This window comes from Pelodiscus sinensis, chromosome 2 (assembly GCF_052426305.1).
Source record: "Pelodiscus sinensis isolate ZL-2025 chromosome 2, ASM5242630v1, whole genome shotgun sequence".
Classification (NCBI taxonomy): Eukaryota; Metazoa; Chordata; order Testudines; family Trionychidae; genus Pelodiscus; species Pelodiscus sinensis.
Window position 1 is genome coordinate 142,978,964 of NC_143053.1, and position 144,179 is coordinate 143,123,142.

The 144,179-nt window shown below is 41.8% G+C and overlaps 1 long non-coding RNA gene across 2 annotated transcripts; it reads right to left on the minus strand.

Annotated features, from left to right (window-relative positions):
* Window positions 1–52,720: 52,720 nt before the first annotated feature.
* LOC112543705 (uncharacterized) lies at window positions 52,721–82,396 on the minus strand. Of its 2 annotated transcripts, XR_016348892.1 has the most exons (4): window positions 82,283–82,396; window positions 78,946–79,115; window positions 78,073–78,162; window positions 52,721–72,886 (listed from the first exon to the last, which is right to left on the minus strand). It is a non-coding gene; the product is annotated as an uncharacterized LOC112543705 (long non-coding RNA). The 2 variants fall into 2 exon arrangements; XR_003086924.3 differs by lacking the exon at window positions 82,283–82,396 and having other exon boundaries at window positions 78,946–79,223.
* Window positions 82,397–144,179: the final 61,783 nt, after the last annotated feature.

The following is a 144,179-nucleotide window of genomic DNA, read 5'->3' on the forward strand; positions in this document are numbered from 1 at the left end:
TTACAATATTTCTGAACTGGCTGGAACATCACTTGTTGTAACCTTTTTCTGGAGTAAATTCCAAGAGACATCTTGTATAATTGTTAATACAGTTGTTTAATGCACTGGACTCTTCATAATGCTGACAGTTAGATATAGTTTGTATGCATAGACTTGTACATCATACAATTAGTAAACATACTGAATTGAATAATATTATCAATGTCAGATGTTACATATATTATCCTGTTATTTCCAAGGGATCAAGAGGCAATGTGAAGATGAAAAGTATTAATAATAATATTGCATTCAAGGAACATATTATTTTGAGCTGGTCATGCTATTAGTTATGAACATTATTTGTTATGAATTTCACTCCTTTTTTATTAGCAAATTGTTTATGAATTAATCTTGAAACTCCTCAAATGTTATTGAAATTCATATGTATTCACTGAAGAGATTGGCTGGATAATTTTTAGGCTTTGAGTTGCTAGTAAACTGTTCATATTGACTATTCACTATTCGCTATCCATTATTCTTGATATGTGTTTGCTCATTTCAGTGACAATGTATTGTTTCACTTTCCTGATAAAAGGCTCAAAACATTAAAATAATATATTAATATATATCAAAAAACTAATAATATTATGACTTTCAGGTGAATTCAGGCTAAATATTCTGAAACATTTAGGATTTCCAAATGTTTTTCTGCCTACTTGTTGAAGGCGTGAATAGTTACAAAAAATTCCCCCAAACTGGTATGTCCCCATGAATCCCAGTGACTGGAAGTTGCCACTTTTATTCATGAAAATATTTGCAAATCTGTTTTTCCCTGTTTAACCATCTCCTGTAAAATTGTATAGATGTAATAATATTTGTTATGAACCTTTACTAATCTCTGGTGGGAAAAATATGGTTAGAAGGTTTTATGTGTGTAAACTAGTGACAACTTTAAGGGGGCATATGTCTGTATATCACCATTACCTTTTAATTGTCTTGACTGTTTGTATACTCAGGTGTTTCACATTATATCTATTTTAGTGAGGTTAGTGTATATTTATGAGCCTACCTGCAAGTTCAGATGTGTAAAATGAAATAGAAAGGTAGGATTGTGTATTCCTCGCCCCCCCCAACTTCCCCCGCTTTCTCTCTCACTCTCTCTCTCTCTTTTTCTCTCCCTCTCTTTTCTAAACAAGCTAAGAGTTTTTATAATTCATCACCTGGCTGACAGATGAGTTCTGCTGGAGAATATTAGAAAATGTCTCAAATCTCATATATATGCTAATAGTATGCTGAGGCTGGTTGGTGGTATGCTGGAGTTTTTAATCTGTCTCGACCAGTGTGGAAAGTGGAGGAGACAAGTCATTGCACTCGACAATTTATGATCAAACAACTGAATTGTAAAGGAAGAAGGACATGCAGAAAAGGAGAGTAATTTTCTGATTTAACAGCGTTGTTACTACAAATAAAGAAATCTTGATTTTGACTGCACTCGACATTAAATGAGTTTCCTGTGCCCTGCTCTGAATTTTTCATTTTCAGATTTGTATAAAGCACCCTGCTTAGATACCAGTGACAGATAAAGAGATGATTGCATATGGAAATCAAATGTGTATAATAAAGCCATCTTCTGTTTATTAAATAAACACATGTAGATGACTTCTATGGAAAATGCACTGATAATTCTTCATTGTGTTCTAGTTTCTTTGCTAGTCACAAATAATCTTATTTAACAACCACGAATGACTAGACATTAGCTTTTCTGTTTATTACCGTATAGAAAACTAAAGAGTCTAAATTAGAAACATTTTATTTTGAATGTTCAGTTCATGCTTTAGCTATAACGTTATACTAAATCCATGTTTGCTCTATTACAGTTTTGGAGGTTGCATCATTAATATTTTCTGACTGATATTATGTTTTCATGATAGAAATGGTAAAGATTAGCCAATGAATGAATATTACATTATTCTAAAAATGGCTGTTAGAAATTACGTTTAAACATGTAGCACTTGCTGACCTACTGTTATATAATTATAATATTATGTAACTGAAAAAGAGAAAAGCACATAGAGTCTCTAGTCAGCTTAGCAGTGCTTTCTGATTCAACAGTTTAAAGTCCAGGTTTAAGATATGAAAGGCTTTTAAATGCACTGAGGGAAGCAGGCATTTTTTTTTGTTTTTATACAGATATGGATTTTCTAGAAATTATTAAGAAGAAAAGTGCTTTAAAATATAGTGCTATGTTAGCTAGTGTCAGGAATATATTTGTAATGGCCAGTTATAGTGGTGTTAGGGAGTTTAAAGCAGCACAGAGGGCAGTTTCCAGGCCTTTTACATGTGAAAATTTGAATTCAGCATTACAACTAACAAGGAATTTTGATGGTGTCTTCTCAATCTGTAGTACATTTTGCCTGGCTGTAAACTGTCACTCTAATGGTGGTGGGGATCTGAGTCCTTCATTCTCTTGAGCAATATTAGTAGTTGCATCAGAGTCCTCCAGTTTTTGAATGCTGGTGTCCCTCATTTTTTACTAGATTTCTCACCCCACCACCTCTAAATATTGTTGGCTATTTGGCTCTGCACCGACTGGTTTACCATAAGAAAATGTTGTGTTCACCAATAAGTAGGCTCATTATTAAGGCAAGAGCAGAAAATGCTGGCAATTCCTTGGTGGGTTCTGGAGTATTCACCCAATTATCAAGACTATAATGCTGATCCAACAAGAATGTGCAAGCTCTTCTACAATTTGCCTCTTAGGAAACCAATTTTAGCAATTCTAAAATTAAAATAAAATGTTTCTGGCCAAACTGATTAAAAATTCCAAACAAATTTTACAAATTTGAAAATAAATCCATTGTGATTCAAATGATACACGCCATTTGCCAAAGAAACATTTTGTTTCTCAGGTTTTATTTATTTATTTATTTATTTATTTATTAGCAGCATCTAGGCTGTAGCTTCCCAGGCCTGTAGCAAAACTGGAGTAAGCTAAATAATCAAAACAAAGTCCAAACAAAGAACAAATAAAACATAGGATGTTCTGAATACCAAAACTACAATTAATAAATGCATTGTCTCTTGCCAATAGCACACAACACTATCTGCTGTTATTCTACTGTTTGGGGCACTGGAAAAAAACAAGTTCAAATTTCTGTTCCACATCATTGGGAGGGGGAATGCGACTGAACCTCACCTTGTACTTCAGGAGTGTCTTAATGACTAGTATAAAATCTACAAGGTGCCTGCTGCTCTAATTCCAGTGAGCTTTAATATTTGGGGTGAGGAATCAGAACTATTTAGTGAATTCATGTCAATTTTGCATGTAATTTTGGATCAACCAAAACTGCCCTTTTTGGTGATTAAACTATTTTTTTAAAATGTCTCTCACCTCTACTCAGCACACTCACACCCACTATTACTGCAGTGGTTGGAAGGAGTACAATATGTGGGAATCTGAACAAATTTTACAAGACAGGTGAGTTAATGTCAACAATTTCAGGAACATACCTAGTCCTTTGAAAGTATAACCTTTAACCTTGAATCTTTGACCTTGAAACAATGCAGCTTTGAAGTTCAAACACAATTTAAATTTCTTTCCATTAGATTAGTAAATCTGGTTTCCCTCCAAATGTCAAAAAGAGACAGTTTGAAATTAAGGAGTATTTGTCTTAATAGGTCTGCCACTAAAAGTGGACAGATTAAAGTGATTCTGTGTGACAAAGATGATGGCATCACAGAATGTTTACTTGCAAAAGTTCTACCGAGCATGGTATTGCCAGACTACTAAGGTTATAATTTTCAAAAGCAGTCTTTAATTTTTATGTCTCAGATTTTGTCTGTCCAGGTTTAGATAGGCAGGTCAAAATATTCAAACATAGGTGGCTAATATTAAGCACTTAATTTTACAATTTGAGAGCTTTATATTAATGTATAGATTTTCTTAGGAACTGAGAAATTATAGCACACATGATTGCTGATAGAATTACAAGTGCACTTTAGACTTTTGGGGTACGTCTAAACTACATGCCTCTGTCGACGGAGGCATGTAGATTTGTGTATTCGAAAAAGGGAAATGAAGCCGCGATTAAAATAATCGCGGCTTCATTTAAATTTACATGGCTGCCGCGCTGGGCCGACAAACAGCTGATCAGCTGTTTGCATGCTCAGCGCGCTAGTCTGAATGCTCCCCTGCCGACATCAAAGCCCTTTGTCAGCAGCCCCGGTAAACCTCATCCCACGAGGAATAACGGGGCTGCTGACAAAGGGCTTTGATGTCGGCAGGGGAGCGTTCAGACTAGCGCGCTGAGCGGACAAACAGCTGATCAGCTGTTTGTCGGCTCAGCGCGGCAGCCATGTAAATTTAAATGAAGCGGCGATTATTTAAATCGCCGCTTCATTTCCCTTTGCCTATAACCCTAATCTACATGTGCAGTTATGGATTTTTGTGATCACAATACACCCTCCCCTAATATAAGCTATAACGCTGGTGCATTTTAAAAAGCACTCAACATTAATCTAATTTCAGTTGAGCAAAGATAGGTCCATTGCAAACAATTTTTGAAAATCCCCTCCTCAATTTTTATATTTATCTGATTGTCTTCTGGTTCCATGCCTATTTTTTCCCCAAACTGATTGCTCCAAACAAAGAACAAATAAAACATAGGAAGTTCTGAATACCAAAACCACAATTAATAAATGCACTGTCTCTTGCCCATAGCACACAACACAATCTGCTCAATTTCACTGTGCTTGAGTGATTTGTTATTGTATTCAGACAATACAGTCAATAATCAAACTTGAAAATGCAAGATATTTTACAGGCTAAGTATGTTAAGAGCTGCAGATAAGAAGATAGAAGGTATAACAACAACTTTATTGAACCACTACACTTCCGAACACTGGCACCTATTCTTTTGTGCAATGGCACTCTTTATAATGCTATATCTTATAAAAGAAAGGGATAGAAAATAAGACACAGAATATCTTACTGCCCCTATATAAAACTATGGTACACCCACATCTTGAGTACTGTGTACAGATGTGGTCTCCTCACTTCAAAAAAGATATTTTGGCCTTAGAAAGGGTTCAGAAAAGGGCAACTAAAATGATTAGGGGTTTGGAACAGGTCCCATATGAAGAGAGGCTAAAGTGACTGGGACTTTTCAGTTTGGAAAAGAGGAGACTGAGGGGGGATATGATAGAGGTATATAAAATCATGAGTGGTGTGGAGAGGGTGAATAAAGAAAAGTTCTTCATTAGTTCCCATAATATAAGGACTAGAGGACACCAAATGAAATTAATGGGTAGGAGGTTTAAAACTAATAAGTGAAAGTTCTTCTTCACACAGAGCATAGTCAACCTGTGGAACTCCTTGCCAGAGGAGGCTGTGAAGGCTAGAACTATAATAGAGTTTAAAGAGAAGCTAGATAAATTCATGGAGGTTAGGTCCATAAAAGGCTATTAGCCAGGGGGTAGGAATGGTGTCCTTGGCCTCTGTTTGTCAGAGGCTGGAGATGGATGGCATGAGACAAATCACTTGATCACTGTCTTCAGTCCCCCTCCCTCTGGGACACTTGGTGTTGGCCACTGTCAGCAGACAGGCTACTGGGCTAGATGGACCTTTGGTCTGACCCAGTACGGCCATTCTTATGTTGTTCTTATGTATCTACGTAGAAAACGACAATAACACCATACAGTACACTTGGTATCTATTTGTTTGTTTGTTTATTTGTTTATTTGTTTGTTTATTTATTTAATTAAAATTGACTGAATCAAAAAGGCTAGATATAATTTTTGCAAGTACAACTACACCATGATGTGAAATGATTTTTCTTGAACCATAAGCAACTGGATGTGTTCTCATTTTAAACTTCAATTTAGGGGCATCAGTTCAAAAATTGGCTAGATCTGGCAGGATACACATGTTCAATCAACATTCACCTTGTAACTGCACCTCCTGAATGTCCCCTTTGCCAGTTTTCCTGAAACATGTATTCCACCTCACAGCTTAGACTACACAAACCAGGTGTGTTACAATCAAATGACCTTTCTTGAGACAGGCTGAGCTCTTCCTCTTGGGGTCCATTTTCCTCCTCCTTCAATGGGAGGTAGGCTGGCAGCAGAAAAAAGTCTAGATTGTCCTGCCATCTCTCTAGCCAACCAGGATTCTGAGGATAATGAGATCAATTCCTACTTCGTATCTGCCCCTTAATTAATCAGGTCTCAGGAAGGAGCAGACTAGCTCTCTCACAGTCAGCCATCTGGCAAATGGAGTGGGTATGGCATGTGTATGTAAAAGAGTTCTGCTTTCTGTACAGAAGGACAGAGAACACTCCTGAAGGAAACAGAGGAATAACTAGTGGAGGAGAGGAGATGAGAGGAAAGAAGCAGCAGCACTGGCAACTCTTATGATGTCATTACTGACATGATTCTGGCCTTTGTTGGAGTCAATCTGGTCATGACAGAAGAAGCACAAGCCCACTCATGAACTTGAGCCTGTGAATGTCAGGCCTCTTGGGAAGAAAGCCCTTGACTGGGTGACTTCCCTAGTGCCTCATCTCCTAGGGCCAAGCAGCCAGTCAGGACTGCAGTAAAAGGCGGGCAGAGCTCTTCCATGTCCCCCTCCCAACCTCTGACAGTGTAGGGCTTCAGGAAGGCAGGGTAGAAGAGGGAATCTGCCTACTGTGTAGAGTTTGCTGACAATTCCCAAAAAATCAAAGAAAAACTTGTTGGTTGAACCAAAATTGTTTATTGAAAAGTAAAAACCAGTCAATCAAGTAATCAAAAATTTTGGTTGAAGAAAATGTTTTGTTGACCATTTTTAAAAACATTTCTTAATTTAAAAATAACAAGGTTGAGACATTTAGAAAAAAAATCATCTTGAACTGAAAATCAAAACACTTTGAATCAAAAATGTCAAATGAGATGTTTCAATTTTTTTGTCATTTTTTATAACCAAACCAATTCAGGAAAGTGGACACAAAATTGTGAAATTACTATTTTGCTAAATCTGTAAGTTTGAAAAAAAAGTTGAAATATTTCACCCATCTCAACTGCTGTGTTACAACATATTGGAGAGGAAGCAGGGAAGCCTACAAAAGAAGGTATTTAGAGAAGGTGACCAGGGTAATTTAGACCATAGGGGTATGTCTACACTACAGCGCTAATTCGAACTAACTTAGTTCGAATTAGTTAATTCGAACTAAGCTAATTCGAACTAACGGATCCAGACTAAAAAACTAGTTCGAATTAGCGTTTTGCTAATTCGAACTAGCATGTCCACATTAAGTGGACCCTGAACCGGGGTTAAGGCTGGCCGGAAGCAGTGCCGGCAGGGCATCAGAGGAGGACTTAGAGCGTGGAGCTGCTGCCTCAGGCTAGCCGAGGGCTGTGCTTAAAGGGACCCGACCCCCACCCTGGACAGACAGTTCTCAGGGGTGCCCCGCTTGCAAAGCAGTCCTGGCTTGGAGTGACCTGAGTGCCCAAACTGGGCACATCACAGCACTCGGCCATCAGACTGGCTGCACTTGCCGCAGGCTGCCATCTGGGGAGAGGGGGCAATTGGCGGGCTGCAGGAGAGCTTCCACCCCCAGAAGCCCGCAGAGCCAGCCCAGTCCTCCCCATCGGGGGGGCATACCCCATTCCGCCCTCACCTCCTTCCACTTACCCTTCCCTAGCCCCCCTTCCTGATGTACAAAATAAAGAAAACGTGTGGTCAAAAATAGAATCTCTCTTTATTGAACAAAACTCAGGGAGACTGAGAAAAGGAGGTGGGAGAGGAGAAGAGAGAGGGTGGGAGAGGGGAGGGCAACTAAAATGATCAGAGGTTTGGAAGAGGTCCTATATGAAGAGAGGCTAAAGAGACTGGGACTTTTCAGTTTAGAAAAGAGGAGACTGAGGGGGGATAGAATAGAGGTCTATAAAAGCATGAGTGGGGTGGAGAGGGTGCATCAAGAAAAGTTCTTCATTAGTTCCCATAATAGAAGGACTAGAGGACACCAAAGGAAAGGAATGGGTAGCAAGCTTCAAACTAGTAACAGAAAGTTGTTCTTCACAAAGCAAAGAGTCAACCTGTGGAACTCCTTGCTGCAGGAGGCTGTGAAGGCTAGAACTAGAACAGAGTTTAAAGAGAAGTTAGATCAAGTCATGGAGGTTGGGTCCATGGAGTGGTATTAGCCAGGGGGTAGGAGTGGTGTCCCTGCCCAAAGTTTGTGGAAGGCTGGAGAGGGATGGCACGAGACAAATGGCTTGGTCACTGTCTTCGGTCCATCCCCTCCAGGGTCCCTAGGGTTGGCCGCTGTTGGCAGACAGGCTACTGGGCTAGATGGACCTTTGGTCTGACCCAGTACGGCCATTGTAAGCTCAGGGCTCAGGGTCGGGGGTCTCAGTGGACCACCTTGATTTTCATGCACACCTGCTTCTGGGTGGCCAGGCTGGCAGCTCTCGTGCCCTAGACGGCCACTTTCCTGTGCCTAGTGCGGAGGTCGTGGACAAGGTCCACGATGTCCGCACTAGACCAGGCGGGTGCCCGCCTCTTGAGGTCCCGGGCAAGCTCCTGGGAGCCGCCAGCCTGGTCCCAGGAAGAGGGGCAGGGCTGGGGGGCATCGGGTGGTTGGCTTGAGCCGTGCCAGGTGCAGGGCCTGCTAGCTGGGTGCTGGCAGGCTTGCACCTGGCACGGGCATCGTAGCCAGCCCATGCCCCTTTAAGGGGTCCGGGGCCAGGAGGGGGGCATATGAGTTTCCCTGGTGTTGACCAGAGTGGCCACCAGGGAAACCTGGGGAGGGCTAGCCTCGCACTAGTTCGAATTAAGGGGCTACAGACCCCTTAATTCGAACTAGTAAGTTCGAACTAGGCTTAATCCTCGTAGAATGAGGTTTACCTTGTTCGAACTAAGCGCTCCACTAGTTCGAATTAAGTTCAAACTAGCAGAGCGCTAGTGTAGCGCCTATCAAAGTTAATTCGAACTAACGTCCGCTAGTTCGAATTAACTTTGTAGTGTAGACATGCCCTAGGAAACCACTGTTTGTATAGGGACCTAGCACAATACTCTACCTACGACACATCCCCAGGCTAGGAGATGCAGTTTACCAATCCTAACAGCAGCTCTAGTCTCAAAGGCATTGTATATCTGCAAGGTCACCCTCAGCCTCAGGTCCTCCTGAAGGAGAATTTGCAGCAGCAGCTACCACCATCTCCTGGTACTTTTTTCCAAGCAAAGAAGCCAAGTGCTGCTATGCTTGTTGATCAATGCCTCTGATCATTGTGAGGAACTGACTGTAGCTGAGCAGGACACAGTGGGATGAAGAAGGTAATGGAGAAGAAGAAAAATGTTGGTTTGAAAAAAAAGGACATTGCTTTAAGCTATCTTTTACCTTTTTCTGCTGGATGGAGTGAGTCCAGGTCTTTCACACTCCTGATTCAGCAAGGTCCTCTACAGCACTTCCAGCTCTAGCATTCAGTATCATTCATATCACAAAAGTACCTCACTCTTTACTGTGAGCCTCTCCTTGTAAAAGTGGTATATATCCGTAATGTAAACCGAAAATATAAAATAATGTGTTCCATAGTTGGAAAAGCAGAAAAAGTTTCCAATAACTGGGGTGTCTACACTTGCCCCCTAGTTCGGACTAGGGAGGCAAATGAAGTATACCGAAGTTGCTAATGAAGCACGGGATTTAAATATCCTGCAATTAGGAGTAACAGTTAATTCGAGGGAAGTGTTTTGGATTGGACTACTGCCACTACATGCGGCAAGTTAAATCGGGCGACCGGCATTTTAAAATGGCAACTGGCCACGAATATGCTAATCAAGCACGGGATATTTAAATCCCACGCTTCATTAGCAACTGCGGTATGCTTCATTTTCCTCCCTAGTTCGAACTAGGGGGCAAGTGTAGACATACCCTAGGAGAATTACAGAAGGCAACAATCTACCAGGCTAACGACAGACTGAATTAGACAGACACAAAGGCTTGGAGAAAATAATAATTTTCTATCTAGAGCAGTGGGCTCAACTAAAGTGCAGCCTCTCTGTCTGAGAAAGTAAGTGAAAATGGCATTTGCTGATCTGAACTGATACCGAACTGTTCACTTGCTGTGGACTCAGATATTTAGGGACACAGAAGAAATACTGCACACCATGTTACTTGCTGTATGTGATTTATCCCAGTGAACCCATCTTAGCTTCAGAAAGCTCAGACAGAAAACAATCTTTGGTTATTGCATTGGTTTACAACTCAAAACGAGGTTGATCTCAAGTACATTTGTGGCTGGAGTAGAACATTTTGCAGAGCTCTAATTATTGCTTGGAAACTCCTTAAAAATGTGACGAGGAGTCCTGTGGCACCTTATACTCTAACAGATTTATTAGAGCATAAGCTTTCGTGGGCAAAGACCCACTTCGTCAGATGCATGTAGTGGAAATTCCAGAGGCAGGTATAAATATACAGGCATAAGAAAAGAGTATCAATCAAGAGTAAGGCTAGAGATAATGAGGTCAATTCAGTCAGGGAGGATGAGGCCCACTTCTAGCAGCTAGTGTGGAGGTGTGAACACCAAGAGAGGAGAAACTTTTTTTGTAGTTGGCTAGCCACTCACAGTCTGGCTGTGTTTACATTGGCACCCCTTTCCGGAAAAGGGATGCTAATGCGACAAGTCGGAATTGCAAATGCCGCGGGGGATTTAAATATCCCCCACGGCATTTGCATGAACATGGCTGCCGCTTTTTTCCGGCTCGGGGCTTTGCCGGAGAAAAGCGCCAGTCTAGACGGGATCTTTCAGAAAATAAAGCCTTTTCCGGAAGATCCCTTATTCGTCTTAAATTCAGGAATAAGGGATCTTCTGGAAAAGGCTTTATTTTCCAAAAGATCCCATCTAGACCGGCGCTTTTCTCTGGCAAATCCCCGAGCCGGAAAAAAGCGGCAGCAATGTTCATGCAAATGCTGCGGGGGATATTTAAATCCCCCGCGGCATTTGCAATTCTGACTTGTCTCATTAGCATCCCTTTTCCAGAAAAGGGTGCCAATGTAGACACAGCCTCTTTGTTTAATCCTAAAATGAGGGTGTCAAATTTGCAGATGAACTGTAGCTCCGCAGTTTCTCTTTGAAGTCTGTTCTTGAAGGTCTTTTTGTTGCTGCTGAGCTACAATTCTTAATCAAGAATTGCCTTTCCTCCTGTGAGGACCAGAGCTAGCTGTTCCATGAAGCTGTCATTTAAGTTGTCAAGAACTTTATCTCTGTATCCCATCCTGATGTGACGTGTACCCAGTCAATACGAGGATAGTTGAAATCCCCCATTATTATTGAATATTTTAAAATGTTATAGCCTTCTAATGTCTCTCAGCTTTTCACAGTTACTATCATCATCCTGGTTAGGTGGTCGTATATATCTTGCTATATTCTTTTTTATTAGAGAATAGAATTACTGTCCATAGAGATTCTCTGGTAAAGTTTGGTTCAGTTAAGATTTTTATTTCATTTGATTCTATGCTTTCTTTCACATATAGCTTCACTCCCCTATCAGCATGGCCTGATCTATCCTTCCAATATATTTTGTACCCTGGGGTTACTGTGCCCCATTGGTTAGTCTCATTGTACCATGTTTTTGTGATACCTATTATATCAATACTCTTATTGGATTTGACATACTCTAGTTTACCCATCTTATTATTTAGACTTCTAGTGTGTGAATATAAGGATTTTAAAAATTTACTTGTGTGAGTAGGTATCTATATAAATACACAGTTGTCTTGAAAGTGGTTTGTGTCTGGGAGTTATGCAATCAGGGAGTAAAAACAATGTGAAATAGTCTGAAATCAAGCTCTTCTGTGGTTATTAATGAATAATAAATGTTTTTGGAGGGAATTGATTTGTAATCAAAAAAGGATGAAATAGCTAATGTATATTATTCCTATTGAACAGTTCAACTTACTCTAGACTTAATGTTATTTGAATTTAGGATTCATGTTTTCAAATTTCCTTTTTCTGATTTTTTTTAAGAAACAAAATAGTGTGGACAATCCATTGAAGGCTAATTGAGCTTATTTTCATCTAATGATGAAGTTGAGCAATTCTAGGGAAAATACATTTACTTTCAAGAAAAAACTGTTTGCACTGTGCAAATTGGAAGACTCTCTAAAGAGATGGAAGTTCCCCATTCTTTTTGCTAGCATTGTCAATTCTGATGGTGGTTTCTGAGATGTAACTAGAAAGAAATCTAAAATAGGCCTGGTAAGAAAGCTAATTGATCATCAAATAATGTCAATTGATCAGTTAATTGACCACTTTCACCACTGTCAAACATTATCAAATGTTCTATTAAGAATGCCCAGATGTAAACAGAAACATTCCTTTTTGACTGCACTGTAGTACCATCTGTTAGCAAGCCTACTTAAATGTTGTGATCACTTACTTTATTACATGCTAATGTTGTCTTTTTGGAAAAAGGTAACCTAATTGAAAGTTGAGCATCATAGCTGTTATCTTCTGGAACCAACATTGTATGTATGCATATTTTTAGTTGCATACCATGCCATCAGTGTACATGGTGGTTCAGAAAGGATATGAAACATGTTACAAGACATGGTTTCTGCCCCAAAGAGGTTGCAATCAAATTGACCAGACAAATATATAAAAAAATAATTAGAAGGGAGTGTGATAAAGACTCTTCCTTCTTCAACACGGAGAGATTCATAGTCATTAGGGTGCCTGAAAAGTTGACCTGCTGCCTACTTAGCACAAATGGATTTATTTATTTCATTTAGAATTGCTAACATTGTTTTCTTTCTGCTTACTTTTATTTTTTATTTTTGTTACGGTTTAGTATTGAATAACACCCACATGTCAGTGCTAATTTAATGCTGCTAACATGTAATAATAATTATTCTTTACTTTTTAGAATTCCATTGTTTTTCACATTTTTGAGGGTTTAAATAAGTCTGTGAAGTGACTTGGGTTTTGTAATTTGGCAAAAGTATCTATGGGCTTGTCTAAATGGGGACCTCTAGAGAAAATAATCTGAATTAACTAAAGGTGTGCATTTGAACTGTATTGGTTAGACCATATTAAAAATTTGTGTGGACATGTTATTCAGAATTACATTATATTTGATTTACTACTCCCTAACTATCATGAACAGCTGCCTTTATTGCACATCTCTAATCCTCCTCCCACTTTCCACAAGACTTTGTCCTCCTGGCTGAGCTATCGGCTCAGGAACCAGAACAGCAACAGATTCATTCTTAGCAGATTCATCACCCTGCTCCACACTTTGAGCTCAGAGGTAAGTGCTGTGAGAGCTCCAAGTACTAAGCTTTATGAGCTCCTGCCCTCACGGGGTTCCCATGTAACCACCACCAGGTGGTGTCAAACCTGGGACCCCTGGAGCTTAGAGTAGGAGTTGCTACAGCTTGAGCTAAAAGCCAGCTGGCTCTCAGTTTAGGCTGTATAGCTCCTTTGTTCTTATCTGTCACTGTAGGTGGTCCAAGTGCCACTACATGGGACAGTGAACAGCACCCACTAGGTGTGTGGGTTACACCCATAAACATTCAAACATCCTGAGAAGAATGGCTACCTACATCAGACTGAAAGGAAAAGACTCAGTCAAAGTACTTCTAGTAATTGCTGACAGTTTCACTATTCATATCCAAATCAGCAAGTTGATAATATATAATATGAATAAGCCACCCAACTGGTGATGGCTCTTATTAGCCTGTAGAAAATCACAGCTCTCACTGGTGTACCTTGGTGATTTTTAACAGCCACCATATAGCACAGGGCTATTTTATGAAAAATGGTGCAGGCAAACAGCTCGTAGAGTGGGCATCACCACAAGAGCAGTGCCTGCTGTTCTTTGAAAAACAAAAAGGTATCTTCCACTCAGCCTGACTGAGGAAAGACTACACACCTTCTTATGTTTTGTGTCCACATACTCTATCAGATCACTTCCTGTTGCATCTCAAACTGTCTTGGTCTACTTCCCGCACAGTCACTACAGGTTGCTAGTAGTACACACTGGCCTCAGATTCTTCCTTATCAGCATATGAGTGTCATGTTGGAGCCAAGATAGGCAGACTAGCTAAGTTTCTCCACCACCATTGAAAAAACAGCATACCACTAAAGCCTGAAAAAACTTTGCTTCGAGAAGCTTATTATTAAAATCTCAAAGAATAACGTTCCCCCTGGTTAGAGTGGCTCCTTTGCGCCATGCTGGAGTCCAGAGTTCAAAATATCCCTAAGGGGACATGAAGCTACTGGTGACCTGGATTTAGCCACTACTCTCCTGCAATCAATGAAATCTACAAGATGACAACAATGTACAGAAAAGGTAGAGTCCACAGACTTCATTCACTCAAGCTGTAAAGTGTTCTTGATCCTTCTGTGGTGCCTAGATAGAGTGGCAGCATCACACACAGAAACTCTGTAAATCACTGCTATCAGCATTGCTAGCATTGCCATTGTTAAGAAATTCAAAGATGACTATAACCAAGAAACAAAGAGAGAAGTGAAAAGAGCTCCCAAGGAATCCTGCCCATCAGTGCCCCCTCATCAAGTCCTTGTCAGTCCTTAGAAAAATGCAGCTGGCATTGGTGCTACCATGCAATCACATCCACTCTTCCTTAAATATTTCAGACCAAGAGGATGTGATTGGATGGTAGCACCATTCACAGAAGTCATCACTAATAGCAACCTCCACACTGCTTGAAGTTGCACAAAGGTTATTACCATTTTGAAAACCGAAATAATGCCCAAAGCTTCTGCTTTATATCGCTCCTCTGAACAACCTACAAGTTACTGGAATGAGCAATCCTGCTGAGGTTGACCTCCATTCTGGAGACTTCAGTCCTGTCAGAGGCAGTTTTCAGGGCGCAGTGAAGCTGCTGTGAGCAAATGCTTGCACTGAGAACATATATTGAGGCCAACCTACAGCAGAAGTTTAAAACAGACACAGCTTTAATTGACTTCTCATCAATCTGTGGCACCATCTGACAAAAAGGGCCTACCGTTGAATCTATCCAGTCTCCTTCAGTGCAACCAGACATTTTGACTCGTTAAGTCAGTGCTTTTGGCCAGAATATTCCATATTCCTTTAGAAGTCAGGTTAGTAAAAAGCAGAATTTGGAGAATGACTGTCCTAATTATAGCCTACTGACAATGCCTAATTACGAAAAAATAAACTAATCGCAGGGATCAGTACTGCTACAAACCCTTTTGAATGCACATATATGTGATGTGCCTGGTATGACATGCTGCAAGTTCATTTATGCTGGCAAATTTTCAGTAATGACACAGGCTGAAGCACTAAAAGGATGTGGGTGACAACTTTAATGCTGATCTGAAGAGGTTGGAAAACTTTGGTACTGGCAGCTCAAACCCAGTCCATCAAATATGTTCTTGTCAGTTTTCTATGTCACAGAATCTGAAACTAAGAAGATGCAGAACACAGACTTAGGAGGCAGGACAATTACCTATGACCCTAACTCCCAGATACCTAGGAATCACTCTTGATCACAGGCTGAACTGCCAATGATATCTGAAGCAAGTAAGCCATAAAACAAAAAGTTGCATCAAAACATCCAAAACCTAGCAGGTTCTAGATGCTCACATGCAATGCTCACATTCAATGAATGGCAATGGTGGCATTAGTTTATTCTATACCCTGGTACTTCACACGTTTTTGGGGAAGAAGCTTGCTTATGGAGCTCATCAATATCCAGCTAAATGCAGGAATGAGATCTGTAAGGGTCACCCTGAAGTCTGCTCTGCTGCCTTGGTTTCCATTCACCACAAACTTCCTTTGTTTAACCATCCAATGAGAGATGGCTAGGTTGCATAAATACAGGAAAACGCTCACTAAACAAAACTAATGAACAAAATTCATGCTCCAAGATAACCTTGATTACCTGTCTCTTACCTTAAGTACTGCTGAGTTTTCTGGCTGGAAAGAGACACTATGCTATCATCCAATTTCAACTTGGCAGATGCCATATGTTGGCTCTGACTTAAACAAAAGAATCTCATAGATGATTCCACTGTTGAACTAGTTGGATTCTTGCTTTGCCAAAGACAATGGACAACCATCAACTGTGTTAGGACATTTCATGGAAGAGCTGTACACCTGATGCACAAATGGCATTTAAAGGACTCGTACAATGTGAATATGAAAACCTCCAAGCATTCAAGTATTCATTTCCAGGAGCTAAAGTGAAGATGCTCACTGCATCACCTGAAGCCTTCAATGGATTTCAGAGCTTTCTATTAACTTGTAAATATTACAACTTCTTTGATGAAGAAATAGCAACAGAAACTAAAAAGTGAAAAAGCCCTAGGGATAATGTGTTTAAATGACATTAAAGATCAATGCAACAATTCCTAGCCAGGTGTTTAAGAGCACTCCAGTACAGGGACCTAAAGATAAGAATCTTCCTGCAGCCCTTCCACACTTGTTCTGCTGGAAGGCTGGTTCCCTCTCTATTTATACTGTGGCTATTGCTACTCTTCACTTGGATCCATTCTTTCATGCTCATCCTGGGTGGAGGAAAGCTGGTTCATCACAATGAGGAAGGGAAAATATGGGTGGCAAATGAAGTAGGCTGAGAGGTGAGAGGAAGTTTTGAGCAGCGGTGAAGATAATGGTAAGGGGAGGATCTAGGACATGAGGAGAGAGTCAAGAGAATGAAAGAGGAGTGTGATGAAGTGAATATATATGACAACTTTCTTACCTGAAGCATTAAAAAAGGGTAGAGTGAGACTCTCCAGCCAAAGGAAGGTATGCATTTTTGTCCACACATTTTATGTTGAATTTTTAAGCAGAAACAATCTCATATGTGCTGCACTGCAGAGGTATTACTCATAAAAGTTCAAAATTTAGAACATTGACCAAAAATGTCTCATGATTTTTGGGACCCATGTCTAACTCCTAGCAGTGGCAGTACGGGAAGCAATTGCTCTATCTTTCATTTGGTTTGGCTTCTGATAACATGAGTATCCACTATAAAAAGTTACAAAAACATGAGTCTGACAGTCCCCAGAACCATGTGATTAGTGCAAAACTCATGAGATTGAGATTGGGATTAGGGGATAAGGGAGAAAAGAGAAAAACAAAGAAAGTTTAAATCACATTTTTGTGGTTCTTCTGATTTTTGACTTATTAGCATCCATTCCCAATGTATATGCATCTATATGTATGTGTAAGAATTATAGTATTGCTAACTCTTGTAAATGTATGTAAGAAATGCAATTTGGTCCATGTCCCGAAGGAGCTCTCCTTAAAGAATTTGGGGTCTCATTGTGTTAGTCACCCTGCTAATGCAGAGTAAGAGACAATCCTTGATCCTGAACATTTAGTTCAAATCATGGTAGTTAGTGTGAGATGTGGGAAATCGATCTGGGATTCAAAACTCATTTCATACAGGTACTAAAATATGATATTTACTGTTTTACTCTCTATCCTTTTAACAAAGATTCCTAATGTTCTGTTAGCTTTTTTGGCTTCCACTGCACATTATATTTTCAGAGAACTATCCGCAGTGATGCCAAGATATCTTTCTTGGGTGATAACAGCTATTTTAGATGCCTTCATTTTGTTTGAATAGTTTGGATTATGTTTTCTAATATGCATTAGTTTGCACTGTTCTGGTTTACAATATAAATTACTGAGAAAGGATTATTTTCTTGGAAGTAAAGGGGGTTATAAATATATTTTTAAAAGTGTCTGATGATTTTTTAGTTTCACTTTTGGATCACTCAGTATGAGATACCCAAAGTCTTTTGAAAATGTTGGTCTTAATGAATGATCTGTTTCAGTCTCTTGACATTAGTGCAAACACAAAAGGCAAGATTTTTTTCTAAAATATGTTCTTCAGTTTTTCTTCAAATATCCCTTTTGAATATTATGGTCCTACTATGTTTTGCCAAAAGATGTAGCCAAAGATGCTTCTATTTAGGAATTTGTATTTATGTCATACCAGATATTCTTTGTGCCTGGAACATTCCTTTTATATAATACAGCTGGAGCCGGGCACATGCTCTACTCTGAGTTCAGTCAATAAAGTTATCATGTAATTATCATCAAATAGTTTTTAATTATTAACTGCTACCTCTAGGGCTGTCTATGGAATAAGTACAATATCTTATGTGAAAGTGGTGGCTGGGTTGTCAGTGAGGGGAGAGGGCAAGTAATCATTGTTGGCATGAATAATTGAGCTTTAATAATTTTAGCTGCATTTAGAAATCATTTCTCACACTTTTTACATGACCAAAGTGCCTGCAGCTCAGAAGTTGATCACATACTTCTCAAACTCATTGAAATGCTGCTGAGTGAAAACCTAACTTTGCGTGCATTCTCCAAGACCAGTATGGCCTAATGTGTTGGTCACTGGAGCAAAGAGGGCCCAGAGAATTCTAAAATACAGCCCACAGCTGCTCCCCACTCTCCATAAATTTGGGCAGCATCTGGACCCAATCTTGGGACTTGCAGTGTTGACAAATTACATCTCATCTGCTACTTGTTCCATATAACAAAAATGCAAAAATGCAAATTAATAAAAATTGTGCAATGGCACAAACAGCCACTCAGAGTTGTAGGAAGCAGTCCCTTAACCTTTCACAGGTTCAGGTCCAGTGTCTGGGTAAAAGTAGGGCTAAAGAACTTAAGTTGGGAGAGATTCCAGAAGACTGGAAAAGGGTAAATACAGTGCCCATCTATACAAAGGGAAATAAGGACAACCAAGGAAACTACAGACCAGTCAACTTAATTTCTGTTCCAGGAAAGATAATGGACCACATAATTAAGGAATCCATTTGCAAACATTTAGAAGATAAGGTGATAAGTAATAGTCAACATGGATTTGTAAAAAGAACAAATCCTGTCAAACCTTATGGATAAGGGGGAAGTGGTAGATGCGATATACCTAGACTTTAGTAAAGATTTGATAGTCTCACATGAACTTCTCATAGGTAAACTGGAAAAGTGCAACCTAAATGGGGCTACTATAAGGTGGGTGCATAACAGTTGCCAGAGAGTAGTTTTGGAAGGGAGGGCATAACAAGTGGGATTCTGCAGGGATCAGATTTGGAACCAGTTCTGTTCAGTATCTTCATTAATAGCTTATATAATGGCATAAAGAGCACACTTATAAAGTGTGAAAATGATACCAAACTGGGAATGCTTTGGAGGATAGGATTATAATTCAGAACGATCTGGACAAACTGGAGAAAATAGGTAAACAGGATGAAATTCAACAAGTACAAATGTTAAGAACCTTTTCTGTATGCTTTCCTAAAGCACTCCACATACCAATTTGAGTGTTAAAGCCCAATAATCTTTTTTAACTTTGATGCAAAGGAGGAAATAGGTTCACCCTTAAGTTGATTCCCCTTACAAAACTTGAACTTTACTGCTACAATCGGGGAATGAGTGACAGGTACTATTATTATTATTGAGGATAGTTCTCTGAAAACATCCACTCAATATACAGCATCAGTCAAAAGGCAACAGAATGTTAGGAATCATTAAGAAAAGGATAGAAAATAAGACAGAAAATATTTTAATGCCTCTACATAAATCCATGGCATGCCCACATCTTGAATATTGCATGCAGATGTGCTTGTCTTATCTCAAAAAATGTATCTTGGCATTGGAAAAAGTTCATAAAAGGGCAATAAAAATAATTAGGGGTATGGAATGGCTGTCATATGAGGAGAGATTAATAAGACTGGTACTTTTCAGCTTGGGAAAGAGATGAATAATGCGGGATATGATATAAGTCTGTAAAATCATGACTGGTGTGGAAAAAGAGAATAAAGAAGAGTTATATACTCCTTCCCATAAACAAGAACTAGGGATCACCAAATGAAATTAGTAGGTATTAGGTTTAAAACAAACCAAAGAAAGTACTTCTTCACACAACACCTAGTCAACCTGTGGAACTTCTTACCAGAGGATGTTGTAAAGCCAAAGACAAAGGTTCAAAAAAGAGCTAAATAAATTCACAGAGACTAGGTCCATCAATAGCTGGTGTCCCTAACCTCTGTTTGTCAGGAGTTGAGAATGGATAACAGGGGATGCATCACTAGGGGTACGTCTAGACAACATGGCTCCGTCGACGGAGCCATGTAGATTTGTTTATTTGGCAAAGGGAAATGAAGCCGCGATTTAAATAATCGCAGCTTCATTTAAATTTAAATGGCTGCCGCACTCTGCCAATCAGCTGTTTGTCGGCAGATCGGGGCAGTCTGGACGCTTCCCTGTCGACCTTAAAGCCCTTTGTCGACCTCCCCGGTAAACCTCATCCCACGAGGCATCAGGGGGAGGTCGACCAAGGGCTTTCAGGTCGACAGGGAAGCGTCCAGACTGCCCTGATCTGCCGACAAACAGCTGATCATCAGCTGGTCGGCAGAGCGCGGCAGCCATTTAAATTTAAATTAAGCCGCGATTATTTAAATCGCGGCTTTATTTCCCTCTGCCGATCAGCCTAATCTACATAGCTCCATCGACGGAGCCGTGTAGTTTAGACACACCCTACATGATCACTAGACTAGATGTGTCTCAGTTCACATAATTTTTAAAATGTTGGAAAGTGGCTATGGAATTGGCTAACCCCAAAGGCATGGCCAGATATTCACAGTGGCCATGCAAGGTCCAGAAGGCAGTCTTTCACTCATTCACTTCTTCAATTCACATGAGGTTTTATGTCCCCCATAGGTCCAAGTTGGTGCACAAATGAACAGCCACAATGCAATCCATCAACTGGGGAATCAGTGATAGTGAGTAATGGTTCCTGATAGTTATCTGAATCAATGAGTAGTGATCTATGCAGAGTCAAAGGCTAGTGTCCTTCTTTTTGAAAAGACTGGTGTCCCAGCCAGCAATATCAACTTGCAGATAAACTCTCAGTCTGGATTCTCCTGGAGGTGTGCTTGGAGTGCTGCCAGCTCAGGTTCAAATTTGGCATAAATTCATCCAAATGGTATTCTGGCTTCTGGATGCAGTTCTACTAAGTAGTCAGAGAATCATAGATTCATAGGGATAGAAGGGACCACAAGGATCCTCTAGTCTAATCATCTACCAATATGCATGATTTGTTCTGTCTAAACCATCTAAGACAGATGGCTATTCTGCCTCCTTTTGAAAACTTGAAGTGAAAAAACATTCACAACCTCCCAAAGCAGTCTGTTCTATTGTCCTTCTGTTATTATGGTTAAAAGGGTTTTTTATATTTTCCCCCTGAGATTTAATCTAAGTTTGCTACACTGTAGTTTGAGCCTATTGCCTCTTGTCCTGCCCTCTGTGGAAAATTTTTTTTCCTCTATCTTTTTTAAGGCTACCTTTCACGTATCTGAAGATTGCTATCATATCCCTTCAATCTCCTCTTTTCCAACTAAACATAGCCAATTCCTTAAGCCTTTGACTTGCATTCTGTCCCTTTAGTCATCTTGGTCACTCACCTCTAGATCCTTTCTAGTTTCTCTACATCCTTTCTATACTTTGTGGAGCAAAACTGTTGAATACTCCAGTTGCGGTATAACCAGCACCACTGAGTAGAGTGGTACTATCTCCACTAATGACTTGCATGCTATGCCTCTGTCAATGTGACCTGAAATTATATTTACTTTTTGCTGCAGCATCACATTGCTAATGTGATCCATCACAACTCCCAAATCTTTCTCAACAATGCTGCTGCCAAGCTAGTCACAGTCCCCTTATGGACATAGGGTTTCCATTTTTTTTCAAAAGCATCAGTATAGTCTAGGTACTTCCAGGGGACACACATATAGCTTCAGTGGAAGGTTCTCCCTGGATGGTCACCCCCCAGCCTGAGTCTCTTGGTCTTTGAATGCCAACTCAGAATCTATCTATGCACAATGCCATACCATTGATGGAGTTTCCTTTGTTCCTCATATATTATAAAACCTCCCTCCTTTTCATTGTTCTTAGCCCTGACAGCAATTATTTTTTCTCTGTTGTCTTACTCGTTATCAATTTTCTGTACTTCATAACCTCTAGCTTTTGTTGATTTCTGTTTGTTTTGCCATTTGTTGTATTTTTAATTATTTTTAATTGGTGCCTTCACTCCATCACTGAAACTGAGTGGGCCCTCCTTGATGGTGGAATCATGATTTTTTAAGCCATCTAATAAACCCTTCTAAAACCATTCTTAATTTTCAGTCACATTTTTCTTTCCAATTTTGTTCTCCAATCAGTATCTCTCATTATTTTCCTCAATTTTGGGAAAATAAGCATTTTGAAGCACCAAATATACACACATTACTAGTTGGGACTGTCCTTTGCATGTTCATATTGAAGGTTATCAGGTCACAATCACTGGTCTCTAGGCAACCACAAATTTCCAGTCCAATGATTAATTCATTTTTATCTGTCATAATGATGTTCAAAATACACCTCATGAAAGATACAATACCTTTTCTGTTATAAATAATTATCATCTACAATTTTTAGAGCTCTAATATTTTACTATTGGCTCTATGAAACCTCCAATATATTTCTTTTAAAGTGAAGTCCTCATAATATCATTTTTCTTTCTACACATTGCAGACAAGTGCATAACAAGTAGCTTATCCTGTTTGGTTTGATTTGGTATTCGACAGTAGTTCTCTACTAGCACCCTTTCTGCACTTTGTGAGTTAGCACACTCAATAACCTGTAGTTCTGAGTAATCAATAATTCTGAAATAGATAATGATAACTAGAAGTGGAAAACAGGAGAGTTTTGGAAAGATTAGCTGCAGATCCTGTACTTCCATGTGAAACACCTTGGTATGACTCTATACCAGGTAGCAGATATGGAAAATGAGGAAACAAATGCTGAGACCTGCTTTGGAGCCACTATGTTTTCCTTTCTGAAAAAAGAGAAGAGGAGAAATAAACAGCATGAAATAAAGAATGGGAGTATTTAGATTGACTATTAGGAAAACGGTATGAAGTTATGTTCAGAACAGCATAATGGAATCTCAAACAATGGTGGAAACCATATTGTTTGAGATTTTTGAAAATATGACAAGACAAAACATTACAAAAATGTACTAAAGTAAAAAAATCATGTATTGGCAGGCAGATGGACAGGATGATTTCATAGGTACTTCACGTCTCTACATTCGCTTCACAGTTACATCTGTAAATCAGTGGTTAATTTAATTATGTCAATGGAGTTATCCTATAAATATACAAATATAGTGGAGAATGGAATTTTGGTCCAACGGTGACAATTTTAAAATAAACATTATTATAATCACATTCTTTTTAGCAGCATAAATTAACAGAATTAATAAATAATTACACCAAAAGTATATTTCCTTTATGCTAAAGATGAGAAGGAACATAACAGCATGTGAAAATAACTGGCTCATTCATCTTAGGTTGATCTATTAGCTGTGGCATTTAGTGATCTCCAGCACACCATGCGTTCTCAAAAACAAAAGTAGATAGTCAAATACATTCAAACTCTTTTTTAAAAAAAATTGTTTGTCTTTTTTTTTCTAGCTCAGGGAGACATGTGAGTAAAAATAATTGTCATTGTTATTATACAGATGCCTTTCATAAGAAAAGAAAAGGAAATTCTTCCTGATCATCTGTTTTCTGATTTCTGAGCCATTTCCCATCTACTAAATTGCTTAATACTCCCTGTAGCTAGACCTGTGACCTGGAATCTTTATGCAAGATTAATGGGAAAGCAAATGGGAATTAGTATCTGGGCAAGTTGCTGTGTAGCTCTTGCTTTTATCTAGCACTCCACCTGTTTTTTATACAATTATGCTTTCATTAGTTTCTGATGCCAGTGATCCTATAAGATCTTCCCATTTCTTCTCTGTATCCACCCTCCTCCCTTTCTCAATTCTTTCCATCTCCCCTCCCAAAATTATCAAATTCACTCTGCTTGTAAGTGACATGCTGACAGGAAATTATTACACGTCATTACACTTCTTAAAACACAATTTACCCAGCCTTCGCAAATTATTCTCCAGCAAGTGTGAGGGGGTAATGGAAACTGTCTATTCCACTTATAGTTGTCACTCATGCTTTCTTCTGTACAATGAACAATTTATGTTTCTCTCTCTCTCTCTCAAAAAAAAAAAAGAAAAAGAAAAAGAAAAATGCTATGCTTGAAAAACATAAAGCAACTTATGATGAAAGAGGAAAAGAAAACTCTTGTGCAATTTCTCTTATTCTGAATCGAGAAGAGCATCAATTTTTGTTGTAGTTTCATTAGTCCTCACATATGTATAATGCAGGCAATGTTTATTTAGCACGATCAGAGCTCTTTCTGATTTCTAGTCTGCTAATTTACTCTAGACACCATTGTAAAAGCAAAGTGATCCTCTATGATTGTTGCATCCAAGCATGATAACACAGAATCACCATCACCCTACTGGTTGCCTGGTGCTTTTATTCTTCTTCACGGATAGCTATAGCTAAAGAATGTCTACAACATGTTTTCCCCTTTTGTTACTACTTCTGTTTGTGTAACTCTGAAATATGCTCATTTGTCTTTTGCTTTTTTTTCTTTAATATAAACAAAGTCTATTTAAGTTTTAGTAATTCAAAGATTAACAAACTTAAAAATTGGGGAGATTTTTCAGGCCTCATCTTTCGACTTGATCATATTGCTTAGCTTACATGCATTCTTCTGTCAGATTCATTCTGCCTCAATGGGGGAAGAATGATAAATTGTCTGACTACTAGAGGTAAAGAGAAAGAAATGTTAAGCTTGGGTCTGGGGATTGGTTAAGTAGTTTTGTGGAGCTTCAGCCTCTCAATTGCTCTCAGCAAGTTGGCCTGCTTGATTTATAAACTGGGTTGGTGATTAATGATCTTTTAAGTGGAGAAGGCAGGCCAAAGCTTCACAAATTGGACCACTCAAACATGACTTGTAGGAGAAGAATTACAGGCTTTATATAGAGGTAATTGAGACTGCTTTAGAGTGGCTGGTATTCTGCTTTAGCAGACATAAATCAGCTATGCAACCCATCTATTTTTTACATCAGTCCTTTGGATCAAGACTCTTCAGGTCAGTATGTCCCTACAGGATTTTAGTGGAGTTATACATGGAGTAGGTTAGTGCCCCTCCTTTATGCCAGAGTGGAAGTACTGGGTAGTTACTGGTTGGCTGTGTCTAGACTGCATCCCTTTTCCATAAAAGGGATGCAAATTAGACACATCGCAATTGCAAATGAAGCGGGTATTTAAATCCCCCCCGCTTCATTTGCATAAAAATGGCTGCCGCTTTTTTCTGGCTCGGAGCTTTGCTGGAAAAAAGCGCCAGTCTAGACGCGGATCTTTCGGAAAATAAAGCCTTTTCCAAAAGATCCCTTATTCCTCTTAAAATAAGGAATAAGGGATCTTTCAGAAAAGGCTTTATTTTCCGAAAGATCCGCGTCTAGACTGGCGCTTTTTTCCAGCAAAGCTCCGAGCCGGAAAAAAGCGACAGCCATTTTTATGCAAATGAAGTGGGGGGGATTTAAATTCCCGCTTCATTTGCAATTGTGATGTGTCTAATTTGCATCCCTTTTACGGAAAAGGGATGCAGTCTAGACACAGCCGTTATGTTTGTGAAGAGGAAAGAGCAGCATACCTGGGTATGCTGCCCTATCTCCCTTCCACCCACAGGCTCCTGGCTTGGCTGGCACCTTTCCATGCCTGCTTGTCCTTGGGACATGGGGGTAGCAAGGCTCCTCTGGGATATATATGCCCCTGCAGGAAAGTGCCCACTGCCTAGGCAACAGATGGCCTTGCTTGAAGTACATTGACATTGTCTGAACCGAGACGTTTGGTGTCAGCTCAGAGATTAGGGCTGGACTTCATGCACACTGTCTCTTGGAATGACTGCCCTTCTCACTTATCTTCATAGCTGGGCCAGCTGTGAGCATGGTGCATCCAACACCTCCTGCACCATTTTCCCAACCCCATGAGACCTGCAGGCACCAGCAACCCTGAAATGACCAGGTGCAGGAACATCGTGAGTGCCTGCGTGATCTCCAGCAATGTTTTAAGTAGGAGCAGCAGGGGTGGGACGTGGATTTTGAGGAGTTCCGTGCTGACCAGGAGCTGTCAAGACCATGTGCTGATGAGACCATGTGCATGGCATTCACCTGCACCATCAAACACCTGGTCACTACCATTGAGCAGTCCAGCAACCATCACCATCACTCACTGCCCCCCACTTCCAGCTCCTGCTCCCTCAAGTCCATGTAGCATCTGCTCCCCCAAATCTCTCTAGCACCTGTTCCCTCCAAATCCGTCTACCACCCACCCATGCCCCCGCATCCCAGCTTTTCCTTCTAGCCCACCTAGGGCCACTAAGGGCCACACTTATAAGGCAGTGTGACCTCTCAGGCAGCTGAAGTGTCCCAACACACCTGAAGTAGGCGCCACTCCCAGCCCCATCCCTGAGCCTCTCCTTGCCCCTTCTTTCCCCCTGCTAGGTTCTTTCAACAGTCCCTCCCAAGTTATAATATTCCCCAAATAAAAATTACTGAGTTTATTGTCTCAGACAAAAAAGTCTGGCTTATTGTATCTGTAGGGGAGGACGTAAAGGTGGGAAAGGAGGGCGGAGAAGGCACACAGGGGCAATGCAGAGGCCCCTTGTGGTGAGTCCTGGAGGGAAAGTCTCTCTTTTGAAAAAGCACAGTTTGCATGCAATAGTGCCTTTTTTCGAACGAGTACTTTTGAAAAAAGGTGTTATTCCTCTCCCAGATTTTCTTATCCCAGTCACCACCTGGCCTCCTTAATAATGACTCTCAGGCTACGTCTAGACTACAAGCCTCTTTCGAAAGAGAGCGTCTAGACTACAAGCAGATTTTTCAAAAAAGCGAGCTGCTTTTTCGAAAGAGAGTCTGGATACTTTCTTTTGAAAAAGCACAGTTTGCATGCAATAGTGCCTTTTTTCGAACGAGTACTTTTGAAAAAAGGCGTTATTCCTTGTAAAATGAGGTTTACCATGATCAAAAGAACTGCCACATTCTTTCGATTTTACTTTCAAAAGAACGCAGCTGCAGTCTAGATGCAGGTGAAGTTTTTTCGAAATAAGATTACTTTTTTCGAAAAAACCCTGTAGTCTAGACATACCCACAGTGTGTGTATCATCCAATTGTCTATGACTATATTTACCTTACTTCAAGGCTAAATGAGGGTTTTCACTTCTTAGACTGTGTTGAGCTCATATTTTTTTAATGAAAGCTTGAAAATGGAAAGCCTCAACTCCTTCTTGTTTCCCAGTGGTGATTAATCTAAATAGAAAGAAACACTGACACTAAGTTCTCAGTGCATGGATAATGGGGTGGTTTTACCTCCAATAATTGGCTCCTCAGGTGACTACATAATTTTCCCATCCTTAAAACCAGCTCTAAAGACAAGTGATCTTCCTTAAAGGGACTAGTGTAATGGGTCTCAAACTGAGAGTCGGGACCCTCAACATGGGTCAAGACCCCATTTTAATGGAGTCAGTAGGCTTACTTGAGTCCTGTTCTGATGCCTAACAACACCGGTGACTGACGCAAAAGTCTCCAGAAGATTAATCAGACCCACCGAGTTCAGAGGATCCAGTCAAAGGCTCAGGGCTCCGTGCGCAGAGCTGACTGACTGGGCAGGGCTGATTAATCACCTGTGAAGCTTTGCTACCTCCCACCTTAAAGGGAACACTGGTCTCTAGACTTCAGACCTAGGTGATGGGGCTAAGATTACAGGCCCGCTGCCTGGGGTCATGTAGTAATTTTTGTTGTCAGAAGGGGGTCAACATGCAATGAAGTTTGAGAACCCCAGGGACCTGAGAATTTCCAAGTGACTGTAGTGAGTTGTTGCATCTGGAAAAAAAGTCTTTTATGCGCTGTATATAAGTTGGAGTATAAAAATCATTGTACTTCAACATTTAATATTTATACAACTCATGATGATACTTTGATTCAGTGATGTCGATAACCAATACATTAAAAAGAAGATTAGAACACTTTAGAATAAATGGTGCACTGCCTGAGGCCCATGGGCCACCCACAGTTCATTAGAGTCATTTTCTGGTGGGCCGTGAGACATATCATGACATTGCCTCTGGCAGACACAGGCCCCTGTTGCTCCCAGTGGCTATGGTTCATCATTCCTGGACAATGGGAGCTGTGGGAAGCAGCAGCTAGCATGTCCTGTAGCCCGCATCACTTATTGTAGCTCTGATTGGTCAGAAACGGAAACACAGCCTCTGGGAACTGCAGGGGGCCATGCTTGCGGGTGGCCAATGCCAGTGACATGTCTTGTGGCCTGCCAGCAGATTATCCTGATGGGCTGCAGGCTGCCCATCACTGCTTTAGAAATATGCAGTAAAAGAATCAATGAATGGTATAAAACTAGCTTCTCCTAAGAAAGGCGCTAACAGGCCTCCCTAGAGGAAAATTCCAAAACAATTTTAGTTTGTTTTTCCCTCCAGGGAAAACTCCTGTGTATCTGAAAGATGAAATCACAAACCTATTTTCTGAAACTCAATTATAACAAACTTTGTTGTGAAATTGGTAATATCTTTTCCAGTAGCTTTTCCAGAACAGAGGAAGTGCAACAATATCAATGAATTATCCCTTGACTGTTGTTTTCTCTATGTAACATAATTACTCTGGCCATGGGCTTTTATAAAACCTAACTCCAAACTGCAGTTTTTCATGGGAGGACTGGAGAAAGGATTGAAAAACATTCTAGAAAAGCTATCTTGTCTGCTTCCCAGTTCCAAACAGAAGAAGGACTGCTGGCTGATATGGGTGGAATCTGGGTATCTTGACACCTAGACAGATCTAACTAAGAGAGGAAGGTTGATAGAGCTGTCTAAGTGTCAAGATATCTAAATTCCACCCATAGCTCTGCACCTTCTTGTTGATATTCACCTATGTGTATGTGTTTTCCCTGAATGCTGACCTTGCTTTGCACAGCTGGCCCAGCAGATCTTGAGCAAAACAATGAGGCTACATCTAGACTAAAAGCCCTTTCAAAAAAGAGCGTCTAGACTACAACTAGTTCTTTCAAAAAAGCAAGCCGCTTTTTCGAAAGAGAGCACCCAGGCAGTCTCTTTTGAAAAAGCACAGTTTGCATTACATAGCGCCTTTTTTCAAAAGAGCACTTTCGAAAAAAGGCATTATTCCTCGTAAAATGAGGTTTACTGCAGTCGAAAAAACTGCCACGTTCTTTTGATTAATTGTCTAGATGCAGGTAAAGATTTTTCAAAAAAAGGCCACTTTTTTCGAAAAATCCCTGTACTCTAGACACACCCTGAGGGTGCAACTACCCAGCACCATTACCTTGAAAGAAGCTATGCAATTTCAATAAACCCCTTAACTCTGGTGGAATGAGGATTACAGGGATTCCAGAATAGTGTTTAAAGACATGAAATTGCTATTTCAGGATACTTCTGGTATCCTGAAATAGCCCCACTGTCTAGACATAGCCTAAATGACCATAAGATTCATTAGGGCACAAATGAATCAGACCAGGTTCATTGTTGACAAAGCACTGTAATCTGGCAGTCTTTATGAGGATACTAACACGTGTGCCCATGGCAATGAATGCGGCTCAGCTAATGGCAGGACTTACCATTCCTCCGTGGCTGTACAAAAAATCTTCTTTTGAGATTCATTTTTATGCCCTGATACAAACAAGTTGAGTACTGCCTCTGACATAGTTACTACCCTCTGATGTGACCAGTTATTACCCATCATCTTGTACATGTTTGCAGATTTAAAAAAACATTGTTATTAGTAGTCTTAAACTAACCATATTTTTTAGGGTCAATGTGTTCCTGTATTGCTTGGACATGTTTTTGTATTATTTTTGATATTGGAATGCGTTGGCACCTCTCAATATTGAGGTGCATTTGTGTAAGTACTTTATGTTTAGCATTTTTCAACTGTGTATTTTTTGCAATATTAGCTCTGTTCTTGCCAGATTTTGTGATCTTGCAAGCAGGCAAAGCCTGATGTTTGCTTTTAGCCTGACTTGCTAACTTGTTTTATATTAGCAAAACTTGCCTATTACTTCAGCTTAGGTCTTTTAACAAGGTCTTATACTCTAGACTCTCTTCCTATAACAACCTAAGTCTAGGGGATATCCCTGATGAAGTACTTGAGCTCATGTTCTTGCTTGTAAGCCTGGAATTATGGAAACTATTTTAATATTTAGGAAATTCAGACAATTGGAACAAAATTTGTATATCATGTAAGGTATCAATGGACAGTATGCTAAGTATGATTATCCTGTTTAAATCCATGTATTGTTACTATATCTGAAGTTATTAATGTTGGTTATACAAATGTATGTTAAGTGTATAGTTCCTGGGGTACACTCACAAAGTAATTTACATATAGTCTGACAAGCACATTGTGAATGGATCATTGAAATTTGATGGTCCATTAAAAGACACTTCAACCTAACAATGGACCATACAAGAAGCTTGCCCTTTTTGATGAACCTTCCTACAGATGTCTCATACAAAATATGCGTAATGGCCATCCCTATGAGTCAGCAAGGCCTACAGGAGTAGGTGTTTTGTTCATGGGATCTTGGAATTCATTCTGTGCCTGTAATTCTCTGTAAACTGGCTGTAACCTTTGTTTTGGGTTAGTAAAATGGCAAACATATGGCAGAGGGTATAAAAAGCCCTCTTGAATCATCTCCATGTTGCCTCTTTTCTGCTCTGATTCTTTGGACTGTGGATTTACAACTAAAAGAACCATACTGACTATGGACTGAGGACCTTTCAATCTTTTGGAAGGTACAGTCTTTACAAGTCAGAGGTTTATTCCATCATGCTACAAACCTGACATAAGACCATTGCCACTATTGCATGTATGTGATCTATTAACCATTTAGCTCTCTTCCTTTCATTAATGAAACACTTTATATTTTAATTACTAAAGGATTTGCAGCAGCATGATTATTGGGTAAGATATGAATCATACATTACCTTAGCTATGTGGCAGAACTCCGGAGATCAGTAGAACCTTTTGTCTGATGAAATTAGTTTTCAATAACCACTCATCATAATGTCTAAACTGTGGTTGGTGAAACAAGTGCTAGAATGTCTTGGGAAAATGCATTTTTTGACTTGTTAGCTCATGTGGGGCTACTGGCTCGGTATGTCTTAGGCCTTGTCTACACTACAAATTTTTTTGTTGCAAGTTGAGTTAATTAAAAAAACAGTGTAATTACATTGCTAATGCATATTCACACAATGCTCCTTCTGTCGGCAGAGCACATCTGCAGTTGGTGCTCTAGAATTGACACTGAGAACATTGCACTGTGGGCAGCTGGTCCCACTTTGCTAGTCACCACCTTCTGCAGTTGGGAGTTAGAATCATAGAATACTAGGACTGGAAGGGACCTCGAGAGGTCATCTAGTCCAGTCCCCTGCCCCCTTGGCAGGACCAAATACTGTCTAGACCATCCCTGATAGACATTTATCTAACCTACTCTTAAATATCTCCACAGATGGAGATTCCACAACCTCCCTGGGCAATTTATTCCCGTGTTTGACTACCTGACCGTTAGGAACTTTTTCCTAATGTCCAACCTAAATCTCCCTTGCTGCAGTTTAAGCCCATTGCTTCTTGTTCTTTCCTCAGAGGCCAAGATGAATAAGTTTTCTCCCTCCTCCTTCTGACACCCTTTAGATACCTGAAAACTGCTATCATGTCCCCTCTCAATCTTCTCTTTTCTAAAATAAACAAATCCAGTTCTTTTAGCCTTCCTTCATAGGTCATGTTCTTTAGACCTTTAATCATTCTTGTTGCTCTTCTCTGGACCCTCTCCAATTTCTCCACATCTTTCTTGAAATACGGTGCCCAGAACTGGACACAATACTCCCACTGAGGCCTAACTGAGTTGTGGGATGGTAAAGTAGATTGCAGTGCCTCATGGGTGCAAGCTGAGTGTCCCATGATACAGTTCTTGTCTGGGTAGTCCATGGGCTTCTGACTGTGTTTCACCTCATTTTCAATGGTCCTTTTTTACTATCCACCCAACATGTCTGTCTGAAAGAATAGTTCCTACACTACTCTCTGCTTTTCTGGTCACTGTTATGAACACATTGTGGATGGTCATGCAGCTTATCATGAGCACTCAAGCTGAATGGAAGTCAGAGTTGTCTGAGTTGCTATGTGCAGTGGAAGAAACAATACCGGATTATGTGTGACATTCATGGAGCAGCTGAACACAATGAACCTTTGCTTTTGGGCTCTTGCAAGAAACACCGAGCAATGGAATCGCATCATTATGCAGGTTCAGAATAGTGAGCATTGGATGTAGAACTTTTAGATGTGGAAAGCCACATTACTGGAACTGTATGCTGTGCTTTCCCCAGCAGTGTAGCACAAAGACAACAAAAGGAGAGCAGCCCTCTTGATGGAGAAGCTCTGAAAATAACTGTACGGAAGCTAGTAATGTCAGATTATTACTGGTGGGTCACATACCAGTTGAAGTCAGCTATTGGTGCTGTGGTATTCTAAGTGTGATGGGTCATTAATAACATCCTGCTACAAAGGACTGTGATTTTTGGCAATGTGCAAGAAATATTGGATGGCTATATGGGAGTGGGATTCCCTTATTGCAGCAGGGCAATACATGAAATGCATATTCCTTTGGTTATAGGAACTTCATAATATTTGTGAGGCTAAGGGGAAAAGTTTTCAAATGTTGCAATATTTACACAAACTCCTATCCAGTAGAGCAAATTTGGGTCCATTATTTCCTACAATGACAGGTGTTCTAGGCTTACCATTCTACTCACACTTAAATCTACACTCCTGAGGACCCATTTCCTGTGGGAAATGCCTATCACAGCAGCATTCTTTGGAGAAAGTTTCTCATAGCTTTCCGTTTTCATGGCTGCAATTCCCCTATAAAAATTGATATGTCCATTGCAATTATTTGGCCAAAAGTTGGTTTCCTATCCCCTTTGTCTATAAATACTCCAGTCAACTTCAAATATTTCTAATTAATGTTTTGTACCACATCTCCTCTTCTCTGAGGCTTGCACCATTCCATTTTCTACCCATCCTGCAGTGGGACAGATTGTCCTTTCCCGTGGCCTCCTAATCTATAAGCACTCTCATTTGAGTAAATCACTGCCCCCAACAAATGGCACTTTAAGTTTGGTACTTCTACCTGGCTTCCCACTTTTGTCATCCAGTGGCACGCTATCCAATGATCCAACACTGCCAAAACAGTCAATCCTTCCATTTGAGTTAGGTGCATCAAACTAGTTGATATCACTAAAAAAATTCCTATCCATGCCTTCAAATGAATCAATCCAAAATTCCCTTTGATTCAAATCTACTGCCATCAAAGAATCAACTATAATAAGGTTGTTGGCTTCTGCCTCAGGGTTAGTTATTAGTAATATTTCCCCTGCCAGTAACCCCACTGCAATCCTCCTCAACAAATAATCTCTGGGTAAATTTTCTGGCTTCATATAATCTGTGCTGGATAACACCTTTATAGGTCTCTGCCCTACCTCTTTTCCTAAAAACATAATAAAACACGACACCTCTTAGGGTGTGTCTTCACAGCACCCTTACTTCAAAATAAGCTATACAATTTGTGCTATGCAAATGGCGTAGCTTACTTCGAGGTCATTTTGAAATAGCTTATTTCAAAATTTGTCACTGTAATGACGGTTACAGGAATGCTGGAATAGCATGCCCATTATTTTGAAACCTATTTCAAAATAATGGCACGTTTAAAGACCTAGAATAGCTATTTTGGAATACTGGAAGTATCCCGAAATAGTGTTGCTGTCTAGATGTACCCATAATGAGCTGCTGGTTCCCTATCCTAAACTTCTTTCACTCAGTTGAGCACTTGGCTCATCTCTCCAGTAGTGGCAACCCTAATCAGCCTAAAAGACTCACTCATACTTAAGTTCTCTGCTTCTGCCATTCTGCCCGCTGTATTAGCTATGTGGCTAGATTCTTCATTATTACTGGACCCAATGAGTTTGCCATCGTCTATAAGTCAGATGAACTTGCAGGAATTTCTTCCTTCAATTTGGTATAGAGTCCCTCTTGAAGCTGATTAGGTTCTTTTTTCCCCTGGACTCCTACTTGGGTCCTCCAGATCCCTGCCATCCCATATATTTCCATCCCATCTTCCACTGAGGTCCCAATATAAATCTGTTCTCTCCCTGGCACACAGCCCCTGCCTGTAGTCCTCATTTTCAACTTTTTCTTTAATACAGCCTATGGTTTTCTGACACCAACTTAGAAATATCTTCTCTTTTTCTTTAGTCAGATCTTTAATCAGCTCTTTCATCCCTGCCATCTGCTTTTCCACTTTATCCTTTTCTACCTTAAACCTTTCCCCTTCCATCTTTCTCCTTTTCAGTTCTCTATTTTATTTTCCCAACTGAGGCTGCTTTACTTGTGCTTACTTCACGTCTTTTCTAAATTTTCTTGGAAGGTTTTAAAACACTTGTGCAGGGGCTGTACAATTCTCCCCTTTATATTCAATCATCTTTTCCACAGCCCGCTATCACAACCATATTACTGCTGCCTGCCTTTTGTAAGCACTAGACTTATATAGATGTACATACTTTTCAAACATTTTCTAATGTATCAAGTGTCATGTCAATTTTCACTGCACTCTTCATCTAAAGACAAGTCCCAAACATAATAATCTTCTTCTCTAACATAGCAGAGACTTTAAATTTAAACCACTGGGTTGCCTCTCCCAGATCTTTACTCATTTTAAACTTTATTTCAGTAACCTTATGTGGTGTCTCCCCACACACTTTTGTTGAACTCACACATAACTTTACAAAACCCAAGATAAAGGAGTCACCCTTTAAACTCCACCAGCACTGTAAGATCTTGTCTCATAATCAGCCCTTAATCCAAGATGTTCCATCAGAAATATAGGATACAGTAATCTGGGGTCATCCCAACCTGGAGGACCACATCATGCAGGGTAAGCGCCAGTGGAATCCTAGCTGTGGGATAGAGCCATCTGTCCTGTGGATGCACTGCAACTGTAGCTCCTTACCTGTGTGCCTGGGGTCAAGTAGCACACCAACCTGGATGAAGGTCTTGCTGCATCTGGTGTCCACCAGGGCCCGTGCTGGGATACCATTCACCCTTACAGGAACCACAAGTTTCTCTGGGCCCTTCCTTTGGTCTCAAGAGCTTGCTCCATACTTGGCCATTACTGCAGTCCATATATGGGCAATCTCAACCCCTACACTCACAGCATCAGTCCCAGATTTCCTCAGCAGTCCCTCCCCCCAGGCATGGGTTTTCTTCCCTCTAGGTTAGTCCTCAGACAGCTGGCTGCCTCTTTGGACCCAGAGTATGGATGTTAACTATTGTGTATAGATGTAAACATGTAACTGGTGAGTTTTTTTGCGGGGAGGAAGGTGGGAATCAGTGCTCATGGGAAGGCAGATTTCAAGCCAGCTCTCCCCAGCACCAGCTCCTGCCTGTCTGTCCCTCCAGTGCTACTGCCTTTGTGGGAGGCAGCGACAGGGGGAGGGAAGGGGAGGGGCGAGAGAGCAGGCAATGTCATGGGAGTCAGCATGTGCAGGGAGCTGGCTTAAAATCTGGCTCCCCATAGCCACCAGCTCCCACCACTCCCCTTTGCTGCCTGTGTATCACAGGCAGGAAATGGGGGTACATGTCGTCATTAGGATTAACAGATAAATCTGGGTTTATTGGTTAATAAACTGACTATATGCTAACACCCCTAATCCAGAGCTCATAGTCAAGGTTCATAGGAGGTGCCTTGCTCTCCCTGATTTATTGCAATGGAAGCTGGCCTCTCTTTCCCCTTCATGGTTTTCGTCTTGAGGGATCATGTCCCTGGGATTTAATGTCTTTGGGACTTTTGCAGCCAGGTAGCCCTCAACTAACATGACAATTTTGGTGCATTGTGCACTGATGTCACTGTTCCCATTCCTTCCCTCTATTAGGGCAAGCAAATGGTTGCGATTTTTGACTTCATTATGATAGAACCAAATTAATTAATTACTAGACTGAAAGTTGGTTTGGAGATTAGAGCTCATGAACTACTAATTCAATACGGGGACAATATGAGGATAGCCATATACATATGTGGTACTTCAAACGGGCTAATTTCCCAAAGAAAATTATGAGTGAATTTGGGAGAAAAAAAATAGAGTTTTTTAAGGAAAGTTTAATAAGAGGCCAAAAAGTCATAATACCGCAATCAAGAAAGAGCGTGATTTTGCAGAAAAGTCCATCCCTTGTTCAGAAGTGAAGGAAGCAATTAAAAATGAAACAGCTTTGTATAATAAATAGAAAAAAATGTTGTAAAATAGTATGAGTGTAGAAAATGATAAAAAACTAAAAATGAAAAAATCTATGGTTGGCAGCACTAAGGACAATAAAGATTTTTTTAACTATAATAAGAACAAAAGAAACCCTAGAAATCATGCAGGTCCATTAGCAGATGGAGATAGTAAAACTGCTGAAAATAATACAAAAAAAGCAGAAATATTCAATAAATATTTCTGCTCTGTATTTGGAAGAAGCAGGATTATGCGTTTGTTTCTCATGAAGATGATGAAATACTTTCTAGACCATTAGTACCCAGGAAGGATTTGATACACCATCTACTAGGGATAAACATTTTTAAATCATCAGGACAGGACAACTTCCACTCAAGAATCCATTAACATCTGTCTAAGGAGATCTCTGCCCTGCTAATGTAATTTTGTAATAAGTTTTGAAATCCTGAGGAAATTCCAGAATACTGGAAAAGTGCCAACATTATAACAATATTCCAAAAGGAAAGTGGGATAGCCTATGTTATTCCAATTACCCTGACATCAGTCCCAGACAAAATAATGGTGAAATTGATGAATGAATTAAAAATAACAAAGAAAGAAAAAAATAAAGATGTGACCAAGGTTGATGTCATTTATCATGGTTTTGTGCAAACAGGTATTGTCAAACAAACTTCATTTCATTCTTTGATGAGATCACAAGTTTTGTTGAAAAAATTAACTGCATAATATACTTTTGAACATACATTTGATTTGTTTCCCCTTGCCATACTAATTAAAAATTAGCATTATAAAATAGTGGGAGGGACCACAAGTTAAATGGATTGTGAAATGGGTAACTGGCAGATCTGAAAATGTCAGTCCATTGTCAAACAGAGGTAGTTTTACTGGGGTTCTGGAAGAATTGACTAGACCTGACATTATTCAACATTTTCATCGGTGATCTGGAAATAAATATAAAATTACTGCTGATAAAATCTGATAAAAAGATTAGTGAAGTGGTAAACAATGATGAGAACAGTGCCGCTATAATTGCCATCTGGATTCATTGATAAATGGTCCCAGTCAAACAAAATGTGTACAAATACAACCAAATGAAAAGATATACATCTGGGAATAAGAAACACAGGCTAGACTTCCGAAATAAATCTAGAAATGAAGTGACTGTAAAAAGGATCTAGAAGTCATAGTACACAAGCAATTCAGTAGGAGCTCCCAGGACAACTCTGTGGCAGAAAGTGCTAATTTAATCATTGGCTATATAAACAGGGGAGTAGAAGTAGGAAAAAGGTGTTTTTAGTTACATATATGGCATAGGTGAGACTGATAATGGAAAACTGTGCACAGTCCTGATGCCTGTGTTTTTTAAAAATAGGTTTTTTTTCTTTAAATGGAGAGGATACACACACAAAAAAGAATCACAAAATGATTCAAGGACGAGAGAAAATGCCTCTTACTGCAAAAGCTCAAGCTGTGTATTTTATCAAAAATAACTTAGGTGACTTGATTGCAGGTTATAAGTACTTTCATTGAGAGAAGACACTGGACACTGAATGATTCTTTAATCTAGTGAAGAGAGTTGTAACAAGAACCAATGGCTGGACATTGAAATCACACTAGTTCAAATTAGAAACAGGATACAAATTGTTAACAATGAAGGCAATAAGTCAGCTGAACAAACTAACAAGGGAAGCAGTGGATTCTTTGCTTTAACCAGAGAAAGTGGTTTGACTCCAAACAGGGGCAATAAGGTGAAGTTTAATGGCCTATGTTATACAGGAGGTCAGACTGGATACTTAATGGTTCCCTTCTGGTCTTAAACTCTGAATCTACGAACCATATACTACAGGGATACTCCAATAAAAGTGCTAGTGATCTCTCTCATGAATGTTCCCAGACATTCTCCGCTTACTTTCATAAATGAAAAGGGGCACAGGTTCAACTTGCGTGTTCAGGCCCAGGGAGCCTCATAGCTTTCAGATATTTTGTTCGTGAGAGTGGTCTGAACTGAAGGAAGGAGTTATATTAAAACACGTGACAATTTTGCATTTTTATTTTAAATCCAATCCCACCCTCCGTTTCTTTCCAACTTTTCTCCAATGTTTTCTTTTTCATCTCGGGATTAAAATCATTGTTTCTCTTTAAAAATTGCCCTCCCCATTAGGAATCCTGAACGTAATGCCAAAACCCAACTTCTTGCATTATAATATAATTCCAGGAAAGCCCTCCTTTATAAATATACAACACTGAATTTTTCATTGATCAGACTGGCCCTCACAAACCATTTGCAAATCTTTCTTTTTCCATTCTATTCTTTTCAGATCCTTTTCAGTTTTCATAAATACATAGCACAGGGCTATATATCAAAAAGCAAGTCAGCATATGTAAGAACAATAGTTGTATTTTATTGCACAAAATCCAACTGTTTGGTGCAACTGGCTTCTAATTTTTTTACAACCATTTATTAGGATTGCACAGCTGCAGTAGACAGACTATGCTCAGAAAAACAGCTTCAATGTCATGGCAAAAGTTTATTTTGCTATGGGTTGTTTCATCTCCAACCAGTTGCAATATTGATTTCTCTCAGTGGATTAATTATCAGTGGCAGTTTTGGTCTTCCTTGCAATGGGCGGAAGGAAAAATGATGTTTTCATTTCAAGGAGGCCTATTGACAATTGTGCTTGGGCTTCCCTTGGGTCCTAGAGTCAATGAAGTTAGAAGATCCATGTCATGGAAGTATTGTGCATGAAATTATTTATCTTGTCTATAAATGTGAAATCCTGTGCATGCCATGGTGGCTGTTCAATTTGTAAAATTGTCTTTATATGGTTTTCTGGGAATACTGTAATTGTAAAAGCAGCCTTGAAGATAGAAAACATGTAAAATGATAGGATCATATATAAATGGAAGTATGAGTTATTCATAGTACTAACACTTTACTTGTATATCAATGCTTAGTTTGAACAGAGAGGCTCTCAGTTAAGGTTACCAGATAGAGCTTACAAATTATTATATGATGCTTAACCAATACACACAATAATAATATAAAAACTAAATTGCATTGTTTTACTCTTCACTGCAGGAAAGGGGTGAAGGCAGGGGAAGAAAGATCTTTTCTTTTCCAGAAAAAAAAGGAAGGAAGAAAAAAAAAAAGTAGGGGGAGCATATTCACGTGAAATGTTCATGTTGCAACTGTCCAGACTTTTACATTTTCAGAATAGAAAAGCTCTTAAGGAATATCAAATTTATCTATTGTGCCTTTGAAAATGATTACTTAAGTGTATTTTAAATGACTTTCTACATTTTGTTTCAAGTTTCTTCTCTCCCTAAGAAAGTACAAACAGGTCTGAATAAAAATTAAAGACACAGAACGTTTTGGTAAAGAATTTTAACAGGTTATTTAAGTCTAAATGTAGATTTAAAAGGTATCTGTATTTGAAAGACATGGTTTCAGACTCCGAGGCAGGTGACACATATTTTGAAAAAATAATATAAGATTAGCATACACTATCCTCAGCGTGAAATAAGGGATATGAGTAAATTGAATATTTGACTCTTAAGTCTAGATGCATAAATTTCCCTAGATTACACTGAAAGTTAATTGGATTGCACAGGTGTTACGTAGACCATTTTCCTTGCTGGTGATGATGCATGGGAAGAGACTGCAACCTGACTTTCAGAGCACCAGCTAACACTGTAGGTCTGATAGCAAGAAAAAAAGCATGCAGCAAAGAGCAATTTTCATAAGGAAATTAAGAATAGATAGGAAAACCCTATAGTACCACTCTCAGAATCAAGCTTGAGTGTATTCTGTAAGTGTAAAGAGTTTGCTAATGTCTACATCAGCTGTTTGGTTGACTTATTTGGGGCTAACAAGGAAGCAAGAAAACATCTGCATATAGAAAGACCCTCTCCAGCCTTAATGAACTTTGCAATATGACTTTTCTAATCACCACAGCGAGAGGTGTTGCTAGAACCAAAATAATTGTCAACTGTAGCAAAGGATAAGCTTGGCTAAGATTGCCTATTTTAAATTAAATGAAAATTGATCAGTTGGGCAGCTGGAGTAAAGATGGCCCACCATCATTGACTTCAGTGAACTAGTCCAATTTACACCCACTGAGGATTCTAACCCAATGGCTACGTCTACACTGGCCCCAAATTCCGGAAAAGTCATGCAAAGCAGGTAAGTCAGAATAGGGAAATCCGCGGGGGATTTAAATATCCCCCGCTGGATTTAAATAAACATGTCCGCCGCTTTTTTTCCGGCTTGAAAGTAGGAATAAGAGATCCTCCGGAAAAGGGCTTTATTCTGGAGGATCGCGCCAGTCTAGAGGCTTTTTTCCGGCTTTTCCCCAAGCCTGAAAAAAAGCGGCGGCCATGTTTATTTAAATCCGCGGGGGTATTTAAATCCCCCGCGGATTTCCCTATTCTGACTTACCTGCTTTGCATGACTTTTCCGGAATTTGGGGCCAGTGTAGACGTAGCCAATAAGTATATAACTAGCATAGCATTTAGAGACCCTGCCTTCTGTGCGGCAAATAGAGATTCTGGATACATTAATTGGAGTATAGTTTATAGTGTAATTGCAGGTGAATGACAATTTGGTACTATTTTTTCACTATTAATTCACCACTAATTCTCAACAGCTGTATAAACGGTCCTACAGTTTTACATTCATTCAACACTAACATGATAAACTACATTGTTAAGAGCCAGAATATGGGGAAAACTCCAGGCAGGTGGGATTTTTTAAAAATACAAGTGAACTTTACTCTCAGTTCCCAGGAGTCTCCATTGCTTGTCTAGGCACATTTGCTGTTCTGTTTGGAGAAGGTCTAGAACATCAAAGAGAGAAGGAGCTTCACTTTTGAAAAAGCTTAGTGAAAGGATATTCCTCACCTCTGTTGTGCATTCTCCAGTTGGAACCACAGCATAAAAAAGAGCAGTCCAGCTCAGTCTGCTCAGGAGAGAGGTTTTAAGTAACAGGGTCCTGTCTGGGAGCTATCGGAGCCCCAGACCACCCTCAAGATAGACCTATCACAAGAGAGCTTCTCACAGAGTTCCACTCCCAAGAGAGTCCTAGCACTGGTCAGGAACATCCCTCCAGGGCAAAGGTCTTATTCTGGGCCTCCTCCTGCAACCTGCTACTCAGGTCTTCACCCAGAGGGCTCCTTGAAATTTTACACTCACTAGGCCTCTCTGCCTGTGAGTCCTACCCCTGCTTTGGGAACATCCATCCAAAGTCTACACTCAAGGGTATGTCTACACTACAGTGTTAATTCAAGTTAACTTAATTCGAAATAGTTAATTTGAAATAAGCTAATTCGAATTAACACATCTACATAGAAAATGCATTTTGAAATATCATTTTGCTATTTCGAAATAGCACGTCCACACTGAGTGGACTCTGAATCAGAGTTAAGGCTGGTCGGAAACAGCAGGGCACCAGGTCAGGACCTCCTGTGTGGGGCTGCTGCCTGCGGCTATCTGAGGTCCGTGCTTAAAGGGACCCTATCCCCCACCCTGGACAGACAGTTCTCAGGTGTCTCTGCTTGCTTGTCTGCCTCGATGAGGGACAGCAAAGTATTTGTCTCTCAGAGTGCTCTGGTTGCCCTCACTCGGGACACCCTACCACTCGGCAACATGGAGACAGAGCTGCCTCTGGGCACTCTGGTGCATCTTGTGGACGTGCTGCCATCAGCCTGGCTACACTTATTGCAGGTTGCCATCCGGGAGGTCCATCGGGAGGCTGTCAGTATCCACCGTGAGGAGCACACAGGGTATGTCTACACTACAAAGTTAATTTGAACTAACGGACGTTAGTTCGAATTAACTTTAATAGGCGCTACACTAGCGCTCTGCCAGTTCAAATTTAAATCGAACTAGCGAAGCGCTTAGTTCAAACTAGGAAAACCTCATTCCACGAGGATTAAGCCTAGTTCGAACTAGCTAGTTCGAATTAAGGGGTGTGTAGCCCCTTAATTCGAACTAGTGGGAGGCTAAGGCTTCCCAGGTTTCCTGGTGGCCACTCTGGCCAACACCAGGGAAACTCGTCTGCCCCCCTCCCGGCCCCGGACCAGGACCCCTTAAAGGGGCACGGGCTGGCTACGGTGCCTGTGCCAGGTGCAAGCCTGCCAGCACCCAGCCAGCAGACCCTGCACCTGGCATGGATCGAGCCACCCACCCGATGCCCCCCAGTCCTCCCCCTCTTCCCGGGACCAGGCTGGCGGCTCCCGGGAGCTTGCCCGGGACCGCAAGGGGTGGGCACCCGCCTGGTCTAGTGCGGACATCGTGGACCTCATCCACGACCTCCGCACTAGGCACAGGAACGTGGCCGTGTAGGGCAGGAGAGCTGCCAGCCTGGCCACCCAGGAGCAGGTGTGCATGAAAATCAAGGTGGTCCACTGAGACCCCCGACCCTGAGCCCTGAGCTTACAATGGCCGTACTGGGTCAGACCAAAGGTCCATCTAGCCTAGTAGCCTGTCTGCCGACAGTGGCCAACCCTAGGAACCCTGGAGGGGATGGACCGAAGACAGTGACCAAGCCATTTGTCTCATGCCATCCCTCTCCAGCCTTCCACAAACTTTGGGCAGGGACACCACTCCTACCCCCTGGCTAATAGCACTCCATGGACCCAACCTCCATGACTTGATCTCACTTCCCTTTAAACTCTGTTCTAGTTCTAGCCTTCACAGCCTCCTGCAGCAAGGAGTTCCACAGGTTGACTCTTTGCTTTGTGAAGAACAACTTTCTGTTACTAGTTTGAAGCCTGCTACCCATTCTTTTCCTTTGGTGTCCTCTAGTCCTTCTTTATGGGAACTAATGAAGAACTTTTCTGTATGCACCCTCTCCACCCAACTCCTGCTTTTAGAGAGCTCTATCCTGTCCCCCCTCCGTCTCCTCTTTTCTAAGCTGAAAAGTCCCAGTCTCTTTAGCCTCTCTTCATATGGGACCTGTTCCCAACCCCTGATCATTTTAGTTGCCCTCCCCTCTCCCAGCCTCTCTCTTCCCCTCTCCCACCTCCTTTTCCCAGTCTCCCTGAGTTTTGTTCAATAAAGACAGATTCCATTTTGGAAGACATTTTATCTTTATTTTGTACATCAAGAAGAGGGGCTAGGGAAGGGAAGGGTAAGTGGAAGGAGGTGAGGAGGAATGGGGCACGAGCCTCCGATGGGGAGGACTGGACTGGCTCTGCGGGCTTCTGGGGGTGGAAGCTCTCCTATAGCCCCCCAATTTCCCTCATTCCCCAGATGGCAGCCTGCAGCAAGTGCAGCCGGGCTGATGGCCGAGTGCTGTGATGTACCCAGTGTGGGTAGTCCGGGCAATCCAAGCCAGGACTGCTTTGCAAGCGGGGCACCCCTGAGAACTGTCTGTCCGGGGTGGGGGTCGGGACCCTTTAAGCACAGCCCTCGGCTAGACTGAGACAGCATCTCCACGCTCTAAGTCCTCCTCTGATGCCCTGCCGGCACTGCTTCCGGCCATCCTTAAGCCCGGTTCAGGGTCCACTTAATGTGGACATGCTAGTTTGAATTAGCAAAACGCTAATTCGAACTAGTTTTTTAGTCTGGATCCGTTAGTTCGAATTAGCTTAGTTCGAATTAACTAAGTTAGTTCGAATTAACGTTGTAGTGTAGACATACCCTAATAGTCTCCGTGGTCTGCCACACTGGGGTCTTGTGCCTCATTCCTCCCTCATGTCCTTCCACTTACCCCTCCATAGCCCCCCTTCCTGATGTCAAATAAAATACATGTATTTTCAAAAATAAAAACTCTGTTTATTTAACACAACTGTGGGGGCGGGGAGGGAGAGGATGAACCTCTGGGGAGACTGGGGAAAGGAGGTGGGAGAGGACAGGAGAGAGAGTGGTAGGGGGAGGGGGTAAACCGGGAGGAGGGATCTAGAAGGGGAAAGCAAGGGGAACAAGAGGGAGGGGAAGCTCAGGGCTCAGGGGTGGGGGAATCACCAGGCCACATGTCTCCCAGCATGGCAGGTGTGGGGGCCCTGGCATTCCCGGGGGGGGATGAGGAGAAGTGTGTGGAAGTTGAGGCGGGAGGTGTGGAGACTGAGGAGGAGGGTGAGGAGGTCGAGGAGGGAGAGGCGGGAGGGGGAGAAGGAGTGGGAGGGGGAGCGGGAGCTGGGGAGGCAGCAGGCATGGGAGCGGCACAAGGCAGCACACTCTGCACCAGGGTTTGCAGATGGGCACAGATGGCATGACCCTGGGCAAGCAGCTCCCATTGGAACTCTCATTCTTCCTGTGCCTGCTGCTCCATGATGTGGGTCTGGTCTCGCAGGGCCGCCAGGTGCTGCTTGTGGTACCCCCGCAGTGTTGCAGTGGTCCTGTGGAGCCCTTGGGTGCAGGAGCATGTCTTGGGTGGGGTGGTGCACCCTGCACATGCAGCTGGTGCGGCTGTGGAGGAAGAAGAGAAGTGGTCAGTTCTCCCTGGAGACACAGTGGGTGAAGCCCAGCCCCTCCTCTGAGAGGTGAGGATGACCGTGCCCTGCACTGTCAGAGCTGTGTGCTTGCACAGAGGCCATGTTTGGAGTGTCCAGCTATCTCTGGGGGTATGTCGACACTAGCCCCCTAGTTCAAACTAGGGAGGCTAATGTAGGCATTCGAAGTTGCAAATGAAGCCCAGGATTTAAATATCCCAGGCTTTATTTGCATCTTCCCGGGCACTGCCATTTTTAAATGTCCCTTAGTCCAAACTCTATGCCCGCGGCTACATGCGGCACAGAGTAGGTAGTTCGAATTAGGAATTCTAATTCGAACTACCGGTACACCTCGTTCCACCTCGTTCCACGAGGAGTAACGGTAGTTCGAATTAGAGATCCTAATTCAAACTACCTACTCCGTGCCGTGTGTAGCTGCAGGCACAGAGTTCGGACTAAGGGACATTTAAAAATGGTGGTGCCCGGGAAAATGCAAATGAAGCCCGGGATATTTAAATCCTGGGCTTCATTTGCAACTTCGAATGCCTACATTAGCCTCCCTAGTTTAAACTAGGGGGGCTAGTGTAGACATACCCTGGGAGTGGGATGTGCTCCGAGACTGCATCCATGCCCCTGTGCCATGTATAGTGCCACTGAGGTGGGGGGGGGATGTCCCCTGCCTCTGTAAAGGGGGCTCGTGAAGGGAGGGCATCCTGCTGTGTCCCGCCCCGGGGTCAGGAGCATGTCAGGTCTCTTCACACACGCGTGTGTCTATCAGGCCATGGCCCCTGGGTGTCATGCAGCTGGAGCCATCTGCCCAAGGGTGGCATGTCACATGATCACATGTGCATAGGTTGCTGAGTGATGTGTGGTAGGCAAGGCCCACGTACACAGTCCCTGGTCTCCCTCCCTGCCGCCCCTGGTAGGGGATGGTGATGGCACTTACCTGGTGTAGCCTCCCCAGACAACCCTGCTGACTCCAGTACTGGGACAGCTTGGGGGTCCTGCCGGTGTGGCACCCCTGCAAAGGCCCCTCTGCCGTGCCCAGGTCAGGGCCCTCCTGTCCTGGTTCGCGGCCCCCTGGGGTGGCACGGACCATCCCACCCCCCAGGATGCAGTAGAGGGAGGGGAAGTAGGGGCAGGTGTCAGCCCTTGTTGCGGCACCACCCCTGGTGGCCCTGGAGTACGCCTGCCGCAGCTCCTTCACTTAGAGGCTCACCTGCTCCTGAGTATGCCTATAGCCCTTTCTGGCCATGGTGGCTGCCTTGCGGCTGTAGACAGCCGCGTTCCTCCGCGTAGTGCAGAGATCATGGACATTGGGGGCCTCCCCAAATCCTCAAGGAGGTCTACGATCTCTGTACTAGTCCATGAGGGTGCATGCCATCTATGGCCACTGGCCCTGGGTGCTGGGGGACTGGGCAGGGGACATCTGGCTGCCACTGGCTGCCATTGTGCGGCCACTGGGTGAGGGGCTGCGGCTGCTGGCAGGCCTGGCTCTGGCACATGCTCAGTGTCCAGACTCTACCCCTTTAAGGGCCCTGGGGCTGGGGGAGAAGAAAGGAGTTTTCCTTGTTGTGCCCAGAGTGGCCACCAGAGGAAATTAGATCGGGCTGGAGGCCAGCAAATTTGAATTAAGTGTCTACGCAGAATTTATTTCAAATTAGCTATTTCAAATTGGCGTTACTCCTCGTAGAATGAGGTTTACCAAATTCGAATTAAGCACTCCTCTATTTCAAGTTAAATTTGGCTGTTAAATTAAAGGGCTGTTATTCCAAATTAACTTTATAGTGTAGACATACCCTCATAGACCTTCTCTCTGGCCTACTGCAGCATTCTATCCACCAGACCACTCAAGCCTGTGAGTTTCATCTCTGTTAACAACTTTCTTCAACTTCTGCTCTTTCCAGCAGCTGTTGGTACCATCTCCCATCTCTTTCTCCCTACCAGGTCTCCTGTAGCTCTCTCCGAGTAACTCTTACCTGCTCTTTCTCACTTCTTCCTGTCTCTGTCTTTATAAGGCACAAGTGCTTTCGCTTAGGGTATGCCTATACTACATGGCTCTGTTGTCGGAGGTAAACCTCACCCCACAAGGCATAACGGGGAGGTTGACAAATGCCTTTGATGTCAACTGCGGAGCGTCCAGACTACAGTGACAAATGGCAAAAACGGATCAACAGAAAATATGCAAATGAGATCCTAACTCATGCAAATGAGTCCCTCATTAGCATATTTTTTGCAAGAAAACTCATAGTGTAGACGTAGCCATAGTGTCCTGTTTTGCTGAGTATGCTTGTATTTGTTGCATCATAGAGAGATTAAAAAGCCAAATACAAAGGAGGTATTGGCAGAATGTGGGCGAGGAGACAATATGCACTAGTGGATATAGGCAACAAGTGGGAACTAACTGAAGATAAAGCGAAAGGGAGTTTCTTACCCCTCCCCTCAAAAAAGGGGGCTCTGATCACATACAGTCCTCTTGCTCGATTTGCTAGTGTTTAGATAGCAAACTATGTTATGTGTACCCAGTCAACATCATCTGAATTTCAAGTGATAACTTTTTAAATAAGATGAATTTCTGGATTTTGTTAAGACCCATCAGCTGTAGGGAGATGTGAAATTTGGTGAATTTAGGACCTTTTTCTCCAATTCTTTTACCTTAGAATCTAATGTTGCTAACAAGAGATGTATAAACTTGTGTCCTTTTTACTAAAATGCTTGTTGAATGCTCAACACACTAATATCTCAAGAGCGAATATAGTGATTTATACTTTTATTAAATTGTTCAGAGCAGTTGTTCTCCTTTTTTATTCTTCATTTCAGCAGCTGACAGATAAGAGAAAAAATAGACAGTTTTCAAGAATCACTTTTTGTTTTGTTATCGAGTAATGCTTTTTTAGAAATAGTTGTTGAACTTTATGGGCTTTTGTTTCTACTCCCCATCCTAGTTGTTTGTTAACAGTCTACTAGATTTATAATTGTTTTTGATGGGTAGAAATCCTTTACTATATCACTTTGAAATTGTTAGCTCTTGTTCAAGCCAAAAGGCTCCTAGCTATTGTGCACTGAGAGAAAATAGCTAGTAATAACTTTTAATTAATGTGAATATTTCAGAGTTTTAACACTGGTTGATGGATTCCAGTTAGAAATCATTCATTGTCTGTCAATTCTTGGAAGAATCTAAGAATATATGAAATGAAACATGACTAAAGGCATTTCCATATGAGATCCAAACTGATGGGAAGCCCTTTGATTTATTATACAACAGATAAGATCTGTATGATACAGCATCCTGATGGTTTATGAGCCTATGAAATCCTTTTAATGAAGGTTATCCTTGAACTCATAAAATTTCATATTCCAGTCTGTACTCTATCATCAGCCTGTAATGCGGGACTTGGGTTGATAAACATATTAATTATAAAAAGAATCCTTCTGTTGATCTGTGATGAGATGCTTTGCATATGGAGACATTACAATGGAGAAGAACCTCTCCACCAACAGACAGAGAAGGAAGAAGCAGAATTTACTGCCATTTTTATTTTTATCCTTCAACTGTTCCAGAGACAAAATTCATAGAGATTTGAATACATTACTTCGGATCACTGGAGGGGCTGATTCCCTGGAGAAACTAGCATCATTTAAAGTAATGTGTGGATTTTATGTCTGGAATCCATTATAATCTAACCAAACAGATCTTAATATAATAGGAAACCCCAGTTACATGATGTCATGTAAGTGTGTTAGTACCACTGAGTGTTTTTTTCAGAATACTCAGTCCATAAAAAGAACACATTATATTTTTCTTGAATGTGTGGAATGATCAGAGTGAATAAACTACATACTCTTGTTTTCACCCCATGCTCAGAGCAGGAGTTAGGATGCTTGAAACACAACAAACAGAACTGACCTTGTGTCATTTGTTTTTTAAAGAAAAAGCAAGTAATGCAGGCAAAGTAAATGAAAGGTGCCAGCTGAGTTATCTCTAATGCCTGCAAGTTAAAAATGTCAGGGAAATACAGCAGAACTTCAGAGTAATGAACACTTTAGTAATGGAAGATGTTTATAACACTGAAAAATTATTGTTTCAAAATTTACAACTGAATATTGATCTAATAATTCTTTGAAACTTTACTTTGCAGAAAAAAAGGTTACTTTCAATCCTCTTAATTTAAATGAAACAGACTCAGAAACCGTATTCCTACCCTGTCAAGTCTTTAACATTTTTTCCCCTTTTTTCAGTAGCTTACATTTAACACAGTACTGTATGGTATTTACTTTTTGTCCTCTGCTGCTGCCTTTGGCATACTTCAGTTCCAAAAGAGGTGCATGGTTGACCGGTCAATACATAACTCTGGTGTTTGTAACTCTGAGGCTACATCTATACTATGGGGCTACATCTATACTGCAGGCTTCTTGTGCAAGAACTGTTTTGCACAGGCTTTCTTGCACAAAAGGTCTTGCACAAGAGCGTGTCCATGTGCTTTTGTGCAAGAAATGTGTTTTTGTGCAATAGTGTCCATGGCAGTGTGGACGCTCTCTTGCACAAGAAAGCTCTGATGGCCATTTTATCCCTCTTGCTCAAGAAACCCCTGTTGCCTGTCCACACTGCCTTCTTGTACAAGAGCTCTTGAGCAAGAGGGCTTATTCTTCATGGGCAGGGCTCAACTCACCCGTGGCGAGTAGATTACAACCTGGAAGAGCCGGCGCAGAGCGATCTGCGCATGCGCAGAGTGCAGAACCGCACTGCTGGCGAGCGGGGCTCGCCACCGCTCAGTGAGCCCTGCTCATGGGGAAAGGAATAACTCTTGCACAAGAAGCCCTCTTTTCTGACACCTTACTGCAAATTTACTTGCTCAAGAACGTGCATGCAGTATAGACGCTCCGCAAGTTTTAGCACAAGAACAGTTGTTCTTGCGCAAGAAGCTTGCAGTGCAGATGTAGCGCAGGGTTTTTGCACAAAAATGGCCCTTTTTACACAAAAACCCATGGAGTGTCCACACCTCAAGCGTGTTTTTTCACAAGTAAATGTAAAGTGAATCATCAGAACTGAGGGCTTTTTGCAGTATAGGTATTCCTCTTTCTCTGAGGAATAACTCCTTTTTGCGGAAGAGCTCTTGCGCAAAAAATTTTGTGTGGATGGGCAACAGGGTTTTTGGTTTTATTTTTGCAAAAGCAGGAAAGAGGAAAAAGCACAGGTGCCCTGGTGGCCATTCTGTGGATAGCAATCGCTGCTTTCTTTCGAGAGAGTGTCCATGCATCGTGGATGCTCTCTTTCACAAAAGTGCACCACTTTTCCGATGTGCTTTTGCAGTGTGAACGCACTCTTGCACAAGAAGTTTTTGCGGACGATCTCTTCTGTAAAAATCTTCTTGCGTAAGAAGCCTGCAGTGTAGACACAGCCTGAGTTTCCAGTAGAGTGAAAATATTCTAGTAAGGGCAAAGGGAGGGGGGAATCAGAGTAGAGATGAGATTAAGTCATTTTTATTGCTCCGGGAGCAAGTGATGGTAAGGATGGGAATATTAGCATATAAAGCAGTACATGCTGAGTAAGTAAAGCTAACTCCTGAGAAGAAAATGATAATGGATTCCTCAAATTTAAAAAGATGAATAGAAATGTAAAGAGTGGCATTATAATCAAATAGTCCAAAAATCAGATGAAAGTGGCATAAGTGACCTTTTTGTACAAAAATACTATTCAAAATTGTAGACTAATAAAGTAAAGATTTCCAGATATGACTAATGCATTGTAAGTTACATTATTCATTCATTCATTCATTCATTCATTCATTCATTCATTCATTCATTCATTCCCTGAATAAGGCTTGAAGACAAAATACAGCTCAGGGCATCACTTTCCATGGAAATATTTGGAGATGGAAGTTCCTAGGAGTTACTTCTCACATTTTTAGAGGAAAGTGTTCACTTTGAAAAGTGGAAGTGTTACTTGCAAAGATTAAAAGTGGAGTTTCCTTCCTTTCTCATAATTCCTGACTGTTTCTCATCTGGAGAAAGCTGGGAAACAGTAAGGCTACATCTACACTGCAGGCTTCTTGTGCAAGAACTGTTTTGCGGAAGAGCTCTTGTGCAAAAGGTCTTGCGCAAGAGTGCGTCCACACTGCAATGTGCTTTTGTGCAAAAGCGTTCGTGGCAGTGTGGATGCTTTCTTGCACAAGAAAGCTCTGATGGTCATTTTAGCATAGGGGTTTCTTGAGCAAGAGGGTTTATTCCTCATGGGGAGAGGAATAACTTTTGTGCAAGAAGCCCTCTTTTCCCACACTTTATTGTAAATGTACTTGTGCAAGAACGTGCATGCAGTGTAGACGCTCCGCAAGTTTTTGCGCAAGAACAGCTGTTCTTGCACAAAAAGCCTGCAGTGTAGCGATAGCCTAAGGGTATGTCTACATTGCACCCTTATCTCAAAATAAGCTACGCAATTTCACCTATGCAAATTAGCTCATTTTTAAATTTGTCGCTGTGATTCCATAAAATCCTTTAATCTTCATGGAATGAGGTTTACAGGGATGTCGAAATAGAGCACTTTTTTTTAAAGCTATTTCAAAATAATAGGCACGATGTCAAGATGTGGAAAACACTACTTAGGGATACCAGAAGTATCCTGAAATAGTTCCACTGTCTAGACTCATCCTAAGACAGTGGCTATATCTAGAATGCAGGCTTTTTTCAGAAAAAGTTATGCAAATTGTGGACTGCAATTTGCATATCTTTTTCTGCTTTTTTTTCCAGAAAAAGTTTTGCAAAATTCGGCCGTCTACATGGGACTACATTTTGGAAAAACCTCCTCTTTCGGAACATCCCTTATTCCTCCAATCGAGAGGAATACAGGGATGCTGAAAGAACGTGCCTGCTTTTTTGGAAACTGTTCCAAAAAAAGCAAATGCATTCCCTGAATGTGGCAGAGTTTTTCTGGAATACCTCCAGTATCTTAGAAAAACTGTGCAGTCTAGACATAGCCTGTATGGGGAAGTGAGTAAAATAAAACCCCTCCTTTTTTAAAATTTCCCATAAAATTAAATTTCAAACACAGTTAGGGTGTGTCTAAACTACATGGCTCAACAGGTGTGTTGTAAGCAAAACTCGTGAAGTCATTCTGCCGCTCTATTCTGCACTAGTTAGGCCTCAGCTGGAGTACTGTGTCCAGTTCTGGGCGCCACATTTCAAGAAAGATGTGGAGAAATTGGAAAGGGTACAGAGAAGAGCGACAAGAATGATTAAAGGTTTAGAGAACATGACCTATGAAGCCAGGCTTCATGAACTGGGCTTGTTTAGTTTGGAAAAAAGAAGATTAAGGGGGGACATGATAGCGGTTTTCAAATATCTAAAAGGGTGTCACAAGGAGGAAGGCGAAAATTTGTTCCTCTTGGTTTCTGAGGACAGGACAAGGAGTAATGGGCTTAAAGTGCAGCAGGGGAGGTTTAGATTGGACATTAGGAAAAAATTCCTAACTGTCAGGGTGGTCAAATATTGGAATAAATTGCCAAGGGAGGTGGTGGAATCTCCCTCTCTGGAGATATTTAAGAACAGGTTAGATAGACATCTGTCAGGGATGGTGTAGACGGAGCTTGGTCCTGCCTTGAGGGCGGGGGGCTGGACTCGATGACCTCTCGAGGTCCCTTCCAGTCCTATTATTCTATGATTCTATGATTCTATGATTCTATGATCAATGGAGCCATGTAGATTAGGCTGATTGGCAAAGGGAAATGAAGCCGTGATTTAAATAATCATGGCTTCATTTACATTTAAATGGCTGCCGCGCTGAGCCGACAAACAGCTGATTAGCTGTTTGTCAGCTCAGCACGCTAGTCTGGATGCTCCCGTGCCGACCTGAAAGCCCTTTATCGACCTCCCCGTTATGCCTCGTAGGATGAGGTTTACCGGGGAGGTTGATAAAGGGCTTTCATGTCGACAGGGGAGCATCCAGACTGCCCCGATCTGCCAACAAACATCTGATCAGCAGAGCGGGGCAGCTATTTAAATTTAAATGAAGCTGCGATTATTTAAATCGCGGCTTCATTTCCCTTTGCTGAACAAACAAATCTACATGGCTCCGTCGACGGAGCCATGTAGTTTAGACGTACCCTTAGAGTTCCAGATGCATGTAATGGGAAGGGTAAAAACCCAGTAACCACTCCCCATTGACTTGGCACTGTCACAAGTTTCTATAAGAGTCCAAGACATCATCCTCAACTCACAAGCAATTTTGCAGCAGTGGAAAATGCTGGGAGGGAGGAGAAGGAGTAAATCAGAAGGGCCACTGATATGTGAGAGGTGCTGGGAGGAGGGGGACAACGGTGGGAGCTTAGCTGCTGGTGGGTGCTGAGTGCCTGCTAATATTTCCCCTGGGGTGCTTGATTCCTGGAGCACCCACAGACTCAATGGCCATGATGTGTGCTTCAGCCAGGCAAGTGGTGCTGACCTCCAGGCCCAAGCTATTGGCTTGATGTCAAAGGCCCTTTGAGGTATTTTGAAGGATAGACACTGTAGATTTCAAAGTGCAGTACCTATCAGAGGCCTAGCATGATGGAAAGGCCCTATTTAGGATTTTCCTTGACACAGACCCCAAGCTAGGCACCAAGGTCCTAACATAAAATTGAACAGCTCCATAACAGTGAGAGAGGCATTAAGAGCAGACCAAAAGTCCCTATACAGGCATTCCCTCACGTGTTTTCACCTCTTCTAAGATGTAACCATCTCAGATTCCATTGCACTGACATGGAACCTCTACAGGCAGTAAGAGAGAATAATAGACCTTTATCCCAGAAGTTGTGGGACATTGTAAAGACCAGACTCCAAATTATGCTGGACTTTGGGCATGGAGGGATCTCTTAGTGACAAGTGAAATCCCATAGTCCTCATCTCAAAATGTGATGGCATGGTGAGTTACGAGGGCGGTGATCCTCCTCCTTCCCTCCCGCATGCCCCCTGGCTTCTTGAAAAAAAAAAACCACTTAACTTCAAGTGAAAGTTTACAGCTGAGAAATCACTAGCAGAAATGGACACCTCTTCTCGTGAAATGGATGAGTATTAGCACACACCCCTTATTAGTATCTCCCACTGATTAGCATAGGTATCTCCCACCTCTTGTGCTAGCTTTTGTGAATCACAATGTAAGGCATCTCTCTCCTTGCAATAATAGCATAGGAAGAACCCTGGGCACCTAATTCTAGCTTTGTGAATTGCAGTGTTTTTCCTGCTATTTTCTAGTCACCTAAAAGTTAGTTATTGTGAATCTAGGCCATTGTGACTTAGGTTTCTCTGCAGAACTTTTTGTCATAATCAATTAATATCATGATACTATGCATAGGTGACTCCCTTACACTTCATAATTTTGTATTTTTAATATTAAATTAGAGTAATTCACTTTATGCTTACATTTCTTAACTAGATCTGGATGGAGGTGAGGACTTTGTTAAATGTGTGAATCAATCCCTATTCAAGACAGCACTTGAGGATATGTTCTACTGGAAAACTAAATATGTGATGAAATGCTATCCCAAATAAAGATGATTTCCTTAATCAGGGCCAAATATATATATCATAACTTCTAGGGAAATTTCCCTTTGGTGCACAGAATAGAAAAAGTGTCCAATTAAAGGGGCCTCTGTAAGAATCAAGTCCCCATGAAAAGTCACCTATGTTCTGTTTCTTTATTTAATCAATACTCAGGTTACTTCAGTCAATATTTTCAGGTATCCATTCATAGGTGTTTTTTAAAATTGTTTATCTTTTCTGTGGGAAAAAGGGAAAGTTTCTGTAAGACACAAGGCTTTGTCAATTAAGTATCACTTTCAATTTCCTTGTTTATGATCCTGTGGCAACTAAGTGTCAATAATTTCTGCTCTTCTACATTGTCACCAGGACAATCAATCATGTATGTCACTCTTGAAATGACGACATTTAAATGAAAATAATTCATTTCTCTCTATGCCAAATTGGCTTCTGCAAAAGAGAAACCACTCGATTACTTTTTAAAAAGACAGCTTCTAAAATGACTCACAACTGTGTTCAGCAGAGAACCTGGATTTCCTTTTAGCATATATTCTGTTTATGCACTACATCTCCCTGCAATCTTTCTCTGTCTCTCTCTCACACCCCTGCCAAAAAAAACCTCCCATGCTTAAGAAATCATATTAATGTTGCAAAGTCAAGCACTCAAAATTTATCAAATGTCAGAACTAATGTTGCCTGTGCAGGCATACTTTGGCCTTCATGGACATTGGCATTATAACCCATTCTACAAGGCAGTCCCTGGGTTACGTACAAGATAGGGACTGTAGGTTTGTTCTTAAGCTGAATTTGTATGTAAGTCGGAATTGGTACATATTGTAGGGGAAACTCTAGCCAAACATTTCTCCAGAGTTCAGTTTTATTCTCCCACACCTCACTTCCCTCAGTCCTTTATTCTTAAGCTGAGGTGTCTGCTGAGAAAAGCCGCTCCGCCTCTCCCTGGTCTGCTGGGGGAGGGGGAGACGCTAGCTTCGTGTCTCCCTGGTCTGCTGGGGGGAAGCAGCTAGTGAGGGTTGCCTCACCCCGTTTGTAAGTAGGGATCCGATGTAAGTCGGATCCATGTAACGTGGGGGCTGCCTGTAATTATTTGATCAGATACTAACCAACAGCCTATTCAGTCATTCTCACATACCCTTTTTAACCCAATGACTCTTTCTTTATACAAAACAGGGAAGCTTCAACAGGAGAGCTTGAGTCAGATATATATCAGAATACTGTATATCTCAGCAGTTAGGGTAATTATCTACAAAGTAGTAGTTCTACATCCAAATCCCTGCTCTAAGTAGTTCAGCATGGTGATTTGAATTTGGGTTTCTCACCTCCTGGGTGAATGTTCTAACCAGTGAGCTGTAGGAGAAAAAGAGGGTGGCTCTTCCTCTACTGGTGATTTTGTGCATGTCACTGAAGTCCCTTGTGAATTTTACTCCCCCAAATATGTTGGCCAATATTATTCAGCATATGTGTACTGAATCCGAGAATACTATTGGTCAGCATGAAACTGCATTTTTTGGTAAATAAACTATTTGTCCATCTTAGGAATACACATATCACCCTCTTGAGATCGCCATTATGAAACAGCATTTTTTAAAGAAATGTGTTATAAAAACTTTAATGCTACTTTGTGATATTATTTGTCCTTTTGACGCCCAGTAGATCAATTACTAAAATTGTGACTGCAGAGTGGTTTGCTTATTTAGTCACTTTATGGTACCTTTCCTCAAAACAAGTACAGATATTCAAGGGCCAGGTTCTGTCAGTAATTTTACATATGATCGATTTTCACTCATGCAAGAGTGGTGTTTCCTGTGTGATTAAAAAAATTCTCATCTGAAATATTTGAAGATTAGGCACTAGGTTTGTGTTGGTGCCCCATTTCCTTTAAAATGTGCCCTCCTCAGCTCAGAGTATATGCATATTTTGGATTCCCCATTCCTGTCAAAAATGCCCTTTTATAGACTTTCTTTCTCTTTATATACAATCACTCCCATCCCTACATCATCTCATAGGTAGCTAGATAAAGTTTGACTTCCATAATGAGGACAAAAGAGCTTACTATCTATACGAGGGGGATAGCTCCACCATTTCCTATGTCATATTACTGTAGATTATTTGCACCCATTCAGTGTATTTGGGAAAGTGAAAAACTCTGAAGCAGAGGGCAAGAAAAAAGCATGGACAACTATTAAATCTCAGTTGACCAACATATCAGTCCCATGTGTGTGTGTGTGTGTGTATGTGTGTGTGAAGGGTGCGAATTCCCCCCCCCCCCATGGTGTCCCAAGTAAACGTGAGGGGGGAGTCTGATGTCAGCCCCTCCTCTACACCGGCCAGCAAGGGAGGGCCCAGTCCCTTGACAGTGCCCCTATGAGGCCATGTGCAAGCAACATGACGTGCAGGCTGCCCCCTTGCTACATGTGGCCATGGTGAAAGAACCTGCAGGCTGCAGTGCAAAGCTCTAGGCACAGGGGCTGCCCCTCTTTACTCTTTGGGAAGAGTCCCGCTGCAAGCTGGGGCAGAGGCCAGGCAGAGAGTGGGACTGGGACTGGGGCTGCAAAGCTAGGTGGGGAGGTCACTGCCTTTCAGCTGCACTTGGGAAACACACACACACACACACACACACACACACACACACACACACACACACACGCCTAGCCTGGCTCATGCTATAGGAGAGGGAGGTGGGATTGTCAGGGTCTTGCTGTTTCCTGGCTCTGCCTGTCGCAGCAGAGGTGCTGGGGTGCTGCTGCTGCACCACTCCAGCTTTATCTGGTTTCCATAATAGTCAAAACAGATTTAAATATCGCAGTGGGAAATAAAGAGCAGCAGGAAAGACAAGTTTTGCATGCAGATAAATGCTTTTGTAAAGGCTAGGAAGGCTGTTGCTGAGACAGATAGGAACAGAGTTGAAAATCAAGCATTAGCTATTGTTCTATCAGCAATCAGAGCATGTTGAATCAGGATTTGAAGTCAGTGAATGTCATGCAGGTGAAGAAAGCCAGCTACTAGAGATGGGAAGAGTGATGAAGACAGAAGTGGGTAGTCTTTCTGTGGATGATATTGATACTATTTTGAATGCCACAATGATGAAAGAAGAGATAATCAAAGTTGTTAATTCACTCTCACCTACTCAAAAATACCACCTGCTTACTCAACACTACATTCCACAAAGGGACTACATTTTTCCTTCCAGGTTTCTGCATAAATGTAATCGTGAGTTCAAGTATAGGTATCTGCATGACTGCAAGTGGATGCTATATCACTCCTCACTAGATTCTGCTTTTTATATTTATTGAGCAGTTATGGTTCCAGAAGACAAAAGGAGTAAATGTGGGCAAATTGTCAATACTCCCTTTATCAAATGGCACAAAATTGATGAAGAAGCTAAAGATCATCAGCAAACAAAATGCCATAACAATTCTATGCTTGCTGCAGAACACCTAAAACAGTCTATAGTGAACCCAGAAAAAAGCATAAATAATCGTTACGATCATAGTAAAAAACCATAACTCGAAACAGACACATTATCAAGTCTGTGTCTGAAACCATCCTTTTTTGTGGAAAACAATGTGTAGCATTACATGCAGATGATTAAGATGAACAGCCTTTAAAATGTTCAGAAACCTCGGATGTGGATGAAGCAGGCAATTGTGGCAACTTCTTAGCAGCACTGCGAATGGTAGCCAGACGTGACTCTATTCTGCATGATCATATACTCAGCATTGGTTTGAATAACCACAATGCAAAATATATATCACCAAGAATTCAGAATGAACTAATAGACATAATTGGTCATTATATTATTTGCCAAAAACTACTTGAAGTGATAAAGGCTGCATCTTTCTTCAGTATCAGCCTTCAGCTGATGAAGTATCTAGTCATAACAAAGAAGAGCTGGCATTACACGGTCATCTTGTAGACAAAAACAAGAATATTCAAGAAGACGTCTTGGACTTTTTGTTTTTGGAAATAATACAAATTACTGGTGAATACATCGCTAATGGTATGATCAAAATGCTAAACGAACTAGGATTGGATGTACCAAAAATAAGAGGACAAGGCCATGATGGCGCAGCAAACATGTCAAGTGATAATATCGGAATACAGCACTGCATAAGAGAACTATCACCGAAAGCAGTACATGTGCACTACAGTTCACATTGTATCAACCTTGTAATTGCTTATTCCTGTGGTTTGCCAACTGTATGAAACACTATGGACAAACTGAAGTCTTACTGATTGTTTCTCCTAAGGAGTCCAAAGCATGGAGTTCTGCTTTTGTCCATCAGCAAAGAATTACCAGAGTCACAGGGTTGCAAGGCATTGATAAACTTTTTCAGGACTAGGTGGTCAGCAAGACATATTGCATATCAACACTTCTACCAAGCACACCTGTTTATTATTACAGCTTTGGAATTAATTGCTAATGGAATTAATCAAGACTGATGTGGAGAAGCCTACCAGAAAGTCGAATGGGACCCTAAAAGCAAGGCAGAGGCCAATAGTTTGCTTGCATGTCTTGCGTCACTTGACTTTATCACCACATTCATTTTACTTTATGAAGTTCTATCTCATTTGTCAGGTCAAATTACAAAGCAAAACAATAGATATTGTCAGCACCTACAAGGAGATCGCTGAGGTTAAGAAAATTTATGGCGTCATATTAGAAAATATAAATGAGGAATTTGGTATAATCTATCAGTGTGCAATACGGGTAGCCCATGCAGTCAAAGGGGAGCCTTCTATGCCTTGAATAGTTGGTAGACAGGTTCACTGGCAAAATGCTGCAGCAACTACTCCAGAGGAATACTACAGAAGAAATGTGGCAGTTCGGTTCTTGGCTTATATCACTGGAGAACTGGAAGGGGAGTTCTCTGATTTAAATGATAGTTTCTTATCTTTTAGTACCATTTGTGTTTCGTGGAAATAACTTGCAAACCATTGATGACCTTCTAGCACCAGACCTGATTCAACAGAAAATCATTCGGTGTAAAGTCAAATATAGCAGGAGACAAGAAAGTGAATGGCCAGATACAGCTGCAAAAGCCATCAAGGAATGTGATGATGTCATGTTTCCTAACATATTTACACTCTTGAAGATATGCTGTACTATTCCTGTCACAAGTTGTGAGTGCGAATGCAGCGTAAGTGCTCTTCAGAGATTGCACAGTTACACGCGTACCAGCACAGCCCAAAAGTGATTGTCAGGTCTTGCACTCATGCACATCCACTATGAAGCCAAAGTGGACTTGGATGAAGTGATGGATATCTTTGCCCAGAAACCCGTTGGAAATCTGGAGCTTCAAACTCTCCTTAAAGATGGAAACTAACCGTGAACATGTCTTACATACTACTGTGAACTTATTGTCATCGAGAAAAGTTTGCTGATACCTAAAATCTATTTCACTACTACTAGCCGTTATATAATCTTAACTGAAAAACTCTGGAAATGAAGAATGGAATATTTTAGAATATTATTTTTCACTTACGATATTACAGCAAGATCCCAAAAGGTAATTTCTATAAAGCTGTTATTACTGTATACATTTTTAGTATGTTATAACAAAATCATTTTACCAATCACTGTTTCCATTCAACTATTTCATTAACCTCTCTTATGCACACTCATTGCATGACTATTTTGAACTCTTTTCTATTTAAAAAAACTGTGGCCCACATTTATAAAAAAGTACCCTCCTCCCACAGAAATACCTGCATATGGACCTGTGTATGTATCTATGTCCTGAACATAGTCTTTCAGTAAATTCCGAACAGTTTGCAACATGCTCCATACTAAAAAGTGAAAAACTGTTATGACAGATTTATCCATAACCTTGTCTCTTATCCCCAATGAACAATGTTCTCAGATTTGTCAGGAAACTGCTTAAAAATAACTGCAGTATTGGAGGCATTAATTGAACTTTTGCTCCAGTCAGTAACTCCAGCCAATAATTCGTGCCCTTAGATTAATTTAGCAGAGTCTTTGGCTGCCAGAGCTTTGAGCTTGTCTTACAGATTTGTGTTCTCACTTCACAACTGCAAAAAAATGGTCTTAATTCAGCTACTTATTTAAATCTGTTTGGCCTTTTATATCAATTGCATCTATCATACTTTCTGACACTCTGCTTAGAAAATTTACTTAAGGGCACAATAAACTTTTGGACTTGGAATCTCTGAGAAAATGAAATACTGAAACTCAAAATATTTTAGTGATATAATAAGGACAAACTGACATGGTACAGGAAGAGGAGGATTAAAAAAGAACCTTTGCAATGTTAGGTTTAAAGCCCAGGACTAGAAGAGACCTCAATGAAAAATGAACAGCAGACAAGATGGCATAACGGCTGCTAGTCTGTCAGGTGGTGCTCACTGGGGAACCTGGGAAAAGTAGGCACTCCTCTTAACTTTTACTCATGCCATGATGTGACCTGATACTGTAGTCTGCAGGTGATCCTCTGAGTGGACTGATACATGTAACAAACACTGCCATCCAGAGCTGAATCTAAGGCATTTTAGTGCCTGCTGTGCACCCCCTGCAGTTTTTCCCCCTCAGTTTCTCTACCTAATTTTCCCAATCCTGCAGTTTTGTGTCTTGGGTGGCTGCCCTGCTCTTCCCACCCTGGTTACAGTCCTGTTGCCATCTGTCCAGGGGGTTGATGGGAAGAAAAGAGCTGAAAATTGACATGTACAGGAGCAAAGTTTGGATGAATCAGTGTCCAGAATAGTTATAATCCATCTTTAAAGATAAACATTGGTGCTGAGTTTATGTGTACTTGTTTGAATTACAGAATGGGTTTCTGTGCAGTCATAACAGACAGCACTGTTGCACAGCGATATAGGCTGTATTAATCCTTAGGTCAGGAACAGATCAGTTCAGTGTCACACAGCTCACCTATAGTGTCTGTTATTTGCAAGTCATGGAATATATTGTTTACTTGCATAAGTTAGTATAGTTATTATAGTTTAAACAGAAACCCTCTACTTATGATTGCACTCTCTCTCCCTCTCCTTTCCTCTCTCTGTCTCCATAGTGTCTGCCTGATATGCAGATGTCCAAAGGTCATAATGCTTTTTTATTGCAAAATGAATGCATCTCAGTACAATGTAATCCTGTATCTAGAATCCTGACCCTGTTGTTTTATGAGAGCTGGGGCCTCCTTTCCGGCCTGGTTTCCACTGACTTCTTTGACACGCTTCACTAGACCTAATAGCTCCCTATTTCCAGTTACAATTTAGCATCTGAGCCAGGAGCTGGAGGAAAAAGGGAAGAAAGAGTGTAAATTATACGGAGTTGCGGTGAACAAAGGTTTTATTTCTCCTGAGCACAACCCTTTGATAGGAAAACGGGGGCAACAAATGTGTTGCTAATTTAATTAAGTAGTATGAGATTGCAGGGTCTGCAGATGCCATTTAGGACTGGATTAATCAAGAGCAGGTGATGAAAATGAATAGTCACACATAATGTTAGTATTTTTAACAATCCAACAGAGTCTAATGGAATCAAGTGCTATTTAACAACAGGGCTGTTTTACTTGCATATCCAAATGTATCTACACTTTGTTCTCCCTACCCATGCATATGACTCAAAAAATCTGTTCTATCTACTTGACATTATTTTTCTGGGACATCTTAAGATATTTAATATTTTACACAATATGACTTTATCCTCCCGTACCTCACACAGAAAAAGGGATCTCAAGGACTATTGAAGTATTGGATTCTTGCCACTGAATGAATTTAGCAGATAAGAGTTTGTTGAGAGGCCAAGAGTTCACACTCACAGATACTTTTTTTTCATCCTCACATATCTTTGTAATTAAAGTTTTAAAAATAAATCTTTTTAGGTTGTTTTTCTTTGAAGCCAAAAGCTGAAATACCTTTGATAATAAATGTTGGAAGCACAATAAGGTTATTTAACGGAATTTTCCTAGGAGTGTGACTTTCACTCTTAATAATGGAATGGGAGATGGATATTAGTAAAATGTTCTATGATGCCTGCAAATAAAAGTGATTTTAAGTAGCACATGACACTTGCATCAACTGGGCTGTAAATGGAAGTCAGATTGATCCAAAAGACAGCCTGAAACTATAGTATTTTTTTTGCCTATCATTTGACTGATCATTAAAGAGTTAAACTGTAACTTTAGAAAGCTGTGATGCCCCCAGGGCAGACCAGGGAATGGATATGATCTTCAGCATTCCATGTTGGAATCTCCCTCAGTCTCCTGTATCTCCTGCAAGGGGAAAGGAAGCAGAGGGTGTTAAGAACAGAGTGCTCTGGGAAAGTGGTGTAGGAATCATTCCCCACCACTGCCTACCCACTACCCACTCACCTATGCACAGGGAGAGTTGCAATCCCACACAGACTCGTCTCTCATGTATTCTGGAAATCTCTCCTTACCTTCTCACATAGGCACCTAAAGACAGGTCCCAGTCCTGTCACGAACAAGAATTGGGAGAGTCCTGTATTCTCCATTTTTAAAACATGCTCTCCCCCGTCTCCATCATAGATAAGTTAACTGCAAAAGTAAATGGACAGGCAAGAGCTCTCATAGGCCAGCACTTTTGATTCCCTATTCTTATTTAGGGAGCAAGTGTTTTTGCCAAATATGTCCTCAATGAGAGCAGGCTTAACCCCTAATCTGAAATATTGAATTTGTGATATGCCAGCCTAATCTTTATAGATTCCAAAGCCAGAAGAGTCCACTGTGATCAGCTAGTCTGATCTCCTGTATAACACTGGTCTTAGAGCTTCTCCAAAATGATTCCTACAGAATCACCTTTTGAAAAAAACTAATCCCGATTAAAAAATTTTCAGAGAGGGACAATCCACCATAATGCTTGGTAAATTTTTCCACTGGTCAATAAGATTCACCTTAAAAATGTATACCTCATTTCCATTCTGAATATGTGTAGGGTCCCCTTACAGCCATTTGGGTCATGTTATACCTTACCCTGCTCGAATGAAGAGCCTATTATTAAAAAATTGTTTCCTGCACCCCCAGTGCAGACAGAGGTAGGAAACCATTTTCAGTCTCTCTGAACAAGTACTACTGCAGAGAATGGGTTGCGAGAGCTATCTGAGGAAAGGGATCAAAAGGAGACTGTTGAATGGAAGGTCTGGGATATATGGTCCTAAGAGTGAGGAATTCATAACTACCACTCCCAAGAGGAGGAGTCGGGTGGTGGTGGTGGTGGTGGTTGGGGACTCCCTCCTATGGGTGACAGAGTCATTCATCTGCAATACAGACATGGACACGTTAGTGTGCTGCTTTCCTGGAGCTAGAATTCAGGATATTCTGGACTGTGAGCTAAGATGGATCAAACCATTGGATCATTACCCATTCCAGCTGCTCCATGTGAGCACCAATGATATTACCCAGAATGGCCATGAGAGAGTCACTGCAAACTACATGGCTCTGGGAAAAAGGCACAAATAGTGTTCTTGTCCAGCCTCCCTGTTGAAGGAAAAGGCCCAGGTCAGGACTATTAAATTATGAAGGTAAATGCATGGTTGCACAGGTGGTGTTGAAGAGAGAGCTTTGGATTTTTCAACCATATGATGGTGCTGCAGGAAAAAAGAATTGGTAGGAAGAAATGGAATCCACCTAACAAAGAGAGGGAAGAACATCTTGGCAGGCAGGCTTGCTAACCTAGTGAGGAGGACTTTAAACGAGGTTCTCCAGGAGATGGTGACCTAAGCTCTGTGTTAAGTGGGGAAGTGGAATACCAGGAGGAAACACAAGGAGGAGGGTGCAATAGGACAAGCATCCTAATTTACTCTGAGAAAATAGGGCAATCGGCTAGTTATCTTAGGTGCCTGTACAAGAATGCAAGAAGCCTGGAAAACAAACAGGAAGAATTCCAAATCCTGGCACAGTCAAGGATCCATGATGTGATTGGAATAACAGAGACATGATTGGATAACTTACATGACTAGAGCACTGTCATGGAAAAATATAAACAGTTCAGGAAAGATAGGTGTGGGAGAAAAGGCAGAGGAGTGGCTCTGTATGTAAGAGAGCAATATAATTTCTCAGAGCTTCAGTATGGGTATGTCTAAACTACATCCCTCTGTTGAAAGAGGGATGTAAATTAGGCAAATCAAAAGTGCAAAGGAAGCAGGGATTTAAGTATCCCGTGCTTCATTTGCATAATTGCATTACAGCGGTCTTTTGAAAAAGGGTATTTCGAAAGTGAAACTGCCATCTAGATGTGGTTCTTTCGGGAAAAAAAACCTTTTTTGACAGATCCCGTATTCCTTAGGATTTTTTTTCTAAAGAAACACATCTTTTCACTTTCAAAATACCCTTTTCTAAGCACCACACTGCTCAAATGACCTTTGGGTTTCATGGCTGAAAAAAAGGTTGTGCACCACTGATTTATATGAATAAACTATTATAAAAAAGTTGTCCAGCTGTACCTATGTTTCCTCATGAGACAGTAAGCTAAATGCCATAATTTGGCCTATGCTGTTTGCAGTGTTATTGTAGCCTTGTTGGCCCTGAGATATGACCGAGACAAGGTGAGTGAGGAAATATCATTTATTGAACGAACTTCTGTTGGTGGAAGAGAAAAGCTTTCAAGCTACAAAGAGCTCTTCCTCAGGTGTGAAAAAAGTAATCAGTGTCACATCCAGGAGCGGCCCTAGACCAGCTGCCGGCAACTGGTGCCCTTGACAAAACGTGCAATCAATGCCAGTGCATCCAAAACCCTCAACGGCCATTTATCTTGGTGCCCTAGGCGACCGCCTAGTTCGCCTATATTGACAAGTCACCACTAGTCACAGCTAAATACAAGGTGGGACAGATTGTTATGTATAGGAGGTTAACACAGTGCAAGAGCCCAGTTAACGTGAAGTGGGCAATTAACATCTCTGAAGTCATAGGATAAAGGAGGATTAGAAGGTTACAAATTGTTGTAATGAACCTTATAACTCATGTCTCTGTAGAACCATGATTTTTGGTGTCTAGAAGAGTTACAAATTTAAGTTCCCAGGCTCATCTTTTGAAGGTGTTGCACAAAGTTTCTTTGAGGGCAAAGTCTGAGAGGGTATGTCTACACTACAAAGTTAGTTCGAACTAACGGCCGTTAGTTTGAACTAACTTTCATAGGCGCTACACTAGCGCTCCGTTAGTTCGAATTTAATTCGAACTAACGGAGCGCTTTGTTCAAACTAGGTAAACCTCATTCCACGAGGATTAAGCCTAGTTCGAATTTACTAATTCGAATTAAGGGGTGTGTAGCCCCTTAATTCGAACTAGTGGGAGGCTAGCCCTTCCCAGCTTTCTCTGGTGGCCACTCTGGCCAACACCAGGGAAACTCGTCTGCCCCCCTCCTGGCCCCGGAGCCCTTAAAGGGGCATAGGCTGGCTACGGGGTTTGTGCCAGTTGCAAGGCTGCCAGGACCCGTGCCAGCACACCCAGCAGCTGACACCCCATGAGCCAGCCACCCGATGCCCCCCACTCTTCCCCCTCTTCCCGGGACCAGCCTGGCGGCTCCCAGGACCCTACCCAGGGCCCCAAGAGGCGGGCGCCCGTGTGGTCTAGTGCGGAGATCGTGGACCTCATCCAGGTTTGGGGGAAGCCTCGTTCCACGAGGCGTACAGATAGTTCGGAATATCTAGCCCGTGCCGCGTGTAGCCGCGCGGCACGGGGTTCAAACAAGCCGGCATTTAAAAATGGCGCCGGCCGGCTTATGCAAATAAAGCCCGGGAAATTCAAATCCCGGGCTTCATTTGCACGTTCGGTATGCATACATTACCCCGCTAGTTCGCACTAGCGGGGTAGTGTAGACATACCCTATTTGACAGTAGGTAGGGAGGGGAAAAGGGAAGTGGGGTAGGGTGGAAGAAGGCTCCAGTGGGGCATGCAAGGGAGAGGTCAGTCCTCCTCCTCCACCAGGAAGCTCTCCCGCAGGGCTTCCCGGATCCGGACGGCCCCCCGCTGGGCTTTCCGGACGGCGGCGGTGCGGGGCTGACCGTAGTGGCCAGTCATGCGGTCAGCCTCAGCCATCCAGGCTGGCAGGAAAGTCTCCCCCTTTCTCTCACATAAATTGTGGAGCACACAACATGCTGCCACCATGGGAGGGATGTTGTGCTTGGCCAGGTCCAGACGGGTGAGGAGGCATTGAAAGCAGGCTTTCAGTCACCTGACGGCCCCCTCCACCACGATGCGGGCCCTGGTCAGCCTGGGATTGAAGGCCTGGCGGGAGGGATTGAGGTGCCCCATGTAGGGCTTCATCAGCCACAGCTGCAGTGGGTAGGGGGCATCCCTCACCAGGCACACGGGCATGTCCACGTCCCCGATCCTGATGTGGCCATCGGGGAAGAAGGTCCCGTCCTGCAGCCGCTGGCACACGGAGGAGTTGCGGTACACCCGGGCGTCGTGTGCTTTGCCGGACCAGCCCACATTAATGTCCGTGAACTGTCTCCGGTGGTCGCACACGGCCTGCAGGATCACGGAGAAGTACCCCTTGCGGTTCATGTAACGGGACGCCTGGTGTTCCGGGGCACGGATGGGGATGTGCGCCCTGTCGATGGCCCCCCTGCAGTTGGGGAAGCCGAGGGCGCCGAATCCCCGGGTGACGGCATCCAGGTCAGCGAGGTGGACCACCCTGCGGAGCAGCACCCGGTTGATGGCCTTGACCACCTGCGGAGAGACACAGCAAAGCGCCAATCAGTGGGGCGCCTGGGTGGCTGGGAGCGTTCATGCCCTGGCAGTGCCCCGCACCCCACTCCCGGAAGCAACCCCCCTGGTGGCATGTAGTACGGCCGGGACAGACCAACCCCTCCAGTGCAGGGCGCTTTTGCCTCCTCCCGCCCCCCCTTTGTCCCTGGGGCGGCCCATCCCCTCCTCGCAGCCCCCCTTCCCTTCCAGCGCAGTGGCCGATGAGTGCCATACCTGCATGAGCACCGCTCCGACAGTGGATCTCCCCACGCCGAACTGGTTCCCGACGGATCGGTAGCTGTCTGGCATGGAGAGCTTCCAGAGGGCGATGGCCACCCACTTCTGGAGGGGGATGGCAGGCCTCATGCGAGTGTCCCTTCTGCGCAGGGCAGGGGCGAGCCACTCGCAGAGCTCCAGGAAGGTGTCCCTCCTCATCCTGAAGTTCTGGGTCCACTGTCGGTCCTCCCAGCACTCCAGGACGATGCGGTCCCACCAGTCAGTGCTGGTGTCCAGACGCCAGATGCGGTGGGGCACGCCAGTGCCGGGGTGCTGCCGCGGTTCCTCCACGGCCCCCAGGGCAGCCAGGTGGAGAGGCAGGGGGCTGACGTGCACCAGGTGGTGCCAGGCAGCCTCGAGCCATTGGTGGCAGGCTTGCAGCAGCAAGTCCAGAAAGTGCACCAGAAGGTGTAGGGCGAGCTCTGGCTCCATGTTGCCACCTGTGGCGGTGTCCCCGAAGGGAAGCACCGACACAGACGGGCACAGAGACCAACGCTTTGCTGTCCCTCGGCGAGGTTGGCAAGCAAGCAGGAAAAGCTGAGAACCGGCTGTCCAGGGGGGTCCCTTTAAGCATGAGCCTCAGATAGCCTCAGACAGCAGCCACACAAAGCAACTACTGACCTGGTGCTCTGCCAGAACCGGTTTCAGCCGCCTTTAAATGCCCCCCTGCGTCCAATCAGTGTGGACGCGCTAGTTCGAATTAGCAAAACGCTAATTCGAACTAGTTTTTAGTTCTAGACGCGTTAGTTCGAGAGCTTAGTTCGAATTAGCGCTGTAGTGTAGACATACCCAGAGATCCTACATAGAAGGACCACATTGTGTCTTCAGGTTTTGACATCTATTGTTATGGCAAAGCCTCATATTTACAGGTTGAACGTCTTTAATCCAGAACTCTCTCATCCAGAAACAGCTGTCATCCAGAATGATTTTAGTTAGCTAGATATTCACTTTTCATGGGTGTGACCAAGTTTCCTGCTGTCCCATAAAGTTTGTTAACAGCCACCAGCCCTAGCTCTCTGTGTTCTGTATTGTTATTTAGCTCTAATTTACTCCTAAATGTCCTTTAACAGCACAGTACGCAGTGGAAATGTTGGTAATGCTGCTAGATAATACTGGCCTCCCATGATCCAGAAAATTCTCTCTTTTGGAACCACTCAGGTCCCGAGGATTCCGGACTAGAGAGGTTCAACCTGTATTTTAAATACATGTGTCCTGGTCTGTGGAGAACTTGCTTCTGATGATGAGCTTGGCAAGGCTGGGAGAAGGAGTTGTTTGAATACTAGCGGAGCAGAGTCAGGAAAGTTTTCTTTTGGGATATGGGGCCCATTAAATATTGGTTGTAAATCTGTTAATATAGTGGTGGTTGTTGAAGCTGTGGTGAAAATCTATAAGGTGCTTCAGTTTGTCTGTTCAGAGGATGAAAATTTCATTGATATTTCTCAGGTGTATCATTGGTTTCATGGTGCATTTTTCCAGAATTTTTTTCCTCAGTGTGACAGATGAACAGACTGGCAGATTAGGAAACCATCTCAGTACCCATGTCTGTTCCTATGGTTTGAAAAAAGTGTTTGTTGTTAAATGTAAAGTTATGTGTGAGGATGAAACAAATGGATGAGTTTTGCAATGTGTTTGAAGAGCTTATATGAGTGTTTTCCAATGTCTTGCAGATATTTGAAACAGCCAGCAGTAATGCCCTCATGATAAGTGATACTGCTGGATAAGGAAGCTTCAACACCATGTAGTTCTAATTTGGCCTATTGAATTTCTCTTTTATGCTTTCCTCTGAGTATCTGTGGATCTGGCTATCTCCTGTAAAATATATAACATGCAATAAATGGAATAAGAAATCTATGCACATTAAGAATAGTGATAGAAATGTAGCCGTGTTAGTCTGGGGTATCACTCAGATGTTGCTCTAGATGCATGTTGATCATTGAGGGGCGAGATTCATCCCTCATGTGAGATAGGAAATTCTTGTTTCATCTGTCTGAAATGTTCCCTCATGTAGGGTACAAAACGATATCTAGCAACTTCTCAGGGTATCTCTGATTACTTCCTTGTATGTGTAGTGGGCAAGACTATGAGAAAACCTTGGCTGAGCTGTCATGGAGGGGAGGCATAGACAGGTAAGGGGAGTATCTCTGAAGTATTGGTAAGGTGAAGTAAGCTGAGGCGTGACAGGCAATGTTTGGGTGTCACTGATGTTGGCAATACTTGCAGAGTAGGGGACTCTATTTTGGGAAACAGTGACTCTGAAAAATTTCTGGGGATTGTGGTAGAATGCTGAAAATGTGAGTCCCAAAGGAACTGATGGAATCCTTGAATCTTTAAACAGAGGGCTCTCAATTAGTAGAGGAGAGGTTATTTGGCACTATTATGAAAGAGGCTGGAATACTGTATCCAGGTCTGTTGCACACAATTCCAGAAGGATGTTGAGAAGTTGGAAAGGGTTCAAAGAAGAGCCATGAGAATGATTAAGGGATTAAAAGACCTGTCTGATGATGATAAACTCAGAGTTTGATCTATTTATTTTAACAAGGAGAAGGTTAAGGGGTGACTTAATTACAATCTATAAGTATCTACACGGGGAACAAATATTCGGTAATGGGTTCTTCAATCTGGCAGAGAAAGGAATAACTTGGTCTAGTGACTGGAAGCTGAAGCTTAGCAAAATCAAATTGAAATAGGGCATAATTTTTAACAGTGAGGGTAATTAACAAATGGAACAATTAACCAAATGTTTTAGTGTATTCTCTATCACTGAACATTTTAAATCAAGATTGGATGTTTTTTCTAAAAGGTGGTCTATGCTCAATGAATTAATTTAGGGAAAATCTATGGCTTCTATTATAGGGAAGGCAAAACTTGATGATCACAATGGTCTTTTCTGGCCTTGGAATCTATGAATCTATGAAGTCTGTTCTGTGGATTTGGGGTATTTGGATATAAAATTGCAGAATATCTGACAACATAAACTCAATGTTTTGAATATTAAAATAGCTTCTAGCTAGGGGAACAAACTATTTCACTGTACTACATTCAGATAAGAGCTGCTTTTAATCATGTGGGCTTTAAACATATTTCCTGAGGTTATATCTAGTCATGAATTTTACTGGTCTTGCTTCCTGTTAAAATAAAATATTTGCTAATGCTATAAGCATCAGGATACAAATTTAGCATATAATAAAGAAATATAAGATTTTGTTAAAGACATTCATTTAAATTCTAGCCAGCCAGACTACTTTAAAGACCCAGGGTATGCCTACACTGCCACCCTAGTTCGAACTAGAGTGGCTAATGTAGGCATTCGAACTTGCAAATGAAGCCCGGGATTTAAATATCTCGGGTTTCATTTGAATGTTCCCGGGCGCCGCCATTTTTAAATGTCCCGTAGTTCAAACTACCTGCCCACAGCTACACGCAGCTCTGACTAGGTAGTTAGAATTAAAGCTCCTAATTCGAACTATCGTTATTCCTCCTGCAAGGATGATAAGGTTGGGACATTGTCCAAGAGTTTCTCACATGTTCTCTAAGGGGGAGGGAGGTTCTGAAACTAGGGAACCCTGTCTATGATCCTTGAGAGCCCATAAATATGACTGCTGGATATCTGTGCTGTGGGGACTTAGAGGGATCCCTAACTCAGGCCCTTTTTCATACTCCTTGGAAGAAGAAGAGGAAGGAAGGTTGCTATCTGGACACATGCTCCGCAATGTAATGGAGGCAGGCCTGGTTAGTTCTTAAAAGGCATGTAAATGATCTCTGGATATTGAGCCACATCAAAACATAAAATAAATATGACCCTATGGACAGCTACCTACTGCGATTATAATATTTCCAGAGCAATTTAGCAGTTTAGAACCAATAATGTACAGCTACATGTGATTCATAGAGTTTAAGGCCAGACAGGACAATTAGATCATCCAATCTGAACTCCTATATATCACCAGCCATTAAAAGTTATCCAGTTAACCTGCAATTTAGCCCAATTATTTGTGTTTGACTCAACCATATCTCCCAAAAAGGCATCCAGTCTTGACACGAAGACATCAAGAAATGGAGAATTCATCACGTTTCTTGGTAATTTGTAATGGTTAAAATCACTCTTGATGTTAAAAAAACTTCCTTAATTCCTATTTAAATTTGTCTGGTTTCACATTCTAGCTATGGTTCTTGTTTGCCTTTCCCCTGTAGATTATAGAGCCCCTTTGTACCTGATATTTCCTCCTTGTCAAAGTACTCTTACAATGTAATCAAATCACCTTTCAATCTTCTTAGTAAACTAAGTAGATTGTACTTCTTAAATCTCCCACTGTTAAGGCACTTTCTCCAGTCCTTGAATGATTTTTGGAAACTATTTGCTGTACCTTCTCCGATTTTTCAACATCCTTTTAAAAACATGGAATTGTACACAGTACTCCATCAATGTGCTATAAAGAAGTAAAATCCCATTCCTTCTCTTATTTTCTGCACCCTCCAAGGATTACATTAACTCTATTTTGTCAATGATTTGTCCCTGGCATGGTGGCTGCTCTTGATGCCATTCATCAGATATCTTCAGTGCCATGTCAGGCTGAACTGACCTCCAAATTCATGCTCCATATAGATCTCTGCCATACCAGAGTAAGAGTACTTTTGAAATCTAGCAACAAAGTCACTTGCTTTTTTGTCCTTTCGATTACTTCTTTTTAGTCAAAGCTTAAAATGGCATGGACAAATGCTTCCATGAAAACAGTATTCCTTACTCTTTTTGTCATAGAAAAAAGTGCCAGTAGATACAAAATTAAATCTAGGAGCCCTTGAATTTAAGATGGGTAAGAATATAAAAAAGTAACATCTGTACTATATGGGTGCCCAAACAGTTTCACATATATTTAGGGGAAATCAATGACTGAAATATTATATGAATATATTGTTATATTTTTCCAGTTAATTAGAGGAAATAAAATATAACTTTATATGAGGCCTATTGGAAGGCAGAGGAGATGTTGAATACCTAATTTAGGAGTTTCTTCTTGTAGCTGTGAAAATTGCATAATTATGTTATTGTCCGGTTTTTTGTTTATCAGGTGTACTGTGGTCTCATTAGTCTGTACAACAATCCCAAAATGGCCATGATTTCCACAAGTGCAATAAGATATTTTAATTGTTATATTTATAAAGATAAATTGGCAATTTTACAATGCCCCAAAGGGTGAATTCATGGGTTTTAGTTTAAAGTTTATCACATGATCTCACTGCATGACATCGCAAATCTCCCATCTCTCCTTTGTTGGTCTATATGCATGAATAATTTTCCCAGTGCTTGTTTGTAGCAGAGCAGGAAAAAGAGAGAATTATCACAGCACAATCTCTTGTTGTCCTCTATCAGCATTCCGTTGGTCTGAGCTGGCTTACAACAGTGTAAAGACATCAGTGGCATGTGTTATAATATATTGAGCATTGTACTCCTGAAGAACGCACGAAAGAAAGAACATTGTTCTACTAGGGAGCAATTCATCGGGTTTTTCCCAGAGACTCTTGGGTCAAGTTTTTATAGGCCTATTTGATTTTCAAATTCTTCTTTCCCTCTTTTTCCTCTCAGTGAGCCATAGTGTCCAAACTTGTCTACATTTACTTCCCATGTTTTGTGCATGGTAGATGTCCTTTAAAAAGAGTATCTCAAATAAGTCTTTATTCTTGTTTTGTTGGCTCTTATTCTGTGTTTTCATGAACTCTGGCCCTGGCCATGGCAACTGCAAGAAAAATGTTAACATTGATTGACAGGATTAAAAAAGCCTCCATCCCTATCCGCATTTCAAACACTTTGGGAACAATGGTGTTTGGTGTGATTGAATTAATGAGATATCGCGGACTGTCAAAAGAGCACACATACTTTACATAAACCTGATTATCTTTGCATGGCAGAAATGAAAAAAAAAAAAAAAAAAAAGAGGGAACAGAGGTTTGGCTTTCACTCATACCTCCAAAGGAGCCATCAAAGTGTATGCCCTGGCTCAGAGAGTGATGTGCCGCTCAGCTGGCCTGCCCTCCCTTTGTCTACACATATTGCCTGGCCCTGCTTAGCATATATCAGCCAGGGGCTTTAACAAGGCTATTCAGGAAAGTAGGCCCAAAAACAACACTCTTTTCAGAACTCAGCACCTCTATGCTGATTTTTTTCCAGAGGTCTATTATTTAACTTGAACTAACCATACATTTCAACAATTAGACCCGAACTGGCTCCTGCTGCCCTAGCTTAACCCCAAAGAGTGACATCAGTCATGACTTTAACACATATTTAAAGAGGTGAGCCCCTGCTGGTACTCATTTTAAAAAATAGAATGACTATAGAGAGATGAAGGCTTGGTAGAGAATGTCTTCCTCCTTGCAGTTTTAAATAACATTTTGCTCTTCTGGGAAATATTGTAATTAGTCACAATGTTATGGTGGAGAAACCTGACTCATCGTTCATACCACTATATTCTAACTGATGACAAGAACATCAACTATTTTTTCCATACGAGATTATGCTGAATTAAGAGGCTCTGAATTAAACATAATCCAAGGAACCAAAATAAATCTATCTATCTATCTATCTATCTATCTATCTATCTATCTATCTATCTATCTATCTATCTATCTATCTATCTATCTATCTATCTATCTATCTATTTACATGGCTCTTTTATCACTATGGGGCAATGAGGTTCCTCTGATCCATGGTTACAGGTAAGTAGAATCCAATTTAAAGACCAAAAATTATCTCACATTTGGTATCTTCGCATCTTGGCTCAAGGCTTTCAAACTTTCTGAAGCAGAAAACTGCTTTCTTCATTTTTTAAACTTTCATTTTAAATTAAGTTCATTTAATGTAAGAACTGACCTGAACCTTCACCAAGAACATAATCCATATGGAAACCAAGCCTTGTTTTAGATTTGAAAATGTTCAGTTCACATTTATTTATTTATTTATTTATTTTGTAAACCTCTACTGGAATAAAACACAAAATGGCTTCTCTCCCAATATTAGGTTGACTTATCTGCCGGTATTTCTGGACTGACTGGAATATTGAAAAACACAAAGACAAAATGTTTCTCATGAGAATTCCAACCCATTTTTGCAGATACAAAAAGCATGGATAATCTAGTTAAATTTCAGATAAGCGATCAAATATGTTAATGCATATATGAATCATTTAAACCTTCAAATCTCATGAGCATCTTTGATTACCTTATCTCCTTTTTATGAAAAATACGAACACATTATGAACACCAGAGACAGTATCCACAGCTTCCTTTGGCCCTTGTACCATTGATAGGGGAATTCTGCCTTAACTCATAATGGAATTAGAAAGAAAAAAAATCAAATTTTTCCTCAACATAACTCCATTGAAGACAGTGCTGACCAAAAATACAGTTAGTTTGTCCATCAAAACTTTACAGTGAATTCCATAAACAAATTCAGTGGCTACAGGGAAAGATAACTGCCCATCCCACACTGTGGATTAGTGACCTGATATTCCATAGCATATAGGGTTCTCTAAAGATTCTATGATACTGGGTTACAATAAATGTTTAATCTCACCATGCATTTTGAAAAACACTGCAGAATAAGGAAGTTTAAAATCACAAGATCACACATTAAGAATATTGCTCTGTAAATTAATAATTCATGGAAAATCTCAAATTTGGCATGTGCATGAGTTGTATTGGCATCTTAACAAACACAGAAAGTTAACAATACTCAGCAAGTCCAGGCCAGAACTGTGCATTGTAAGATTACAAACACCAAAGTAAAACATTGCCCCTGAAAGCTTAACCAGTAGATGTCTCTGTTTCATAAACCCTGCCATGATTTCAGCTGCCATTACCTCCCAGTTACAATTTTTGATCTCTCTTATCTGTATTCATTCACTTAGAATAAGGACTGCAAACTGACAAGAGGGAGATAGTATTGGGGAATTAATGTCAAAGGAGCTCAGTATGTTTTCTCCTCCCAAATCAAGAGGTTTGAATTTCAGATGCATAAAAAGTAAGCACTAAAACCACAATGAAAGAAACTCATAAGCCTGAGTCCAAGTCTCATCTTGAGTGTAAGCAAGTTGGCTTACAGTGCATTACATGACAACTGGTGTGATCAGTCTTTGTCTCTACCAGTAAGCAGAGCGCAACCACTATAGGTGTGTCTAGACTACAGGGTTTTGTCGACAAAAGTGGACTTTTGTTGACAAAACTAAACCTGCGTCTACACTACCGCTGAGTTCTGTCGACATAACGTCGACAGAACTCAGCAGTTTTGTCGACGCTGGTAAACCTCATTTCACGAGGCATAACGCCTTCTGTCGACAGAGTTCTGTCAACAGAAAGCGTTATTGCATGTAAACTGTCCTTGCGTCTACACTGCCATGTCGGCAAAGCAGCTTGCTTTGTCAACAGAACTGAATGTAGTGGAGACGCTCTTTGTCGACAGAAGCTTTGTCGACTGTATTTGTTGACAAAACTTCTGTCAACAAAACCTTGTAGTCTAGACGTACCCTAATTTTGGGTTTATAACAGGAGGTATAACCCTCAACTCTTGTAGGTTTATGCTTTCTCTTTCTTCTCCCTCTGCGTGCAGCTGCACAGCAGGGCTTAACATGAAATAAGCTATGCAAAATGAGCTACGTCAATTGCATAACTTATTTCAAAATAGCCTATTTTGAAATTGGGAGCGTCTACACAGCTCTTATTTTGAAAGAGAGCACTGTTCCTCTAACTTCCCTTACTCCTCGCACAATGAAGGTTACAGGAGTTGGAGTAAGAAGCCCTCCAGCTTGATAGTATTTCGACATTATATCGAAATAACTGCCTGCTGTGTAGATACGACTAAGTTATTTCAAAATAATGTTGCTGTGTAGACATACCCTCTTTTATTGTAGCTTCTACACTCCCATGAATACCCTTCCTTCCTCACACGTTACATGAATATCTTCCACATCTACTCCTTCTATAGTCTTTCCACTCCATGGAATAAGCCAGGAGTCAAACTCCCTAATCAGATCCACCAGCAGGGCGAAGGAAAGGGTTGCTAGAGACTTTGACAGCTAAACAAATTTCATTCCTCTTCCACAAGGAATTTCTCCATCCAAAGAGAGGGTTCCAAGATTTGGAAAGCAGACAGAACTCTAGAGCAGCAAGAAGAGGGCAGGAAGCCTAGGGAATGTGTTCTGCTCTTAAGCAGGCAGTCTCTGAGACTGGTACTAAATTGCACTGCCCTCTGCTGGACCCCTTCTCACAGTGGCAGCCTGCAGCTTGCTGCTTAATGGAAACAATGCTAAAAATCTTCTCATTAATGTCCCAGAGTTGGTACCCCTACTGAGGCTGAGTTAGGTACTGTAGTACCACTTGTTATCCCTGGTAACAAACCTGACACCGAGTTCATAAATGTTTTCATAAGGCCTTTATAATTATCAGAGTACATGAAAATAGCTACACAAAAGAGACTAACACCAGTGAGTACCAAGGGAAACCAGACTGTTATTTGCTTCTAATCTATCTATTATTGATTCTTATGCAGACGTCTTAAAAATTAATGTCCATTCTGTTCACCTAAGATGAAATGTATGATATACTTGCCCCACCATTCAATTATCTTCTTGTTTAAAAATATGCTTAAATTTTCACTTCATTATAGAATAACTGAGCCATCTCACAATGACATGAAATTCAGCTCTTTTCATTATTAAAGAGACATTTAAATCCAGATAAAGTCTGTTTTCTGTCTGGATAATACTCCTGAGTATTTTATCTAATTTTCAGTGGTCTTCTGAGTGCTGCCAATATGCTTGAATTAAGTATATAATTAATCATATATAACTAGCATCCTTTCCAGGACATATATAAATATTCTCATATTTCTGTAATCTTTTAACAAATTACCATAAGAAAAACAACAACCATTTCCACTGTGTGGAGACACATCCCAGGTACCAGAAAATGGGCCACTTCCAACGCAAATGTTGCTATGTGGTTTGTGTGACTTTTTCCAGTCTGTAGACTAAAGTAAGGAGCAATATAAATGGGGGTATAACTTACATGGCCTTTAGTACCTGAAAGAGTGAGTAACAGAAAGGTGCAAAAAGTAAGAGAAATAATGAAGATAAACTCCCTTTTATATTCTCTTGTTATTTGCTTTTCTTGATTCTTCACCCCAAATTCACAGCCTGTAGTTTACAAGTTACAATCATTTATAGTGACTAAGAGTTTGTCTACACTGTCCTACTGCTCCGACTGCTGTGTTATATAGCAATACACGCCAAAGTGCTGCTTTGTAACTCCCCCATGTGGATACTGTGAGCATGAACTAAAAGATTCCTAATTCATATCAGTGTAGTCCTCTTTAAACAATACTACACTAATGCAAACTAGGACCCTTTTGGTTTGTGTCTGCAGTATCTACATGGGGGATTTTCAGTGTAGCACTTTGGTGCACACTGATATTCACATCTTCATAGTCTAGGCTTCGAGGTAGGGTAGACATGCATTATACTGTCAGATAACATGATTTACTAATGAATAACTGGTACCCATTGATCAGAAGCTTCAGGGGGTAGCCGAGTTAGTCTGTACATGTTAAACTTAAAAAACAACAAAAGGTCTGGTAGCACTTTATAGACTAACAAAATATGTAAATGGTATTCGTGGGCTGTTTTGTTAGTCTATAAAGTGCGTCCAGATCTTTTGGGTTTTTTTAAGTTTATCTGGTACCCATTGCTGTCACCCCTGAATCTATGCATACCAGTAGCCAAATTGTGCTTTCAGATTACATGTGGCTCATACTAATTTCAGGGCCAAGCAATCACATCTGAAAAGATAATTTGATATATAACCACTTATCACTGTCTACTCATATGGCTCTTCAAGTCTTGAACCCCTCTTCTGTTTTCTTCTCATGACTCACCGAAATTGAGGAATCATTCTTTCTCTTGTGCTGACCCATGTTTCTGGAGAAGCCTCTCTCACTTCCACTTCGAGGTTAGTTGGGGCTTATCTAGTTTTGGAAAGAAATGGGTAACATGAGGTTAAATTTAGTTAATAAGTTAACCAACTCCAACCTAGCCACAATCTTTACTCCACTGCAGACAAGTTAAAAAATTTTACTTTACACTAGGTGCTGGGTAGTGTTTTAAAATATGTTAATTAAAACATGATAGCTAACTTGTATTAAAACATTACACATTTTTTAGTTCATACCGGGCCCATATATTTCATGTCCAAGAATATTTAAAGGAAACATTTAGGTTGAAATCCTGACCCAAATTTCTTCCTCCTAATTTCTGTTTTACTAACTCACATAACTGAGCCTTAGGAGATATTTTATAACTAAAAAGCATTTATTATATTTTAAATAATTTTGTATGAGCATTATATAAATGCCAGTATTACTACTACAAAATATATTCTGTACTATCTCTTTTCCTATACTTTAAAAAGTGAAAGCGGATTTCTCCACTGTTCGACTTCCTCATATCAAAACCAAGTAATTCAGATCACAACAATACAATGAATAAGACAAAGTATCATTTGAGTATTACTTAAACAAACAGGTATTCTGCTCATACTATGCATTTATTAATCTGTAGTTACTGTTTTCTGGTGAGAATTCAAATTAAGATTTGTGTCCACACATTTCAATTAGTTATTATATGTTAAATATAAATGTGTTTATGAAAATATATCATACATATAATTTCAAAACATTTTACCTAATTGTAATGCATTTTACAAATGTCATATTAAATGTATTGCACAATAAGAATTTGAATTTGCATACCGATTTGGATTATGCATGTCTGACCATACTCCTCTCCAGTTTGAACATAACAGTCTTCCTTTTAAATTTGGCACCATTCTGTTTTAGGGGTTTTCTTTATGAGGATGGTGGAGTTTTCCTTTTCAGCTTTGTTTTGAGAAGAGCATTCTTTGCACTTCAGATTCAGTATCCTTGAGTAACCGGAAATCATTAATAAATGTAATTATCACTAGCGATGTTGGAACGGGAGAAGCTTTCAGGTTAGTACAATGCCCTGGCAAAACATGTTTGACTGGATGAAAAAGTTTACGGAGATTAACACCCACTGAGCTGGCTCACAGGCAGGTTGTTGCAGGTTAATGGAAATGTGTGGCAACAGTCAGCAACATTAGCAATGTCTTTATCGTTGCATCTCATAAATATTCTTTTTAACCCCCCCTAACAACAATGTTTTAGGCTTTTCTAAAAAGAAGTAGGAAAGCTAACTCCATGCTTATTTTAAGGATTAGGCCTATTCTGTCCAGGTTCTCTCCCCCCCCCCCCCCCCCATTCAGAATTGTCTAGCTTTTTATATGCTTATTTTAAAGTTGTAAGAGACATTATGATTGCCATCTCCTCAACTTGGTATCAAAAGCAGGAGAAATTAACAATCTTAGATTGTTCTTCGTTGACCTGGGAAGATGTTGTTATAAATGCAACGTGCTATCAACTGAAGACTCACAAAGCAGAATTATCCTTAAGTGGCAGTTCTAGTCATTAAAATGAATTTAAAAGGAGTATAAACCTTCTTGTAGTTATGTACAAGTTTGTTGCTCTTTTCAGCTCTTTATCTGTTTCCTTGTATATTAAATCACAAAGACTTTGTTCTTTAGCAGATTGAAAATAGAGCTGGGAAGGGGTTAAGGATCTGCGTTGACTGCAATTTCTCAATCAGCCTCGGGAAGCCTCAGGTCAACTTTGCTCATAAAACTCTGCACAAATATTTCTTTTTCTATCAGAGGAATTCTAATTCTGCACACAGACCAGTGCCACTCAGATTATTACACATTATTAAAAATTAATTTAAAAAATGGTTTGGTTCCTGTAATCTCCTGTAGATATGAGTGCCAAAGCCTTAGAAAAAATAACTACTGTCATGTTAAAATAAAAATATTGTTTTTATTCCTGCTTTTCTTATTCACTATTTCTCTTGTTTTTTAGTTTTAAAATCTTTGCTTGCTCTTTTTTTTTCTTTCATGGTACAATTACAGCATTTTGCCCCTAGATACAAGCCCTACCTTATGAGAAACTCAAATAGCGCTTTAGCAGGGGTAAAACCGGTAGGTACTTGTGAAGCTGGCAGGACAGATGCCAATTCTGTCTGTAGGCATAAATTAAGAACTGACAAACTCACAGCTGAAGACCAGGCCAATTCACATATATGTTGGTTTTGCCCAAAACAGGTATTAGTCTTATAAGAATGTATTTAGTGTTTAAACTCTATGAAATCCTTGCAAGTTACTGCATGCATTAATCTCAGTTGCAATATCTGTATTCCATACTATTAAGGAAATTTGTAAGACTGGCTTCATAACTTTAAAAATATTTTTTCTGAACTCAGGCACAGAATGGTCCATTCCCACCTATCCAGAAGAACAATCAAAATCAGATGGGCCACCAAGGAGAGTTGCAGTACAAGGGACTGATTAATGGCCATATCACACCGTGGATATGGCTTGTGAAAGGAACCTTGCCCTGTGGAAGATTTTCCTTCTCTTTTGGCTGTTGATCTCTGACAGGGCCAGAGCCACCCAGAAATCAGAGATACCCAGGCATTTCCTCCTGGGGCTGTCCTGAAAGACCCTTTGCGTTGACAGATCAACTCTGTCACTCTTAGAATCTTGATGATTTCTGCTTGTGTGTATGCCCACTTGCTTTAACATGTAAATAACTTTTCTTTCTTTGTCCCAGTTAATAAACCCTTAATTTATTAAAAGATTATCTAGAAGCATTAATTTGGTGTAAGATCTAGGATACCAGTTGATCTGGGGTAAATGTCTGGTCTCTTGGCACTGGGAACAACCCGAATAGGGAGTGATTATTGGTGTAAGTGACCATTTATCACTCCAGTTTGTCTGGCAGACAAGATAGGCTGGAGAGTCTGAGAGGACTCTCCAGTGGTAGATTTAGAATTAGTGGGGCCCTGTGCTCTGCTTCATTTTTGGGGTCCCCGTGGAACCTAGCCAAGAAAAAGAACATTCACTCTTCCTGTCCCTCCCATTTTTCCTTTGTTTCTTCCATCTCCTCCTATATTATAAATAATAATAAGTAAATGAAAATAAAGTGAGGTACCTTGATTGTTTTTGTAGTCTAACTTTTTTTTCACAGACCAATTGAACATTGCAGAGGTTCTTGGTGGACCACTTAATGATCTTTCCAAATATTGTTTGTACCATTAGCTAACTATTGTAAAATGCTTTGGATAAAAGTGCTTTATAAAAAAAATAAAAACCTAGCATCAGGACACCTGACTGAAGTTCTCGGAGCACAGTTTGAAAACTTCTGGCCTAGATGAAAGCTTGAATTTAGATTAAGCCAACATGAAAAATGTGTAAAAATAAAATGTGTAGATGATGCATGAATGGAAAAATAAAAGTTAACTTCCTCTGAAGAAACTTTTTCAATTTGAAAAAAATATTCAGCTAGCTTTCTTGTCACATTTCTTCTTTACAAAATCGTCAATCAAGTCATCGTAATATTTTGCAAAGAGGCACTTTCAGTTGCCAATATTGCTGAACTTGTCAAATGTTCCTCCCTGCTCTCTTGCTCCTCTCATAGCCCTCTCTGCAGAGGGATTGCTTCCCACCCCCACCCCAGAGTGGCTGCCCTCTGCATGGAGGTGGGAGGTTGCCGGACCCAGTGCTGGACTGCTCAGCTGGGGAGGCCCCATGTCGTTGTGTGTGGGGGGGGGGGAGTGCCAGGGCATGGTACATTTCATTGTAAATCCGCCACAGGACTGTCTGAGACTCCATGGCAAGACCGATATAAAGATCCATGATTTCTCATTTGTTACAGGCTTGGCGAAATCTAATTATAAAACAGGCCATCAGTTTGGGGCATCTGCATTGTTTTTGACATACTGCCCTGGGGTAACACTCATAGTCATGAGACACTACAGAAATCAATAGGATCCTTCAGAAATTACTTCTAAAAAGTATAGAAGTTATTAGAGCTATGTAATAAAATAGAAGCTGACTTTATTCCTACAGAAAGGGGGCTCATGAACAGGAAATGTCTATGAGGAACCCCTTTTGAAAATTCCCTCATATTGTTCTGTCAGGAGGTTGGATCTCCCAAGTGGAATAGGCTGGAAGCCTACCTTAAATTCTGCAGCTCTTTTTGTGAGGCCTATGTGCGGCCTGGGTTATCTATTTATAGGTCCAATGCTTCTGCCTTGACTCCCTGCACACTTCTGATCATTGGCACTGGGAGCAACATGAATACAGAATGATTTTTGGTGTGAGTGACCCTTTATCACTAAGTCCAGTTTGTTTGGCTAGTAAGACAGGCTGGCTAGTCTAAGGTCCATGGCTCCACAAGAGCCATGTTATCAGAGAACCTTGTGGTGTCAGCTACCCCCAAGGGCTTTTTTTAAAAGGAACTCCTCTCCATCACATTGACTGTGAGAAAAAAATAGTACCTCCCCAGTGCCCTAGGTCTTTCTACTGCTACTTCCAAGCTAACAATTATCCACCTACCTATCTATAGACCATAGCTGCCCATACGTTTTAAATCAATCTGTGGGATTTATTTGAAGAAAGATATTTTTTGCTATAGAATTTTATAGGTTGATACAAAAATGTATAGGAATGTTTTTTATTAAGCAGACCGAAAGAGAGGTTGTTCACAAGACCACAACATGTGTCACGCTACTGGCCTACCTACAAAGTGTGTTTAGTTATCTAGTTGTATGTTTTAAAATAAGCTTATTACAGGTGTGTTGGTAGCACCATATATAATTAACATTACCCCTCACATTCCATTATAAAATCCTGTTTCCAGTGGTTTTCCGCTTTAATAAACTAAAAATTCAGGCTGAATTTTTCAATACAGAGTGTCTGTCTCTGGCTATTTAAGAAAATATTATTATTTCAGCCAAAACAGGTCAGCCACTTCTCAGCCTCAAGTTAGGGGAAAATACATTATGTTTTCCTATGTCAAAATATTCTGGTTATGCTTTCTTTGCAAAACTGGAGCACCCCCATATTTGGATCAGAGATTGAGATTTGGCATGGGGGGTGGCCTGTGTGTCAGGGATGCGCCTTTTATCATACCCGTGAAAATCCGCCAAAATATGGCTAAGTTGTAATTCTTTGAAATATAGAAGTTTACACATGCTCTGTGAAGACAACAGATTACAGCAACTAAATTCCCCAAAGATTTTGTCCTCACTGAACATGCTCTTGCCTGAGGCTGAGCATGACTTTCCCTGAAACTGAAGACTGTGCTGGGTAACTTAATTGAGGAGCAGGGAGAAATGGATTAGGAGAAAGAACCTGGGTGGGAGAGACTGCAACTGTGATTGTTTGTGGGGGAAAGGTGAACTAAGGCTGGAAGTTAAGAAGTGGTGAATAGACTGGGACTAGTTGCACAAAGAAACTGAGACTAAGAGCCAGAGTGGCACATAAACACTGGGAGCTGAGGAGGGAAATGGGGGCAGGAGGACTGGGAGCCAGCAGGTTGGGGAAAACTCAGACAGGATGGGAAAATCAGGGGTGAGACTGGAATTGACTGAGCAGTGAAACTGATATAGAGCATCAGTAGAGCAGGGGAGAAAAAGAGAAGAGGGAACAGATTGATGAGGAATAAATGTAAGCATGGAAATGGGAAAAGCTTTCCCTTTGTTTTTATTAAACTCCATCATATTTACCTCAGACCATTTCTCCAGTTTGTCCAGATCATTTTGATTTAGGACCCTATCCTCCACAGCAGTTGCAACCCCTCCCAGCTTGGTATCATCTGTAAACTTAATAAGCGTACTCTCAATGTCAATATCTAAATCATTGTTGAAGATATTGAACAGAACTGGTCCCAAAACAGACCCTGGCAGAACCCCACTTGTTATGCCCTTACAGAATGATTGTGAATCATTAATAACTACTCTCTGGGTATGTCTATACTACAGCATTATTTAGAAATATCTTATTTCGAAATAGTTAATTCAAAATAAGTTATTTCAAAATAACGCTTCTACACACAAAATTCATTTTGAAATAGCGTTTTGCTATTTCGAAATAGCGCATCCACACTGAGTGGATGCTAAATCACATTTAAGGCCAGCCAGAACCTGGTCCGGCAGGGCATCAGGTCAGGAGCTAATTTATTTAGCTGCTGTCTGAGGCTATCTGAGGCCTGTGCTTAAAGAGACCCTCCCCCCCCGGACAGCCGGTTCTCAGCTTTCCCGGGTTGCTTGCCTACCTTGATGAGGGACAGCAAAGCATTTTGTCTCTGGGCGCTCTGGTTGCTGTCGCTCAGGTCACCACAACACTCTGCAACATTTAGCCAGACCTGCCCCTGGGCACTCTGGTGCTTCTTATAGATGCATTGCTGCAAGCCTGGCTGCACTTTCTGCAGGCTGCCACCCGGGAGGTCCATTGGGGGGCTGTCAGTATCCAGGAGGCCTGTGGAGCTTCCACCCCGAGGAGCACTAAGAGCCTCCCTGGTGTGCCCCACTGGGGGCTTGTGTCTCATTCCTCCCTCACATCCTTCCACTTACCCCTCCCTAGCCCCCCTTCCTGATGTAAAATAAAATACATGTATTTTCATGAAAACAAACTCTTTTTATTTAACAAAACTGGGGGGGGGGGGGATGAAACTCTGGTGAGATTGTGGGAAGGAGGTGGGAGAGGGGAGAAGAGAGAGTGGGAGAGGGGAGTGGAAATCCTGGGAGAAGGGATCTGGAAGGGGGAAGCAAGGGGAAGAAGGGGGAGGGGAAGCTCAGGGTTCAGGGTTGGGGGTCTCGCTGGACCAAGTTGATTTTCATGTGAACCTGCTCCTGGGTTCACATGTGGCCTTTGGTGGCCAGGCTGGCAGCTATCCTGCCATAGACGGCTGCGTTCCTCCATCTAGTGTGGAGATCATGGACGTTGGGGGCATCCTCCCGTAAACCTGAATAAGGTCCATGATCTCCACCCTGGACCAGGAAGGCTCCTGCCTTCTCTGGGCCCTGGCAGGCTCCTGGGAGCTGGCAGACTGCTCCTGGGGAGTGGTGGAGGGCTGGCTGCCAGTGGCTTGCTGGCTCATATTTTGGGGCCACTGGGTCAGGGGAAGTGACTGCTGTCTCTGGGCTGGCAGGCTTGGAGCTGACACAGGCACTGTGACCAGAGTCTACTCCTTTAAGGGCTATGAGGAGGGAGGAGGGAGAGGAGTGTTCTTGGTTGAGGCTGGAGTGGCCACCAGGGCACCCTGGGAAGGCTGGAGGCCCCCTATTTCGATATAAGTGTCTACACAGCACTTATTTTGAAATAGCTATTTCGAATTTGGCGTTATTCCTCATGGAATGAGGTTTACCAAATTTGAAATAAGTGCTCTGCTATTTCGAATGAATTTCAAAATAGCAGTTTAGCTGTGTAGACGATAGTAAAATTATTTCAAAATAATGGCTGTTATTTCAAAATAACTTTGCTGTGTAGACATACCCTCTGAGAACGGTTATCCAGCCAGTTATGCACCCACCTTCTAGTAGCCCCATCTAAGTTGTATTTGCCTAGTTTATTGATAAGAAGATCATGTGAGACTGTATTAAATGCCTTACTAAAGTCTAGGTATACCACGTCCACCACTTCTCCCTTATCCACAAGACTTGTTATCCTATCAAAGAAAGCTATCAGATTGGCTTGACATGATTTGTTCTTTACAAATCCATGCTGGCTGTTACCTATCACCTTATTTTCTTCCAGATGTTTGCAGATGAATTACTTATTTACTTGTTCCATTATCTTTCCTGGCACAGAAGTTAAACTGACTGGTGTGTAGTTTCCTGGGTTTTTCTTATTTCCCTTTTTTTTATAGATGGGTGCTATATTTGCTCTTTTCCAGTCTTCTGGAATCTCTTCTGTATTCCATGATTTTTCAAAGATGATTGCTTTGATTGGCCTAATGGATGGGGAAAAGCAATAGACATGGTTTAATTACATTTTGGTAAAGCTTTTAACACTGTGCTACATGATGTTCTCATAAGCAAACTAAAGAAATGTGGCCTAGGTGAAACTTACTATAGTGCATATACCACTGGCTGAGTACTATTCAAAGAATAGTTATCAGTGGTTCACTGTCAAACAGGGATGACCTATCTACTGGGGCTTCACAGGGGTCTGTCATGGGACTAGCATTATTCAATATTTTCATTAATGACATAGGGGATGAAATGGAACATATGCTTATAAAATGTGTGGATCATATCAAGTTGGGAGGTAGTGCTAGCTCATTGGAGGACAGGTGGTGCTAGCACATTCAAAATAACCTTGATAAATTTGAGAACTTGTCTAAAATGAACAAGATGAAATTCAATAAAAACAAGTGACAAGTACTACATTAGGAAGGAAATATAAAATGTGCAAATACAAAATAATCTGGGGGCAACAGTGCAACTGAATATGTATTGACAGGAGAAGAGCAACAACTGAGAAGACAGGTAGGAAGGATAAAATCAAAATAAGTGAAAATAAATGTAAAATCAAAACATTTCCATTTGAAGATGAACTTGTTTAAGGAAAAAACCCTTATATTTTCATGCAAACATTTTTTTGTGCCCAGGGAGCCTTTCTTGTCCTCCAAGAATGCTTGCTAATAACAATTTTGTGCTGGCAAAAGTTCAGCATTTCTCTTTTCTGATCTTAGAAGTCTAATTCTCTAAAATTAATCCATCTCTTAATCAGAGTAATTGATGCTGACATAAGAGGGACAAATGTATACTCACATCAGGAATAGACAACAAAGGAAAAGAAAAAGATGACTCCTATTTCTTGGTAAGCTTTAGACAGAGGTAATAAATTCAGAGTTCAGATAATTTCACTTTCATAGGATGGTAGTTCTTTTTTCCCCATCAGATCAGACTCTGACCTAAGGTCACCAGAGAAGGGACTTTGCTTTTTGGCTAAAGTACTAGAACACTCATTTTCTTCTGCACATAAAGCCTCATACCAGTTAAAAGCTGCTTACATCTATTTTATGCCCACAGTTCTCTTTTCTGGTGGAGTAGTAGAGGTTTCAAGCTAGCCATACTTGTAGTTGATAAAGCAAACATTTCTGGTAAGAAAGATGAAGGACAAAGAGGAAAAGAGATGAATGTGCATTAGAAAATTGAATTCTGTAAGTCTCTAGCAGGAAATGCAGCCGTTAAAGTAACTAACATCTCTTTCAGGTACTGTCCTACTGCAACCCGGGTCCCTGCCAGCTCTTTATATAGCTCCATGCTGGCTTTTCCCGCAGCCCAACCAGCTTTTGCCAGAGCTACATGCCAGGGCGCACCTACTTACTTTCACCCTACAATATGCAATCTTGCCATAAAATTATCATCTGCTGATCTGAGTTATTCTGTTTTGGTATTCTGACTGTTGATCTAATACAGTTAGAGCACGTCTACACAGCAGTGTTATTTTGGAATAACTGATGTTATTTCAAAATAACAAAATGCGTATCTACATAGCAAACTATTTCAAAATAATGTCGAGATGGAGGATTTCTTACTCCAACTCCTGTAACCCTCATTTCATGAGGAGTAAGGGAAGTCAAAAGAAGAACATTCTTCCTTCGACTTCCCTTAACTTCTTGCTGTATAGACAGCACCAAAAGCCAAATTAAGCTATTTCAACTTCAGTTATACAACTGACGTAGCTGAAGTTGCGTATCTTAATTTGACTTTTGCCCTGTAGATGTGCACTTAAGGTGTAACCAAAGCACAGGGATTGAAGAGCAAAAAATCAGGCCCGCTTTCTACCTTTGCTAGATCATCTCTTGATTATTTTAGTATAATCATAACTTTTTGATTTTTCATATTTTTAACCAGTTGTATTCTTTGTTAAAAAAAGAATGACTTTATCTTAATTTTTCACAAGTTCTTGTTGACACCAGCACTCACAAAGAGTAAAAACCCAGAGCCTCCAACACATCCTTTATAGATGCTCCAGTATTTAGTTACCCTAACTGCTAGGAAAATGTATCTTATTTCTAGAATATATTATTTAACTTCAATTTCCAGCCACTGAATCTTGTTACACCTTGTCACCAAGGTTGAAGTCCTCTCATCTCCTGGTATCAGATATAGATGAAGACTCTGATTTTAAGGTGAAAAGGGCCCAAGGTGATCATCTTTAGTCTGATCTCCTGCTGACTGCAGGCCATAGACTCTCATGCATTCACTTCTACAGTAGACTGTTAACCTCTGACTGATTTATTGATGTTCACAAATCTTGGTTTAAAGATTTCAAGTTACAGAGAATTCACCATTTACACTAGTTTAAACCTGCAAGTGATCTATACCTCATGATGTAGAAAAAAATCAAACCCCTCTTGCCCCCATCTGGGTCTCTGTTAATCTGACCTGAGGAAAAATTCTTTCCTGACACCAAATGAGGTGATCAGTTAGATCCAGAGCATGTGGGAAAGATCCAACAGACTGACACCTGCAAAATAGATTTTTGAGCCCTTTCCATCTAGTGTCCCATCACCAGCCACTAGCAATTGCTGGCCACATACCATTGTTGGCCATCTAATCATACAGTAGTATCTTCTCCATAAATTTATCAAGCTCAGTCTTGAAGCCAGTTAAGGTTTTTCCTCACTACTTCCTTTGGAAGCCTGCACCAGAACTTTTTTTTCTGTTGGTTAGAAGCCTTCACCTAGTTGCATGTCCAAGTTTGTCATAGTCAGTTTATATCCATTTATTCTCATCACCACGTGAATGACTAACTTAATTAACTCCTCTTTCCCCATGGTGTTTATCCCTCTCATGCATTTACAGCGAGCAATAGTATCTTGTCTCAGCCTTCTTTTAGTTAGGCTAAACAAGCCAAACTCTTTGAGTCTCTTGCCATAGGTTGAATTTCCATTCCTTGGGCTATCCTAATAGCTCTTCTCTATGCTTGTCTTGATTTAAATTCATCTTTCTTAAACATAGGAGACCAGAACTGCACATAGTGTGATGAGATTTCACCAGTACTTTTTATAATGGTTCTGATACATCTTTGTCTCTACTGGAAATACCTGGCCTTAAGAATTCTAGGACTACATTAGCCTTTTTCTCAGCCACATCATGTTGATTGCTCATAATCCTCTAGTGATTAACCAAAACACACAGCTCTGTCTCCTCCTCTGTCACTTCCAACTGGTAAGTTCCATGCTTATATCAAACATTCTTGTTGTTAGTACCTAAGTGCATGATTTTGAATGATTAAATTTAATCTCTTTTTGATTATTTCAATTTTCAGGTCATCCAGAGTATCTTTTATGATATTCTGGTCCTCCTTTGTTTTGGCACCTCCTCCCAACTTTGTGTCATCCTCAAATTTTATTGACACTCTCTCACTTTTTGTGCCAAAGTCAGTAAGGAAAATAAAAATAAAATTGTTCCTAAGACTGTTTCCTGAAAACGCCACTAGTTACCTTCTTCAGCCTCAGAGTACAACTTTCAATATAGAATCATAGAAAAGTAGCCCTAGGGTGGCCCTCAAAAGGTCATCTAGTTGAATCATATACACTCATGGCAGAACTAAGTATTATCTAGACCATCCATGATAGGTGTTTGTCTAATCTACTCTTCCCAGTCTCCCCAGGAAATTTATTCCTGTGCTTACCCACGCTGCCAGGAAGTTTTTCCTCGTGTCCTATCCTCCTTCCTCCTCCTTTTATGTACTAGAAAATTGTTATCATGTTCCCCCTCTCTATTCACTTCTCCATATTAAACAAACCCAAATTTTTCCATCTTTCCTCATAAGTTGTATTTAATAGACCTTTACTCATCTTTGCTGCTCTTTTCTGGACTTTCTCTAATTTGTCATAATTTTTCCTGAAATGGTGTGTCCACAACACTTCAGATGAGGCCTATGCCATTGTCTAAATAATTGATAAAGATATTGAACAGAACGGTATCTAAAACTGATCCCTGTGAAACCTCACTTGATATGCCCTTCCAGCTTGACTATAAACCCTCAATTATTCTCTGGGGACAGTTTTCCAAACAGTTATGTACCCATCTTACATTAGTTCCACCATGGTTGTATTTTCCTAGTTTGTTTATGAGAAGGTCACATGAGACAGTATGAAAAGCCTCACTAAAGTCAAGATATACCATATCTACTCCTTCTCCTCAATTTACAAGGCTTGTTACCCTGCCAAAGACAGCTGCTAGGTTGTTTTGACATGATTTTTTTCTGACAAATCCATGCTAACTGATACTGGTGTCGTGATTATTTTCTCAGTGTTTACAAACTGAATCCTTATTTTTTCTTTTATTATATTTACAGGTACTGAAATTAAATTGATTAATCTGTAATTCCCTGGGTTGTCATTATTTCCCTTTCTATAGATGGGTAATATATTTGCCCTATTCCAGCCCTCTCCTATCTTACACATTTTTTTTGAAAATAACTGCTAATGTTTCAGATATCTCCTCAATCATCTCCTTGATTATTTTAGGATGTATTTTATCAGGCCCTGGTGACTTTCCCTGTTATAGCCTCTTCTTTAGCCTGTGCCTTATCCACCTTTCAATTCACATATTACTCTACCTCTTTTCCATGTGAAGATACTCAGGCACAGTGATCAACTCACCCCTCAACCTTATCTTTGATAAATTGAATGAGTGGATCTCCTTAAGCTTCAAATTGTAAAACATTTTATTCCAATCCCTGGATCATTTTTAGGGCAATAAAGGCTTCCTCCAGGATTTCCACTTCCTTCTTGAAGTGTGCATTGGACTTAGTATTCTAATAATGGCCTTACGAAGGCAATGTACAGAAGCAAAATTTCTTTCTTGCTTCTATCTGATAGTCTTCTTTTGATACTTTAAGGATCACATTAGCCCTTTTGCTCCAGCACTTTTTCATCAATGACTATATACTGTATGTCTTACTGTAGGTAAAAAGACGAAGTAGCTTTATTTTACTATCCAGTGCCTTAAGGACACAGAAACATCACCCCCAACACACACATTAAACATTAACAGCCCTATCAATAAAATTAGAGACTGTAGAAAGTCACAGGTTGCGGCTTTGTGAAAGTACTTTCAAATACTGACAAACCAGGGAGTCTTACAATGTGGTATGTTGACTGAAGAAATTCGGTCTCTCTTTACACACATTCTAGTTGCTTAATGTGTCCTCTCTCTGTAGGGAGCATTCACATGTAGCAACTCCTTTCTGAGTGCTGCCTGAACAGCACTGGAACAAATTGCAATCTTTGTATTTTCTACAGCAGTATCTACGTTGGTATTTGTAATGGACGTTTCAGGGTTAATTCTCAATGGACACTGAAAGAAAGCAAACAGGCTGTGCGCTAGTTTGGGAAATGAATTTTCACTGTGTAGCCCACAGACTATCATTGATTGTGGTAAATAAATAAAACAACTCCTGACTTTTATTGTTTTAGGGAGTAATTATAATTCACAGGGCCAGACCCTTTGTGCCACAGAATACTTCATTTGTGGTTTGCATGAGCAGATACATTAACTTCTGTGAGTGCTTTTCATTAGAACACTATTACTCATTGAGGACTGATCAATATATCATCTATACAACATCTTGAATGTGGATGTCTGGACCCATTGTGGACTTGCTGATAATGACTTCTTTATTCAAGGCAGCTTGTAAGAACAAGGAGATAAAGAAAAGGGAAGAGAATTATAGCATATGCTCATGAAAGTATTGTAAAGGTTATGAGCAGAAAGCAATAATAAAGCTACAGGGTAGGGAAAACGATTGTTACAAAAAAGAAAGCAAAGGAACTAAAAGTTAAAGAAAAAAATTGTTAGTGTTTCATAGCATTTCTTGCCTAAACATTATGCAAAGCAAGCTAAGTTTTAATAAACCTTTTGAAACTAGTCATTCCCTTTGGGATTATATTGCCCTGTAGGTTTCATATCCTAATATTTTGCTCATCTTATGACGCATTTAAGTATTCCCAATGCAAACAGGGGTCCATTTTTCTTCCCTGTCACAATCTTTTATTTGTTTTTTTCTCCTCCTTCCTCCACTGCTCCAATAAAAGCTCAGAGGCTCATTTTTTTTAATTCTTCCATTAACTTTTGGATTCTGTATTACACTTATCTCCTGATTTTCATCTGTTTCTAGCCTTGCCCTATTTGTTTTTAAATTAGTGTAATTTAAACAAATTTAGGGAATGTCTACACTAGGACATTATTTCAAAATAACTAAAATTGACATAAGGACTCCTGATTTAAGAAAACAGAAATACCATGTCCCCACTACAGGGAAGCATCAAAATAGAATTATTTTGAAATAGTGTGTCCACACTGATTGGAGCCTGCCTCAGACTTAGAGCCACTGAAATCACTCTGGGGAGAGCATCAGGAGGGAGCACACTTCCTGTGGCTGCTTGGTCTGGCAAGCTGCAAAGCATGCTTTCTGGGGCTTCTCCCTATACCTGCATGCCACATGCCTCTCCTCTACTGCCTCCCCCTTCATGGGACACAAAACAGCGTCAGTGAAGGTTGGTCTTCTCCTTCCAGACCTTAGTGAGGTCCAGGGTCTCTGCACCACTCCAGGCCAGAGCTCTCCTGCATCCCTTGTCAGTGGCAGCTGTGGGAGTAACATGAGTGCTGGCAGCCATAGGGTCCTCAGAGGGAACATAGGGGTCTGTCTTGGCTCCTTTTTTTGCTGCTGTCTTGCATGTGGCTCTCATCACTCTCCAACATGTGAGAAGCCAGTCTCCTGCAGTTTTAAGCTCTGCAGGAAAAGGGGAACAGTGGAGATGCCAGGTGTGGCCAGCGTGGTCAGAAGTGCAGGTGAGAGAGGCCTCTGGAGCCCCATAATTTTGAATCAGCAGCAGTGGAGTATCCACACTAACACTATTTTGAAATTAGTGCTATTCCCCGAGGAAAGCAAATGTAAGGATTTCAAAATATCCAGCCCATTATTTAGAAATAATAGGCTTGGTAGTGTGGATGCTCTGCTTATTAATTCAACCTAAGAGGGGTTATTTCAAAATAACTGCTTTGTGTTGACGAGGGTTTATTGCATAATGTAGCACATTCCAATTTAACTGCACAGTCCAGAGCTGGGATACTTTTTAGGAAGCAGAAAAATAGAGTAGTGTATGTTCACCAAACACTGTAGTCATTAATATTGGAGTGCTCCCTAATGGTTTACAATCATTTCTGTTTTGCTAGTGGTAGAAAATGTGGAAGATTAGAGTAAACCTTATTGTTTGGTGTGGGAATGCAATCCCCATAAGGGAACAGTAGAAAGAGTTTGGGTTATCTGACAACAGGAAAAAAATAAGATAAAAAAAAGGTAACAGATGACAGAAAAGCCTTAACAATATGGAGTCTCTTGTATAAGAAGGAAATAAAAAGTCATTTTGTTCTGAAGAAAGAAAAATGTATTCTAGAGCAATTAGGCCCCAAGGCAGCAAATAACTGAAGCATGTTTCTAACTTTGACCATGGGAATAGAAACTGCTCATATCCTTAAAGTTGAGCACAAATGTAAATGTTAGCGAGACTGAGGTCTGAGCCCATAAAAGAAAGTACAAAAATATGGAATTTGTTTAAGTCCAGTTGCCTGTGACTGAACAACTGAGTGAAACAATGTTGTTTATTGCTGGACCAAGGGGCCAAAACCTAACAGTCCATGAACTGGCAAGAGATTGATAGACACTCACCATCTCTCAGAATTTGGCCCAAAATAAAGAAACAACTAGAGAATTAGAGATCTTTCTGATCGCTATAGCAGGAACTGAAAATAATTGTCTGTAAACGTGTTTTGACTTCAGCCCAGAATGCTAAACTTTCTGAACAAAACAATTCATAGAAATTTGTATCTGGATATCATCCTGCCTCACAGTATGGAATGTACAGCTTAGAGTAAAAAGAGGTCATACACCCTAAAAGAATTATTATGTCTAGCTATAACAAAGCTGGTCAGTAAATGTGGGAGGTGAGTGGTAGTGAACAATTTAAATAATTTTTTAAAGTTGTTTTCTTTTAAAATATTCTAAATATCTTTTGACTGCTGAAAACTGAAAACTTTTGAAAGAAAATAAAACAAAACACAACAAACAAACAAAAAATCTTTTGTTTGAAAAACTAAAATGTCTGTTAGGAGTGTCCAAACAAAATATTTAATTTTAATTTGTGTTGGCTCATATTTAAATAATTTGATTCATCAAACCAAATCAAAATATTTAGGTTTAATGTTGATAGATATTGATCTACGTCCATGTAAGATACTCAGGTGCATCATGGGAGTTGTGATTAAGGTGCCTTATGTCTCCCCCCTCTTCCTGACCTATATTTCTGTTTCATGAGAATCACATGGCCGTCATGCCGCATGGGAGATGTAATCTAACTAGTGCACTTCATCCATTGAGGATACTAGAGCATAAGGGATCCAAAGTATAACCCCATGAGACATTGAGGCAGCTTGGCATGCAATGGTTTAATGTTGACCTGTATCAAAACAAAACATTTATGTTTGAATCTGTTTGTCAGGAATCAGGGCCTACAGTAGAACCAATCTCCAGCCAAACTAATCAGTGCAACTGGCCTGTAGTAGGTTGCTTGGTTGGCTACATCACTTATTTGGCTGGAAGAGTCAGCAGAGAGAGGAACCTAACAGGGGAATTTTGGAGGGAATAGCACCAGCTCCAGATTCTGCTTGAAGGCAGGTGGCAGAACTTGGTGAGTTGTGTATTTGGACTATGTATGGGTTAGGTTAGTGGCTTGATTGTTTGTTCTCTGTGTACAAGCTGCAGAGCTGGGCTAAAGGGCCCTGAGTAATCCCTTGGAACTTGGATCAGTGGCTTACTAAAGACTGCAAGGCTCTAGATCTTAGACCTTTGATCATTACGGCTATTTGTTTATTTATTCCATGGTAGTTAGATGCGGAGCTGAGCTAAGCAGGGACTACTTGAAAAGTCATTTGCTGGGTGAATTTAAGAGCTGCCAGCACAAAATTGATCTAGTGAATTTATTGAAACCTGATGGGATGTTTCACATGATTGTAACATTGAAATAATGGTCCCATCCTATTTAGGAAGGGTCAAGAGGGCAAAAGGGGTTAGGGAGCGGCACTCTATGTCAAAAATGGCATTAATTGTTTCCAAGTCACTGACACCTATGAAGACATTAGTTCAAATGCTTATAGATTGAAGTCCAAGGAGATAAAGATTGAGGTGGGGTATTAGTTGTTGTCTGCTACAGACCACCAAGTCACACTAGAGAACAGGATGTCTTCCTCCTTATGTATCTATTTATAGGATGAACCTGAAAAGCTGGGGTGATCATGGAGGACTTCAGTTTGAGTGACATATGCTGAAAGTTTCATGCTCTGAGATAATACATCCATGGACTTTCTTAACGTTGTAGGTGACAATTTCCTGACTAAAAATAAATTTGCATCAACATGTACCTCATCTTAACAGATAAAGAAGGCTAACCAGATACAGAATTAAAAACTAATGGTAGCTTAGATACAAGTCAGCATGATGATTACATTTATAGTTTCTAAGGTGTCATAGGACTCCTCGTTGTTTTTACATTTATAACGTGCAAAATGAAGCAAAACAAAGTCCATATATAAATAGCATTTTAACAGGGTCAATTTCACAAAGTTGAAAACAATTATAAGCCAGACCAGCTGAGAGGATGAATTCAGTTAGAAAAAACTCTTCTCTCCAGGCACTCGCCCAGAATAGCAACCAAATGCAGTCTCTCTGACACAATACAATTTTGTCCCAGGACCTGAATTTGAAACATTGCAAACCCCATTAGCTTCAAACTTCCCTCTGAGCTGCAAAGTCTTATCAGGTGGTTGTGAGCCCCAGCTCCTTATTTCATCGACAGCTGTTTTTACTACAGAAAGGAGCTTCACCCAGATGCTTAACTTCTGTACCCAGAAAGTTAATGGAACAAATAATTAAGGAATCAATTTGCAAATATCTAGAAAATAAGGTGATAAGTAACAGTTCCTGTTGTCGTGGGAACCTGCATGCCAAGCTCCGTAAAGACAACACAAACAATGCCAGAGCATAGGAAAACATAGAATCATAGAATCATAGGACTGGAAGGGATCTCGCGAGGTCATCGAGTCCAGCCCCCCGCCCTCAAGGCAGGACCAAGCTCCGTCTACACCATCCCTGACAGATGTCTATCTAACCTGTTCTTAAATATCTCCAGAGAGGGAGATTCCACCACCTCCCTTGGCAATTTATTCCAATATTTGACCACCCTGACAGTTAGGAATTTTTTCCTAATGTCCAATCTAAACCTCCCTTGCTGCACTTTAAGCCCATTACTCCTTGTCCTGTCCTCAGAAACCAAGAGGAACAAATTTTCTCCTTCCTCCTTGTGACACCCTTTTAGATATTTGAAAACTGCTATCATGTCCCCCCTTAATCTTCTTTTTTCCAAACTAAACAAGCCCAGTTCATGAAGCCTGGCTTCATAGGTCATGTTCTCTAGACCTTTAATCATTCTTGTCGCTCTTCTCTGTACCGTTTCCAATTTCTCCACATCTTTCTTTAAATGTGGTGCCCAGAACTGGACACAGTACTCCAGCTGAGGCATAAGTGCAGAGTGCAGAGTAGAGCTGCAGAATGACTTCACGAGTTTTGCTTACAACACACCTGTTGATACAACCTAGAAGCATATTTGCTTTTTTTGCAACAGCATCACACTGTTGACTCATATTCAACTTGTGGTCCACTATGACCCCTAGATCCCTTTCTGCCATGCTCCTTCCTAGACAGTCTCTTCCCATCTTGTATGTATGGAACTGATTGTTCCTTCCTAAGTGGAGCACTTTGCATTTCTCTTTATTAAACTTCATCCTGTTTACCTCTGACCATTTCTCTAACTAGCTAAGGTCATTTTGAATTATGTCCCTATCCTCCAAAGAAGTTGCAACTCCACCCAGTTTTGTATCATCTGCAAACTTAATAAGCGTACTCTCTATCCCAATATCTACATCATTGATGAAGATATTGAACAGTACGGGTCCCAAAACAGACCCTTGAGGAACTCCACTTGTTATCCCTTTCCAGCAGGATTTAGCACTGTTAACAACAACTCTCTGACTACGGTTATCCAGCCAATTATGCACCCACCTTATCGTAGCCCTATCTAAGTTATATTTGCCTAGTTTATCAATAAGAATATCATGCGAGACCGTATCAAATGCCTTAATAAAGTCTAGGTATATGACATCCACCGCTTCTCCCTTATCCACAAGGCTCGTTATCCTATCAAAGAAAGCTATCAGATTAGTTTGGCATGACTTGTTTTTAACAAACCCATGCTGGCTATTCCCTATCACTTTATTACCTTCCAAGTGTTTGCATATGATTTCCTTAATTACCTGCTCCATTATCTTCCCTGGGACAGACGTTAAACTGACTGGTCTGTAGTTTCCTGGGTTGTTCTTATTCTCCTTTTTATAGATGGGCACAATATTTGCCCTTTTCCAGTCTTCTGGAATCTCCCCTGTCTTCCATGATTTTTCAAAGATCATAGCTAAGGGCTCAGATACCTCCTCTATAAGCTCCTTGAGTATCCTGGGATGCATTTCATCAGGACCTGGTGACTTGCTGACATCTAACTTTCCTAAGTGATTTTTAACTTGTTCTTTGTGTATCCTATCTTCTAAATTTACCCTCTCTCTGCTTGTATTCACTACGTTAGGCACACCTCCAGACTTCTCGGTGAAGACCGAAACAAAGAAGTCATTGAGCATCTCCGCCATTTCCAAGTTTCCTGTTACTGCTTCTTCCTCCTCACTGAGCAGTGGGCCTACCCTGTCCTTGGTCTTCCTCTTGCTTTTAATGTATTTATAAAAGGTCTTCTTGTTTCCCTTTATGCCTGTAGCTAGTTTGATCTCATTTTGTGCCTTTGCCTTTCTAATCTTGCCCCTGCATTCCCGTGTTGCTTGCCTATATTCATCCTTTGTTATTTGTCCTAGTTTCCATTTTTTATATGACTCCTTTTTTATTTTGAGATCATGCAAGATCTCCTTGTTAAGCAAAGCTGGTCTTTTGCTATATTTTCTATCTTTCCTCCACAGTGGAATTGTTTGCTTTTGGGCCCTTAACAATGTCCCTTTGACATACTTCCAACTCTCCTCAGTTGTTTTTCCCTTCAGTCTTGCTTCCCATGGGACCTTACGTACAAGTTCTCTGAGCTTATCAAAATCTGCCTTCCTGAAATCCATTACCTCAATTGTGCTGGTCTCCCTTCTACCTTTCCTTAAGATCATGAACTCTATTATTTCATGATCACTGTCCCCCATACTGTCTTCCACTTTTAAGTTCTCAACTAGTTCCTCCCTATTCGTTAAAATCAAATCCAGAACAGCTTCTCCTCTGGTCGCTTTTTCAACCTTCTGAAACAGAAAGTTGTCTCCAATGCAGTTCAGAAACTTATTGTGTGTGTCACCATTTAATTTCAACCATGGAAATTACACAAAAATGAGGAGGTTAGTTAAACAGAAATTAAAAGGCACAGTGACAAAAGTCAAATCACTGCAAGCTGCATGGAAACTTTTTAAAGACACCACAATAAAGGCCCAACTTAAATGTTTACCCCAAATTAAAAAACATAGTAAGTGACCTAAAAAAGAGTCACCGTGGCTTACCCACCATGTAAAAGAAGCAGTGAGGGACAAAAAGGCATCTTTCAAGAAATGGAAGTCCAATCCCAGTGAGATAAATAGAAAGGAATATAAACACTGTCAAATTAAATGTAAAACTGTAATAAGAAAAGCAAAAAAATTTTTGAGGAACAGCTAGCCAAAAACTCAAAAAAAGAATAGCAAAATGTTTCTTAAGTACATTAGAAGCAGGAAGCCTGCTAAAAAACCAGTGAGTCCCCTAGACAATCGAGATACAAAAGGAGCAATCAAGGACGAGAAAACCATTGCAGAGAAGCTAAATGATTTCTTTGCATCAGTCTTCACGGCTGAGAATGTTGGGGAGATTCCCAAACCTGCACCATCCTTTGTGGGAGATGAACTTGAGGAACTGTCCTGGATTGAAGTGTCATTAGAGGAGGTTTTGGAACAAATAGAAACACTTAACATGAACAAATCACCGGAACCGGACGGCATTCACCCAAGGGTTCTAAAAGAACTCAAATGGGAAATTGCAGCACTGTTAACTGTGGTTTGTAATCTATCCCTTTAATTGGCTTCCATACCGACTGACTGGAAGATAGCTAACGTGACACCAGTATTTAAAAAGGGCTCTAGAGGTGATCCCAGAAATTATAGACTGGCAAGTTTAACTTTAGTACAGGGCAAATTAGTCGAAACAATAGTTAAGAATAAAATTGTTAGGCATGTAGAAGAACATAATTTGTTGGTTAAAAGTCAACATGGTTTCTGTAAAGGGAAATCATGTCTTACTAATCTATTAGAATTCTTTGAAGGAGTTAACAAACACGTGGACAAGGGGTTTAGATTTTCAGAAAGCCTTTGACAAGGTCCCTCACCAAAGGCTCTTGTGTAAATTACATTGTCATGGGATAAGAGGGAAGGTCCTTTCATGGATTGAGAACTGGTTAAAAGACAGGAAACAAAGGGTAGGAATAAATGGTAAATTTTCAGAATGGATAGGGGTAACTAGTGGTGTCCCCCAAGGGTCAGTCCTGGGACCAATCCTGTTCAACTTATTCATAAATGATCTAGAGAAAGGGGCAAGCAGTGAGGTAAATTTCGCGGATGATACTAAACTGTTTAAGATAGTCAAGAGAGAAACAGACTGTGAAGAACTTCAAAAAGATCTCACCAAACTGAGTGATTGGGCAACAAAATGGTAAATGAAGTATAATGTGGATAAGTGTAAAGTAATGCACATTGGAAAAAAATAACCTTAACTATACATATAATATGATGGGGGCTAATTTGGCTACGACAAATTAGGAAAGAGATCTTGGACTTATCGTGGATAGTTCTCTGAAAACGTCCATACAGTGTGCTGCGGCGGTCAAAAAGTCAAATAGAATGTTAGGAATTATTGAGAAAGGGATAGAAAATAAGACACAGAATATCTTACTGCCCCTGTATAAAACTATGGTACGCCCACATCTTGAATACTGTGTACAGATATGGTCTTCTCACCTCAAAAAGATATTTTGGCCTTGGAAAGGGTTCTGAAAAGGACAACTAAAATGATCATGGGTTTGGAACAGGTCCCATATCAGGAGAGGCTAAAGCGACTGGGACTTTTCAGTTTGGAAAAGAGGAGACTGAGGGGGGATATGATAGAGGTATATAAAATCCTGAGTGGTGTACAGAGGGTGAATAAAGAAAAGTTCTTCATTAGTTCCCATAATATAAGGACTAGAGGACACCAAATGAAATTAATGGGTAGCAGGTTTAAAACGAATAAAAGAAAGTTCTTCTTCACATAGCGCATAGTCAACCTGTGGAACTCCTTGCCAGAGGAGGCTGTGAAGGCTAGGACTATAAAAGAATTTAAAGAGAAGCTAGATAAATTCATGGAGGTTAGGTCCATAAAAGGCTATTAACCAGGGGGTGGGAATGATGTCCCTGGTCTCTGTTTGTCAGAGGCTGGAGACGGATGGCAAGAGACAAATCTCTTGATCATTTTCTTCGGTCCACCCCCTCCAGGGCACCTGGCACTGGCCACTGTTGGCAGACAGGCTACTGGGCTACATGGACCTTTGGTCTGACCCAGTACGGCCGTTCTTATGTTCTTATGTTCATTAATGAAAACAGAGAGGGCCTTGTGGATTTCTGCAGCATAAATGTAATAGGAGGAGCCCTATTTCAAAATCACGAAATTCACAAGCTGACACTGTGTTCTCTCACTGGCAGAGAAAAGAACCAGAGTGACCATGTGATGGCCAGTGACTAATGGCAATGCTCACTGACAGACTTGAAAGTAAGAAGTGGTGCAGATGGTGGCAGAGATCATCACCTTTACAGGCTCCATCAAGCTAAAACAGAGAGGTGTGGGTCCACCAAACAAGGTACATGGACGTTATAACATTGACAAGCTAACATCCCCTGAAATACAGAAAGCCTTCAGTATGCAGTGAAAGAACAGGTTTCAGGCACTTGCAGACCTTGCTGAATAGGAAGGGACTACAAATGAGGTCCAGTTCTATTCAGACATAAAGGGTGTGTCTAGACTACAGGGTTTTGTCGACAAAACTATACCTGCGTCCACACTACCGCTGAGTTCTGTCAACATAACGTCGACAGAACTCAGCAGTTTTGTCAACGCTGGTAAACCTCATTTTACGAGGCATAGAGTTTCTGTCGACAGAAGGTGTTATTGCATGTAAACTGTCCTTTGCGTCTACACTACCATGTTGACAAAGCAGCTTGCTTTGTCGACAGAACTCAATGTAATCTAGACGCTCTTTGTCGACAGAAGTTTTGTCGACAATATCTGTTGACAAAACTTCTGTCGACAGAAGCCTGTAGTCTAGACGTACCCAAAGAGTACACTTATGTCTGCATATTATACCAAACCAACAAGGGTTGCAAGTGCTTTGGAAGACAGGATTAGAATTCAAAATGATCTTGAGAAACTATAGAAGTGGTCTGCAGTAAATAGGATGAAACTGAATAAGGACAAATGCAAAGTACTCCACTGAGAAAGTAATAATCAATTGCACAATGCAAAATAAGAAATGACTGCCTAGAAAGGAGCATTTCAGACAAGGATTTGAAGGGTATAGAGTAAATCACAAATATGGGGAAACAATGTAATACTGTTGCAAAAAACAAGTGATCATCACTCTGGGATGCCCACCTTCCTGCTCTGTGGAAGTTTCCCACCACTCTGTCCTGCTGGGCCAAAAGCTCTTGTTTCCCACAGCCAAAGCACAGAATTGGGGTTACCACCCCTCTGTCAAGCAAGAGAGGCACTGAATCAGCTCAGCTGTAGTTCTCAGCTATAAGGCAGCTGATAGCACTCAGGGACACAGTCCCCAAAAGAGGACCAAAACCCCAAATACCTCCATCTTACTATGTAAGGGTATGTCTACACTACAGCACTAATTTGAACTAACTTAGTTCGAATTAGTTAATTCGAACTAAGCTAATTTGAATTAGCGCATCTAGACTTAAAAACTAGTTCAAATTAGTGTTTTGCTAATTCGAACTAGCATGTCCACATTGAGTGGACCCTGATCTGAGGTTAAGGATGGCCGGAAGCAGTGCCGGCAGGGCATCAGATTAGGACTTAGAGTGTGGAGCTGCTGTCTCAGGCTAGCCGAGGGCTGTGCTTAAAGGGACCTGACTCCCACCCCGGACAGACAGTTCTCAGGGGTTCCCCGCTTGCAAAGCAGTCCAGGCTTGGAGTGCCCTGAGTGCCCACACTGGGCACATCACAGCACTCGGCCATCAGCCCGGCTGCACTTGCCACAGGCTGCCATCCGGAGAGGGGGTCAATCAAGGGGCTTCAGGAGAGCTTCCACCCTGAAGAGTCCGCAGAGCTAGCCCAGTCCTCCCCATCGGGGGCTCGTACCCCATTTCTCCCTCACCTCTTTCCACTTACCCTTCCCTAGCCCCCCTTCCTGATGTACAAAATAAAGGACACGTGTGTTCAAAAATAGAAACTCTTTTTATTGAACAAAACTTGGGGAGACTGGGAAAAGGAGGTGGGAGAGGGGAAGAGAGATGGTGGGAGAGTGGAGGGCAACTACAATATCAGGGGTTTGGAACAGGTCCCATATGAAGAGAGACTAAAGAGACTGGGACTTCTCAGCTTAGAAAAGAGGAGATGGAGTGGGGATATGATAGAGGTCTATAAAAGCATGAGTGGTGTGGAGAGGGTGCATAAAGAAAAGTCCTTCATTAGTTCCCATAATAGAAGGACTAGAGGACACCAAAGGAAAGGAATGGGTAGCAGGCTTCAAACTAACAACAGAAAGTTCTTCTTCACAAAGCAAATAGTCAACCTGTGGAACTCCTTGCTGCAGGAAGCTGTGAAGGCTAGAACTAGAACAGAGTTTAAAGAGAAGTTAGATCAAGTCATGGAGGTTGGGTCCATGGAGTGGTATTAGCCAGGGGGTAGAAATGATGTCCCTGGCCTCTGTTTGTGGAAGGCTGGAGATGGAAGGCACGAGACAAATGGCTTGGTCACTGTCTTCAGTCCATCCCCTCCAGGGTACCTAGTGTTGGCTACTGTTGACAGACAGGCTACTGGGCTAGATGGACCTCTGGTATGACCCAGTATGGCCATTCTAAGCTCAGGGCTCAGGGTCGGGGGTCTCAGTGGACCACCTTGATTTTCATGCCAACCTGCTCCTGGGTGGCCAGGCTGGCAGCTCTCCTGCCCTAGACGGCCACTTTCCTGTGCCTAGTGTGGAGGTAGTGGATGAGGTCCACAATGTCTGCACTAGACCAGGCGGGCACCCGCCTCTTGTGGACCTGGGCAAGCTCCCAGGAGCCGCCAGCCTGGTCCTGGGAAGAGGCGGAGGGCTGGGTAGCAGCGGGTGGCTGGCTCGAGCCGTGCCAGGTGCAGGGTCTGCTGGCTGGGTGCTGGCAGGCTTGCACCTGGCACGGGCACCGTAGCCAGCCCGTGCCCCTTTAAGGGCTCCAGGGCCGGGAGGGGGGCAGAAGAGTTTCCCTGGTGGTGCCAAAGTGGCCACCAGGGAAAGCTGGGGAGGGCTAGCCTCCCACTAGTTCGAATTAAGTGGCTACACAGCCCTTAATTCGAACTAGTTAATTTGAACTAGGCGTTAGTCCTCGTGGAATGAGGTTTACCTAGTTCAAATTAAGCGCACCGCTAGTTCGAATTAAGTTCGAACTAGCGGTTTGTATGTGTAACGCCTATCAAAGTTAATTCGAACTAACGTCTGTTAGTTCGAATTAACTTTGTAGTGTAGACATACCCTCAAAGGTTTATACAGAGAAAGTTCATAAGTTCACATTCTTTGTCAATGAAACTTAGCTCCTTCTCACCTTTTCCGACACTAAGTTTAACCCATTTCTAGGGCCGTCTTAACATATAGCTATTGTACGTTAAAGAGCTATTTTGACTTGCTTGCCTTCTGAATCTGTTGTCCTTTGATGCTACTTTCAATATAAGGAATTCTCTCCCTGGGAAATACTAAAGAATTAGATCATGTACGAATTTCACATAAAACCCATTCCCTGGTGAGATTTAAAAAATAGAAAATAATAGTTTTACATGGCCTTAATTTCCTTTGGAATATCCCTGTGAGGTCCAGGGCCATGATTTTTAAAGGAATTACATTATTTTAAATGATCAGTCAGTATGCTCATTGGACCATATGACTGATACTTCACTAGACACAGATAAAGTGTGCATCCATGCATTAGGGATGGACCCTTATGACTACCTGAGAACAGGTCCTTAAAGATCTTATAAATACGAATGTTGTACCAGTATCAACCCTACCAAACTCACCTGTAATTTGAGAATATGTTTTCTTTCTGGTTGAGCCACACATTGGGTCCAACCCTGCAAACACTCACACATGCTAACTTTATGCACTTTATACATTGAGCTCTCAAAGAAGTTAATATTTTGTAAGTGCATAAGTGTTTGTTCCTTGAAAAATAAAACAAGGCCACAAAGAAGTCAAATACAAATTAAAAATGAAGCAAAATGAAAAAGTAAATAAATCAAGAAAAAATAATGAACTGAGACAGGTTGTTTTTTTAACTTTGGAACAAAATGTAATTAAATCTCTGTGAACATATGGTATGCAAATATGAATGCAGTTTATTAGTATGTGTTCAGCAGATTATTCTAGAGGATCATCTACTGTGACAAAGCTCCTATGAAAACTCGGTGGGTCTTGCACTTCCAGGAGGGTTTTGCTTGACTCAGAGGCTCAGAGCCGCCCACAATGTTAGGACCCAAGCCTAGGGCTTTAGTTTGCTGTTAGTTGAGCTCTTTTCATTATCAGCCAGCATATGGTAAAATGGAGTCCTTTTCCTAAATGGAAATGGGGAGGTAGGTGTTGGGGGAAACCCAGACCCACCCTCTACTCTGGGTTCCAGCCCAGAGCCCTGTGATAGTTAGCAACTCCTGTGTGAATCCCCATCACTCTACATATTTAAAAGCAAACTGAAAACTATTATGTTAGGGCAAGGGAGGTTAAGTGATGATAAATATTTTTCCCCCGGATTAATTCATTTATATTTTAGAGGAGCCTCCAAAATATTTAAAAATGTACACCAATTTTGATTTATATATATGTTGCAGAGGGGAGGCAAAATGGGGGAAAGGACTGTCCCCAGCAGACCACAGGCTCCCGGACTGAAGCCGCAGCCGCGGCGGGGTCCCTCGCCTCTGAGGCTTTGCCAGAGCAAAGCCTCAGAGGCTCTGCTCCCTGTGTCCCTGGTCTGCTGGGGAGGGGGGGGGCAGCTAGTGTGCTCCCCCCCCCAGCAGACCAGGCTTTTGTTTTGGACTCTGGGGCAGAGCAGCTGGGGCGCTGCCGATTGGTCCTGCAGCGCCCGCTCTGGGCACTACTGGACCAACCCGGCAGCACCCCAGCTGCTCTGCCCCAGGTCCTGATTCAGCCGCTGCTGGTCAGTTTCAGCAGTGGCTGAATCAGGACGCCTGGGGCAGAGCAGATGGGGTGCTGCTAGGTTGGTCCAGTAGCACCCAGGAGCGGCGCTACTGGAGCAACCCAGCAGCACCCCAGCTGCTCTGCCCCAGGTGTCCCCAAGTCAGCTTCTGCTGAAACTGACCAGTGCTGACTACAGGAAGCCCCAGGCAGAGTTGCTCTGCCCCGGGCTTCCTGGAATCAGCTGCTGATCAGTTTCAGCAGCAGCTGACTTGGGGACGCCTGGGGATCTTAAGTTGATTCTGTATGTAAGTCAGAACTGGCGGTCAGTTTCAGCAGTGTCTGAATCTGGACGCCAGTTTCGACTTACATACAGATTCAACTTAAGAACAAACCTACAGTCCCTATCTTGTACGTAACCCGGGGACTGCCTGTAGCTATCCTTCGTCTTAACAGCAAGCATGTGATTTCAAAATATAATGGGCTCGTTATTCCAATGTCCCTGTAAACCTCATTCCATGAGGAGTAAGGGATGTTTCGGAATAGTGGGTTATTTAAAAATTTGGCACAGTGTAGGTAGTGCCAAATTATGAAATAAGCTATTTTGAAATTAACTCAAAATAAGATACACAATTTGCGTAGCTCAAGTTTCTTAGCTTGTTTTGAGATAAGGATGCAGTGTAGACACACCCTTAGTTTCTGAAAACCTAATTTGATGTCTAAGGTTTTGATGAAGAACTAGGTTAAAAAAAGTTGGTTTTAATACAATACTTCATCTTCAAAAGGACCTTTGTTCTGGAAGAGCTCAGAGGCATTAACATAGCAGAATCATAATGGAGGAAGGTTGGGAAGCTTACACTCCAGGAATGTACTTGGGAAGAAAGGAAGTGGCACTGTTTGTTGCAGATGTAAGTGGGGGAATGGCCCTATTGTGGGGAACTTTCCTGGCTTCTACACTACCCTGGTGAAATGGACCAGCAAAAGGATCTGCGTCCCCGCTCCTACTGCCATTACCCAAAGGCCTCCCTGACCCTTTCACTCTCCTGAGTAGCAGAGTCCTCAAAATCCCAGCAAGGCTGGGCCAAGGTTTTCTGGGGCTGAATTCCTGACCTTGTAGTCACTTAGGGCAGGGGCTAGGGTGTCTCCACTCTGGAGTGCTCTCTTCATACTGGATGCTTTCCTGACTCACTGATCATTATATACAGTTCAAAGTGAATACAATTTATTAAACAGCAACTGATTAAAAAGAAAAGAATAAGGAAAAAATGGGAGAGGTTAAAAGAGAACACATAGTCCTGCTCTGTGTCACGAGGACATCATAAACAGCAGTCTGCTGAGTGTAAGGACAGTTCATAGTATGTTCCTTATAAGTCCCAGGACTCTCTCTCAGGCCCTGGCTGTGCTGTGGGTGGGAGGGGGGTGGGTGCTGGTTGGACATGCTTGCTCTTGCAGTGACCACATGACTTCAGGCTCTAGGTGGCAGGACCCTTCTCTCAGACAGAGTTACAATCCCTCTCCAAGTCTGGACTGCAAGGCCTCGTGGCTGGTGGTGTCTTCCTACTCAGAGACTCTTCCCCCCTTTTTCTGGTCCCAGCTACTCACCACACCCAGGTGCAGACTATGTTGGTTTGCCAGCCTCCAGCTCCTTGCATTGCTTCTCTGACCCCTTTGGCTCTCCGGTCACTGCAGGTCTGCCTCTCAACGCAGCTTGAACTCCTTGGGCTGTGTGTGTCTCTGGCTCTGTCACTACAGGTCTGTCTCTCAGTACACCTTGCACTCCTTGCTGCTCTTCTTAGCTCTCTCTTCTTTTCTCTGAGAGGCCCAGAAAATCCCAGCTCACATGGAGGACAGAACATAGCCTCCTAATTTCCTGACTGACCTGTCCAACCTGTCAGTCAGGCTGACCTACAGTGTTGGCCTCTTCCCATTGTCCCTGGGGACTGTCAGTCTCAGGGCCCTGATTTCTCATGGACTCTTCCCCTTTTGATCCTGGGAGCTGGCCAACCAAAAACCCCCACTGAGTTTTAGTAAAGGGTTAACAGTCCCCTTACACAGAGGTGGGAGAAGAGGGGTCAGGGGTCAGAATTTCTTGATTTTCAGAGATTTAAGTTTTGCCACTGCCCACACTCTGGAAAGACACCAGGTAGAAGAATACCACATACATTCCACATTGATGTCCTTTAAAATAATAACATAGTAATTCTGCTAACATTTAAAAATGAAAATGTATTCTATCATAAAACCTTCCTCCCCTCATTTCCTAGAAGAGGTTGGGGGTTATGTCCACCATGTTTGTGTGTACAAGGGATCCTTGGTATGGGCTGCATCTTACCAATCTTAGGCAAAAGGATGGGTGAGGACATGCTCAGCTGCACATTGTTAATTCTTGTGTCTTTTTGACATTCCCCTGGGAAGGCAATACTGCCTAAGGCTGCATTTCACTTTGCCAATTAGCCACCTCCATGGTGAAAAACTTCCTCATTATAGTAAGGCTGGCCAGGCTGCCAGAGACTGGGGCCAGAGACAGAGGGAGCTCAGGGTATGTCTACACTACCCCGCTAGTTCGAACTAGCGGGGTAATGTATGCATACCGCACTTGCTAATGAAGCCCGGGATTTGAATTTCCCGGGCTTCATTAGCATAAGCGGGGAGCCGCCATTTTTAAATCCCCGCTGCTTCGAACCCCGTGTAGCGCGGCTACACGGGGCTCGAACTACGTAGTTCGGACTAGGGTCCTATTCTGAACTACCGTTACTCCTCGTGAAACGAGGAGTACCGGTAGTTCGGAATAGGCACCCTAGTCCGAACTACCTAGTTCGAGCCCCGTGTAGCCGCGCTACACGGGGTTCGAAGCAGCGGGGATTTAAAAATGGCGGCTCCCCGCTTATGCTAATGAAGCCCGGGAAATTCAAATCCCGGGCTTCATTAGCAAGTGCGGTATGCATACATTACCCTCCTAGTTCGAACTAGGAGGGTAGTGTAGACATACCCTCCGAGACAGTCAGCAGCAAAGGATTCTGTATGACTGGCCCTGCTACTCATTGATTCCCCTGGAGCTGCACAGATCATGGGGAATTTGGGAGGGTCTGGCTGTTTGTAGGACAGACAGAGAATCATAGAAATGTAGGACTGGAAGGGACCTGGAAAAGTCATCCAGTCCAGCCTCCTGTGCTAAGGCAGAACTAAGTAAACCTAGACCATCCCAGACAAGTGCTTGTCTAACATGTTCTTAAAAGCTTCCAGTAATGGAGATGGCATAACTTCCCTTGGAAGCCCAATCCAGAATTTTACTAACCTTATCATTAGAAAACTGTTCCTAATATTTAACCTAAATCTCTCTTATGGCATATTAAGCCCATTGCTTCTTTTACTAACACCAGGGGATATGTAGAACAATTAATCATCCTATTTATAACAGACCTTCACCTATTTGAAAATTATTATCATCTGTTTTGACCTTCTTTCATAGGTTTGGTTACCTTTTGTCATTTTCTGTTTCCCTCTTCTGGACCAGTACTCCAGCTGAGACCTCACCAATGCCAAATAGAGACACCAAGAAGATTTTACCCTCCTCCACCATGAAACAATTTTTGAGGTGTGTGAAATTCTCACCGTTTTCCTGCCTTTGAGATCCCCTCTTGTGGATTATAACCCTAGAGAGAGTTACTTTAGGGTCACTATCTACTATCTATTGGTGCATAATTTTCCTTAGATAATGTGAGAGTGAGAGATGGTATTAACTGGATGTGGCCAACACAACATGATTTCCAGTGAGAAATTATTCCATAACTCACTGGAACCAACAGAAACTTCTATTTTCCATTAGAAAATACACCATTAGAATGTTGGAGAATCCATCACTTGGCTGGTAGCTTGTTTTAATCACCCCCACTGTTAGAAATTTGTCATTTCTAATTTGAATTTATTGTCTTGAAGTTATTTTTTATGACTTATTCTGCTAGATTAGAGTCCTTTAATAATAGAAGAACAGCGATACTGAGAATAGTTTATATAACACATTATCCTGTCTTCTGACAATGGCCAATGCCATGTGCTTCAGAGGGAAATCCAGAATAGGCAGTCAAAGAGTGATCCATTCCCAGCTCCTGGCAAACAGAGGCAAAGGACACTGAAAACATGGGCTTGCATAACCATTGATGGACCAATCCTTCATAAACATATTAGCTACATCTAGATTGGCAAGCTTTTCCGCAAAAACAGCCGCTTTTGCAAAAAAAATTACCAGCTGTCTACACTGGCCGCTTGAATTTGCTCAAGAAGACTGACGATCTAATGTAAGTTTGTCAGTGTTCTTCCGCAAATACTGTGCTGCTCCCATTTGGGAAAAAGCCCTCTTGTGCAAATGTATTTGTGCAAGAGGGCCAGTGCAGACAGCTAAAAACTGTTTTGCGCAAAAAAGCCCAATGGCGAAAATGGCGATCGGGGCGTTCTTGCGCAAAACCGCATTTAGATTGGCACAGACGCTTTTCCGCAAAAAGTGCTTTTGCGCAAAAGTGTCCATGCCAATCTAGACGCTCTTTTCCGCAAATGCTTTTAACGGAAAAGCTTTTCTATTAAAAGCACATGCAGAAAATCATGCCAGTCTAGACGAAGCCATTTAGTTTGCTTTTTAACACTGTTATAGTTTTGACCTTCACACTGTCCTGTGGCAAATGGTTCCACAGGTTGACAGTAAAAAAGACTTTCTTTTATTTGTTTTAAACATTCTGCCTATTGATTTCATCTGATTACCCTTAATTCTTGAGTTATATGATGTGTTAAATAACATTTCCTTATTCACTTTCTCCACCCCAGTCTCTATTTTATAGATTTTTATCATGTCACCACTTAGACATCCCTTTTCCAGGCAGTAAAATCCCAGTCTTTTTAATCTTTCATCACCCAGAAGCTGTTCCATACCCCCAATTATTGTTGTTTCCTTCTCTGTTTTTTTTCCAATTCCAATATTTTTTTTTGAGATGGGCTGACCACATCTGCACATAGTATTTAAGATGTGGGCAAACCATAGATTTGTATAAAGTCATTATGATATTTTCTATCTTATTATCTATTCCTTTCTCAATGATTCCTAACATCCTGTTTGCTTTTTTTGACTGCTGCTGCACATTGAGTAGATATTTTCAGAGAACTATCCACAGTGATCCAAGATCCCTTTCCTGAGTGGTAGCAGCTAATTGAGACCCCATCAGTTTGTAAGTATAGCTGGGATTATGTTCTCCAATGTTCATTACAGTGCATTTATCAACATTGAATTTCATATGCCATTTTGTTGCCCATCACCCACTTTTGTGAGATCACTTTATAACTCTTTGGTCTGCTTTGAACTTAACTATCATAGGGTATGTCTACACTACAAAGTTAATTCGAACTAACAGACGTTAGATAACTTTGATACAAACAGCTAGTTCGAACTTAATTCGAACTAGCAGAGCACTTAATTCGAACTAGGTAAACCTCATTCTATGAGGACTAATGCCTAGTTCGAATTAAGTAGTTCGAATTCAGGGCTGAGTAGCCACTTAATTTGAACTAGTTGGAGGCTAGCCCTTCCCAGGTTGCCCTGGTGGCCACTCTGGGCACCACCAGGGAAACTCATCTGTCCCCTTCCCAGCCCCGGAGCCCTTAAAGGGGCACGGGCTGGCTACGGTGCCCGTGCCAGGTGCAAGCCTGCCAGCACCCAGCAAGCAGACACTGCACCTGGAACGGCTCGAGCCAGCCACCCGCTGCCACCCAGCCCTCCGCCTCTTCCCGGGACCAGGCTGGCAGCTCCCGGGAGCCTGCCCAGGTCCGCAAGAGGCGGGCGCCCAGTTGGTCTAGTGTGGACATCGTGGACCTCATCCACAACCTCCGCACTAGGCACAGGAAAGTAGCTGTCTAGGGCAGGATAGCTGCCAGCCTGGCCACCCAGGAGCAGGTTTGCATGAAAATCAGGGTGGTCCAGTGAGACCCCCAACCCTGAGCCCTGAGCTTAGAATGGCCGTACTGGGTCAGACCAAAGGTCCATCTAGCCCAGTAGCCTGTCTGCCGACAGCGGCCAACACTAGGGACTCTGGAGGGGATGGACCAAAGACAGTGACCAAGCCATTTGTCTCGTGCCATCCATCTCCAGCCTTCCACAAACAGAGGCCAGGAACACCATTTCTACCCCCTGGCTAATACCACTCCATGGACCCAGCCTCCATGAATTTATCTAACTTCTCTTTAAACTCTGTTCTAGTTCTAGCCTTCACAGCCTCCTTCAGCAAGGAGTTCCACAGGTTGACTCTTTGCTTTGTGAAGAAGAACTTTCTGTTGTTAGTTTGAAGCCTGCTACCCATTCCTTTCCTTTGGTGTCCTCTAGTCCTTCTATTATGGAAACTAATGAAGGACATTTCTTTATGAACCCTCGCCACACCACTCATGCTTTTATAGACCTCTATCATATCCCCCCTCAGTCTACTCTTTTCTAAGCTGAGAAGTCCCAGTCTCTTTAGCCTCTCTTCATATGGGACCTGTTCCAAACCCCTGATATTGTAGTTGCCCTCCCCTCTCCCACCCTCTCTCTTCCCCTCTCCCACCTCCTTTTCCCAGTCTCCCCAGTTTTGTTCAATAAAGAGAGTTTCTATTTTTGAACACACGTGTCCTTTATTTTGTACATCAGGAAGGGGGGCTACGGAGCGGTAAGTGGAAGGAGGTGAAGGAGGAATGGGGTACGAGCCCCCAATGGGGAGGGCTGGGGTGGCTCTGCAGGCTCCTCGAGGTGGAAACTCTCCTGAAGCCCCTTGATTGACCCCCTCCTCCAAATGGCAGCCTGCGGCAAGTGCAGCCGGGCTGATGGCCAAGTGCTGTGATGTGCCGAGTGTGGGCACTCAGGGCACTCCAAGCCAGGACTGCTTTGCGAGCGGGGAACCCCTGAGAACTGTCTGTCCGGGGTGGGGGTTGGGTCCCTTTAAGCACAGCCCTCGGCTAGCCTGAGACAGCAGCTCCACGCTCTAAGTCCTAATCTGATGCCCTGCCGGCACTGCTTCCGGCCAGCCTTAACCTCGGTTCAGGGTCCACTCAATGTGGACATGCTAGTTCGTATTAGCATTTTGCTAATTCGAACTAGTTTTTAGGTCTAGATGCACTAGTTTGAATTAGCTTAGTTCGAATTAACTAATTCGAATTAAGTTAGTTCGAATTAGTGCTGTAGTGTAGACATACCCATAAATAATTTTCTATTGTGTACATATTTTACCAGCTCAACTGTTTCCACCTTGTCCAGCTCAGTTATTAAAATGTTCAGCAGCACTGGCCCCAGTACAAAAATCTGGATGTGTCAAGGCTGTTCCCTACTCTGTCAAGAGACTTTAAAAATACCTTGCTTCTATAGGCTTCTGCTTAAAAAAACTGCTCAAGATTACAGATTCATTGGCTTTGGGAAGTAGCTGCCACTACTCAAGTAAAATAACTAAACAATTTCATCTTGAACCCAGGAAGAAAGCACTTGGGATCTTCTTCCAGAGAGGTACCCCAAGCTCTTTTACCACAAGAGAGCTTGGGGGAAAAAAGAAAACAAACAGCAATATCTGACAGCTGGCCTCTCAGGGTATGTCTACACTACCCCGCTAGTTCGAACTAGCGGGGTAATGTATGCATACCGCACTTGCTAATGAAGCCCGGGATTTGAATTTCCCGGGCTTCATTAGCATAAGCGGGGAGCCGCCATTTTTAAATCCCCGCTGCTTCGAACCCCGTGTAGCGCGGCTACACGGGGCTCGAACTAGGTAGTTCGGACTAGGGTGCCTATTCCGAACTACCGGTACACCTCGTTTCACGAGGAGTACCGGTAGTTCGGAATAGGACCCTAGTCCGAACTACCTAGTTCGAGCCCCGTGTAGCCGCGCTACACGGGGTTCGAAGCAGCGGGGATTTAAAAATGGCGGCTCCCCGCTTATGCTAATGAAGCCCGGGAAATTCAAATCCCGGGCTTCATTAGCAAGTGCGGTATGCATACATTACCCCGCTAGTTCGAACTAGCGGGGTAGTGTAGACATACCCTCAGTCTTAGGCATGCACACACAGACCTCCTATTACTCTCCAGGACACAAGAATCAAATCATCACCTTAAAAAGGTAATTTTATTAACCAAACAAAAGATATACTTGCTAACATACTAGGTTGCTAGGTGTTATAAAGCAACTAAGAAAAGAACAGATTTAAACACAGAGAATTGTATCCCTGGGATTCAGTTTAATTACAATGTATGTAAGGGATACATAGACTTAGTACAGATAAGTTTAACCAAACAAGAAAACAAAGAAAATAACCTGATCATGTCTAACTAAAAACATTCCCTATCTACTCACATATCTGTACTTCAAGGTCTAGTCCATTTCTATGCCTGTTTTTCTTTGTTGGCATGGTAGTCGGAGGCTGTGACAGAGCGCAAACACCCCACCACTGGACAGATGCTTGAAACACCCCACCAAATGCCAGATGCTTTAAATGCTGGCAGCGCGACCGGGAGCAGGGGAGAGAGTACGGCGCTCCGGAATATGGGAGGAGAGCTGGAGGTGACGGGGGACGTACCTGACCTGCAGGATGAAGAGCCGGTGGGTCCACCTCTGGGGGGGGAGCGGCTCGACCCCCCGGCCAGGAGAGGAGCAGCCCACAGCTGGGTGATGGGCTGAAGCTGCGCCCGCCAGGGAAGCAGATGGCGTCCCAGCTGGAGACGCCAGAGAACCAGGTACCACAGTCGGAGAGAGAGGGAGGGGTAGGAAGGAACCCAGGGCGGGCTCGTTCCGTGGGGCTGGAGACTTGCGGAATGGAATCCCACTCCAGCCTTAAAGGGGTGGTGTTCACTGACCCCCTAGGGCCCTGGGTTGGGGCCCAGAGGTGAGGGCGGGCCCAGGTTCCCCTATCCTCTCCCCTTCCCCTTCCTGCACACAAAGGGACAACAGAAAGGGGCGAAGTGACATTGTAGGGATGCATCCGGAACACTGGGAGGGACCCTCGAATCAGAGGGCTCCATGCTAGGTAGGGACAGCGCGTCGAAGAGTTGGTGGAATAACCAGCATGCCTCGGGGACCGGGTGGCTTGGGGGGGGGGCTGGACTCCTCCTGTGTCTCTTCTGCCTACCTGCCCGGGGGGCAAGAGGAAAAGGGAGGTGGGACCAGGGGGGGGTAAGTAAACCCAGCGGTGGATATGGGGCAGGGTGAGCGGGGCGGCTGTCCCGGGCCCCACGCTTTAATAGGCCCACGTCAGCACCGGGGCAGACTGGCCTGGTGGGATACCGGGAATTTCCTGGTGGGCCATCTGCCAAAGGGCCGGCCGGTGGCTGCTGGAGGAGGAAGGGGGGGATTGTGGTGGGGCGCCGCAGCCCCGCACTTTTGAAATTCCCCGGCGCCGGCAAGTACAGGCCACGTGGGACTGAGGGAGCGCATGCGCAGCGTGCTGAAATGCCGTGCAACAGCTGAGATGGGAGAAGCCTGGGTGTGGCATGGCGTGGCGTGACATCATGACCTGGGACTTTGAAACCACGTGGCCCAGTGTTGCACTGCACGGTTCAGCACGTGGCCTGGAGCCTGGGCCGGGGCTGCAGCTGCGGCCGCCCTGCACACTGGAAAGCAGAAGGTGGATGGCAGAGGAAGGGGCTTGTGCTGAGGGGAGGGGGACAGGTCAGGAGAAGAAAGAGGAGGAGAGACAAATGCCAGGGGGCCAAGTGGAGACAATGAGGAAAGGGCAGGAGGGGAGGTGTTAGTGGGAGAGGGGACAGGGTGATGCTGGGAGAGGAGAGGGTAAGGGCATTGGGGGCTAGAGGGGGGAGGGGGAGGTGCTGGGAGAAGGCTTGAAAGGAGGGGTGGGCGTGAGGAAGGTGGGGATGGAGCAAGGCATGTGTGAGGGCATAGGGGCATGAGGGGAATGGGGGCAGAGGGTGGTGAGGAGGTGGGCAACAGAGAAAAACATTTTACTCAAAAGGTGGTTGCAAGAAGAAGGAAGAAAAAACATTCTCATTAACCCCCAATGATAGGACAAGAAGCAATGGGCTTAAATTGCAGCAAGGGAGGTTTAGGTTGGACATTAGGAAAAACTTCCTGACTGTCACTGGAATGAATTGCCTACAGAGGCTGTAGAATGTCCATTGCTGGAGATTTTTAAGGGTAAGTTAGACAAACACCTGTCAAGGTTGACCTAGATAGTGTTTGTTCCTGCCATGAGTGCGGAGGACTGGATTTGATGACCTCTTGAGGTTCTTTCCATGTATGAATTACATGTAGAGGCATACCTTCCTATGGAAAAGAAAGAAATTCCACAGATGATTGATATGGATACTATAACTTTCCCCTTTGTAATTTAAAATGACCACTACATAATGATAAAAATGACATTTAATTTGTTGGCTTTATGTGTTTTCATATTGGTTGCATTATGCTTCCTTTTGCTGTCTGGCCAAAAGAGAGAGGGATAACAAACCTGTTCTAATAACAACTAAAATAATTTTTAGTTTGCTAAAGTGTTTTCAGAATTCAAGTACCAGGATTCTAGTGTCAGCTCCCTGTTCGTATGTGTGTAAGAGAGATTTATCTAGTAATTATATCTCTTGTCTGCTGCATGTGGATTCGTTACAGAAGTCTTATTACCAACCTACTGTGCTTGTACATAAAGGTCACTTGTAATAGGTAGATGCTTCCTTCATGATAACAGATTCTGTAACAACAGAATAATGAAAACTAAGTACAGTACCAGAGAAAGAATTCTTTGCATTATACAAATGGTGAGTACAAATGTGTTCACTAGTCATTCCCACCTCTACTCTGCAAACCTCTTGATATTTTAGAAAAAATAATTTAACTTGCTTTTGTCATTAATAGTTCTAGGAAGGACTCTATGGACAATATGACAGTTTATCTTACTCATGCAGTTTAAATGAAACTTTTTATAGTACTGTCCCAAGGGACTGTCCCACAAAATAGAAAAAATGAGGTGAACACAAAATGTGCAGGAACTAGAAACATTTTTCACGGTTGGTATAGTCCACAGCTTCTGCTTTAAGTATAACGAGATGATTTACCTGGCATTGCTTGGGTCCTTAACTGAAAAAAAATTGTTTTTCTTCATTTAAATAATTATTCTGGGGTAGTGCTGGGGATGAGAATTCAGTATGCAGGCTGCCCTCAGGAGAGAAGACAAAACACCACACCAGCTTGGGGTCTGGTGAAAAGTGCCTATCCATGGTTGTTGCAGCTGCATCAAGGAGGGAGCTAATGGGGGTTAAGGGAAGGGGAAACCAGGGCCAGTCCACAACATTTTGGCACCTGAATCGGGGAGCTCAAATGATGCCCCCATGCCTCCTCACTTGGGCCAAAACTTTGAAAGGTCTCAATTCTGCCTTCTTCCTGTACTACTCTTCTCATGGCACACCACCATCTCTGTGCATCTAGAGCAGAGAAAAGACATATGCACCAGCAGCAGACACGATTTTCTACACTCTGGGTCCTAGTGGTGCTCTCCCCCCCACACACAGTCTGGCACCTGAGGTGGCCACCTCAGTTCGCCTCATTGTAAGGCCAGCCCTGGGGGAAATCAGCTGTACAGAACATGTAACAAAGCACAGCAGGCAGGGCTAGGGATCAGGCAGGGGTGTTCATGCCCGTTACTCCTCCCGACCTTTGAGTGAACCAGGAGAAGGCCTGGAAAGGGTATAATGCCCCTCCACTCCTAGGAGGTGGTGCAGCAGGCCAGGGTGGGCCTGTGTGATTCTGTTCTGCTGCACATACTCCTCCAGGAACAAACATCTTGTCCCTCTTGTCCCTGATTCTCCAGGTGTAATGATGTCATTGCCTCCCCAAACACTGCCTACAGCTGATCTTTTTATAGCCCTGCCAGGCCAGGGCTGACTCTGCTCTGTATGTGTGTGTGGGAGGAATCTGTGAATCTGCTTCGTTAACTGTGTGTTCTGTGGAGTCCATCGCAATGGCTCAGGATTCAGCTCAAAGAGTCAGAATTGGAGTATTGGGGGTGCACAAAAGGCGATGGGGGTATTTATAAGGCTAGTAGTGGGGCAGCGGGTGCATGGATGGGGCAGAGGAGGCAGTGAGGTTGGCAGGAGTGCTGGAAAGTTCAGTGAAATAAGTGTTGGAGGGAGGTGTAATAGAATTTAATGACCACATACTGAGCATAGACAGAAGGGGCAGGAGAGACTCTTCTCTTTGCAGGCAAGCAGTTTTAGCATTCCCATTTATAGCTGCCAGAGCTATTAACCATGGAGTTCACAGCTGCCACCAATAAAGGAAACAAGGCTACAGTAAAGGAGAGAATGTGAAGAAGGAGGAAGAGGAGGCTTGGGACAGCAAAGTGGTAGTGTCTGTATATAGGTTTGCCTTCTCAGACATGGTAAGAGACTGAGACAAGTGAAAGTCAAAGATCTGCCCTACCCAGGAGCAAATTAAGGGGGTCTAGGCAAGGGCAACAGAGATCCTCCAGAGGACCACACCAGGAGCCTGTGACAGGAGGGCAGTGATTGTGGCTATCAATGGAGGGGTATTGGCAGGGGTAAACAGATGCCTTCCATTGTTTTTTCTGCCATGATTCATGAGATTGGATATTTTATGATTAAATACTTAGGGCATAAGCCTAGAAACACATGGTCTTGGGCACAGAGACACTTCATGGCAGTCAAACTCTCTGGAATTATCATCCAGTATGGAGACATGATTTTCCATTTCTATTAAGCTCTTGTTAAGTGTGATATCGTATCACTTTTTTCCAAGTGTGTTGCTTATTTGGCAGCCCACTTGTGTAAATATTGAGTAGTGATGTTAGCAGTAATTTCTTTAATGAATGTTCAGCTTGTTTGGAAAGGTTCATTTTCTCTGACCAATGTGCTCTGTCATAGCTTCCTTTCTCTTTGTTCAATCATTCTGAGATGTTTTTCTATTAAGATGTACCAACTCTAGCCCAAAACTAGGGCAAAGACATGCTGTTCTTCCTGGTAAATCCATACATAGATTTATTTAAAAATTAATAAGAAAAGACTAAAAAGTGTTGGTCATGAAGGAAAGAGCAGTAGGTCTGAGAAGCGGTATATTCTGTCATGCATACCAAATGAACCCCCATGTAATAGGAGACACTCATGTCCAGGGATACTGATCCCTGTTTTGTGACAAGAGTAAAAAACTTTTGTAACCCTGACCCATGCAGATGAGTATGAACAGGAAATTAAGGCCAGGCTCTGTTATCTGGACTCCAGTGTGTCATACATTTATAACTAAAGGGTTAGAAGTAAATTAAGTTTTCCACAAAAAATGAAGGAAATGCAAGAACTTACCCTGGATGCGAAGTCTGCAAAGAATTGGAGGAGATAGTGGAAGCACTTTTGAATTCTTCTGGGAACAGGTGGCATTGAAGAGAAAACAGAGAAGGTAAAATCCTTTACACTGATTTGTGTGTCAGGCATGTAGGCCCTGACATTCTACGATACGTTCGAGGACATGCAGGAAGAGGATTGAAAATTGCAATATAAAGACACTCAAAAATGTAAAGAATAGTGGGATCTATATAATGTGGGGAAAGAATTGGGTAACTGGACATTTTGCAACATAATAAAACTAAGACATATGGATTTGAGCAGTTAGGGTGTGTCTAGACTATACCTCTTTCTCGACAGAGAGATGTAGATTAGGAACATCGAAATTGCTAATGAAGCCGGGATTTAAATATCCCACACCTCATTAGTATAAACATGCTGCTGCTTTTTTTCTAAAGGGATTTTTTTCAAAAAATGAGGTTTACAGGAACTGTCGAAAAAGGGTTTATTTTTGACAGATCCGTGTCTAGACTGCCAGGTTTTTTTTAGAAAAAAAGCGGTGGCCATGTTTATGCTAATGAGGCACTGGATATTTTAATCCCGGCTTCATTAGCAATTTCAATGTACTTGATTTGCATCCCTCTGTCGACAGAGGGATGCAGTCTAGACGTAGCTCTAGAGACTACATTATTTGTGGTGTAACTGATAACCAGATCAACACAAAATTATTACAAATAATGAACATGACTTAGGAAAGAACATTATTACTAGTAAAATTATGCTTCCTTAATGAGATCCTTAGCCAGCAGCAAAATAATAAAATAGCATCTAATTAACAATATGCACCAAGGAATAAAGAAAGAATGTAATGATAAACATACAAGGAGACTAGATTTCTATGCAGTGGCATTACACACGATGGTGTCCCTGTCAGAACAAACCATAAAGAAATAGAAATACAAAATATGCTGCTAAACTTTAAAATGAAGGACACAGTTCTAATGATGTAGATAGAATCACTGTTCCTGGTTGAGTGTAATCATAAAATTACTAAGCATAATTCTACAACAGATTAATGTATGACCGGGGAAGTAAGTGAACAAAATGTGAATTTCAGATAAAGGAGACACGTGCTGTACAATCACAGCAAACACAATTATTGAGGGCTACTTAATAATAAAATTAGTGGCCATAAAATCAGTCTCATAGCAAAACTACATGCTTTTCTATATATAAGTACAGATGCCATTCAACAGAGCTTGAAATGGTTAGGAAATTGTATGTGTTTGTGTTGAAGAACAGTCTACAAATGTAGATGATCAAGTGGGTTTTTAATATGATCTGCTGAAGATGATGCAAAAGATAGTTTAAACAATTTGATGGGGATGTTTAATGGATGTGTACATATAAAGTATGCAGTATATTCTTTATTGTAGATCCCAGTGTATGACTAGATCCGTACACACTGAACAAATTCTTAGTTACTCTGAAAGATGAAGTGAAAACCAATCATAATCCAGTGTTAAAAGTAGATGTTATTAAGCAAATTCAGACACCAGCTGGCTGATTAACATTATGTTCACGGCAAGTTATGGTTTTGTACAAAAGATTCTAATAAGGCCACAGAACATGAGCCCTGTGGTAGGAAAACAACTTAAGTTATGCCTGGACTTCACACTATATGAATATTTTGCTTTTAGAAATATATTAGGAAGTTTAAAAATAGATTCCAAGATGTCCTATTTTGGTCAGATATAAATGCTGCTATTACAGACAAGGCTTCCAAGTCAAAAATCGGCAGTAGTACAGGTAGCAACATACAATTGTTTTACTTAAACCATGATATTCCTGATTGTTCTAGGTCTTAGACTGATACAAATGTATTTGAATTAAAAGGGAAAGATCGTCTTTTATTAGTGGAACACACATTTAAAAATAGAGCGGTTGCACAATGCATGAAATAATAATAGAATAACACGGTGTGTATCAGTTTGCTTCCTCACCACAGGCTTCCAAAGACTAATAATTTACTCATTAGTCATCTGAAGAAGTGGGCTGTGCCCACGAAAGCTCATGATACCATCTACATGTTTTGTTAGTCTTTAAAGTGCTACCATACTATTTGTTGTTGTTTTTTAAGTTTATCCTGTACAGACTAACTTAGCTACACCTCTGAAGCTAATAATTTACTGTTACCTCATCTATCCTTTCCAGTCTCCATTGCCTCCTGTGTGTGTGTCTTATACACATGGCCTTTGCATCCATGTCTGTCTTTTTTAAAGTTTTATTTGATATACTGCATAGCACAATGTAGCCCTAATACTTGATTGCTATCACTAGCCTTACTATGATAATAGTAATAATAATGGGATACTATAATGCTAAGGCCCACACAAAATAGTTATAAATTATAACATTTTCACCAGAAGGAATACATAAGCCCTCCAGCAACTCTGAGAACACTAAACTCATTTGGAAAATTGCCCCACAAAAAACAAAATTGTTCAGACGTTGGCTACTCTTCTTTTGGGAGAGGAAGAGTGTGGAAGTATATAAAGGAGGGAGGGGGCCAAAAGAAGGAATGAATGAAATGAAAGGAAATGTTATTTTTCAAAGAAGAAAAAGAAGATCAAGGAAAATAGGGGAAAAGAACAAAAGTTATAAAGAGACAGGAGAAAACAAAGAACATCGGCAAACCTACAAATAAGAACATAAAAATGGCTATGATGGGTCAGTCCAAAGTCCATATAGCCCAGTATCCTATCTTCTGACAGTAGCCAATGTCAAATGTGTCATAGAGATTGAACAGAACAGGCAATCATCAAATCAAAAATGGCTATAATGGGTCAGTCCAAAGTTCATGTAGCCCAGTATCTTGTCCTCTGACAGTAGCCAATGTCAAATGTGTCAGAGGGAATGAACAGAACAAGCAATTATCAATCGTCAGAACCATTGTCAGCTTCTGGAAAAAGCAGAGGCTAGGGACACCACCCCGTCCATTCTGGCTAATAGCCATTGATGGACCTATCCTCTATTAACTTTCTTTTTGAACCCCGTTATAATCTTGACCTTCACAAAATTGTCTGACAAGTAGCTCCATAGGTTGACTGTGCATTGTGTGGAGTGGTGAAGAGAGGACAGGCAAACAGAGGGAATTTGCCTGGGAACCATCTGAGAGGAACTATCATGAGTGCTGCGTAGGGGGGCTCTGTTGTGGGGGTGAGGTGAATTGCCAAGAGTGTGTTTGCTGTGATCATTCCATCGCAGCTAACTGAACAGACAGTTTGGCTGTTTGTGTATGTATGAAGAGTGTGACAGACTGACCATGTAGTTGTTTGTGTGAGAAGTGTGAATTGGAAGTGCTTTGTTCCAGTTAGGTCTTGAGCAGTTGATTGGAGGAAGGCTTTGAGCCAGGCTACCTGCTTTGAGCCAGCAGCCTTATAAAAAAAGCAGCCTGCTGAGAACTGAGTGAGTGGCAAACAGGGCAGGCAAACAGAGTTTGCCCAGAGGAAATTCCCACAGAGTTTTTTGCTTTTCAGGTTTCTGTGAGCAATAAATATAAAATCTGAAAAGGCTCTTAGAAAGAAGACAATGTGGATAAGTGAGTGATTAGCTGTAGTGACCTGCACAGGATGTGCCACATTTGTCTTTTTCCCAGAGGATAGAAGCAACTTTGTATAAAATGCAATCTGGTCTCCATATTGGAAGATAAGGTTAAAAGACTAGAGGCCCAAGTGTCAAGCCTGCATTGCCTCAGAGAAAAAAAGACTTTCTGGATAGAAGTCAACATTTGGATTTGCAGACACAGCATGCTAAGGAATCAGAGAGAACAGTGCAGAATGGAGAAGAAAATGTGCAGCACCATTTTCAGGCTCTTGGCCCAGGCACTACAGTGAAGAATGGTTTGGAGGAGTTATTGGAGGGAAGGGATCAGAAGGAGGCCCCATTGAATGGAAGGCATGGGATGTATTGTCCTAGGGGTTCATAACCACAACTCCTAAGAGGCAGAGATAAAATCATAGAATCATAGAATCATAGGACTGGAAGGGACCTCGCGAGGTCATCGAGTCCAGCCCCCCGCCCTCAAGGCAGGACCAAGCTCCGTCTACACCATCCCTGACAGATGTCTATCTAACCTGTTCATAAATATCTCCAGAGAGGGAGATTCCACCACCTCCCTTGGCAATTTATTCCAATATTTGACCACCCTGACAGTTAGGAATTTTTTCCTAATGTCCAATCTAAACCTCCCTTGCTGCACTTTAAGCCCATTACTCCTTGTCCTGTCCTCAGAAACCAAGAGGAACAAATTTTCTCCTTCCTCCTTGTGACACCCTTTTAGATATTTGAAAACCGCTATCATGTCCCCCCTTAATCTTCTTTTTTCCAAACTAAACAAGCCCAGTTCATGAAGCCTGGCTTCATAGGTCATGTTCTCTAGACCTTTAATCATTCTTGTCGCTCTTCTCTGTACCCTTTCCAATTTCTCCACATCTTTCTTGAAATGTGGCGCCCAGAACTGGACACAGTACTCCAGCTGAGGCCTAACTAGTGCAGAGTAGAGCGGCAGAATGACTTCACAAGTTTTGCTTACAACACACCTGTTGATACAACCTAGAATCATGTTTGCTTTTTTTGCAACAGCATCACACTGTTGACTCATATTCAACTTATGAATATGGATGGAGGAGTTCAGGGACTCCCTCCAAAAGTGAACAGAGTCATCCAGACTGGGTAACTCAAAAAGTGTGCTACTTGCCCAGAGCTAGAATTCAGGATATGATAGAGTATTTACCGAGACTACTACTGCTTCCTATTTCTCCATATGGGCACCAGTGATACTAAGAAGGACATTGAGCAGGTCACTGCAGACTATGTGGCTCTGGGAAGAAGGATAAAGGAGTTTGAGTTCCAAGTCATGTTCTTATACATCCTCCCTGTTGAAGGAAAAGGCCCAGATGGGATCGAATCATAGAGGTAAATGCATAGTTGTGCAAGTGATGTTGGAGAGAGGGCTTTGGATTCTTTGACCATGGGCTGATGCGCTAGGAAGAAGGATTGTTAGGAAGAGATGGGATTCAATGAATGGAGAGAGAGAAGAGCATGTTCGCAGGCAGGCTTGCTAACCTAATGAGAGCTTTAAAGTAGGTTCAATGGGGGATGTAGCCCTTATGTTCACCTAGGAATGGTGACCTAAGTCCGGGGTAAGTGGAGAAGCATGATACTGAGAGGAAACACAAGGAGCACAGTGCAACAGGAGAAGCCTCCTGATTCATTCTGAGAAATAGAACAATGAATTAGTTATCTTACATGCCTCTACACACAAGAAGCCTGGGAAGGAAACAAGAAGAATTCCAAGTCCTGGCAGTCACTAAGATGTGGTTGGAATAACAGATGTGGTGGGGTAACTCACATGACTGGAGCACTGTCATGAATGGGTATAAACTGTTTCGGAAAGACAGGCAGAGACGAAGAGGTGGAGGAGCTGTGCTGTATCTAAGAGAGCACTATGATTGCTCAGAGCTCTAGTATGGAGTTGAAGAAAAACCTGTTGAGCCTTTGGATTAAATTTAGAGGTGAGAGCAACAAGGGAGATACTGTGGTGGGCATCTGCGATTCACCAACCGGCCAAGGAGGATGAAGTAGTCAAGGCTTTGCTACTCACAAACAGGGAAGAATTGTTAGGGGAAGTAGAAGTAGGTGCGTCCTGGTCAGCAGTGATCATGAGATGATTGAGTTCTGGATTCTGACCAAAAGAAGATAGGAAAGCAGCAGAATATAGATCCTGGATTTGAAAAACAACAACAGACTTTGATTTCCCAAGGGAACTGATGGGCAGGATCACCTGGAAGCCTAATATGAGGGGGAAAGAAGCCCAGGAGAGCTGGCTGAATTTAGAAGAAAAAAGCATTATTGAGGGCACAGGAACAAACCATCTCAATGTGCAGAAAGAATAACAAATAAGTCTCTCAGGTAACGTCTACACAGCAGGGCTAACGCCAAAATAAGCTATGCAACTCGAGCTACGTCAATTGCTTCGCTTAAGTCGAAATAGCTTAACTCGGCTTTTGTCACTGCTACACAGCAGGAAGTCAAAGGAAGAACAGTCTTCCTTCGACTTCCCTTAGTCCTCATGAAATGAGGGCAATAGGAGTCCGAGTAAGAAGTCCTCCAGCTTGACCTTATTTTGAAATAATGGATTGCAGTGTAGACGCGCCCTTTGTTATTTTGGAATAATGTCAGTTATTCTGAAATAACGCTGTTGTGTAGACGTGCCCTCGAGGACATGCACTATTTTTGAAGCATATACTTTTTGCTCAGTCTTGTACCTCTATGATGTTTTACACTTAATCATGTAACAAACAGGAGCATACAGATAATATAAAATACCAAATGTATTTCCTTGTCTCAGTTTCCTCACTGCTTCAAGCATTTTTTGGCTTGTCCTTGGGGCTATCTGGGTTTAGGAAAGTGGGCAGTTTCCCCTTGTACATTCATAGGTGACCTCCCTATTCCAGAGCTATTTACCAATCTTCTGTCACCTTGGTTTCTCCTCTCCATGCTTCCTCTTCATATCTGCCCCCTGTTCCTTTGTGTTTCTTTATTTAAACTCCTCCTGGTTATGTAGCCTCATTTATTCTACTTCATGTACTTTTCACTGCTTCTTCAGAGGTAAACGATATTGGATTTTCCAGGCTTCGGCTGCTTTTTAGCACAACATTTGTGCAATCTAATACTGTAAGTATTTCTCATTGTCTCTATCTGGTATGTACCTGAAATAAGGCCTGTCAGGTATGGTGAATTTATTCACATGTAGGCACTCATAATATAGCAGTTTTTCCTAACGCAGCTTCACCATGTCAACCAGAATTCATAATCTGTATAGTAATAGCCCAAATTAATTACAACTTCCATGCAGGAGGAAGTGGCCAGTGTTTAGCCAATTTTTCCCATTTTTCATTTCATTCCATTATTCCTACTGGTAATTATATGTCTGCAAAACACTATAAATAATTTCTCACACTTGTGGATGATTAGATCTTCACATATCTGTAGACTGATTTAATTTTCATTATTCTCTCTTAGCTCCATTCCCATTTATTTGGATTCTACATATTCACACCTTCTGATCTTCTTAGTTAGGTAGTCCTTCCAGTCTAATGCTTCTTTTTGTTGCACTTCCCTGAACTCACTCCAGTTTGTCGATATTTTCCAGTAATGAAATGTCTAGAATTGAGCACAATATTCCAGTTGTAGTTACCTCTTCACTCTCAGTAGTGGTGCATCTGAATAAGCAGACCAAAATTGTTCTGCCCTTTTTTCTTCCAGATCACATTGCACTGAATATCTTTTGGTATTTGACACAGACCAAATTTTTTCTTCCTACTGAATAAATATGTTTCACTTTGCCTTTTTGAAAGTTTAATTTCCTTATGGCATTTGCTGCCTGTACATCAGCTTGTGTGGAAAGCTCTGCAACACTGTCACTGTCCTCATTGGCATTCCCAACTTCTTCCCAATTTAGGGCTGTATTGTGGCACAGAGGGTACAAATAGTAGCCATGCTTTACACTTGTGTCTCTATGTCGGTTTTAGGAATGGTATTGGTTTCTGTATTTTTTGCTATGCAAAGATTGGGAGTGAAATGCCAATTGTGGCAGTTGAACTACAAGGGGGGACAGGGCAAATGTGATGCCATAGTCATGTGTGCTGTACACCATGTGTAGAACAATGTCATAGTCATAGAGTTTAAGGCCACAAGGGAACACCAGATCATCTAGTCTGACCTGTATGTTAGAGGCCACCCACACCACTCACCCCTGAACACTGAACCCAACAACCAGCTTTAGAGAAAAGTATTACAGCCCACAGGAGGATAGACTATTATGTCTTTGAGGTGAGAGAAGGTTACACTATTCCCTCAGCACTTCTCCTCAGGGTGGGCAGTGGTTTAATGGCACAGTATGGCAACCGGGATCACCTGCAAAGGTAGAGAATATGTTGTTTACTCTTTTTCAGATCACAAATGAGTTGTTTAATGACACTTATCCTAACAGCAGTGTCCACTGATTTAACTTACAGAGAGCCCCTTCCTTCACATTTAAACAGTTCATTGTTCTTTGCCTATTGTTCATGATCATTCAGCCATTTTTTCATCAGGGATAAAGTTCCTATGAAAACACAGGGGACTATTTCTGAGAGCAATTTTTTTGTAACAAATTTTTGCTAAAATACAAATATAACATCTCATACTTCCTTCCATTCACTAATGTTACAGTTAATAACATGTGGTCATTTTTTCCCTGTAAATGTCTGTTGCTGATGTTTCATGATTCTATTTTGCTTTGGATTTTTAGTGATTTTTGAATTTTTTTTCAGCTATCAACACTTTTCCACTAAAAAGAGGTGTATTGAATAATCAGCCTACTAAATGATAATCAGATGATTAGAGGGTCAAACTTCAGGTGCTAACTTGGGGACAAACTGTAATATATGACCAAGAGACAAAGAATTATGTATTGTAGGTTCAGGCACTCTCCATCAGCTAGTCACTCAACACTGAGGGACCATACATAGATAAAGTTTGCAGTGCCACTTCCTGTGCTATATCTTTTTTGGAGATAGGGGATTTATATCTACAGAGCTGAACTCCAAAATTAAGCAAAAAAAAAAAAAAGTTGCTTGAGAGCAACCCTAGGTTGTCTTTGGCTATAGTCTATATCCATATATATCAGCTAATGGCATACAATATAACTAATCTCTTCCTGTCCTGAGGCTATAGTATAATCCACTCCAAGTGCAGTTGTGGTGCATTAATATCAGCTACTCCTATCTTTCATTTCTGAACTCTTTATTCTTTAAAACTGTCTTCATCCTTTGGGGTAGGGGACTGGACTCGATGACCTCTCGAGGTCCCTTCCAGTCCTAGTATTCTATGATTCTATTCTATGATTCTATGATTCGTATTAAAGCAACCCCTAAACAGTGTACTAATCTTGAGTCTTAATAGGCTGGCTTCTCACATGCACCAAAAATCTTGTAAAGCTATCCATAACCTGCTGCCAATGTGCGCCTGAAGGTAACATGGCATGTGCAATGCCCACTGGTCCCAAGGTCAGTCCTGTAGCTAGACCCCTTCTGTAACAACTTAAAAATGCTAAGCCTAGAGCTCATGGCTTATTTCACAATCCACTGAATATTTTCAGTGCATGCACAATGTATGGATGTTTGGGGTTTTTTTTTAAATACAAATATATGTTTCAAAACCAGTTTTCTTTTAAAGGTCAGTACTGTTTGGGGAAAGACAGCCTTTCCTCTGATATGTTAAGAAGTGAAATAATAGAATGAGAGATGGACTAAATTGCAAGATTGTTTTTAATCTCATTTTATTGTGGCTGGTTAAAAAAAACAAAAAGAAAAGGTAGCATTCACATGCATATCCTCCAGCTTTTCAACTCACCTGGAGAGCTCCCCTACCCACAATGCACTAAGTGGATGATTAAAAAGAAATGGGGGCTTAACTGAGGGGTAAGCGTGGGGTCTCTTGGGCTTTGCAAAGCACTGAACCATGCAGCTACAGCTGTCCTCCAAACAAGCCCAACATTCTTTATTTATTTGTTATGAAATATTTATGGATGTTATGAAAGGTTTAAAATAATGTGTCTGTCTCTCTCTCCTCTCTTATTTTTGCCCCGGCACACTGTTTTCTAATGCATAAATAATTCTGGCCTGTGGACAGTGGGACAGCACATTAGGTGGGATGTATCCGCTGTATCACATTCTTTCTGCCTGAGAGAAAATATCATTCCTAGTAATTTTCTACACTTATACAATCTGCGTTGACAGTAAATAATTGATGTATGAATTTAGGACTAAACTCCAACACAATATGACTTTATGTCAAGGGTTACTCCCAGCAGATTTTGAGCTAAATCATCTTGCAAAATGGGTTCTTTCAGCAGGGGGAAAAAAGCTTTTGAAATTATTTTAATGGAAAGATGGGACCTCTGTGTAGTTTTTCTTATGATGAGGTCTTGCTTTGCATGGCTTGTAAGAAAACCAAGCACTCTACCCATTATGAGATTGAAAATATTTTACTAACATAAGCGGCTATTTTGTTCTTTTCCTTCTTTTTCTTTTTCCCTCTTTTTTTTATTGTGACAGGAGAGTTTACATGTGATAGGGTGCCCTCTGCTTTTCATCCCTGTATCTTTCATACAAAGTACAATTATGTTTTAAATTACAAGCTGGATATATTTGGAACTTACAGATATATAACCAGAAGAAAGACTTCAAATAAAGGATTACAAATTTACACCTATTGCCTCAATTAAAATCCTTTTCATCATGAGAAAAAGTGGTTACAATCAGACAAAAAGAAAGAAATGGAATAGAGAAGGAACCTTTCATAATAGAGTTAGAAGTGAACTACTCTATACCTTTACATAGCCTATTAAAGATAAGACAGAAAGATCAAAGAAAAATCATTATATGAATGACCCATAGTGAAATGTTCTTTTTGGGGAGGAGGGGGAAGCGTATGTCTTTTTTTTTTTTTTTGCACATTACAAAAATGGAATTAAGGTTTGGACTTCCTTTTACACTAAGTAGTTGCATCAATGCTGATGTAGCAGGAATATATAAAGAGTTTTTTAAAAATAAAAATACCATCATAGGCTTTGAACAAATGTCGATATCATTACCTTTGTCACTGATTCCTTTCTTGATTAAAACCGTAATGACACGTGTTCACTTAGGCTAAACCTCAGCTTCCAGAAAATTATTGAATTTGTTGTGACAGATAAACTGAACGGCAAAAGTGCTTTTTCTTAAAGGGGACAAAACTGTCTCTTGGGACAATAGATACAAACCTGTCTTTTCTACTTCAACATTAGAGGAAATATCTGCTAGTGCCTCTGTTCTATAGATGGCAGTCATGCCTCTAAGCAAGAAACACAGATCCAAGTTCAGGCAAAAAAATATTAAAAACAAGTTATTTGATCTGAACAAAATTTCCTAAAACAATAACTCCCACTATTGTTTTAGGAAATATAGAAGTATTTTTACATTTTTTTCTTTATGGACATCATCTCGAAAATTTTAAATTAGCAATAAAAATATGCTTGCAGTAAAGAAGAAACTCTACGTAATAAAATATTTATGTAATATCAGTATTTTTGCTAGTGAAAGATACACACATGAAAACATCTTTGCTAAGATTTCCTGTTATGTTTGGAGGGGCGGGGGAGTTGAGGGGACAGGGAAAGATGAAAGAAGGTCATTTGTGATCAGAGGAGCCAAGTAATCCAATACAGCCTATGTTGGAATTTTAACATTTTAGGCAGATTCTTGTTGTGAGAACTATTAGGGTGCATCTACACAGTTGAGCTTATCTCAAAATAAGCTATACAAATTGAGCTACGTCAATTATGTAGCTTATTTCAAAATAGCTTATTTTGAAATTGGGAGCATCTACACAGCACTTATTTCGAAATAGAGAACTCTTCCTCCAACTTCCCTTACTCCTTGTACATTGATGGTTACAGGAGTCACAGTAAGAAGTCCTCCAGCATGACAGTATTTTGACATTATTTCAAAATAATTGCCTGCTGTGTAGACACGGACTAAGTTATTTCAAAACAATGTTGTTGTGTAGACATACACGCAGGGTTTGTCTAGACTACAAGGTTTTTTTTAAAAAAAAAGACCACTTTTTTCGAAAAAACTTCACCTGCATGTAGACTGCTGCCGTGTTCTTTCAAAATTAAATCAAAAGAACGCAGCAGTCTTTTCGACCGTGGAAAACCTCATTCTACGAGGAAAGTGCTCTTTTGAAAAAAGGCATTATTGAATGCAAACTGTGCTTTTTTCAAAAGAGAGCATCCAGACTGTCTGGATGCTCTCTTTCAAAAAAGCGGCTCTCTTTTTTGAAAATACTGGTTGCTGTCTAGATGATCTCTATTGAAAGAAGCTTTTTCAAATGATTCTTTCGAAAAAGCCTCTCTTGAAAGTGGCTCGTAGTCTAGATGTATCCCTATAGAACAGGTGCTTTGTGTTGTTTGCTACATAGTTAACCTGAGGTTTCTACCTTCTCATGGAACATGCAGTTCATGCATTATTTTTCCAAGGCAAAATTAATAATGGACAAATGTAATATACCATGTTTAAACATTCAGCACAAGCTGACTGTACATGATAGCAGGACTCTATCTGGAAAAAAATTGCCCAAACAAAACTATGTATTGGGGCGAAGAGGAGCAGGGAGGGTAGTTCTGTTTCTTATGACAGTAATATGTTTGACTGAGTTAAACTTAAAGAATTATTCTTATACTGAATGGTATAAAATGTGTGACATTCAGGTTTGAGAGAAAGCAACTATATCTAGGGATGTTTAAAAAGCTCTTTCCAGCTTTGTTGAAGCCCTGCCTATGAGGATGCAGCTCTGTGAAGGAGGTAAAAGTCCAGCAGTTTCCTTCCCCATTTCCATGATCATAAGGAAGACAGGTAGAAGTTAGATTGATGATCCAGTTTGCTGTTTCCCCCACATGCTGTGGAATCCTCATCCACTAAAGGAGAATATCAGCTCGTCCCGATGTTAAGTCTCTTTTCCCTTCTCCCATTTAGCAAGAAGAAAAGGAGGAGAAAAATATCAAGGCCCACAATTAGCCAGAAAGCTCAGGAAACATAAGAAAAACTGGGCTGAACTCCACAGCTGTGTGATCATGAGACACAAGAATTATTATTTCAATAACCATGTCCTCTACTGCAAAGGGAACTATAGTTCCACCATCATTTTAGGAGCATATGGGGGGAATACAACATTTAGTCCCTTCCTCATTTTCTGGATACACCAGAGGAAGCAAGGAGGAAGAGGAAAGAAAGTGGAGCCAAGCAGCTGATCTTCTGCATACAGCTTGGCATCGGTAAATGTTGACTAGCCTCAGTCCAGAGTTTGAAAACCAAGTCCACAGAAAGGACCTTAGTGAGAATGTGTGTACTGTCTCTTTAAATCTATAGCAGGATAACTGGTAGGATGTGCCTGGATCATGAGGACAGAAGATCTATAGGAAAACAAATAAAGTCAGACAATTGTAGGGAAAAATTTTCTTTACTTATTTAAAAACTCAACCATTAGGCAATCATCTATATATTCTTCTACTGTTGCCAACCCTAAATATTTAAATATTGCATGCTCTAAAATCGTGCAATTATTGTACAAATTATGAGATTTATAACAATAATACATTGGGTTGATCTTTTACCTGCCTTCTGATTTAAAAAAATACTATAGGAGGAGGCACCCCTTCAGCACAACATTCAGACTTAAATATAGACACAAAAGAGTGACCTTACTGTTCTCTACTTACTTGCAGACTTTCCCATTTCCTGGTGTGTGAGGAGCTAGCCTTCTATCGCACTATATAGTTAGACAAAATAGTTACATAGGGAGATTTACATCTTTCCTCTACACCCATCTCATTTTGCTTCTTGCTCCTTTGAACCCCTTAGCTGCGTCTAGATTGGCATGATTTTCCAGAAATGCTTTTAACGGAAAAGTTTTCCATTAAAAGCATTTTCGGAACAGAGCGTCTAGATTGGCACAGACGCTTTCCCGCAAAAGCACTTTTTTTGCGGAAAAGCGTCCGTGCCAATCTAGACGTGCATTTCTGCAAAAAAGCCCTGATCGCTATTTTCGCGATCGGGGCTTTTTTGCGGAAAACAAATCTGAGCTGTCTACACTGGCCCTTTTGAGCAAAAGCTTCGCGCAAAAGGGACTTTTGCCTGAACGGGAGCAGAATAGTATTTCCGCAAGAAGCACTGATTTCTTACAGTAGGAAGTCAGTGCTTTTGTGGAAATTCAAATGGTCAGTGTAGACAGCTGGCAAGTTTTTCCAGAAAAGCAGCCGATTTTCTGGAAAAACTGGCCAGTCTAGACATAGCCCTTTAGTCTGCCTTTTGTTTCTCACATATCTCTGACTCCCTTTGTTGTTTCTATGCCTGATAACTGCCAAGGACTATGCAGCGCTTGGTTTGACAATTCTGCAAATTATTTAGTGAGCTAATTTGCATTTTGCAAATAATTTACATATTGCCATGAACTTCAATACAGAGCACATTGATAAGCACTAAATTTATGACATTGGGGCAGGTGGTGGGGTGGGAAGATATACAGAGATGCTTGGGATAGGCAGGATGGAAAATTACAAATATCTGGGATTGCTGGGTTAGATATTTGGGTTCTAGGGTTTCTCAGATGTCTGGAGAATCTGAGGGGAGCTGATGCTGAGTGTAGAATAGTTGGTCTAGCTATGAGTGTCTGGGGCAGGTGCATAGACATTGGGGTGTCTGGGAGTGCTGAATTAGAGGAGTGGGTGTTGTCTAGAAGGGCATACTGGACTGATAGCTTGAGCTAATGTCTCTCTGGAAGGCAGGGTTCTGGGATCTGGCTGGGCAACAGACGTCTTTGATGGTCTTGATGAGAGGAAAAAAAAACCCTCTAAACTCTATGGCTACGTCTACATTGGCCCCTTCTCCGGAAGAGGCATGTTAATTTCCAACTTCAGAATAGGGAAATCCGCGGGGGATTTAAATATCCCACCCGCGGGATTTAAATAAACATGGCCGCCGCTTTTTTTCCGGCTTGGGGAAAAGCCGGAAAAAAGCGTCTAGACTGGTGCGATCCTCCGGAATAAAGCCCTTTTCCGGAGGATCTCTTATTCCTACTTCAAAGTGTAGGAATAAGAGATCCTCCGGAAAAGGGCTTTATTCCGGAGGATCGCGCCAGTCTAGACGCTTTTTTCCGGCTTTTCCCCAAGCCGGAAAAAAAGCGGCGGCCATGTTTATTTAAATCCCACGGGTGGGATATTTAAATCCCCCGGGATTTCCCTATTCTGAAGTTGGAAATTAACATGCCTCTTCCGGAGAAGGGGCCAATGTAGACGTAGCCTATAGGGCCTGGGTAGAGAGTGTGGAATATGCACTGGCTAGGAGGCAGAGGTCTAGGTAGCAGGTTTAAAACAAAAGGAAGTATTTCTTCACACAGGCCATGGTCAACCTATGGAACTCCTTGCCAGAGGAGGTTGTGAAGACTAGGACTTTAACAGGGTTCAAGAAAGAACTAGATACATTCATGGAGGTTAAGTCTTCAGTGCTATTAGCCAGGCTAGGCAGGGATGGTGTCCTTAGCCTCTATTTGTCAGAAGCTTGGAATGGATGACAGAAGAGGGTTTGCTTGTTGATTCCCTGTTCTGTTCACTCCCTTAGGGCACCTGGCATTGGCCACTATAGACAGACAGAATACTGGGTTACATGGATCTTTGGTCTGACCCAGTATGGCCCTCTTATGTTCTTGTGTTCTCTTTGTGGGTAGAGATCTCTCGGTGTGGACAGAGGCTTGGGGGATGGGCAGAGGCTCTGGTGTCACTCTGGGAAGACAAAGGGCTTCACTTGAAACTCGAGGGAGCCTGGGGCTAGTACTGAACTGCTCATTGTCTTTTGTCCCCGCCAGCTGGCAACTTCTCTGCATCTTTCCCACCTCTTTGCTGCTGTTGCTTCTCCTGCACCTTTCCTGTTCCAATCTATGAGGACAAGCAGCCAACGCATTGCCATGAACCCTGGCTGCCTGCTCCTTGCTCTGGCAATTAAGTGACATTCATGCTGGGCCTGGGCAGCCATGTCAGGGCTATCAATGCACGAGATTCATGTGAGATGTGTGACACTCAGCAGCTCTGGGTTTCCTCTCCCCCAATGCATCTCCCCTCCCTTCTGCCTCCACAATCTCATTCCTTGCATACCTATATTCCTGTGTGCCCTGCCTATCAAATGATCTCTACAGGGCCACTCTAATCTCTGAGGACAAACTGGCTTCAACCACATTTGCAACAGTGGGAGATGGTGGAAATCTTGGCTGGGCAGCTTCATTTCCAAAATCTGACACTCTTCTCATGTAAGCTTCTTGAATGGAAGGGCTTGTGGATGGCTGAAAATTGGCTCCTCCTCCTCATTATGCTGGTTTGAAGTGAGTCAACTTCTGACACCAGATCATGTAAAAACAGGGAGGAAGCACAGACATAAGCCTCAATCTACACAGGCGCTTAAGGTTTGCAATATCCAGTCTTTCGATTCCCTGCTGCCAACTGAAATCCTCATCTTCATGCTGGGCCCTCATGCACCCTCACCATGCATTCAACAAGGGTTTTGCAGATGCCAGCAAGCTGAACAGGGAGTAACCTCATAGACAGGAGTGAGATGCAGATGAGAGGAAGGAGCTGGGGCTTGGGCCCTGCCTTTTAAAAGATTTAGGCATCTAACTCCCATTGATCTGCACCTCTAGGCACCTACCTCCACTTGGAATTTTCAGCTGTGAATATTCTTCTGGAGTTAGGCACCTAAGCCATGCCAGTGGGTGCCCTAGAGGAGGAAACCTAGAACTTCCTTGTGAAAAGTCACATACAGGATGAACACTCATTATAGCCAATAGCTACTGACCAGGGAGATGTGAGACTTGTTTTCAAATCTCTCATCTGTCTAATATGAGTCAGGGTATGTCTACACTACAACGTTAATTCGAACTAAGCTAATTCGAACTAACGGATCCAGACTAAAAAACTAGTTTGAATTAGCGTTTTGCTAATTCGAACTAGCATGTCCACATTAAGTGGACCCTGAACCGGGGTTAAGGATGGCCGGAAGCAGTGCTGGCAGGACATCATAGGAGGACTTAGAGCGTGGAGATGCTGTCTCAGGCTAGCCGAGGGCTGTGCTTAAAGGGACCCGACCCCCACCCTGGACAGACAGTTCTCAGGGGTGCCCCGCTTGCAAAGCAGTCCTGGCTTGGAGTGCCCGGAGTACCCACGCTTGGCACAACACAGCACTCGGCCGTCAGCCCGGCTGCACTTGCCACAGGCTGCCATCTGGGGAGAGGAGGCAATTCAGGGGGCTGCAGGAGAGCTTCCACCCCGAGGAGCCTGCAGAGCCAGCCCAGTCCTCCCCATCGGGGGCTCGTACCCCATTCCACCCTCACCTCCTTCCACTTACCCTTCCCTAGCCCCCCTTCCTGATGTACAAAATAAAGGACACGTGTGTTCAAAAATAGAAACTCTTTATTTAACAAAACTGGGGGAAACTGGGAAAAGGAGATGGGAGAGAGGGTGGGAGAGGGGAGGGGGAAAACTGGGAGGAGGGAGCTGGAAGGGGGAAGCAAGGGAAAGGAGGGTGTGGGGAAACTCAAGGATCAGGGGTGGGGGTCTCGCCAGGCCAACCGCCTCCCAGCAAGGCGAGGGAGGGGGCCTCAGTGTCCCCGGGGGGATGGAGTGGAGAGTGCGGAGGTTGAGGTGGGGGGTGTGGACATTGAGGAAGAGGGTGTGGGGGTTGAGGAGGAAGAGGTGGGAGGGGGGGCAGGAGTGGGAGGTGGGACAGCAGTTGGGGGGGCAGCAGGTGCAGGACCGGCACGGGGCACCATGCTCTGCAGCAGGACTTGCAGGTTTGTGCTCAGCCCTTGGACCTCAGCCAGCAGCTCGTGGCGGAGCTGGAGGTCTGCCCGCATCCAGGCCTCCAGTGTGCTGTGCACGGCTCACAAGGACCCCAGGTGCTGGTCCCAGTACTCCTGCTCCGTGCTGTCGGTCCAGAGCAGGCCACGGGTGTGGGAGCATGTCCCGGGTGGGGTGATGTGCCCTGCACGAGCAGCTGGTGCAGCTGTAGAGAAAGAAGAGAAGGGGTCAGTTCTCCCTGGGGATGCAGAGGATGATGCCCAGCCCTCTCCCCCACCCCGCAACGTGAGGGTGACCATGTCCTGCACCGTCAGAGCCATTGTGCTTGTACAGAGGCCATGGTCAGGATGTCTGGCTCTCCCCGGGACTGGGAGCTGCCCCAAGACCACACCCATGTCCCTGTCCCATGTATAGTGTGGCCGGGGCAGCGGGGGGGAGGGGGAGATGTCCTCTGCCTCCGTGTAGAGGGGACATGTGAAGGGAAAGCATCCTGCTGGGTCCCGCCCCGGGGTTGGGAGCATGTCGGGTCTCTTCGCACAAGCATGCCTATTGGGCCATGGCCCCTCGGTGTCACGCAGCTGGAGCCACCTGCCCAAGGGTGGCATGGCACGTGTGAGCATGTGCACAGGTGTCTGCGTGATCCGTGGAAGGCATGGCCCACGCACGTGGTCTCTGGTCTCCCTCCCGCCTCCCCCCCCCCCGAACTACTTAATTCGAATTACTTACCCGGTACGGTCTCCCTGGACGCTGGGACATCCTGCGGTGGCCCCTCTGGTGTGCCAGGGTCAGGGCTCTCCGGTCCCGGCTCGCTGTCCCCCGGGTTGGCACGGACCGACCCGCCCCCCCAAGAGTCTGTCGAGGGCGGGGAAGTAGGGGCAGGTGTCAGCCCCTGAAGCGGCGCCGCCCCTGGTGGCCCTGGTGTACCCCTGCCGCAGCTGCTTCACTTTAATGCGCACCTGCTCCCGGGAGAACCTGTGTCCCTTTCGGGCCATGGCAGTCACTATGCGGCCATAGACGGCCGCATTCCTCCTCCTAGTGCGGAGATCATGGAGATTGGGGGCCTGCCCCCAAACCTCAATGAGGTCCATGACCTCCGCACTAGTCCAGGGGGCCGCGCGCCGTCTACGGCCCCTGGCTGGCCCCTGGGTGCTGGGGGACTGGGCAGGAGACGGCTCGCTGCCACTGGCTGCCTGGCTCATGGTGGGGCCACTGGGTCGGGGCAGAGACCGCTGGCAGGCCTGGCTGTCTCAAGTGCCGTCTGGCCAGAGTCTACCCCTTTAAGGGCCCGGGGCTGGGGGAGAGGAGAGGAGTTTTCCTGGTTGTGCCCAGAGAGGCCACCAGGGGGAACCTGGGAAGGGCTAGCCTCCCACTAGTTCGAATTAAGGGTCTACACAGCCCTTAATTCGAACTAGTAAGTTCGAACTAGGCTTAGTCCTTGTGGAATGAGGTTTACCTAGTTCGAACTAAGCGCTCCGCTAGTTCGAATTAAGTTCAAACTAACGGAGCGCTAGTGTAGTGCCTATCAAAGTTAATTCGAACTAACATTCGTTAGTTCGAATTAACTTTGTAGTATAGACATACCGTCAGAGACTTAAACACAAATCTCACCTGTGAGTGCCCTAAACACCAAGGCATTTGGGGGTGCATCATTTTCAGTTTCTCCTGTTGAAGCTCTTCCAATTAATATATTTATATATGGAAAGCGAACCTGAAGTTACTGTTATAATATGATTAAGAGGCTGATGAAGAGAGTGAATTCAAGATGAAAATTGAATATGGGGAGAAAAGAATGGCATATTTGAGCCCATCAGGTTTTAAATATGCATCTGGGTTAGATGATCTAACTAATATTAAGAAGAACATTTTCATATTAAAAGTCTAACAAAAGGTTAAGAAAATTGTGTAAATAGCTCTGCCCAGAGGAGGGTTCAAATATTCTGACAGAATGTTGTATTGTGGTTTTTGCATTACTCATAGCCTAATTAACAAATGTGGTAGTGGCACAAATGAGCCTAAAACAATTGCTAGTCAGAAAGCTCAAAATGAAGCCACTTGGGAACACCAGACTGCAATAAAAGAAGCAATAGCTGCTTATTTTTAATTCTTTGGAGGACCAATTCAAGCTGCAAATGTAATTAAAATTCTGTAACTAGAACAAACCAAAGCACTCTTTCTGGCATTACTATGCATATTTTTAATATTTGTTTAACAAATGATTAAGTGCCCTTTTTATACTTTGTTTCTTATTTAAGAAATGCTTTCAAAATATTGAAGGCTGTGTAGAATACCATATTGAAATATATTGAGCTAGCAGGTGAGGCCTGTTGCTGACTGGGCAAAGTCATAATTTTGTGTACATTACACTTATTGGAAAGTTCAAGAAATTAAATCTATATAATAAAATTGTTATTAATGTGCTTGCAAAAGAGAAGTAAAAGAACAGTTTTAAATTTGTAGGATTTCAACTTTTAAACATTATTCATTTTATTGAATAATTACCATACATGGGATATCTGATACAGAATCCATTACTCTTTCTGTAACTAATTTGAATTATTTTGTGATTTGTAATGGTAAAAATTTTCTTTGCACTAAAACGACAATTAAATCGGTGACTCAATTTTAATTTTGTCAGCAAATATTTTTTATGAACTCCAATCATAATAATCATGACTTTTTTCCTATGAAAAACAAAAGTAGTTATTTAAACCTTTCACTGAGCATATTCTGGTGTAAAAAGTAGTGAGTTCAGCTAATTTAAGTGGCAGGATTGTTTATGCAAAATTTGGTATCTACAGGCAATTGTAAAGTATAATTTTATTTTGCAGAAACAAATCCACAAATAAACTCTTCAAAAATATATAATAGATTTCACCTGTTAGGCTTATTATCTGTATCTTACCTTTCTAAATTCTCTGTGTCTCTGTTGCCATGTGTGAAACTTTGGACCCCTAAAATTAGTCCAAAGAGAGGTGGCAGCACTTCAATTTGAATGCTCTTGTTTCACCAGTCTCCAGTTCTGCCTTCACTTAACGCAAGAAAACGAGTGTCGGAAGATAAACAAGCTCGATCCACCAATACAAACCTATCTGTAGAACTTATTAAAATCTCTGCCATTTCTATTGAGAGATTCTTTTTCTCCTTCACCTGTATTCATAATGGAGAATAACTCTGGAACTACAATAATTTTCAAAACTGTCAAAACTTTTTAAGTATGACAATGGTATTTGAAATTCCAGCTTTTATTTTAAATTAAATATATTAGTTAAACTAAACAGAAATGTAGCAGAAAGATAAACATATCACTGTGGTAAAGAATTTACAAAGGAGTGGAGTGAAGAAAAAGAGAGTGAGAGCTTCAGACAGAAAGACTTTAAAATAAAAGAAAAAGACATACAGTATCAGAGAAATAATATTAATATTAAAAACAGCACTATAGAATATTTATGAAAATGTGACTATTCGAAAATATAAAAACATATACCTCAATCTAGAATTCACTGTCTGCCCTAGGTAACTGTTTTGAATTTAGTAAGTTCAGACTTCTGGGGCACCCAATTTTACAAATTCAAAGTTCCATGTCCTCTCTACAGGGGAAAAATCGAATTTAGTCCAAGGCACGTTAACGGAGCCTGCCTCGGACTCAGAGCCTCAGGAAGCACTCTGAGGAGCTATGAAAGGCCTCCCAGAGGGCAATTACTTAGAATTAGTGGCACTGGAGCATCTACAGTGCGTTATTTTGGATTTACAAGTTTGGGAATAGAGTTTGAATTCCACAGCCCCTTATTCTGGATTAACAAACTTGGTAGTGTGGATACATCACTTAGAAAATCAATCTTGGGGGGCTAATTTTGGACTAAGTCCTAATATAGACCAGGCCTCAAACTGGTATTTCCATTATTTTATATCTGATACAAAAGCACAAAGTAATGAATTGTGTGAATGTTTATGAACCCACAACATTGTTTATTGTGCTGACCTTTTAATTTATTTATACTTTGAAGAGAAATATGACTTTTGTGTTTTTTTATGAACAGACCTATTTTTATTGAACAGCAGACTAGTACGAAGAGGCGACATTTGATAGTTTTTGCTTAGAATGAACTGGAGGTTTCTCCTCAAATATACCTTCATGAAAAGCCTACGGTATCCTTTCAGAAATAGTTGTATCATTTTAGAACATGTCTTGCTCTGATGGCACAATCTGATGTTCAAATTGATTTGCCTCAGACTTTATTCTTTACAAGGCCTGCATGCAGTGGCAGGATTCCTTTAGAAAAAGAAGGTGTAGATTGCACAGCGAACTACAACTTGTGCAAAAAAATGTTTGGTTAAACTTAATAACGTTTTTAAATTTTACAGTTAGGAAAATGAAAACTATTCAGTCTTTATTGACTGAAAAATCTGAAGCATCATGCCCAAGATTTTCTCTTGGTGGAGCCACAGTTTCATGTCTGAAGTCCTGGTGGTGAAATATGGTTTGGGGTTGTTTTTTTGTTTTGTTTTGTTTTGTTTTGTTTTGTTTTAAAAAAAGGATAAACACGTCACACATCTAATAATTATACCAGGTGCAAAATAAGCATACACATACTTTTAATATCACTGGTAGCAATACATTACACATGTACTTCCTCCTCACATTTGGAATATCCTCAGGCTCAGGAAAGACAGGAGCAGAGAGATAGAAGAGTCCCACTGGTTCTCTGTGCACCATATCCACACACCAGGATTTAGAGGACTGGTTGCCTGGAAAGCATCTGGTTGCACTGGTTATGCAATATCTGTGTCTGGTGCAACCACTACAGCTCCAAATCTGAGAAACTTTCCACTATGAGTAAATCATCCTGGGTAAGAGCAACGGGTGCACTGTCTATGGGTGCACCTACACTGCACCCTTATCTTAAAACAAGGTATGCAATTTGAGCTATGCAAATTGCATAGTTTATTTCGAGTTAATTTTGAAAATAGCTTATTTTGTAATTTGACAGTGTCTACACAGTGCCAAATTCAAAATAAACTGCTATTCTGAAACATACCTTAATCCTATTTCAAAATAATGGGCGCACTGTCAAGATGCAAAAAATGCTATTTCAAAATACCGGACATATCTAGAAATTGCTCCACTGTCTAGACGCACCCTAAATGTATAAATATCCTTTAATGCAAAACATTATTCAAAGATGTGGTAGTGAAGAACATCTCATGCTCTCTGCACTCTCCAAAGAAACATCTGGCTGAGGTATTTGAGGAAATATACTGAATATATTAGGAGGGGTACAGTAACTATCTGATTATAGAATACTATGTTGAGCAGATTAGAAGTGTATACACGGGTCTGGGAGTAGGGGTGTAGGAACTGGGGGCCCAAGTGGTGTTCTTTTCTTCACACTCTACTCTGCATTGATTAGGCCTCAGTTGAAGTATTGTGTCTAGTTCTGGGCACCATATTTAAAGAAAGATGTGGAGAAATTGGAGAAGGTCCAGAGAAGAGCAACAAGAATGATTAAAGGTCTAGAAAACCCGAGATATGAGGCAAGGCTGAAGGAATTGGACTTGTTTAGTTTGGAAAAGAGAAGACTGAGAGAGGACATGATAGCAGTTTGCAGGTATCTAAAAGGGTGTCACAGGGAGGGAGAAAGAATTGTCCTTCTTGGCCCCTGATAATAGGACAAGAAACAATGGGCTTAAACTGCAGCAAGGGAGGTTTAGGTTGGACATTAGAAAAAACTTCCTAATTGTCAGGGTGGTTAAACACTGGAATAAATTGCCTAGGGAGGTTGTAGAATCTCCATCATTAGAGATATTTAAGAGCAGGTTAGACAGACATTTATCAGGGATTATATCGACTGTGCTTGGTCTTACCATGAGGGCAGGGGACTGGACTTGATGATCTCTCGAGGTCCCTTCCAGTTCTAATATATATATATATGTATATATATATATATATATATATATATATGTCTTAGCTATTCTTTAACATCTTTATATTCAACAAAGATTATGTCTGATTTCTAAGGCCCAGAACACTGGACCTTGACCAATAAATAATTCTATTCAAGAATATATTCATTATGCTGTATTTAGTAACTCTGGGGTTCCTTTATGTCTGTAATACTTGGAAACCATCTCATTCATATATATTGATATAATGCTGACATAAGCATATATAGATTTGGGAAACCAATATATAATGATTGCTTTAGCAGATGTTTTCTATTGGGGAATCAACATGGAAGAAGAATTGTGGGGTGAGAGAGATCCACTGAGAGGCATTAACTTGAAGAACTGTTAGTCTTCCCAGCGGTAAATTATTGTGCAGCACACATAAACTGAGAATGTTAGAAATAATATCACAGAGTATGTTTCTGGGAGACTATTCTTGGCATTGAGGTTTTTCCTCTTTCTGAACCCCTATATAATGATGCTGATATGAGAACTTAGCTTTGAGAGAAAGAAAACTGCATATCCCTTCCAGATTCAGGAAAAGACATACATCCAGTTGTTAGTTTGACATCAAAGGATGATAATGATCTATTTTGCATTCTGTATAGTACGCTACTAATCTCAGATTAATAACCTTAGATTAAACAATGCCAAATGAACCTGTTATTATAACAATCTGGAGTCATTTACTCAGACATGCAAGAAGCTTGTTCAGGAAGGACAGGCAGGGAAAAAAGGAGGAAGTATTGATTTGTATATCAAAAATGTATTCACTTGGATCAAAGTTGAAATCTGATTGAATCTCTGGCTAACACTAAAAGAGGAAAAAACCAAAAATGAGATGTCATGGTAGTGGTCCACTGAAGACAACCTAATCAGGAAGAAGAGGGGGATAAGGATTTTTTTTAAAAAAAACAAATAAGCACTGGACTTGATGGTGATGAGGGGGTTCAGCTACACAGATATCTACTGGGGAAATAAAACAACAGGGCATGGATTCTTAGAATGTATCAAAGACTTTTTTTAAACTTGAGAAGGGGGAGAAAGCTATTGGGAGAGGCTGTTCTATTTGTCAGTGTTGAATCTCAGGAGGTACTGATTGAGAAACTGAAAGTGGAAGGCAGTTTGGGTGAAAGTGATCATGAAATTATATATTTCATGATTATAAGAAATGGTAGCAGGGAAAACAGCTCAGCAGAGATAATGAATTTAAAGAAGTTAGGCTGTAGCAAACTCAGGGAATTCATAGGTGAAATCCCATTGGAAGCAAGTTTAAGAGGAAAAACAGTTCAGGAGATTTGGCAGTTTTTCAATGAGGCTGCGTCTAGACTGCAAGCCTCTTTCGAAAGAGGCTTTTACGAAAGATACTTTCGAAAAAGCCTCTTTCGAAAAAGAGCTTCTAGACTGCAAGCAGTACTTTCGAAAAAGCAAGCCACTTTTTCGAAAGAGAGCACCCAGGCTCTCTTTTGAAAAAAGACGTTCTTCCTCGTGAAATGAGGAGTACCGCCGTCGAAAGAAAAGCCGCGTTCTTTCGATTTAATTTTGAAAGAATGCAGCTGTAGTCTAGACGCAGGTGAAGTTTTTTCGAAAAAAGGCTACTTTTTTCGAAAAAACCCTGCAGTCTAGACACAACCTGAGACATTACTAAGGGCACAAAAGAAAAATATCCCACTGCATAGGAAAGATTGGAAGTATGGCAAGACACCACCTTCACATAACCAGTAGATTTTCAATTATTTGAAATGCAGAAAAGACTCCTACCAAAAGTGGAAACCAAGGCAAATTACAAAATAAATTTACACACACGACATA